This window comes from Lynx rufus, unplaced genomic scaffold (genome assembly GCF_022079265.1).
Source record: "Lynx rufus isolate CCGP_SWC_20201006 ecotype Redwood Valley unplaced genomic scaffold, mLynRuf1.p SCAF_27, whole genome shotgun sequence".
Classification (NCBI taxonomy): Eukaryota; Metazoa; Chordata; class Mammalia; order Carnivora; family Felidae; genus Lynx; species Lynx rufus.
Window position 1 is genome coordinate 5,347,822 of NW_025814842.1, and position 135,636 is coordinate 5,483,457.

General features: G+C 50.7%; 3 protein-coding genes across 7 annotated transcripts; 2 read left to right on the top strand and 1 right to left on the bottom strand.

The window, feature by feature from the left end:
- Positions 1-2,608: 2,608 nt before the first annotated feature.
- LMTK2 (lemur tyrosine kinase 2) lies at positions 2,609-85,080 on the top strand. 2 transcript variants are annotated; one of them, XM_047089101.1, is made up of 14 exons: positions 2,609-3,001; positions 23,939-24,063; positions 27,141-27,285; positions 35,457-35,530; positions 39,553-39,671; positions 39,853-39,940; positions 52,681-52,814; positions 64,207-64,291; positions 65,510-65,631; positions 70,537-70,686; positions 72,861-75,843; positions 79,608-79,746; positions 80,002-80,244; positions 81,245-85,080. In XM_047089101.1, the coding sequence occupies exons 1-14, from the start codon at positions 2,914-2,916 to the stop codon at positions 81,271-81,273; spliced, it is 4,524 nt and encodes a 1,507-aa protein (XP_046945057.1). In that variant the 5' UTR covers positions 2,609-2,913; the 3' UTR covers positions 81,274-85,080. The 2 variants fall into 2 exon arrangements, with proteins under 2 accessions (XP_046945057.1, XP_046945058.1); XM_047089102.1 differs by having other exon boundaries at positions 2,609-2,995.
- A 1,383-nt stretch (positions 85,081-86,463) lies between these two features.
- BHLHA15 (basic helix-loop-helix family member a15) lies at positions 86,464-90,254 on the top strand. Its single transcript, XM_047089136.1, has 2 exons — positions 86,464-86,506; positions 87,187-90,254. Exon 2 carries the CDS (start codon positions 87,240-87,242, stop codon positions 87,801-87,803), a length of 564 nt encoding a protein of 187 aa, XP_046945092.1. The 5' UTR covers positions 86,464-86,506; positions 87,187-87,239; the 3' UTR covers positions 87,804-90,254.
- Positions 90,255-115,977, bottom strand: TECPR1 (tectonin beta-propeller repeat containing 1). 4 transcript variants are annotated; one of them, XM_047089132.1, is made up of 25 exons: positions 115,895-115,977; positions 111,533-111,854; positions 110,852-111,034; positions 110,473-110,595; positions 109,378-109,503; positions 107,356-107,530; positions 107,149-107,249; positions 105,437-105,538; positions 103,772-103,917; positions 101,192-101,682; positions 100,682-100,827; positions 100,227-100,382; positions 99,535-99,684; positions 99,261-99,418; positions 98,263-98,384; positions 97,175-97,277; positions 96,120-96,216; positions 95,973-96,052; positions 94,996-95,052; positions 94,369-94,549; positions 93,929-94,064; positions 92,973-93,065; positions 92,175-92,281; positions 91,918-92,037; positions 90,255-91,755 (listed from the first exon to the last, which is right to left on the bottom strand). In XM_047089132.1, exons 2-25 carry the CDS (start codon positions 111,755-111,757, stop codon positions 91,594-91,596), a joined length of 3,540 nt encoding a protein of 1,179 aa, XP_046945088.1. In that variant the 5' UTR covers positions 111,758-111,854; positions 115,895-115,977; the 3' UTR covers positions 90,255-91,593. The 4 variants fall into 4 exon arrangements, with proteins under 4 accessions (XP_046945088.1, XP_046945087.1, XP_046945089.1 ...); XM_047089131.1 differs by having other exon boundaries at positions 111,533-111,857; positions 115,895-115,976; XM_047089133.1 differs by having other exon boundaries at positions 111,533-111,780; positions 115,895-115,956.
- Between the last annotated feature and the right edge of the window lie 19,659 nt (positions 115,978-135,636).

Below are 135,636 nucleotides of genomic sequence, written 5' to 3' on the forward strand. Positions count from 1 at the left end.
TTTAATAACTACTCCTTGTGTTGTTGCAAGCCTTTGGCTGATTTCTAGAGTTCTGCAGAAGTCAGTTTTGACCATTTTTGTCAGTGTTCTCATTGCTTTTCATTCTGGAATGCTTCTCCTCATCACCTTTGTTTTATTTATTTGTTTTGTGAGAGAGATAAGTGCGTGCATGCACCTGAGTGAGGGGCAGAGAGAGAGAGAGAGAGAGAGAGAGAGAGAATCCCAAGCAGGCTCTGTGCTGTCAGCACGGAGCCCAATGCAGGCCTCGATCCCCTGAACCGTGAGATCATGACCTGAGCCAAAATTGAGAGTCGGATGCTTAACCGACCGAGCCGTCCAGGCGCCACTATAATTTAATTTGTAACAATGGCTGTGTCTAACAAGTGGCATGCAAAATTCCTGAAGAGTTCACAATACCACTGGCAGAACCCTCATGGATGCACCCGTGTGATCCAGCTCGGCCCTGCAAACACTTAGGGTATCTGCTGGATGCCAGACCCTCAGGGATGCATGCTCATTTAGTACTAAACTCCGTATCTCTCAGCACCTAGCCCTCAGTCACTGCTGGCAGGACAACAATGCCAGTAGGGTTGTCCAATTGATGTCTTGGCATGGAAGAAAAACTGGAAAAGGCTGAGCACAGGTGAGAACAGCTATAGGAACACACCCCAAGATATTGCTTCTAAGCTTTAGGGATCTAATCCCAAATTGCGCCTAAGGCTGTTTTCTGACTGCCAGGTGAAACGAAACCAAGCAAACCGGTCGGTGTTCAATTGTTTTATAAGTTCTCGACCGAATCTTCAAGAGAAGCACTGGGCAAAGGTATGAGTGGTGAGGTGGGTGGTAAAGGTTTCCATTAGACACCCTCTGAGGAATGTGTACCTTAACTCCTGCTCTGTGAAGTGAGAAAAAGAGGTTTTTAAAAAATTTCGGGGCTTGGGGCGCCTGGGTGGCTCCGTCAGTTAAGCATCGGACTTCGGCTCAGGTCACGATCTCGCAGTTCGTGAATTCGAGCCCCACGTCTGAGCTGTCAGCACAGAGCCAGGCGCCTGCTTTGGATTCTGTGTCTCCCTCTCTCTCTGCCCCTCCTCTGCTCGTGCTCTCGCTCGCTCTCTTTCAAAGAATAAATAAACATTAAATTTTTTTTTTTAAGATTTGGGGGGCTTGCTCGAATAATAATGAAACCTGCTTTGGGATTGTGGTCTGACATGTTGCTGTTGGGGTGCACTTTAATTAAAGATTGACAACCACAAGGTTTATGAGGCAGGGCCTCGCTTGGGCCAGCCCTGCTGCAGATAAGCATGGTGACTCCCCTCCATACAGAGCATGAGCATTCCCTGGCTTCCTCAAACTCAAAGTCTGGAGCTTCCTGAGGGAAGTAGAAAGACCACAGAGTGATTGCATCCCTTTCCCAGACAGAGGTCAGCAGACAGGCAGGGACGCTTAACTCAGTATTTCACATTCCAGCTCTGTGTTTACTTAGGTGTTTATTGGCTTGCTTTAATCATTGAACAAATATTCCCTGGGGCATCGCCTGTAGGTCCAATGCTGGGCTAGCACCGCAAAAGCTGACATTTAGGATGGACATTTGAGGAGTTTGGAGAACTGGGCTCCCCTGCTGGCAGTCCACAGAGCTCCATCTGATAAGATTCAAATAAGTCCCTCTCGTGCACAAACCGGTGCGAGTGCCAGAAAGGCCTGGCCTTTTCCCAACCTTCAGGTCTCTCTCTACTATGTTACTTCTGCCTGGAAGGTGCTTTCTCTACCCTTTCTGCAGGACTATGGTCTCTCCTCCCCTGTTGGCTGGACCTTGTCTCTTGGTGGGAAGAGGCCGGCACCTGGGAGTGCCCAGCACCAGGACGGGGCGCCGTTCCATAGGACACAACTACTCAGGGCCAGGCCCTGTGCCAGCCCCCGGGGGGACTCCCATTGACACAGGCGCAGTGCCTGTCCTCAGGGAGCTTACAGTCACAGGAACAATAAAATATGGCAGCTGGGATAGCAGTCTGTCCAGGGCCAGGGCGAGACACTAGGAGATGCTAGTCATTTCTCCCGGGGCTGGGAGGGGTTTTCTTAGATGACGTCATCCTTTAGGTGACTCTTGACAGATGACAGAGAGTGTGCCAGGTGGCCAAGAGAGGACAGGAAGGGCACTCTTGGTAAAGGGAACATCTTGAGCTCAGGAGCTGAGTCAGTGAGTGTGAGGGGCGAGCCATCCTATTCTTGTTGGACTGAAATAAAAGCCCAAGTATTCTTGATGGCTGCTAAGATGTATAGGTCAACCTAAGGAGAGAAGAGCCTAAAACGGCTATGCCAAGTAAAAAAGGCGGAAGACAAAACAGGCCTAGTTTTGCTCGTTTTAAAATACTGAAAAAAAATCAGATGGATTCTGAATGCTTTTTATTGTCTTCTTTATACTTCCCTGAATTTTAAAATTTAAAATAATTGTCGGCATTACCTGCTGCCCACGCACTCCTCGGTCTGCAGGGGGCGCACCGGCGGCCACCCTCCCTCTTTCAGGGTGGTGGGCGGGGCCTCTGGGGCCGGTGTGGAACGGACGATTGGCTGGCTGGGCTGTTTGTCACGGCATCCCGCCCCCACCCTACGTCACATGACGCAGCCCATCATGGCGGCAGGAGCGCGGCTGCCCTGGCCCGCGGCTCCGCAGGGCTGCTGCCGTTGCTGCTGTTGAGAGGCGGCGGCGGCGGCGGCACAGACGGGCGGGCGGGAAGGATGGTGTTTCTGTGGCCGGGGCGGCGGGTGCGGACTAGGAGCCGGGCTGAGTTTTGGCCGAAGCGACGTGTGCTCAGGAGCAGCTGGCGCGGGTGCCGCTGAGGCAGGCAGGACCGACTGACGGACGGACCGACGGAAGGAGACCCGAGAGCCGGCCCCGGGGGCCGTGCAGTGGGCGAGATGCCGGGGCCGCCGGCGTTGCTGCTACTGCCGCTGCTCCTGGCCGCCGGCAGTGCCGGGGCCGCGCCACTTCCGCAAACAGGTGCAGGTGAGCGGGCCCGCTGCGGGGACGCGGCTGCGGGAACCCAGGCTGCGGGGCCGCTGCGACGGCGGTGGCAGGGGAGGAGGCGGCGGGCCCCGTCCGGCGACGCCGAGGAATCGGAGGGCCTGCCAGGGCGGGAGGCCCGGGGAAGCAAGCGATTAGGGAGGTTTCTGCCGCAGGGGCGTGGGGTGGGGGAGCGGGCAGCCTCTCCAGGGCCGAAGCGGGGGCGAGGCGATGCGGTTGGGCCCGGGGAGGGCGGCGAGCCGGGCGGCAGCGATCGACCCCTCCCGGCGTAGGCTGCGGTACCTGCTCTGAACCTGTTGCCCGGAGGTCCTCAGCCTACATCCCTTTCTGGCAGTTCTGCTTCCCTTTCCGATGTCACCTGCCTTCTGTGCGTTTCTCACATCTTATATTAAGAACCGTTTCTTAGCTCTAATTTTACTTGAATGCAAATGACTTAATGAACTGTGCGGAGTTTCATTCGCTCCCTGCAACTTGTTCTGAAGTTGTAAATTGATTTTAGACGCTGTGCTTTTTTTCGGATTGAATCTCAAGGAATGAAAAGGAAACAACTCTGTAAATATTTCTATTTTAGGAAGCCAGTGATTAGAGTAGCAGTCTTTGAATAACTATTGACAGAATGGCCCAAGGGTGATTGAAGTTTCTATTTTAGCTACGTCAGTGTGTGGTTTTCTTTTCTTTTTCTTTTTTTCCTCCCCATTTTCTTGACATCCTCTTCAGTTTTGGTTTATTTTCCCAGATAAAACTTTACCCGAGGAAAGCATCCCAAGTTGAGTCATTTTTTTTTTTTTGAAAGAAAAAAAAAAATCTGGGTTAAGATCTAGTGCTTGTCTTTGAAGTAAGGAGAGACTGAAATTTCATAGATTCATGAAATTTTGGAATTGAAAGAGTCCTTAAAGAAAATTTAGCCTGATATCTTTGTTTCGCTGTTGAAGATACTGAGGCCCTGGGGGGGTCAAATGACCTACCCAAGGTGACACAGCTAAATTGTAGGCGGAGCCACATCTAAAACCCATGTCTGAGATTTCCCTAGTTGTGTGATTTTTCCACTTCCCCACCTTAGGTCTTGTAAGTGTTTCGGAATACTCTTGAGGTTAAGAGTTATTTTAATACGATGTTAACCGGGTACACAATGTGGAAGTTCCCTTCCCCAGTAAAGACAAACACATCCACTATGCAAGTTATAAATAATGTTTCCAGAGCTACACCAAGTTCTGTCATTGAGTGCCCTTTAGTTGGGTATTAACTGTTATCAGTGTACCACGTAATGTATCGCTAAATTTTTGCCACTGCCTTAGATCAAATATTTGTTAGGTGAATTCTGTTTTCTGATCTGATAGACAAGAAAAGTGAGTGTTATGAGAAGTGTATGCAGCCCAGGTATGAGTCACAGAAAGTGACAAAGTTGTAAAAGACAATACAGAAGAACGTGGATGGTGATATTGAAACTGATGGTGAAATTGAAAATTAGCACCAGAGTAGGATAGTGTGTAAAGAGTATTTATGTGAAAGGGATTCAAGAAGTTTCCAGATGACTTTGCACTTAAGTTTTTATAAATTTTGAAAAACAGACTCTATGTGGGAACCTATGGGAATGTATCTCCTTATAAACCTCTTTTTAAGAAAAAATTTTTTTTTTAACGTTTATTTATTGAGAGAGAAAGACAGAGCATAAGCATGGGAGGGGCAAAGAGAGAGGGAGACACAGAATCCGAAGCAAGCTCCAGGCTCCGAGCTGTCAGCACAGAGCCCGATGCAGGACTCAAACCCACAAACCACCAGATCATGACCTGAGCTGAAGTCGATGCTTAACCAACTGAGCCACCCAGGTGCCCCTCCTCATAAACCTCTTAACATGATTTTTATTCCGTTCTTTCACTTTCACCTCCATTTTTACGGAGGTACAGATCAGAATATTGGAGGTTTTGGGGGGGAGCATTGTAAAACAAGACAATCAGGAAAAGTCATCCATAAATAGAAATACCAAATTTTGGCATGAATAAAGCATAAAGAAATATGTAGTGACTTACAGCAGCTTTTGCAGATTTTCCCTTCGTATTCTGTTGCTCAGAAGGAATACAATTAGACATGTGGCATATGAGTGACAGGTCCCTGGGGTTAAATTCTGTGGAAGGGGTGCTCAGTCACACATAGATTTGTGGGTTTGTGTTTCCATCCAAAAGAGATTATTAATCCTGGTAATGGAGATGGATTCTTGATGAAGATGTGTGACCAAGAAGAATAAAGAAACCTTTGAGCTGATCCTGATGAGTGAGCTCACTGGTTAAGAGAGAGGAGCCCGTCTTGAACATATATGTGAGCTAAAAGAGCAGTTAAATGTTGGAAGCGTTGTAACCCTCAGGCCTCTGATTCTGTGGGGACTGCGCTCCACACAGAAGTAGGGCTGGCCATTTCCAAATCCAGGATACATGCCTCGCATGTAGTCTTTTGCCTCCTCGGCTTTGTTCTTTCCACTTAAATTCCAAACTGCTTGATAGTGCCTTGGAGAAAGCGTGGCTTATCAAAAATAGGTTGGAAAAAATACTTGAATGTTTTCCTTTGCCAGCCCATTTGCATGGGGGGAAAGAAATGAGGCAGTTAACTAAAATTCAGCCAAAATGCATCCAAAATTCATTTCTGGGTTTCGGAAGTTGAAAAGGGTATTTACCCATTCAGTCATAATTAAGCTTTGTAAATACGTGGATTGCCTTTGCCTATCAGGCAAGAAGGCTCTTTCTTTCTTTTTTTAAATATATTTAAAAATTTTTTTTAATTATTTTTTTTTTAATTTTTGAGAGGCAGAGAGAGAGAGAGAGAGAGAGAGAGACAGAGCACAAGTGGGGGAGGGGCAGAGAGAGAGGGAGACACAGAATCTGAAGCAGGCTCCAGGGTCTGAGCTGTCCACAGAGCCCAACGCGGGGCCCGAACTCACGAACCGTGTGATCATGACCTGAGCCGAAGTTGGACACTCAACCGACTGAGCCACCCAGGCACCCCTCTTTCTTTCTTTCTTTCTTTCTTTCTTTCTTTCTTTCTTTCTTTCTTCTCTCTCTCTCTCTCTCTCTCTCTCTCTTTCTCTTTCTCTTTCTCTCTTTCTTTCTTTCTTTCTTTCAGTTGGTTGATGTACAGTGTTATATTAGTTTCAGGTGTACAAGAAAAGCATTTTTTGCTTGAACTTTATTTTGGGCCTGTCTTTATTGCTCTGGGAGTCGCTCCTGCCCTCTTTGGGAGCCTTTTCCTGAGAATGTGTATTTCTGCAAGGGCCCTTGCTGGCTGTGTAGACGGAGATCGTGTCCGTCCTCACTGGAAAGCTTACATAAAGGGAGAAAGTCCACTGTTTTCACACACCGTTAAACGACCAGACTAAGGTTACAGTTGAGAAATTCTTTTCTCCATTCCTAGTGATGAGGTCATTCTTGTCTTAGAAAACACTTATGTACCTTTTGTGAGATTCTCGGTCACATCATAGAAAGAGATAGTATATTTGTATACATTCCTCTAAGTCCCCTGTTTGTTATTAATACCAGGATAGTGGTTAGACCGGGAAGCCCACTTCTGTTCTCCTGTGGCATATTAGGTCACAGAGTACAGAGGAAGCTGTTAGCAGTTCCAGATAAAGGAGCTCACGCAAGTCTGTGAAGCCAGTGGGACTCAGCTACTTATTAAACAGCAGCTAGTGAAACCGGGGCTCTCATTTTAGATTAAACAAACAGCCTTGGATCTTGAGAAAGATTCTGCAGTAAAGGAAGTGCTTTCTAAAGTGAATTCTAAGCGTGAGTTTTTGTGTTTATTTCAATGGCATCCGAGAAATAAAAATTATTTTCAACAGGCTTTTCGTGCTGATTATCTCAGGATTTATGGCTGTGAGGCTCAAGATTTCATTTAGGTTGGGAGTGTTGGTATTTGCTCTCAGTTGGTGGTATTTTTGGGGTAACTAAGTATGTTCATTTGCACAGTAATAGGAAGTCTGGCCAACAATTTTGTAGCTGATGAGCATTGAAGTTATCAAATCTCTACAGTTTTGCTGATATCAATGTGCTGACTGTTCATGCAATTGTCTTGAAATTTAGAGAGTCGGGGTTTGCTGTGTCAGATAACAGCTGTACATGTAATAAAAAAGATTTGTAACATAAATGAAATGTAATGTAAGGGGTGGCCAGGGTTCTGAAGCAAACAAGTGAGTCCTCAAAAAAGTCCTTATAGATGGACGTATAAAAAGAATCCAACCTTTCAGTCCTGTTGAGAGTGTAAGTCGTGAACCAGTCACAGGAGGAGCGGGTGTTGCGGACAGAACTTGGACTTTGGAGGTAGTCTGGGTGGGAGGCCTTCCTTTGCCGCTTCAATAGCCTTGAGACCTTGGGCCAGTTACTTGACCTCTCCAAGCTTCTCAAAACTCAACTCAAAAAAATGATGAGGGGCACCTGGGTGCCTCAGTTGGTTGAGCGTCCGACTCTTGATTTTGGCTCAGGTCACGATTGATCCCAGAGTCATGGGATTGAGCCCTGCATCAGGCTTTGCACTGAGTGTGGAGCCTGCTTGAGATTTTTTTCTCTCTCTTTCCATTTCCCTCTGCCCCTTTCCCCAACTCACGCGTGCACACTCTCTCTAAAATAAAATTAAGGGGTGCCTGGGTGGCTCAGTTGGTTAAGCACCTGACTCCTGATTTCGGCTCAGGTCATGGTCTCATGGTTTGTGAGATTGAGCCCTGCGTTGGGCTCTGTGCTGACAGTGCGGAGGCTGCTTGGGATTCTCTCTCTCTCTCTCTCTCTCTCTCTCACTCTCTCTCTCTCTCTCTCTCTCTCTCCCCCCCCATAAGTAAATAAACATTTTTTAAAAATTAAAAAATAGGGGCGCCTGGGTGGCGCAGTCGGTTAAGCATCCGACTTCAGCCAGGTCACACGATCTTGCGGTCCGTGAGTTCGAGCCCCGCGTCAGGCTCTGGGCTGATGGCTCGGAGCCTGGAGCCTGTTTCCGATTCTGTGTCTCCCTCTCTCTCTGCCCCTCCCCCGTTCATGCTCTGTCTCTCTCTGTCCCAAAAATAAATAAAAAACGTTGAAAAAAAAAACTTTTAAAAATTAAAAAATAAAGGGATGATGATATTTACCTAAAGGGTTTGGGGAGGGTGAGGTCGCATCATGCTGGTGCGCCGTGTTGGCCACGTTAGGCGTCTTCATTGCTTCAGATTTCCTTGTAAAATTGGTGGGTTACCGTGGCATCAGCTAATGGTGAGTGGTACGGTTCCAAGAAGGAACTCACAGTGGTAGCTGCTTATGGCATGCCCAGAATTTACTGAATTTAAAAACCTTTGTTACTTAAAATAATTTGCTGTGTGATGGGTGAGGAAGAGATCCTTTACAGAGAAGTCTGACTTATTTAAGATGATCTGGATTAGCCCACTTTTATGTAATAAACCCGTTTTTAAATGTCAAGATAATTAAAGCTCTTGCACGTGAACAGTTTCTGGTTTTAATGTACTTAAAGGAACTGCAGGCAGTGGAGGTTGAGTTGATCCCAAACAAAATGTATACTCCCACAAAGCGTCCCTGAAGACAGCCCGTTAAGCTGGGCTGTGGTAGAACCACCACAGGGCTGAGACCTTCCCTTAGAAAATGTCATTTGGAGAGATGACTGTGACTGAGTTGCTTCCTCTCGGTCTTTTAAAATCATGTATTTTTGTAGCCTTTTTTTTTTAAGTTTATTTATTTCAAGAGAGAGAGAAGACGAAGAGAGAGAGAGAGAGAGAATGAATCCCAAGCAGGCTCTGCACAGTCAGCATGATTCGAGGCTTGAACTCACAAACCGGGAGATCACGACCTGAGCTGAAGTCAGGTGCTTACCTGACTGAGCCATCCAGGCACCCTGTATTTTTGTAGCCTTCTAGCTGTGTTTTACTCTTCTTAAAAAAGTTTATTTTATTTTTTTAAAGTTTATTAAAGGAATCCGCACCTAACGTGGGGCTCAAGCCCATGACCCTGAGACCCAGAGCTTCACACTCCCTCAACTGAGCCAGCCAAGGTGCCCCTTAAAAGGTTTATTTATTACTCAGGGACGAGGAAGGAAAGATTAGAGGAAAAGTTGTACAAACACTCCTGGTCTAAAACAGATTGCTACATCTAGGGTCTTTTTTAGATTAGATTCTCAACTTTTCTGTAAATCTTCATATGAAGACGCTGTAAGAGAAAGCTGAGGAAATATGGTAAAATCAGTGTGTCACAGCAAAATATTGGAGTGAAGTATTTTTAAATTGTTAACAAGTGACTAATTTGGAACCATGCCTCGGCATTACAGTTATTTGCCACAAAGAACAGGCCTATCAGAAAAATAACCTCAGTATTTTTTTAAAAAGGTGTTTTTTCCCCCAATGATTAGTATAAGGCAGAGATTCCAAATTTCATTTGACTTTATTGTGATTCAAATGGGAGAAATTAGAATTGTTAACACCAAACGCGCCAGGTGCCCAAAACCACAATATGGGGAGTGCCTCACCTCTCAAGGTCTCCCTGGGCTCAATCCTCATCCAGACCAGGGCTCTGCAGTCCCCCCCCCCCCCCCCCCCGACTGCAAAGAGTGACTTTGTACACTTCCACCCTCCTGGGGCATGGGGCATGGTGGTGACACCTTTTGCTTTTGACAATCTGGCGGATTTTGCATTTTACTGTGTAGTATATGTTTGTGGAAAAGGCTTAAATTACCATCGATTTCAGGTATGCTGAAACCCTGTGCTGTGGTGTGGCTAGGGTAGCCCCTGGCCTGCAGCATCTGACCCCAGTTTGGGAAGCATGGGTCAGGAAAGGTCATGCGCCTGGCGGGGCATCGGCGGTCCCTGCCTGCCCCCACGCTCTGGCTTTCGTGGCACTTTAAGAGCTAAGTTCGTCTGCTTTCGTTTGCAGGTTATTCTGTGCGAATTCCTCTCTCCCAGCTCACCGTATATATTCTGTCTGCGGTAGGCTGGCTCTTCCTAGCACCTCTGTGTGCTGTCGTCTTTTTCTTTCAGTTCTTTTCACCTCTTGGCAGCCCCAGTGCCCTACCAAGACCTCGCCCAGACCCCAGAGCTTTCTTCCACCAGTGACCTCCCACTAGAAGTGTTTACTTGTGGGACGTGATGTTCCATGGGGTGCGGGACGGAAACTTTGGAGCTTCAGCCTTTAGTTTTCGTTTCATCCTTTAAAAATGTTGACTTACGTGACTTTTAAAGGTACAGAGTATATTGGTACACTAACACGTTTTGTGGTTTGTGAATCAATGCACATGAAGTGGAAGGAATGTGAAGAAACTTCACCGACGGGCTCTGTGATCGGAAAAGGTTTGGGTTGCCTGTGCCAGTCTCCTGTTTGCGTTTAGCAGCTGCCACCTGTTTCTTCAAGTCCCGTCTCTTTACCAGGACTGCAAGGACTGTGTCCTGCATCCTCGGTGTTTCTAGTATCTGCATGATCACAGGCCGTGGACGCTCAAAGGTTGTGTGTGAGGTTGGTGAAGGCGGTGCTGAGGAACGAAGCTTGCAGACCAGTACTCCAGAGAGTGTGGGAGCCAGAAGGAGAGCATGTCAGCCTAGAGCCTCTCACGCTCCCGCAAACTTTGCTTTTCATCCGGCCACAGCCCACAGCCCGTTGCCTGGAACGAGGCCATTTATAGTGGCCTTATTTAAAAAAAATTTTTTTTTTAACGTTTTTATTTATTTTTGAGACAGGGAGAGACAGAGCATGAACAGGGGAGGGTCAGAGAGAGGGAGACACAGAATCTGAAACAGGCTCCAGGCTCTGAGCTGTCAGCACAGAGCCCGACGCGGGGCTCGAACTCACGGACCTCGAGATCGTGACCTGAGCCGAAGTCGGCTGCTTAACCGACTGAGCCACCCAGGCGCCCCTATAGTGGCCTTATTTTAAATAATAAACCTTATCTTTTAGAACAGTTTTATATTTTTAGTATATTTTAAGACGTTTTTTTATTTATTTTTGAGAGAGCGCAAGTGGGGGAGGCACAGAGAGAGAGGGAGAAAGGGTCCCAGGGGGCTCTGTGCTGACAGCAGCAAGCCTGATGTGGGGCTCGAACTCCCGAGCCACAGGATCATGATCTCAGCCGAAGTTGGATGCTCAACACACTGAGCCACCCAGGCGCCCCTAGAACAATTTTAGGTTTACAGAAAAGTTGCAAAGATAGTACAAAGAGTTCCTGCATAGGCAGGGTTTTCCCTCTTGGTAACGTCATACATCAGTGTGGTACACTTGTCACAGCTAAGGAGCCACTACTAATAATTCATTAGTATCAACTGAAGTCCATACTTTGCTCATGTTTCTGTAGTGTTTCCCTGATGTCCCTTTTCGGTTCGGGATACCACATTCCATTTAACGTCCTGTCTCCTCGGGCTTCTTTGGTATGTTCTCCTGTTTCAGTGATCTTGACAGTTCTTGAGGAGTTTGATGTTTTTCTCGTTGGTTAGACTGGGGTCAGCTGTTTTTGGGAGGAAGACCACAGAGATAAAGTGCCGTTCTAATCACGTCCTGTCAAGGGTACATGCTTTCAGCATGACCGGTCACTTCACCACCTGACTGTGATCACCTGTTGTCAACTTTCTCCACTTTGAAGTTCCTTTTTCTTCCAGTCTCCACATGAGCAGGGGAGAGGCGGGGGCCGGGGGAGAGAGAATCCCAAATAGGCTCTGCGCTATCAGCATAGAGCCTGATGTGGGGCTCAGTCCCATGAACCTCGAGATCACAACCCGAGCCAAAATCAAGAGTTGGACGCTCAACCCGCCGAGCCAGTCACTTATTTGATAGAAATCTGTTGGCTTGGGTGACTAGTGAGGCTCAAGGAAGGAAGAACAATTTAAATTTTAAAAATTAATGTCAACACCCGAATTCTGAAGAGACTTCTGCTCCTGACCACAGCACATGAATATTGTTCTGAAGAAGCTTCCTGTGAAAAGTAGGTATGCGATAACCACAAAGGAATTTAAACACTGCAGGGCAGAACACAGTCACAGCTCTAAATGGCTTTTTTTTTTTTTTAATTTCAGTCCCTCTCTGGAAGTCAGTATAAATAATAGCCTCTTTACATTTTATAAATATCTTGTATAAATAATGAGTAAAAAGTGCGAGCTGGAAGCCTGACAGTCAGATGCCAGTGTTGTGAGCCGAGAGCCTCGTGGTGTAAACATGCCAGCCCTGGACTGCCCAGGGTTCTTCCCGCCCGAGCTCAGATTAGCAAGGAAATGAAGCGAGAGCAGGCGTAACGCAGGGACATTCCTGATTCCCCCGGTGAGACGTGCACACGGCAGTGTGAGCGCCCCGGATTCATGACCTATTCAGTAACTCACAGGGCTGTTTCTTTCCAGGATAATGTCATGTCATTAACGTCTTGCTTTCAAAAAGTTTATTTTTCTAAGCTGGCTTATTTTAGAATAGCCTGGGATTTGTAGCCTATTTCATATCTTCCCACAAGTACTTTTTTTTAAGCCCGTTGATATATTTTTGTATATTTGCTGTGGATGTATTGGCATGTACAGAATAGTCTTATGATGAGCTAAAGAAAGTACGCTGTTTAATCTCTGAAACTGCTACATTGTAATGATTGTATAATGGGTGCAGTTTGATTAAGAACATCCTAGGCTCACATACTAGTACAGATAATTCAGGACTTGTTTTTGGCAACACGTGTATGCCTTGGATGGGAGAAAAGAATTTAGTTACAGGCATCTACCATAGTGATTTTTTTTTTTTTTAAGTTTATTTATTTTGAGAGAGAGCAGGGTAGGGGCAGAGGGAGAGAGAGAATCCCAAGCAGGCTCCACGCTCAGCCTGGAGCCCAACATGGGGCTCGATCTCATGAACTGTGAGATAGTGACCTGAGCTGAAATCAAGAGCCGGATGCTTAACCGACTGAGCTGCCCAGGCGCCCCCGCCATAGTGATTTTTGGGAGGGAAGCTGCTGTTATCCCATAGTGAAAACACTATTATTTAATTTTTTAAAGGCTCATGGTTTTTTTCCTTCTTGAGGCCCATGTTTAAAGTCCATCCCGAAAACGGCCTTTTCTCTTGCTTGCTCTAGTGCATGGGAGACTTGGGTTTGACATGATAACATTGCAACCTTTAATTATAGGAAGTAAATCTCTAAGGCATCTTGGACTTAGAAGGTAGAGGAGGATGAGTTGTGCAATCATTTTGCACATTTACAATTGCTACTTTAACCAGTGAGCAATTGTAAAATTTTGTAGTTTCAGCTTTTTATTGCAAAACCAGTCTTGTGGTCTATTGGTTGCCTCTCAGATAAGCCACTAAGTTTGAAGTATTTTTCATGTTGCAGTTTCTTCCCCAAATCTCTGGTAAATTCAGCCTGTGTTCCTTTCACAAGGAAAAAAAAAATGCCTCTTCCTGGTTCCGCCTGGCAGTGTGCCTATGTAGGATGGTTCTGTGTCAGCAGCAATGGTTACTTTCCAAGGATGCAGCCTGCCCGTCACAGCGCAGAACCCCACTTGACTCTGACTTCAGACTATTATTAAAACGCAACACCAGGACACTGATTGCTAGTGAGACACTGAAAAACAACAAACTTAACCAAAATAGTCCCCCTGGACTGCTGCATCAGAAGCCTGCTGCCTGGGTATGGTCCCAAAACCTGTAATTGAACTTCATTTTCTTTAAGAAAAGTACAGTTAACTTTAATAAAAGATCTGATTTCCAGTATTAACCGTACAGGCACTTGGTAGACTCATACAATTTTAGAATGATCAGTCCTCGTACAGAGAATTTTAAAGCTGACCGGCCACTTTACAGGTGAAGGCGCTGAGGCTCAGGGCCATTCCGTGTGGTGAGTTCGGTCCCAGCAGCCACTCAGTGGCAGACCTAATCCTGATGAGGGACCCTACCCGCCAGACCACCCTGTTCACCAAGTGCTCTGCTTTGTACCCTTGGAACACTGCTTTGTGTGGTGTGCATGCAGAGACTATTTCCGATCGTTTCTCCTCTGGATATCCGTTTCTGTTCGCTGTCTGAAAATGCGGAGATGAAACTTAACTATAGTTGTCATATAGAAGATCCTTGAACGACTAGAGATAATTCCTTATTGAAAATTAGGAAACTCAAGTTCTGACTTGTATATAATGAGGCTCAGTATCCACATTCATATTTAACTTTTTAAAAAACAATTTGTAAGAATAACAATTTAGTTTCCACCTATGAAATGAAGTTGTACTGTTTAATTAAAGGTGATAAAAATATTTTTGGTTTAAAAAGATTTTTGTTTGAAATTTTTTTTTAACGTTTATTTATTTTTGAGACAGAGAATGAATGGGGAGGGTCAGAGAGAGCGGGAGACACAGAATCCAAACCAGGCTCCAGGCTCTGAGCTGTCAGCACAGACCCCGACGTGGGGCTCGAACTCATGGACCACGAGATCATGACCTGAGCCGAAGTCGGACGCTTAACCGACTGAGCCACCCGGGTGCCCCTAAGTTTATTTAAATTCATTCTCCCTCTGTCCCTCTCCCCCACTTGTGGTCTCTAAATACATACATACATACAGAAGGAAAGAGAGAAAGTAAGAGAAAGAAAGACGCATTGCCTAAGTAAGAATACAATTCAATCATATTAGCAAGAATTTCACTGAGACCATAGGAAGCCAGAAAGTTTCTGAGACCATAGACTCTATATCAGAGTCCTATAGGAAAACTTAAAGAAAAAGGTAGACGGGTTTTTCTAGGGTGTTTAGGGTTCTCTCCCGTCCGTGGATCCTATCGTGCAGAAATTGTGTTGGCTGAGTGCCTGAATCCAGTATTGCCATTGACTACCTGTGCATTTCTACAGATTTCAGAGGGAAGGCCTATGGAAAGACACAGTGTTCTTTCCCCTGGATGTTAGTGGTACGCTGAAGTGACCCCTTGTGGGGGAAGAAGCCCTGGGAAGCTGGCCTTGAGTTTCTGCTTGTGGAACCAGACGCTGCCTGTTCCTGAGCTGCCTTCCTGGACTGCAGAAAGAACTGTGGATTGCTCCACGACCGAACTGTGCCATCAACTTAGTTCACATTGTAGTTCATAAAATACCATCCCTGCCATTTTTTCCCTGGGGATAGGAGCACTGTCGTCTGACAGAGTTCTGTAAACCTGACATTGCTTTGGCCGGGCTGTTACCATGTTAGATTAGCTCTTCTGTGGTAGTCTCCATCCTAGTTAGTGTTTTTAAAATCGGAATGGAATTGGGGCACCTGGGTGGCTCGGTCGGTTGGGCGACCGACTTCGGCTCAGGTCACGATCTCGCGGTCCGTGAGTTCGAGCCCCGCGTCGGGCTCTGTGCTGACGGCTCAGAGCCTGGAGCCTGTTTCAGATTCTGTGTCTCCCTCTCTCTCTGACCCTCCCCCATTCATGCTCTGTCTCTCTCTGTCTCTAAAATGAATAAATGTTAAAAAAAAAAAAATTAAAAAAAAATTGGAATGGAATGAATCTTTGATAACCGTCTGATGGAATAGGCAAAGAGAAACAGCAATGTCACATAAAATGATCATGTTCACAGGTATTCAGTCAGCACTCAAATTATGTAACCTTTCTGCAAGTACGAGAGAACGGTTGGGTTGGCTGACCTTGAAAATCATCTTCGAACAAAAAGAACACTTCACTGTCTGTGATTAGGACACAGCACGATATGTTTTTCTAGGCTGTTGATATTCTGGCTTCGGGGTCTTTGTGGAATTTCTGATTCATCAACTAGATCAATGCACTCTTTGCTGTTCTGTGTGGTTGAGTGTATTTAGCGCTATGCTCTGTTTTCTCCTTTTAGTATTAGATTACATTAGGGAGGTTCTAGATTATTTAATGTTATTATAAATAGATGTAGTGTTATACTAGGAGGCAAGGAAAACAGTTAGTGACTCAAGATTCTGTGCAAGGAAACCTTTATGATAGATGGGTTTGTCATTTTGAGGTGTTAAGCAGAAATACGTGATCTGCGGTGTTCGTCTGAATTTTTCCCCCCAAGTGGTATGATGATGATTCGTTTTCCTAGGTCTCCAGGATGTGAAGCTACTTGTCAGAATACTGGAAAAGGTCCAATTATTGGTCCTACCCTTACGGAAAAAAGGAAAAAAAAAAAAAAGCCAAAACTATATGTTCAGAAGTGGACTTTGTGTCAGGACCAGTTTGGAAGATGGCTGGTCCTTAGCTTCCCTGAGTTGTACTGAGCTCCCTTTGTCTAGTCAGCCCAGTGGCCAGCGGTTTTCATTGTTAAGTAGCCACTAAAATCTCTCATGTGAATTTCCAGAGGCCAGAGGGTAGAGAAAAGAGAGAACAGCACAATGACATACACATGTGGCACTTGCTTCCCGGTCTGAGGACCCAGGGAGGAAGGCAGCATGTGCTGCCCAAGATGGGTCCCCTGCCACTGGGGATGCTGTTCCTAAATTAGCAAACGTACAGCGTTACGGGCCACGTCGAGTCCTGGTTCAAACCCAGCCCACCTCCAGTCCCTCGGAAGGTGATGGTGTTTGGAGGTCAAGTCTTTAAAGAAGTGAATAGGTTAAAACGAGGCCATTAGCTCCTTAGTTGCTAATCCAGGACAACTGGTGTCCTCATAAGAGGAGGAAATTTGAACACAGGCGGAGGTACGAAGGGTGCACAAACAGAAGGACCACGTGAAGGCACAGAGAAGACAGCTGTCATCTGCAGGCCAAGGAGAAGGGCCTCAAAAGAGACCAACCCTGCCACGTCTTGATCTTGGACTTGCAGCCTCCAGAACCGTGAGACCGTGGATTTCTGTTGTTTAAATCGCCGGGGGTGCGGTGGCTTGTAATGGTGGCCTGGGCACATGAATACACAGTGTTGAGACTAAAGCAAATTTTTTTTTAAATTTTTTAAAAATGTTTTTATTTATTTTTGAAGGAGAGAGACAGAGAGAGAGAGAGAGAGAGAGACAGAGAGAGCATGAGCGGGGGAGGGGCAGAGAGAGAGGGAGACACAGAATCGAAAGCAGTCTCCAGGCTCCGAGCTGTCAGCACAGAGCCCGACTCGAGGCTCAAACTCACGGACTCTGAGATCGTGACCTGAGCCGAAGTCGGACGCTCAACCGACTGAGCCACCCAGGCGCCCCAAAAGCAAATTTAGTGTCCTATCTTAGAAGGCATCTGTCAGGATTCCTTTTTTTTTTTTTTTTTTTCCTTTTCCTCCTTCTCTCACCAGTTTGGGAGTGGAGCCCTGCTCATGCGCTGGGCTCCCCCCCCCACCCCCCCCACCCCCCCGCCGCCAGGCCAGCACCTCCTGGGGGCTCCTGTGGAGGGAGGAGAGGGCACCTTTCAATTCCTGTCTTGCCGGCAGAGTGACTCTGCTCGGACAGCTTCCAGCAAAATGAACTGTGTGGAGGGCACAGGTGTGAATAAATACTCATTATCACAGGAGAATGTAAGTAGGGGGAAATCCACTTTTTGAGAAAACTTACTCCTTAAAGAAAATAGTTATACTCCTAAACATGAGTTGCAAAACGGGTAAATAAAGCATGTGGGAGTTCTCTGTGACCTGGGCAGTAAGTGGTAAACTATTAATAGTGGGAAGGGTCAGAACCACCCCAACACGGTGTCGGTGTCAGTTGGAGTGTGACTAGTAATGGGAGGAAAATCTTTGCCAGATAAGAGCATAAAATTGTCGAAGGAATGCTGCTTTCATAATCTTCCTTGTTTGACCCTGAAAGCATGTTTCTTCTGGTAACCAGTAGATGAATTGTGGATTTCTCTCTCCGTCTTTCCTCCTTTTCTCTGGCCCCTCAGTTGCCATCTTTCTGACTCCCACCCCCTCCCCCTTCTGACTGAGTGCCAGGCTCTCTGTCCTGGGCCCTGGAGTCCTTGCTGGAGTGTCCAGTCCTGGTCACTGACCCCGTTTAGCTTGCAGTCTCGCGGGGAGGACGTTTGGGCATTTAAAATACACAGTGTGATAAACCCTGCGGTGGACCGAACAGCGTGCTGGGGGCTCCAGAGGTGGGCACTCTAACCCGTGGGGCCTTGGGGCGGTTTCCAAGTTGAGATCTGAGTGGTGACGATGAACCAGTGGAGGGAGGCTGTCCGTGCTGTCAGTGCGGGAGCTTCCTGGTCCGGGAGAATGTGAATTTGCAGACTCCAAAGGGGCAGAGGGCCTGCCTGGAAGGACTGGGAGAGGCTCATGGCAGATGAAACAAGGTGCAGGGAGGGAGTTAGAGGTGATGAGAGCCCAGTGTGGAGGGCAGGTGGTCGCCGACCATGAGTGATATTGGGGCCTGTTAAGGAGTTTGGACGGCAGGCTAAAGAAAACTGGGAAAACCCAGTACAAAATTCAAGAATGTAAAGGGATATAAGGGCGCCTCCTCGTCCCCCAGCCACCCGGTTTCCTTCCCTGTTGGTGACCACCGTTCCCCAGGGGTAGCATTGTGTACACGCTGTTCTGAGCTGTTGGTTTTTGTTTTTTTCTTGTTTTCATTCAAACGTGCATCATAGAATTGGTTTTGAATTGTATTCCCCCCTCCCCACCCTGACTCAAATTCATATGTTGACATCCTAACCCCCGTTACCTCAGTGTGACCCTATTTGGGGATCGGGCTTTTACAGAGGTAATCGAGTTAAAATTAGGTTATTAGGCCCTAATCCCACATGACCGCGTCTTTATAAAGAAGGGAAATTTGGACACGGGGACGGATCCAGAGGGAAGACCATGGGAGGAGATGCAGGGGGAAGACGGCCGTCTCCCAGAAGGCAGGAGAGTGGCCGGGGCGCATCCTTCCACACAGCCCACAGGAGGGACCAGACCTGCTGGCACCTTGATGTTGCACTTGTAGCCTCCAGGATTGGTTAAGCCCCCTAGTTTGTGATACTTTGTTACAGCAGCTCTAGCAAGCTGATACACAGGAGTACAGATTGCAAGCTGTTGTATCTAGTTCGCCCCTCTGCTTAAACTTCATATTTTAGTGGATGTGAAGAAATTGCTTAATAAATGGAAAACTTCAGACATACAGATCTGTGCAAGACTAGACGGACATTGCCATACTGACTTCCCCAGGGCTTTCACTCAGGCTCCTGGCTGTCTTTTCCATGCTACCCCCATCGCTTTCACTCCCCTCGTGCTGTTCCTGTTTGGAAGCAAGTTCCGGACATCTTTAACTAGGTCACTATCTGTAAAAGGTAAGGACTCCTTTTAAAAACATAATCACATTATTATTATCACTCCTAGGAGAAATGAGTCATACTTCCTTAATATGGTCAATTACCAGTGTTCACATTTCCAGTTGTCTCAAGTGTCATGATTTTTTTGAGTGTGAATCATGATTCAGATGTCACCCATACAGTGCAGTTGGTTGCTACGTCTTTTCAAATCTCTTTCGGTCTCTTCGCCGTCTCTCTCAACACAGTTCTTCCTCTTTAGCGTTTCTTGTACCCTTGCTTCGCTGATTAAATTCTGGTGGTGGTATTGTGTGTATGTTCCATGATTCTCTTTATTTCCTATAAATTGGTATTTAGGTCTAGAGGGTTGGTCGGATATAGGCTGGTATTTTCCCATCAGAAGGCACATAATATCTGGTTGTTGTCTCTCTTTGCATTTAGCTATTGGTCTAAAATGTCACATTCATGAAATGTTCTTTTTTTTTTTTTCTTTAACAACTATTTAAAAATGTAAACACCATTCTTACATAGCCTCAGAATGGGGAGTGGTGGCCAAAGGAACCAGTCCTGGGATTAGAGGGTTTGAATTTACCTCTGGATAAGCAAACTAGTAAATAACGAGGAAATTTCTCTGTAAAAGTGTGTCAGCTAGTGCCTGAAGAAGGAATAACAAAATTAAAATATCAGCATTTTCAGTCCCTAATGGATTTGCACGTATCATCACTTGTTTTTATCTGTGGACCTTAAACATTTTTTTATTTAATCCAAAAATGGATTCACAAGTGACTCTTCCATTAATTACATGTGTGTTCAAGTTCTGATCGAGGTTCTGGGCAGGGATTTATAATAGTTGAATTAATAATCAGGTAATCCTCCTGATTTACCTCGTAGTCATTGCCGAGAAATTGCATTCTCCAAATTACCTGTCTATAAATAAAACAGACAATGTGTACCCACTTCTTAGAGTTTCTCAGGTTTTCTGCTTTATTAAATCAAGGACCAGATATCTATTAAAATGGTCTAAAAACTGTACAAGGATAACTCACAGAACGTGCTTTAGAGATGCCAATTATTTTTTTAATCGGTGTCTTGGGGAAGCATACTACTCCAAACCTCTAATTATCCTTGTTCTCGGTTTGTGATTGGGAAAGCAGCCTAAAAGTGGGGAGACACTCCTGTGGTTATCGATTTGCTGTATAGTAGGATATCGGTTTGCTTTATGCATTTCTGAACGCTGCAGGCCCAGACTATTGAAGGAAAGCCATCTTTCTTTGTAGTTTCCTAACATAGCAGTTGCAATCAGGAACCTTCCGGGGCTCAGTTTGTAGTTTGAACCGCTGGGACTCGGGGATTTTAGTCGTAGTTCCCCACAACCAGAATTTACTTCCTCTCTGTGGTTTGTGCAAACCCACCTCACCTTCCAGCCTGTCACAGGTTGGTTTGATTTCTTCATTTTATGGAAGTGTTTCCTTCATTGGTATGTAGAGGTTTTTTTTTTGTTTTGTTTTGTTTTTTGGTTTGTTTTTTTTTTTTAGCACAATTCTTTGGACTAATGAAAAATTCAGTAAATAAAGTACTTTTTAAAAGTGGTACAGCTGCAAACATTTCCTCTTGAGCAGTAATTTGTAGAGGCCTTTCCGTGGCTCTGGTGGACACTGCGGTTGAATAGACCTCACGTAAATGGAAGAAATCTGAGTACTGGGGAGCAGACACCCCTGCAGTGTCTTAGCAGAAATAAGTACGTTATCGTTATCGAGGTAGGGCAAAACTCGTAACTAGCTATTTTTAGCAGGAGTCTGGCTTCTCATGCCTACCTGGTGACTCACAGAAGACAGTTTTGTGAATCAGATAATTGAGCTGGCCTTCAGGCAGTTCTGATCAAATTGTACAATAAATAGATGGTATGTGATCATAAAAAATTGTGGGTGAAAAAAGAGGAAAAAACTAATACCCACTTGGGGGAGTTTGGAGGAGAGTCCCAGAAGTATGAACTTTTAATCAGCAACGATGGACTTTGGTTCACAGTACTTAGGTTAGGCTGTTTTCAAGAATTAAAAGTCAGCCTCCTTGAGGCAAAACAATGTGGTAGCCAGGGAAGCAAGGGGGACTTATTCTCAGCACCCCTGAACCCAGAGTCTGGCCCTGCCGCTTTCCCACTGAGTGTTTTGGCCTTGTCATTGTCCTCGTGTACGATGTGGAGCTGATGGAATTCCCTCAGAGATGTTGTGACGATTGAGTGGAATTGTGTTATATGTCATCAAATCTCAGATAACGTTGGGTTATGACACACCCTTATTTTTATGCCATTAAGAAACAAGAAATGCCAGTGTAAACCAGCTTGCTTTCCTGTGCAAGATGCCCCATGTTAAGATGTGGTTGGACAAAAACTGCATCTTAAAAAAAAATCAATAAGATGCAGTGTATATGAAAGTGCTTTGCTGTATAAGCCTCAGGAGTCATATTTAATCGTTATTATATGAGTCAGGGGAGTGCAACAAGGTTGTAAGAATGAATACCAGTGGGAAGCCGAGGCCCGGCGGGATGAGAGAGCAGGTAGCTGCCAGGAGAGAGAGAGAGGAAGTCCCCTCCTTCCAGGTCGCCGTTGACAGAGAGCTGGCTCTCGGGGTCCGCCCCGCACTTAGCTGTCCACACGCGCACAGGTGTCCGCTTAGGGAGTTCTTGCCCTTCGTGACACTGGACTTCGAGAGGAATCTCCAATTTACTTTCCGTGTCTGAAGTGTGGATTTTCCTCTTTTAGATTTTTATTGGTTTAGAACTTGCAGATCCTTAGCAACCTTTGGTTAACTGTTATTTTTAAGTGCAGACTTGAGCAAGGCTTCAGCCAGCCTGAGCCCCACGTGGAACAATGTGGGTTTCAGCCTTGTCCCTTCACAGAGGGACCTCTTGTTATTGGCAAGGCATTGGGTTCTGTTTGCAGTTGATTTCAGACTCCTCTGCTCTTCGCCGAGGTCATTTTTATATTCAAGAACCTCTTTTGCTCACATAGGAGTTTGGGTTAGTTTTTGTTTTCTTCAGGTGCTCCAGGTTCACTTCAGGAAAATGGTGACATTGTTCCTTAACTTGTGTCCCTGCTTTCCCCTCGGTGCACTGGGACATTGAACTTACGTGTGGTATGTCAGTTATAGCTCCAAAAAGTGGGCGGAGCGGGGGTAGTTTATTTCTTATTCAAACACCACTGGGCAAAAGAAGAGCTTCAGAATAGCTCTGGTTGAATAGGATGTTTTCCAGATAATTCTTGGCCGAAAGTAAAGTTGCATTTTGTTTTGTTTTGAAAAACACTCCTTTAAAGATGTAAAAGTCATTCTACGCTGGAATTCTCCCCCCCCCCCCATGCAAAAAACAGGCCCCAGGCTGTAGTTTGCAGACCTCTGCTCTAGTAGAAAGCTCTTATTATGACCAAGGCTCCTTGGAGAAGTGGCTGATTCTAAAGCTGGAGAGTAGGGAAAATAGAAGAAAAGCCTGGAGCTTTCCATGAGGAGGTGTTGGAGAAAAGATGGGGCATGTCCAAAAGACCCAGTAGTCAACTTGAAAAAGCTGCCAGGGGCCAAAGCTGCAATGTTTCAAGCTATAAAATAATGTTAATGATGGATTATAACCCAAAGAATAGAAAATAAATATCTGTGAGTCCATAACTAAATAAAGGACCAGACAAATAATTAAGGGAGAAGAGACAGATCTTCCTTATGGAAGAATCCCACGTAGTAAATGTAGAAGGAATGAGGGCCATAGACGATCACCCATTAGAACATTGTAGTGGTGATTGCTGCAGGTTAAGACGCAATGGCAAATGTGAAAATGAGTGTGTAAAACTTCAGGGAGACACAGGGTATTTGCACAGCCTCAAAGTGTCTCCCAAATATTAATTACCTTGGTAGTGGTGACATATGTCTGTAGATTCTATAGTGTTCCTCCCTTCAAGGGGCACAGCTTAAATCCTCTTCTCTGTGAGTGTGCCGTGGACTTTGTGACCCACTTTTAAGGAATATGTAAAGGGGGAAAGTGGTAACTTCTCAGTGGTGACACCTGGCAGAAGCCACCTGGGCCAAGTGGCTTGATGAGGGTTCATGTCACGGAGTAAGCTGTGCCAGTGCTGTGTGCTCGTGACGTGATGTGACGAGAAGGGCGGTTTGCCCTGTGATATTCTAGATTCTTCCCACGTATCCGTGACCTCAGTCTAGTCAGTCAGGCAGAAGGGATCAGGCTACCCAGACTGAGGAACATTGTACAAAATGCTGACCGACGCTCTTCCCTGGTGTCCAGGCTATGACACCCGGGGGAAGACTGAGGAACCACGGAGGGGGTGAGATGAGTAAGCACAGCCCTGGGAGCCTGGGCTGGAGCCTGGAAAAAAAGAGGAAACGGCAGAAGCTGTGAAACCCGCCGTGAAACCCGGATGAAGCTGAACTTGAAGCTGAAAGTTCAGTTAGTAGTATGGCCCCAGGTTACCGGCTTCGCTTTGGTGACTGCTGTGGGGCACAAGGTGTTGATGTCCGAGGAAGCTGGGTGAAGGGTGTGTGGTGGGGCTTAGAGGGTCTCTGCAGCTCTTCCGTAAATCTAAGGTTATTTCCATATTCAGTTGTTTTTTTTTTTTTAAACCCTGACTCCTTATCCTGGATTGATCATCCGCCTTATCTTGAGCATCTAGGCATTATTTTATTAACTCTTGGTCCCATTTATATTGGGTGGAAAATATGTAAAGTAAAGTTGATTTGCAAAGTAAAGTTGCAAAGTAAAGTAAAGTTTGCAAAGTAAAGTTGATCTTGGAATGTCCGTCTTGTTAATATTAGTTATTTCTCTTTCCAGGGGAGGCACCTGCTGCAGAAGTTTCCTCCTCTTTTGTGATCCTGTCTGTGTGCAGTTTAATGATATTAATAGTGTTAATTGCAAACTGTGTATCCTGCTGTAAGGACCCGGAAATAGACTTCAAGGTGAGCACAGATGGTGGGGACATTTAAAAATCATCCTCTGATACCTTGATCATTGGAGTCCCTTGGGAGCAGGGGCTGGCCAATTTTTTCTGTAAGGGCTGTATAGTAAATATATCCTGCCATTGTAAATAGTAAATACTGTCGACCATACGGCCTCTGTCAAGGCTGCTCAGCTCTCAGCTCTGCCATGGTAGCGCTACATTGATACAGATATGAAAAAGGTGAAACCAAACGGTTGTGGCTGTGTGCCAGTAAAACTTTATTTACAAAAATAAGTGGTTTGGATTTGGTCCAGCAGCTGTAGTTTGCTGACCCTGCTTTAGAGCATCATTGACAATAACCACTTGCCTGTTTAATTTTCGCTAGGAGAGGAATAAAGTGTGATTGAATTCACTTGCTATAAAGCCTATAAGGAAGAGCAGGCTGGTTTTTTTTCCCCCTGAACTTTAGCATGCTGGTGAGTTTGTGGTGGTTAAGATTATTGAGGCCAAAGGACGCCCCAGTGTGTTTTGTGTATGAGAAACCGCATCTTTCATTTTACCTGAACCCTCGAGTTCTTTGAGGGGAAGAAAGAAGAATCCTGCCTATTAGAAATTCTGGTGGGGGTGTGTGTGTGTGTGGCGGGGGGTGGGGAGACACTATAGAAGGGCTGGTGTTGTAGCTGCAGATGGGTGGAATCTGCCAGAAACCAGCTGGGATATCCTGCTCTGGAACTTCCCACGTGCCTGCTGGTGTACATTAGGGCCCGGGGAATACTTGATAAAGAGGAAGACTTGAGAAACAAAAGGAATGCATGAGAGAAAATGATCTTTCTGTGGAGCCCTGCTGGTTGTCCTGGAGCTGTCCCCAGGGGCCCTGAGGGCCACTGGTTCAAATTGGGGGCGGGGGGGGGCGGGTGCTGTCTTCTAGCTAAAACCTTCCTGCTAGTGGACACATCAGCCTTATTTCTAGAGCCTCACCCCTGTTTCTGTGTTTTCTTTACCTTGAGTCTGGTGGCAGCCCCGAGAGAGGAGGAGACGTGTTATCCTTTTGGCTTGATGCTAACATTACACACCAGGAAGGCTGCAGGAAAAGACTAGCACGGGCCATTTTTCTTAGAAGATTCTACCCCAAACGTGTGGGCTTAAGTAATCCACAGCTTTGGCCCCCAGGTCCTGGAATCACTATAGACACCTCCATGGGAACTTACTGACTACCACATGGTTGGGGGCGGGGGTGCACAGTGGTGGGCAGAGAACCTGTCCCTTGACCATCATTCTTGCCGAGGGACTGTGTACAGACGCCTTGTCTTCTGGGGACAAAGATAAAGACTGATCAGTGTTGCTGAAACTAAAATCCAGTCACTCTCACGTGTCACAATGCCTCATTCTTGCCTTAGATTTTTCTGACCCAACTGGGTCTCAGTATTGACCCAGGGAGTTCATTATGATGTAGGTTCTGTGAAGCAGTGTTTTTATCCGCTTCCCCAGGTGGTTCTGGTACAGGTGGCCCTGGGCCACAGTGTGTACAGGATCCTCTCCAGCTGTGTAAGCCACGACTGAAGACAAGTGTCCACGCCTTTAGATTTAGAACTGCAGCGTTAGAGACCTTCGACCCTTGGAAGTCACGCTACAGACCAGGAGGCTACTGCCTGATAAAGGAAGCGACTTCCTGAGTGCATCTGGGCAGCTTGCTGGCATAACTAGAAAAGCGACCCAGTCTTCTCACCAGCCTCATTTTTATTATTACGCTGTTTTACCTCTCTGCGTCTCTAGAATCATCGGCTGCCTAATGGTCTATCATGCTGCTGCCAGACTTTTGAGTGGCATTGTTTTTAAGTAGATGCGATGGGTAAAAAGTCTTTTTTAACGAGAGAAGCTTTAGGAATGTCCAGAGGGGAAATTGAGCAAAGCTCTTCCATTGAGAGGTGCCTCAGAGATTGAAGTTTCAGCACCTCGCTGGTCCTACACCCTCCCGTTAAAAACAGCGGTAATGTCCTAATGCATTTGACAGCATAGGTGACATATGTGAGAATAGTGTCCTCCCACACGCGTGTGAGATCATACATGTCCCATCAGACAGATCGACCCTTATAACTTCCCGGGGCTTAGTGGGGGTAGCAAGGGGAGGTGGCAGAAAAGGAAAAGGAAAAGAAGGATATTCTCTAGAGGAAAGGACAGCGGTCTTGTTCGCAGATTATTCTCAGCCTCTGTTACGGTGCTTGGTGGGGTGATATTCATTAATTATCTGAGTGAGTGAATGACCTTGATTGTCATCTGTATGAACGTGGAATTAACATGGACACCAGGGTGGACTGAGCTCACTGGAATGATAACAGCAAGAGTCAGGACAGCTCTCTGCTGGCTGAGTCACTGAAAAGATTTTCACACCTGTATGGGCGCAGCCTCGGTTTTAAGGTTGCCATCTTCAGAAAACCAGACGTTCTTAGTGTGTCGAAGGTACTTATGTGCTACACAGTGTCATACTGACCGTCGTTCACGTCCTGATGGTTTTTCTACACAGCTTAGTAATTTTCCCATAGTTACTCTTTGCAGAGAAACAGGACTTCCTCAAAAATACCGTTTTTGGGTCTTTAACTGTCCCTATTTTGATTGAAATCATAGCAGAATACAATTCTAATGCAATTAGAAATGAGCATGTAGTTTTATAATAAAACGAATCTGTTTTGATTCCGTGTGCAAAGGGATCTGTGAAAATGAATAATAAAGAAAAAAGAATAGCCTAAGTTCTGGTAACTTAAAAGCAAAATTTCAGACCAGAAGAGTGTTTCCACTTGAAGTTCCGTGGTCATTTTAGACAATTTTGCATTTAACTTCAAGCTTTCAGTTGAAAAAGTTTAATACAAAGTATGTATAACTTATTAAACCTTATTTATTCTGCCGTTTGGTGTTGGAGAGCACAATTACATATGCTTTTTACTCAAGTAGGTGCAAATTGGGGGGAAAAAACCCAAGGCGGCATGTTTCAAATGAGTGAGTGAGTCAATGTTCTCATGTCCGATGTTAGCATATGTATTCTTAATATTTGTTCTCACGTTGGTTTATATAAGATATAACATTGATCGTCTCTTATTTTAGGAATTTGAAGATAATTTTGATGATGAGATAGATTTCACACCACCAGCAGAAGACACTCCGTCTGTCCAGTCCCCAGCAGAAGTTTTCACACTTTCAGTACCAAATATCTCCCTACCAGCTCCGTCGCGGCTCCAGCCTTCCGTAGGTAAGGCCTTGCATCCGGCGTCATGTTTTCCAAATACTTGGGTCGCCTGTCTCGTCTGCTTGCTTCTTTCTTTTTCTGCTCTCTGGGGAAGCCGAATTGTATGTAGTGGTCGGGCCCACTGCATGCCTGCACAAGCTGAGTCCTTTCCTTCTGGACCCTAGATCTGGTGTAGGAATAAACTGGTCGCCTCCGATCATTGAAGTGGAACTCTCCCACGGAGCTCCTGGCCTTCCCTTGGGTCGAGAGGCTTCTCTGCTAGTTCTTGACGCAGCTTGCCTTGCTGAGTAGAATGCTGCCGTCTTTCCGGGGATGTCCTGTGTTTGGGGAGGAGGGGTTTATTCGGATATGCTAATTGGATTGATTTTTCATCCTAAGATAGAGGTTTGGTTAGAGATCGATTGGCTTCTTGTTCTAGAACAGAAATACTAGCAATTCAAGAGTCAGGGATTTCTGAGGCCACTCGGGAGAGGCTCTTCTCTCTGTGAGGGGCCATTCCTGCCCCTCGTGGTGCTGCGCCCAGTGGTGTGGGCGTGGGGCCGTGCGCACCCCGCAGTGGATTGTGCTGCTGGAGGCATGCGTGACTGAAGGGAAAAGTCAGGTGAAACATGACACAGCTGGTGCATTTCATATGAAACATTTGTAAAGTTGGTAAATTTTAGTATTGGTGGTTTTTGCAACACTAAAAAGCTAACACGTAGTATCTACCTTTAATTTTTGTAAATAATAATACCCTTGCTTTGACCAAAATAGTGAAATTTAAAAGTAAAATAGTAAAATTTAAAAGGATTGGGATATCCTGGGGATAACCTAAGTAACCTAAGGGCACGTATCCGTAAATGGAAAGATTTTCTCCTGTCTTTGCTTACTCGATAATAGGCTTTCCTTTACACGTAAGGGAAGCCCTGAGAGAATTCTCTAGGGCCTTTACCATCCTGGAGTCTTAACACCCATGAATCGATTTCAAGTAATAGAATCTTAACTCAGATCAGTGTACATAGAAAGGGGATTCTTCGGACACTTGGAACCAGGCAATGGGGAAGGGTAGGGGTGAGGCTGACCGTGGAGACAACTGGCGCTGGGAACTTGGACGCCATCGCGCTTCTCGTCCATCTTTCATTTGTCTCCTCTGTGTGTGTCGGCTTAGATCCCACACACCGGCTTCTTTCGCCAGCTCGGAGTGTGGCTGCTGCCATTGCCGGGTTCGTGTCCTTGTAGCTTTACTACCAGAAGAAAGGAGCTTCCCTCTCCTCGGAAGACCCTCCGGAGAGGCATCCGGTTGGCTTCCCCCAAGTCTGATGATGTTGACCCCTCACTGTGGGCAAGAAGGTGCGGCAGAGAAGAGCCTCATGACTTCTGTCCGAGGCATAGTGGGGATGGACCAGAGCCCTGTAGCGAACACAGCGGAAATGGTAGTGACCCGTACAGCCATCCCCATTATGTTCATACGCCTTTCTAGTTTCTGAAGCCCTCTATTCTAAATTCCTTCTTTCTTTTTTTTTTTTTTAAAGTTTATTTATTTTGAGAGAGGGAGAGAGACTGTGCAAACGGGGGAAGGGCAGAGAGAGACGGAGACCTAGAATCCCAAGCAGGCTCCACACTGTCAGCAGGAGCCTGATGTGGGGCTCCAACTCATGAACCGCGAGATCATGACCTGAGCCGAAATTAAGAGTTGACTGTTTTACTTGACTGAGTCGCCCAGGCGCCCCTAAATTCCTTCCTAATAGGAAGAAATTACTTTCGATTTCTCTGCGTAGAGACTATTCTGCGTAGAATAGTCACAGAATATTTTTATGATCTTGGGATGTAAGAGGCCTAGCCAAGCTTGGCACTAAATGCAGAAACCATAAAGGAAAATATTGACAAATTTGATTCATAAAATGGAATATTCTGTATGGTAAAAGACACCATAAACAAATTTGACAAAGTAGCCAGAATATTTGTAAGCTACAAAAAATGTCTAAAAAAACCCTGTTATATATATATTTTTTTTTTTTAATTTTTTTTTCAACGTTTATTCATTTTTGGGACAGAGAGAGACAGAGCATGAACGGGGGAGGGGCAGAGAGAGAGGGAGACACAGAATCGGAAACAGGCTCCAGGCTCTGAGCCATCAGCCCAGAGCCCGACGCGGGGCTCGAACTCACGGACCGTGAGATCGTGACCTGGCTGAAGTCGGACGCTTAACCGACTGCGCCACCCAGGCGCCCCAACCCTGTTATATATTAATATATATTAAGATTACAAACAAATGTGTAAGACGACGACTAACAGTTCAATAGGCAAAAATAAGTCAAGGATGTAAAAGAAGAAGTTCATGAAAAGAAATTTAAGTGGCCAATAAAAAAGGAACTTCACTATTAATTAAAGAAATACAAACTTAAAGTAGGATGATAACAGATTGGGGCGCCTGCGTGGCTCAGTTGGTTAAGCGTCCGACTCTGGCTCAGGTCATGATCTCTCATTTCGTGGGTTCCAGCCCCGCGTCAGGCTCTGTGCTGACAGCTTGGAGCCTGGAGGCTGTTTCGGATTCTGTGTCTCCCTGTCTTTCTGCCCCTCCCCTGCTCCTGTTCGTGTGTTCTCACGCTCTCTCTCTCTCTCTCTCTCTCTCTCTCTCTCTAGCTCTCAAAATAAATAAACATTAAAAAAAAAAAAGATTACAGTTCAACAAAGAGAAGAAAGGACACTGGGTGGTGACAGGGGAGGGATATGTGTGGGAAACAGGCACTTGGACACTCACTGCTAGCCGGGCTGTAAATTGATAGAGATGTTCTTTCCGTAGGGTAGTCTGACAGTATGTATCCAAGTGTAGAATGTGTTTACACTTGATCCCGCAGTTCCACTCTTAGTAGCTTTTTGAGGTCAGTAGGCAAGTTAAGTATCTGCAAAGGAGTTTATTGCAGCATTGTTTGGCAGTGTAAGAGTGGAAACATTAAATGTTGGTATGGAACTCATTCAGTGATGGTTAAGTCCATACGATGGAGTATTATGTAGTCCTATAAAAGGATGAAAGGTACTGGTGATGTATTAAGTGAAAAAAGTACACCGCATATTCAAAAGCAAGTCTATTAGAAACTCTACCCTTTTTCCTTTCAAAATTTATTTTATTTTTTGAATAGATAATATAGTGATACATTTGGTTCAAAAACCAAAATGTAAAAAGGTATATATAGTGAAAAGCCTCTAATCTTTGAACCTGACCTCAGCTTCTACCCCCAGCTTCTGTACATAACCATTCTTCTTGGTTTCTTATATCTCTTTCCGGACTTTCTTGATGTAAATATTCCCATTTACCTGCTGCCCCACCCCCCCCACTTTTTTTTTTTTTACTCATAGGTGGCATCATAAAATATGCTTCTTGCTTTTTTTTCCACTTAGATAAACCTTAGAGATATTTCCATTTGCATAAAAAGAGATTATTTATTCCTGCTTACAAGTTTATACTATTGAGGGGTGCCTGGGAGGCTCAGTCCGTTAAGTGCCTGACTTCAGTTCAGGTCATTGATCTCATGGTTTGTGAGTTCGAGCCCCGCAACAGGTTCTTTGCTGTCAGCACAGAGCCCCCTTTGGTTTCTCTCTCCTCCTCTCTCTCTGCCCTTCCCCTGCTCGTTCTCTCTCTCTCAAAATAAATAAACTTAAAAAAAAGTCTGTACTATTGAAATTGTATGGACCAAGCACAGTTTATTTAACCAGTCTCCTAGTGATGGATATTTCGGTTGTTTCTAATCTTACGCCATTAAAAACAAAGGTTTCACCTATGTTGGTCTGCACACTGATGTTGGGCTAGTGTATTTGTAGAATAAATTTTCAAAAGTGGCCGAAGAGTGCATGTGTTTGTAATTTTGAGGGCTGTTGCCAGCTCCCCCTCCACAAGGAGTTGTGCTCATTTATGTTCCTGCTTGTGGGTTTCACTTGGTCTATGCTGTTACTGAAGCTCAGGTGGTATCAGTTCAAGTTAGATTGTTGTAAATTTAGGGTGAGAACTGTAATCTCCATGGTAACCACTAAGAAAATAACTAGTAAATATGGAAACAGAAAATGAAAAAATCAAAATGTATACCAAAAATTAAATATACACAAAAAAGAATTTTTTGATGTTTCCTGATTTTAATATAGCCAAATTTAACAGCCTTTTAAGCTGGAAATTTTGCAGTCTCTTTTTTTAACTTCTAAATTTTTTTTTTTTTTTTGAGTTAGAGCTTTTTATGTCTTAAATCTTTTTCCATGCTGTGGTCAAAACGATACTTAACTACTTTTTTTTCTACAGTGTTTTAAGGTTTTGCTTTGACAGTTAAGTTAAATCCATAGCCCATCCTGAATTGATTTTTGGGTATGGTGTTAGGGAATCCATGAGGTGGTTTGTTTGTTTGTTTGTTTGTTTGTTTGTTTGTGTGTTTTTACAGATTACTGTGTTTTTCTCAGCTTCATTCCCTGAGCGGCTCTCCCGGCTCTCCCGTTCCTCCCTGCTTTTTAGTTCCATATGTGTATGGGTCTATTGTGGGCTTTCTGTTCTATTTCACTAATGTGTCAACTCCTTGTTCTAGTACCACACTGTTGTAATAATAATAGCTTCATAATAAATGATGTGATTTGCACATTTTGCTCCCTGTAGGTTTTTCACTCTTTCAATAGTGTCCTTTGATGCACAGAAGGTTTTAATTTTGATGAAGTCCAGTTGATTTTTTTTTTTCTTTTGTTGCTTGTGCTTTTAGTGTCATCCTTAAGAAATCTTTGTCAAACTCAAGATCATGAAGATTTACACCAGTGTTATCTTCTATGACTTCTATAGTTTTAGCTTTGGAATTTGCATTAATATTTGCATATGGTGTGAGGTGAGTGAGGGTCCAGGTTCATTCTTTTACAGGCGGACAGCTAGTTGCCCCAGTAGTAATTTTTGAAGAGACTTTTCTTCCCGCATTGAATTATCTTGGGACCTTGTTGAAAGTCAGTTTATCACATTTGTGTGGGTTTATCTGGGGACTCTCGATTAATCCCATCGGTCTATGGTCTAGTCTAGCCTTATGCTGGTACCACACTGTTTTGATTATTGTAGCTTTGCGGTAAGTTTTGGAATGGAGAAGTTTGTGAGTCTTCCAACTTTATTTTTGTTTTTTGGGATTGTTTTGGCTGTTCAGAGTCCCTTGCAATTCCATATGAATTTTAGGATCAGTTTTTCCATTTCTGCAAAACAGACCATTGGGATTTGTATGTGCATGTGCGTACCATTTCGATTCCCTTCTCGTTCCCTTTTGTTTATATTTTGTAGATATTTTCTTGGGGATTACAGTTATCTTAAATGTATAACAATTGTATTTCATCTGATACCAACTTGACTTCGTTACCATATAAAAACTCTGCAACGCAGTCCCGTCATTTTATGTTATCACAAATTACATCTGCACACATTGTGTGTCCGCTAACATAGATTTATAATTTTTTATGTGTTCATCTTTTAAATCATGTAGGAAATACAAAGAGGATATATACACGAAAAATACAATAATGCTGGCTTTTATATTTACCAGTGATATTTATTTGTTCTTATGTCTTCCAGTTACACTTTAGCATCTTTTTGTTTTAGCCTGAAGGACTCCCTTTAACCTTCTTGTTAGGTATAGTGGCAGCAGTCTCCCTAAACTTGTGTTTATCTGGAGATGTCTCAATTTCTCCTTCATTTTGAAAGACCACTTTTCCAGGTGTAGAACTCTTGGTTAATGGTTTTTCTCCTTTGGCTCTTTATATGCGTCATCCCGCTGCCTTCTGGCCTCCATGGTTTCTGATGAGAAATCAGTTGTTAATCGTATTGAAGATCATTTGTATGTGATGAGTTGGTCCCTTTTGCTGCTTTCAAGGTTCTCCATCTTTGCATTTCACAGTTTGATTATCATGCATCTCAGTGTGGGTTTCCTTGAGTTTGTCTTAGTTGGACTTTGTTGAACTTGTTGGATGTGTAGATTCATGCCTTTTATCAGATTGGGACATTTTTAACCACCGCATCTTCAAATATCCTTTCTGACCCCTTTCCCCTCTTTTCCTGGGACTCTCGTTATGTGTGTGGATTGGTCCACTTGGTGGTGTCCCATAAGTCCCTTAGCCTTTGTTCATCGATATCTTTTTTCATTCTTTTTTCTTTCCACCTCTCAGCCTGGATAGTTTTATTTGAACTCTCTCTAAGTTCACTGATTCTTCTGTCTGCTAACATCTGTCGTGGAACCCCTCTAGTGAATTTTTTTGTTTCAGTTATTACACTTTTCAGCTCCAAATTTATATTTGGCTCCTTTTACTAATTTGTATCTCTGTTGATCTTCACTTACCAGAACATCGTTCTCCTGGTTTCCTTTAGTTCTTTGTCCATGATTTCCTTTAGCTCTTTGAGCATGTTTAAGACAATTGATTTAAAGTCTTGTCTAGTAAGGCCACCATCTGTTTTCTCAGGGGCACTTTCTTCTACATTTCCTTTGTACGTGTGGGTGGGCTATACTTTGTTTCTTCGCATGTTTTGTACTTGTTGAAAATTGGACATGTTGAATGATATGAATGTGCACAGAAGAAGAAAGAAAAGAAAGGAAAAAAGTATTCTGTGGGTCTTTGCCGATTAGCTCTGCGTTGGGACACTCCTTACCCAGGCCACTTACAGCTCTGCTGAAGTCCTCACCTCCTGCCTTTGCGGGGCAGAGAGCCTAGCCAGAGGTGAAAGTTATATTCTTGTCAAGTCTTTTGTGGGCGTGCCCTTCCCTGAACGTGAAGGTGGCTCTCAAGCTTTCTTCATATGTTGCAATAGCTTTTCAAAGACCTCCCCCTCCCACCCCCCGCAAATCTCACTCCCCAGCTTTTCTGCTAAAGCTTTCAGTGTGTCTGTTGTTTGCCTCCGTTGTTATTTATTTATTTATTTATTTGCCCCAGGTGGAAGTGTCTTGTCCATTTGGCTTTCACTGTTTTTGAGGAACACTCCATCCTGATAGAGTTCTGAGTTTGTGAACCCAAGGGAAGCCGCTTGAGGCAGTCCTTGAGGGAAACCTCTGGTGAAAAGAAGCACAGTGCCTGGGGAATGATAAGGTCCACTGTGCTCTCACTGGAACATGTGTTGTCATTAAGACCGCTGTTGGGTGGGGTTCTGATAAGTTAAAAGACCCAAAGAAATTCTACCCTGTTTCAGTGGCCTTTCTCCTGGTTTGATTTGGTTGCTATAAATCTTTGTCTTCCAGAATTCTGATAAAGTTGACATTTATGGGTTTTTTTCTTCTATTTAATTTTTTAATTTACATCCAAGTTAGTTAGCATATAGCGCAACAGTGATTTCAGGAGTAGATTCCTTAGTGCCCCTTACCCATTTAGCCCATCCCTCCTCCCACAACCCCTCCAGTAACTCTCAGTTTATTCTCCATATTTATGAGTCTCTTCTGTTTTGTCCCCCTCCCTGTTTTTATATTATTTTTATTTCGCTTCCCTTATGTTCATCCGTTTTGTCTCTTAAAGTCCTCATATGAGTGAAGTCATATGATTTTTGTCTTTCTCTGACTGATTTCACTTAGCATAATACCCTCTAGTTCCATGCATGGACACTGACGGTTTTTGACAAGATACTCACTTCTACCCTGGAACTAAGGACTCAGCAAAAGCCAGTGGAATGGTGATCAGTAGTTAGAGTAGAGTAGGTTAGATCAGAAAACACAGTGTCTGGGTGTGTGGGTGGCTCCATCGGTTAAGCATCCACTCTTGATTGCAGCTGAGGTCACGATCTTGTGGTTCGTCAGTTCAAGCCCCACGTTGGGCTCTGCACTGACAGTGTGGAGCCTGCTTGGGATTCTCCCTGTCTCTGCCCCTCCTCTGCTCACGTGGATGTTCTCTCTCTCTCTCTCTCTCTCTCTCTCTCTCTCTCTTTCAAACAAACAAAAAAACAGTGCAAAGCATTTAAGAATCAGTAGGAAACTCATTCAAAAAGATATTGTCACTCTTAAAACTTGAAACCATTTTGGCAGTATTGGTTTGAAAGTGATGATATATATATATATATGTATATATGTATGTATGAATTTATATCTACCTTTATTTTCTACCTTTGTGCTGACAAGCTGTAACTTTCTGTTCATGTTTATACTTTAGATTTTGTATCTAATATTTATTGTATGTCAGTTAAATGTCCATATTTAGTTTTTATGTTCTTTTTCCTACAGAAGGTTTGAAGTCCCAAGTTGCCCGCCACAGTCTGAACTATATACAGGAAATTGGAAATGGCTGGTTTGGAAAGGTAAGATGTTCACATTTACTTTTTTTCCTTCCTAGTAGTAGTGTTTAGAATTTGAAGCTAATAAAGAATTGTTCTGTGTGACATTCCACATTCTCTTTGGATGCTGTGGTACGGATTGATTCTCCTCATTATGCCTGAACCACCCCCTCCCCCCCCGCCCCAGAAAGGGGTTTCGGCGTTTCCAGGTGGATACGTTTTTCCAAGAAGGCCTTTTATTTATATAGCAGATGCTTTTCTAATTGTTGGTGCAAGAACAGTAAACAAGGAAAAGAAACTGGAATTTTGGAAGCTTTTTATCCTCCTCAAGTTAAATTATTATTTATTTATTATTTATTTTTATATTTTTATTATTTGTTTCATTCTTCTCCCCTTCTCCCTCCCTCCCTCCCTCCCTCCCTTGTGATACTGAAACCACTTTAGAATTCTTGATGCATCGTAGTATTGTAATGAAAACCACGACAAAGAACTGGTCTCTCTTTCTCCTGGCCTGTCAAGGGACGAATGGTAACAGTGCTTTGTCGATCCTTTTACCACGGGGTGTTCAGAAGGAATAATTTTATTACAACAGCTAGTTCCGTGATGTAGCTAGCAGTCATTCTGGGTAAAAGGTTCCTAACTGAGCAGCGATTGCATCGTAAGCAGGGTGGTCAAGACAAGATGTATGTGCTCAGTGGTCAGCCGTGTTACGCACCTTGCTTTCCATTCGGAGTCGTTTGTCAGTCCTGTATCTTTGATGTCATGCAGCCTTTATTAGTCACTGAATCTTCTAAGCCATATAGCAAAACCTGTTACATATCACATTGTTCTCAATGTGGAGGGTATAGCGTGGGGGATGATGGGTGAAGTCCTGACCTGCGTGGAGTCTATGAATGTAGCAGCAAACGAGAGAACCCCTTGCCCCGACAAAGGCTAAATCTCTAGCTGCGGAGAGAGTGTGTGTGTGGGAAGATCAGACAGTAAACATTCAGGGGGAGGAGACGGGCCCAGAGGGGTGTGGGGGAGCCAGGTGACGGGAGACAGCATATGCATCCAGAGACTTTTACTCAGAGTGAAGTGGGAGAGGACTCGGGCGTCTGAGACCCGAGGGATGCAGTCTGGCTTCCCTTCACAAGGACCAGGCGGGCAATTATGTTGTGGAAGGCCAAGGGGAGAGTGGGGAGATTGCTTAGAAGGCTACTGCAGTCATACGGGCGAGGTGCAGGCAGGCTTGGATGATAGCACAGAGTGGTGACAAGTGGTGTGAGTTGAGATGGAGTTTGCGATAAGAGCGTGCGGGACTGGGGACGGGTCAGATGTGGAGTCCGGAAGAGGGGGGTCAAGGATGGCTGCTGTGGCCCGGTTGGTGGGAAGCAGAGAATTACTGTCAAGCGAAACGGAAAGATTAAGGAGAAGCAGGCGTGGAGGAGGAGGAGGTCGGGAGTTCGCTTTTGGGTAGGTTAGGTGTGCGATGGCTCGTGGGCATCCAGATGGAGAGAGGAGTAGGCAGTTGGAAATACACACCTAGAGTTCAAGGGCGAGGGTCCAGGCCAAAGATAGACATTTGGGAGAACTCAGTGTATAGCTGGAAGTCAAAGGTAAGAGGCCAGATGGAATCACCGAGACCCTGAACGTGGAGGGGAAGGGGAGGCAGGGGGACTGAGCCCCGAGGGTCTGGTTGGGAGGGGTCAGCACAGTCAGGGAGAGCTGGTGACGGAGACTGAGGTAATCGGCCACTGAGGAGGGGGGGCGCAGGATAGCGGGGTGTTCTAAGGGTCGGCGAAGAAGGAGACCCAAGAAGATAAATGGTAGTGACTGGTGCTGGCAGACTAAGAGAAGGCTGGGAAAAGTGGGACTCGGCCACGTGAGGTCCGTGGTATTGTCAAAAGAGGCTGTTCGGGGGTCACGTCCTCACATGTAGGCGCAAGGGAGAAAGTGGAGACGGCTCGTGTAGACGACCCCGTTGAGGAGTTTTACCGTAAAGGGAGCAGAGACGTGGAGTGCGAGCCGTTTGGGGCCGTCCCAGGGCCAAGGGAAGGTTGTTTTGGTTTGCTTTGCTTTTTATAGGCTGTGTAGCTATTTTAGCCACTTTATGCAGTAGGGGAGGAAGTGATAGTGCAGGAGAGAGCAAGGGGGGATGCTGTCAGAGTTCTCTTGAAACGGGAATAAAAGCAGCATGTGGGTACAGGTGCTGGTATAAAATGGGGAAGTCCACTTCTGGTAACTTTATTCAATGAACAGAGGCCAGTTTGAAAGGGAGGAGTCAAAAGACACGTTGGGGGTTTGAACAGGAGGAGAGGGTGTGAAAGAGTCCTCCCGGGAAATCCACCCGGTAGGGAACGCAGCGGGAGGATGGGAACGCTGAGGACCCTCACAGATCTGAAACGAGGCCGGTCGCCGTGGTCGTGTGCGCGTGTTTTGTCTACATTCGGCGTTACTGTAGGCAGGTAGTTGAGTGTTAGCGGCACCGGGGTTTGGCTGAGCTCCTAGGCCTCAGCAAGAGTGGTGAAGGGGGTGGCGGTAGTGGAGGATCATGGGCCCTAGGCTGCCAGGGAGGGGAGGGGGCCCTGTGGTAGGGCAGGTGGTAGAGGGCTGCTGTCGTGAGTGGATCTGAGGCCGGGTTGTGCGCTTCTTGGGTTAGACGGTTGGAAGTGAGCTGGAAATCAGAGGACTGGTAGAGAAGGAGAAGTTAAAATTCAGGGTTAGGGGGCATCTGGGTGGCTTAGTCAATTGTGTCTGCCTTCAGCTCAGGTCATGATCTTACGGGTCATGAGTTCAGGCCCCAGGTTGGGCTCTGTGCTTACAGCATGGAGCCTGCTTTGGATCCTATGTCCCTCTCCCTCTCCGCCCCTCCCTCACTTGTGTTCGTTCTCTCGCTGTCCCTCTCTCTTTCTCTTTCTCTGTCTCTCTCTCTCTTTCCCAAAAATAAAAACATTTAAAATTCAGGGTCTGGGACATGATCCAATTATTAGCCAGGTCTAGGCCTGTGGGAGTTTTTTGCCAAGATTGGGTCATAGAAAAGAGTATTGGAAGTGAGGTAGAAAACCTAAGAGGTCAAGATGCTGACTGAATTGTCCCTGCTGACATTGAAGACCAAGGATGATGGCAGCGGTGGTAGAGAGAGTGAGATTATCCTGATCTTTTCTGGAATTGATATCTGATCAGTGTTAGGCTTATGGTAGATGTGCAGGCTAGTTATTTGAAACCAGGAATATGACAAGGTTATCAGAATTTCTTGTCTGTTTCTTTTTCTGCCTTTACATTCTTTAATAAACACAGTACATGCTGTTCGCTTATTCTCAATTTCCAGGGCATTAAAGTTAATCTACTCGATAAAATATTAAAAACTATTTCAAAAAGAAGGCTTTTAGTTTTGGCCGTTCTTGAATTAAATGAAAACTTTCACTTCATCGTCATTTTCATCTTAAGTATTGTATTTTTGGAACACCTCTGTATTGCCCAATGTTGTATTTGGTATTTTGCTCGTCTTGTGCTCGTTTGCTCGTTTTCATTCATTTTGTATTCTGTTGCTTTCGGTGGCATATTTTTTCCTTGTGTTTTAACTGAGGTTTCGGTATAAGATAAAGGTCTGGAATAATTGCGATGCCGTAGATTTTTAAAGTCACAATGCTGTGATACTATGTTTGTACGCTGCTGTTTGTCCCTTTACTTTCTCTTATGTGAAGGAGACAAAATAACAAAACCCGGCTGAAGTGTTTTGAGAAACATTTGAGTTCTGTTTGAACTGAACTTGTAAATAACTCTTCTGTGATGTCACCGGTAATATTTGTGAAAGTATAGTACATTTTTAAAATAAATAGAAAAGAAACACGGATACATCGATGAATGCTGTCCATATCCAGTAAACAGTTTAAAACAAGGAAAACATTTTCATTTCACAAGCTTTTTCTGAGGTAGTATTTTCATAATAGAGGACCTTCTGATTGTTCCTTAATTTATTTTCCTGGATTCCATTTCCTGATGAATGAGACCTGCTTCTTTACCATTTCGATGGAAGTGAGATGAAAACCTGTTCTTTGTTTTAGGTCCTCCTTGGAGAGATTTACACAGGCACTAGTGTAGCGAGAGTAATAGTGAAGGAGTTAAAAGCGAGCGCGAGCCCAAAGGAACAAGATACTTTTTTGAAAAATGGCGAGCCTTACTAGTAAGTACCTGAAGATGTGTTTTGTAAACATAGTCCGGGGTCTGTTGAGGACCAGGTGTTTAAAATGACTTTGCAGTGTATCGTATTTAAATTGTGATGAATGTTAAAATTTAGATTACTGTCTGAACAGGTGTACTCGTGTGCTCCCTGATGAATGACACGTGACTTTTCTTTTCCCCAGTGTTCTTCAGCATCCAAATATTCTTCAGTGTGTTGGACAATGTGTAGAAGCAATTCCCTATCTCCTGGTGTTTGAGTTCTGTGACCTGGTAAGTTTTTAGTGGAAATTCAAGGTGAAGCGTTCAAAACGTGACACCCAAGTGTTTTTGACAGATAGAAATGCCGGATGAGGGACTGCTTTCACTTCTGTCCCCCGTTTTAAAAACTTTACAATGTGCTAAGTCATTACCTTTTGAAAACAGTCCTGACGGACACTTACGTCAGTGTTGTTTTTACACTCCATCCCTATGCTGAGCTGTTCACATGCATTTCATCTAATCATATTTGTCCACACTTTCTATATGATTAAAGTAAGGCTCACGGAGATTGAGAAAATGTTATTCATCAAGGATATGCCAGAGCCAGAGTTTGGATCTCCAGCATCCCCTTCCCGAGAGCTTGAGGTCTTGACCTCAGCTAGGCAGTTTGAAACACTTTTCCCCAATGAGGTAATCAGCGTACCTGTAGAGTACCCGTGACCTGTCAGGCTTTTAAAATAGTGAATGTACGTGCCGTTTAGATTTTTAAATAGATGATTTTTTTAACCCAAAATTAATAGCCTCACTTCTTTGCGTGACAGTATTACTGAGATTTATAAGTTGGAAAAACTGTGTTTGTGCAGTTTGTGCATAAAAGCTGCACAAACACGGTTTTTATGAATACTAATTTTTATGTGAAAAGTTCCTGTAAACATGTTTTTTTAAAAAACTGGGTTTTGATTGATTTCTTTGCATCGCCTCAGCTTTCAGAACGTGAAAACATTAAGATCGTGCACGGAAAGGTGGGAGTACATCGAGATAAACCCCCAGTTCGTTCAGACAGTATTTTCAGCCGGCAAAATCAAAACGGGCAGTAACCATTGTGGACTTTTGTTCTAATTCCAAAGTGTGATGTGAATATTCCTCTTGTTGGCAGTGGTAGTTAATTACAAAGAAAAATTAATAAACTTGATATATTAGCTTTCATTGGATTATATCAGAGTAGCCCCCAATCTCAGCGACTGCTGAGAGCAGAGTGGTTCTCACTGATCTTGTACGTCAGCTCTGTTCCAGGCTGTGTTCAGCCTCACTCTAGGATCAGTGTATTTTATATTCTCTGTAGGTGCTGGGAGGGGGAGGATGTATATTCTGGTACATTCTGTGCAAGGGTATCTGTATAGGTCTTCTGGGTCAAGCATATGAGGTGGTTCAAATCTCCTGCATCCTTCTGATTTGGGAGGGCATTGATAGAGGAGTCTGAGTCTGTTTTCTATCAGTTATTAAGAGGCATAGTAGAATCTGCTCTGATCACAGATATTCCTTATAATTCTAGTTGTATTTGCTTTGAATGTTGTGTCAAGGATACAAATTTAGAATTGATGCAATGTCTTGTAATTTTAAGCTTTCGTTATTATGAAGGGACTCTTCATAAGATTGAAAGCATTACTGAGGATTAAGTCTGTGCTTTACCGATATTAATATAGTTATCCCAGCCTTTTTTGGTTAGAATTTGCCTGGTGTGTTTAAGTCCTTTGGTTTACATTACCTGACAATAGCTTGTCGTTAAAATTTTGTTAATCTGTCAGTCTTGATCACTTACCATGGAACATGTGGTCTGTTTATGTTTATTGCATTTATGAGATAGTTGGAATTTTTATGTACCTATTTTGTATTATTTTTCCTACCTACTTGTTTCAATTTTTCTGTTTTGCTTTTCTGCTAGCCTTCTTCTGGATTCTTGGTGGGTTTTTTTGGGGGGGTGGGGGTGGTGGTTGGTTCAGTTTTTCGCACCTACTAGTTTGGATTTTAGATACTGTTCTTAGTTTTTGGTACGATGACACTGGAAGTTACAATATGCGTATGTAATTTGACTAAGTCTAAAATTAATATTTTAACCCTCCCCCAAAGAAGCTGGGACCTCCTAGAGCTTTCCCTCCATGTGAGGAAAACTGAAATCCCATTTGCTTTTTTTTGTCCCAAGCCCACATTTTCTCCGAACATCAAGGGTGCTTCTTTGTTGAACACCTGCTATTGGAAGACGAATTCCCACGTGGATCCATGGATCTGGAGGGAGAGTTCGGTCACTGTCCTCTAGGCCTCCTTGGTAGTGAGAGCAGACATGTGACCGTGGTTGTTTAGCCCGATAAACCTTTGAATGGAGGCATGAGAACTAAGAAGACGACGTACTCGATGACATTCCTGATTATTTTATTGCATTCACGTTTTGTTTTATCTCCACGTTATCAGTCATAATGTTTATGACCCTCGGTGATTCCAACATGAGAACTGCTCCTTTTAGTCTGGCTCAGGCTAACTGATGTGACGGGTGATTCTTTTTTTTTTTTTTTTTTAATTTTTTTTTAACGTTTATTTATTTTTGAGACAGAGAGAGACAGAGCATGAATGGGGGAGGGGCAGAGAGAGAGGGAGACACAGAATCCGAAACAGGCTCCAGGCTCCGAGCTGTCAGCACAGAGCCCGACGCGGGGCTCGAACTCACCGCGAGATCATGACCTGAGCCGAAGTCGGGCGCTTAACCGACTGAGCCACCCAGGCGCCCCAATGACGGGTGATTCTTGTGCGGACAGCGTTTGAGAAGCGCTATGGTCCAGTGTCTCTGTGTGAGGAGACAAGTCTGCAGTCAGAGTTGTAGTTTTCTGAGACACTCTGTGGTGGCTCTTTTGGGTCCCTAAGCTCTTGATATTTTTTCTAAATAACAATCAAAACACTCTCCCTGATCAAACAACAAATATGTGGCAGGGAGCATATCTACTTGAAATACCACAATTCTCGTAATTATAAAACTATCTCAGGGCGCCTGGGTGGCTCAGTCGATTAAGTGTCTGTCCCTTGGTTTTTGGCTCAGGTCATGATCTTGCGGATTGTGGGTTCGAGCCCCCCGTCGGGCTCTGTGCTGACAGTGTGGAGCCTGCTTGGGGTTTTCTCTCTCTCCCTCTCTGCCCCGTCTATTCCTGGAAGTTTTATTAGACGTTATTGTTTTTCCTGGAATGGTAAAAGCTTCTGGATTGCTCACCTTTTGCTGTCTTCTAAAGGGTTCAGGCGATGGGTTTAGTTTTAGTGCTATTCTGATTCATTTTTTCACAAAGCTGCTTGTTCTTTTTGGGAGTAGTAGTTTAACCTACTTTATAAAGAAACTGAAGCATTGCAAAGCACACAAACAGCTCCTTTACAATTACTATAAAAAAGTCAGAATTGACAAGATTCAAGAGTATTCTTTGTTATTTTTGTCATTATACATTTTTTAAAATGTTTATTTTTTTTATTTAAAAAAATTTTTTTTTTCAACGTTTATTTATTTTTGGGACAGAGAGAGACAGAGCATGAACGGGGGAGGGGCAGAGAGAGAGGGAGACACAGAATCGGAAACAGGCTCCAGGCTCTGAGCCGTCAGCCCAGAGCCCGACGCGGGGCTCGAACTCACAGACCGCGAGATCGTGACCTGGCTGAAGTCGGACGCTTAACCGACTGCGCCACCCAGGCGCCCCTAAAATGTTTATTTTTGAGAGAGAGAGAGAGAGAGCGTGAGCGAGCATGAGCAGGGGAGGGAAAGAGAGAGAGAGGAGACACAGAATCTGAAGCAGGCTCCAGGCTCCAAGCTGTCAGCACAGAGCCTGACGCGGGGCTCAAACCCATGAACTGTGAGATCATGGCCTGAGCCAAAGTCGGACGCTGAATCGACTGAGCCACCCAGGTGCCCCTTACGTAAATATAATAAATACATGCTTTTTGTTAACATTCTTTTTATATGGTTTTTACCCAGGACATTTAGGTCTCACATTTAAATGCATATTCTCCAAGTACTTATTAGACTGAGTATGCAGAGAATATTAACTTACCTAAAGTTGTACTGGTTTCCATATTTTGGGATGAGGATTATGTATATAGCCCTCCACAATTAACAAATAAAACTTTTTTTTTTTAATTTTGTACACCCATTCAACAAATACGACTCCTTGAAACATTTTATGTGAACCTCCTAAATCGTCATGGGAGAATGTTCACTCCTGTAGCTAGATGTTTGGAAAGAGCTCCTCACCCCCACCAACAGCTTTCATTGGTGGTGCAGAGCTAATAGCTATTTTTAATTTAAGTGCACTGCCCAGCGGTACATTGATCAACAACAAAACCTTAAAAGCAATCATTGTTTCTCAAAAAATTACAAGAGTTACCATACGACCCAGCAATCTCACTTGGAGGGACATATATCCAAAATCATGGAAAGCAGCATCTCAAAGAGATGTTCACACGCCCCTGTTTATAGAGGCATGATTCGCAGTAGCCAAAAGGTAGAAGCAGTTCAAGAGTCCATTGGTGGATGAGTAAGTAAACAAAATCGAGTCTATACCGTGGAGTATTACCGAGTCTTAAAAAGCAAGAAAGTGCTAACACCTCCAACATGGATGAACCTTGAGGGCATGATCAGTGAGATAAGCCAAACCACTGGAAGACGATCCTGCGTGGCTCCACCTATGAAGCATCTACAGCAGTCAGACTCACAGGCACCGAGAGTGGGATGGTGGTTGCCGGGGACTGAGTTGGGAGAGACGGGGAGTGTGCTTAATGGGGACACAGTCTCAGGTTGGGAAGATGAAGAGTTCTGGAGAAGGACGGTGGTGACGGTGGCGCCGCAGCGTGAATGCTTTTTTTTTTTTTTTTTTTTTTTTAATTTTTTTTTTCTACGTTTATTTATTTTTGGGACAGAGAGAGACAGAGCATGAACGGGGGAGGGGCAGAGAGAGAGGGAGACACAGAATCGGAAACAGGCTCCAGGCTCTGAGCCATCCGCCCAGAGCCCGACGCGGGGCTCGAACTCACGGACCGCGAGATCGTGACCTGGCTGAAGTCGGACGCTTAACCGACTGCGCCACCCAGGTGCCCCAGCAGCGTGAATGCTTTTAATGCCCCTGAACTGTGCACTTACCGGAGGGTAAGATGGTAGTGTTACGTTACCAGTTTTTACCACCCACGTGCAAATCGATGATTACTTACTGTTATTTAAGGTGCCATCCCAGCTGGTCCTTGTGCTAGCAGGATGCTAGGAAGTGCTCTGAGTGTCCAGTCTCCTGTCCAAGTAGAGGCTGTTGACCCAGGGAACCCTCCACCTTGCCTAGCAGCGAGGGTCACGTTTGTGTCATTGGGCAGTTTCGGGCTCATCACCTCTGGGCCCTGCTAAGCTTCAGAGGGAGCGGGGTCACCAGCTCTGAAGTCCGCTTGCCCAGGCTCAGTGTGTGCAGTGGCTGCGTGGCAGGAATGGTCAGGTAGCATCATCCCGGTGAACCAGAGAGGGCACCCACCTGCGGGGATGTCCCCCCGACACACCAAAGCCTCGCTTCAGTACTGAGCCCTGCTCCCGGCCTGGATGCCCCACAGCCCTCCCAGAAATAGGCCATCCAGAGGACAGAGGGTAATAGCTTGGGCTTGGTCATAAGCAGCTGCGGCCACAGTGAAAGGAGCCACTATCTTCACATGTTCTTAGTAGGTCAAGAGCTATTGAATGAACATTGGCCTTTCAGTCGTCATCGGGCGGTGATCATACGCAACGATAACATCTTTTAAATAGAAAGGAGAGGATATTTTTGCACTTAAGTCATTCTGGTGATGTGGAATTGCCGGTCTGTTGTTGAAAAAGCACTTTATCTTAGACTTTTTATGAAAGAAAACGAAGAGAGAGCGAGTCTGGTAGCTGGACTGTAGCCACCAGTTTGGAACGCTCATGGTGCCTTGCTCAGGGAAGGAGCGATGATTGCGGGGTGCCGTCTCCGGCTTTCTGCCATGGAAGGTGCACACCGCTCGCTCGTGAGTGTCCAGGCAAGGAGATTGCTTTTGGGTAGGGACCACTCATTCAACAGAAGCGTACCAGGCGCCAGCTGGGTATGAGGAGCTGTGCCCGGCGCCCTGGGGAACGCAGGCGGGTCACCCGGGTCCCTGTGTTTCCTACCTGGAGAGCCAGGCTGGCCCGCCTTCAGATGCTCATCCTGCCACTTGTATGTCACTCTGGAAAGTTACCTGACCTCTTTAAGTCCCAGTTTAGGCCTCTGTAAAATGGGGATAATGCCACCTACCCTGTCGACTACCCTGACCATTAATAAGCTGGTAAAGTAAGTTTTGGAGCACATGGTAAGTACTCAAGACATAGGAGCTATTTCTATTCATATTTAGTTACTTAAATTGATCACAGTTAGTGATTGAGTAAAGGTCTGAGTAGTGTGTATTGAAGATGGCAGTTCTGGGCACCTGGCTGGCTCAGTCGGGAGAGCATGCAACTCCTGATCTCAGGGCCATGAGTTCAAACCCCACATTGGGTGTAGAGGTTACTTTTACAAAAAAAAAAAAAGGGGAGAAGTATAGCAGTTCTAACTGGGATCATTGGAGAAGGCTAACTTTGGAGAAGGAGTTTGCTCAGCACGCAAGAGCAGTTGGATAGACCTCCTAGCGGGAACAGCCCCTCAGTCATTGTCCCCCTGGGGAGCCGGGGGGGGGGGGGTGGGCGGGAATGCACGTCCTGGTGAGAGAGGCAGGCTGACGTCTGCTGGAAAAGATGAGCTGAAAGGGTGAAAAGCAGAGACAGGCCACTCTGGAGCCCAGACCGAGGGCCAAGGTGGCAGAGAGAGGAGTGCAGGTTACACGTTGCTCTGTCTTAATCTTTCTGAAGATTCATCCGTTTCTTTGACTCTTGTCACCTGACTCCGAAGCAAGAGACAGTGTTTTCTTTGCGAGGGAGCGTTCTTCTTGGCTTTCTGATCGCCGATAAAGCAGAGGACGAGTTTCTGAAAGGAATTAGCAGTAGCCACATGAGAATGGGAAAGAAGTCCGTTTGGGGTTCTCGATGTGCTGCCTGTTCCTCTGTGGGGCTTGCTTTAGTCCGCCTCTTGTCAGGAGTCAGGGCCGCTTAGAATCATGGGCTCTTAGAGCCGAAGGAACCTTGGCCATGCCCACCAAGAGGCCTAAGGAAGGGATAGCTCTAGCCGGTCTGTGCCGGACCTTGTGCTGGGCACGGGGTATCCGTTACTCACTTCGTGGGTGTTGAGAGCCCTTGTGAGGTGGGGTGGCAGGAGCTCCATTTTACAGATAGGGAAACCGAGGCTGAGGGAGATGAAGGTGCTCATTGAAGCGCCAAACCCAGGCTTCAGCACCAGGCTTTCTGTTCTTCTTTATTTGTCTGGTTAATTGGCTTGCCTCAGGTCACATGATTACCAGTGGCAAAGTAGGGATTTTAATTTATGGCTTAACGTTATTCTGTGTGCTTCTGTACCACGTGGTTTAACGGTTGTACATGTTTTTTCCACCAGAGGGGAACCTGCACTTTAGAACTGTCCTTTCGTACAGAAGATGCCTAGTTAATGGGCTTAGTCTAATGTCTTAGTTACAAATGTGTTCATCAAGTAAGCCCATGCACCGGGAGCCTTCTAGGTGCTGGGCAGACAAAGATGAATGACATGTCCCTGCCCCCACAGAGCTCATGAAGAAGAGAGGGTGTGGGGTAACAGTGGAACAGAGGCGCGTGTGACAGGGTCCCTGGCCAGAGGCAGCAGAGAGGACGACGATGCAGCATGATCAGGCTTGACAGCGAGGGTGTCCCCGGGCCCTGCTGGTGGCCTCTCCCTTCCTCACGCCTGGCTGCCGCCCTGGGCTTTGGTGAAAGTAGGCCTTGCCCGGGACTTGGCGATGGGTTGGACGTCTAGAGACAGAGCGGACTCGAGGACGAGGCCTTCGGTTTTGGTCTCACCCACCGGGAGGATGGCGATGCCATTTCCCGAGACGGAGCAGGTTGTCCGAGGTCTGCATCAGACCAGCTCGACTCGAGGTGCCTCGGAAGGCATCCAGGAGAGGGCGTCAAGTCAGCAGTTGGGAAGATGAGTCTGGGGCTCGGGAGGAAAGCCTCAGGAGGGCTTTGAGCCTGAGAAGTGCATTAGAGATGATTTTTAAAGCCTTGGGGTGGGTAGAGTCGCCCGAGAATGAGTGTCCGCAGTGGCAGGATGGATGGAGCCCTGGGCTGTGCCAACACTTGCTGATGAGCGAGGGGAGGAGGGGCCGGCACAGGGGCCTGGAAAAGGCATGCCAGTGAGCTAGGAGGAGACCGGGAGGCGGGGGCAGGGGGGAGGGATGGCTCTACCCTGGCAGTGCTGGTGAGGGGCTGGCGGGGGGGGGGGGGGCGGGCAGCAGCGGTGGAGCATGGGGGAGGCGTGGGGACGTGGGGACGGGGTCATGAGGGAGTGGGATCCCGGGAGGTGGGCCAGCCGGTGCAGACCAGGCTTCAGAGTGCACGTGCGAAGGGGGAAGGGGAGAAGGGGGAATGGGACGGCCGGGGCAGGAGGAGTGTGGAGGCAGAGGGAGGCTTGTTTGGTTCCTGGTTGGACTGACCTGAGGGGTGTCTGAGCACGTGAGCACAGGGGTGAGTAATCCGTAACAACGGCACTTGGTGCGTCAGGGGATGGACGCTGGCAGGTGAGGGCTCGGGGCCGAGGAAGCAGCCTCCGGCGGGTGGGGACACGGCCAGACGGGTACTGGGGCGTTGGCTTCGTGTGGACATTTCCTTCCGTCAGCGGGGGCCGAGTATGTGGCTGTTTATGCCGGTCTTGCACCCTTTCATTTCAGTTTCGTTTAAAAATCATAAATTCTCCCCCAAAGACCTCCTGTTAAAAGTATAAGAGACTGTAATTTTCCACTCCTAGAACTCCTCGCTGGTTGCGTTTTCTTTTTTAACGTTTATTTTTTAATTTTTGAGACCGAGAGAGACAGAGCGTGAACAGGGGAGGGGCAGAGAGAGAGGGAGACACAGAATCTGAAACAGGCTCCAGGCTCTGAGCTGTCAGCACAGAGCCGGATGCGGGGCTCGAACGCACAGACCGTGAGATCATGACCTGAGCCGAAGTCGGACGCTTTAACCGACCGAGCCACCAAGGCACCCCGCGTTTTCACATTGTGATGAAATGAATTCATCATTCCCGGTGCCCCGAAGAAAGCTGCGTGGCCCTCCTGGTGGCCCGGGCTGGAATTTAAGAGGACACTAGTGCGCCTCTGTCTGAAGGTCTGCGGGCCGCTTGGTGCGGTGCGTGAAGTCCTTGCCGGCCCCGGCTCTGCGCAGTCCTCTGAGTGCGGCGCTTTGCTGCCACCTAGTGTCATACGTCCTTCTTTTCCAGGCTTTCTGGGAGGATTTGGGGGAGGATCTGAGAAATTTTTAAGACTTGGATAAAGGGAACGATTTTAATTCAGAATATGTTGCTGTTCTTGGTGGGTTTTTCTTTAAATAAGGGACCAAAGTAATAATCCCTGTCTGCTCACCAAGTACCACGCAAACATAAATAAAGTAAACATGGCGTCTCAATACGGTTTTGTCTGTTTTGGGTAGAATGAATCCAGTTTTGGTATTTATTTAATAGAAACATTTTTACCGTAATTAAAGATTTTACGCTGATTTTTCTTTTAAATGGTGGCACCAGGAGAGCCGACGGTCTTTCTAGAACATAGAACCAACCCTCGGTCCTGCACAAACCACCGCGAGTCCCATCGGGCTCCTCCGTAATCATTGGTGTCAGCTCCTCACCCAGCTTAGAGGTGTGTTTGCCAGCGTTTTGCTAACTGCTGACTTTGTCCCCCGGGCTGGGGGTTGGGGGCTGGGGGTTGGGGTCGGGAGAGGCCAAGCTGGAAACATTAGGGGCGGTAACATTCTTTTTTTTTTTTTTTTTAAATTTTTTTTTTCAACGTTTATTTATTTTTGGGACAGAGAGAGACAGAGCATGAACGGGCGAGGGGCAGAGAGAGAGGGAGACACAGAATCGGAAACAGGCTCCAGGCTCTGAGCCATCAGCCCAGAGCCCGACGCGGGGCTCGAACTCACGGACCGCGAGATCGTGACCTGGCTGAAGTCGGACGCTTAACCGACTGCGCCACCCAGGCGCCCCAGGGGCGGTAACATTCTTAAGCAAAATCCCCTTGTGCTTGTTATGCATCTTCTGGTGAGATTTGGGGAGTGAATTACTGCGGAGAGAAGACACCTTGAGCACAGTGGATGGTGATGAATATCATGGGTTTGAGCCGGGCAGGCCCCACACGTAGAGTTTTCCCGACAAATACAGGCCAGTGCTGTAAATATATTTTCTCTTCCTTATCACTTTCTCCACACTTTCTTTTTTCTGGCCTACTTTATTATAAGAATATAGTCTATAATATATGCCACATAAAAATGTGTGTTAAGCAACTCTTTGTTATCAGTAAGGCTTCTGGTCAACCACAGGTTGCTAGCGGTTGAGTTTTTGGAGAGTCTGAAGTTCTGTGTGGATTTTCCACCGTTTGGGGGTCGGTGCCCCAACCCCGTCATTGTTCAGGGCTGAACTGCACTTTAGATAACCTTGAAAAATAACTCCACCCACTCTGCCATTCTCCCTTCGTGGCCAGAGTCACTTGTGAAGTGTTCACTGTTTGCCAGCAGCTTCTGTTTGTTTTGAGAATTGGCCAGATACAGCACAGCATAATGCTACTTTTGTGTGAGGGTGATTTTTTCTTAGATGGATCTTGCAGGAAAGGGGTTGGACAAATGGATTTAAGTTGCCATTTCACTGGTAATGTAAATAAAAAGCTGTTCATTTTCATATTTAGTTTCCATGTGGGCCACCTTATGAAAATCTCATTAGCCTGTAGGCCTGGAGCTTTTTGCTGGTCTTAGTCTGGATTAATGTATTTGTCATGAGACTCCGTCTTTATTCCCACCCACTCCAACACTGGGTAGAGCCTAGCCTGGGGGAAGGTGGGGTGGGGGTGGGAAGGGGCATGTATTTTTATTTTTGAGAGAGAGCATGCACAAATGGAGGAGGGACAGAGAGAGAGGGAGACAGAATCCGAAGCAGGCTCCATGCTGTCAGCGCAAAGCCCGACGCGGGCCTCGAACCCACAGATCACGAGATCATGACCTCAGCCGAAGTCGAATCCTTAACCGATCTAGTCTCCCAGGCTCTCTGGGACATGTGTTATTCAAAGGCAAGAAGGGTCTCTTTCTCTCCTGGAGCGGCTTGTGATTCCAGCATCACGTCTGGAAGGAAATAAGAGGTAGGACATACGGGTCCCGAGGGCACGAAACTGCTTCCCTGGCAGAGCAGTCCCATTAAGTTTGGGGGGATCCGACAAATGCATGTGGCTGACATGAAGTTATTTTACATTCATTCTTATAAAGTAAATTGATTTGATCTGCAACCCTAAGTGGATTTTCTTGACAGGTTGGTAAAACTAAACAGTAGTTTATTGGCTGTGGCCTCGTGGAGATTTCTTAACCTCCTTGAGCCTCAGTTCCACAGCCAGGAAATGTTTCAAATTGCAGGAATTATTCGAGGCAGCAGGTGTAGACACTCCTAGCACAGTGCTTGGCAGTAATTATTAATTTCAACGTTATCATTCACATAAAAACCACTGAGACTGGGAACGAAAGCCTTTAGATGTTGCAGCGGGCCTAGAATTTACATTGCGGTGTGCAGTTAAAGGTAGGCAAACGTTTGTCATGGAATATTGTGTTCTAAGGTTTTATTCTGGGTAGAATTGGATAAATTTGCTCTTTCCTGACAGTTGCAAGAAATGCATTCTGTTCTTTAGTTGATTACCTTCCTCAGGAGTCATTACTTGACCCAGGTATAATAACAATCGAAAGCTATTGGCTTGCTTTCTAAATTTTGTTAACTGTTTATATAAAGCTTTAGTTGGGAATTAAGTCCAATCAATAAATATTTACTCGTGATGATAAGGAGAATGTGGAAGATTTTATTTCCTTGAACGTGTATTCCCCAAAACGTACAGTCCTAAATTTAAGTCCTGAAAGAGGGATGCCTGCCTGGGGGGCTCAGTCTGTTAAGTGTCTGCCTTTGGCTCAGGTCATGATCTGGCAGTTTGTGAGTTCGAGCCCCACGTCGGGCTCTGTGCTGACACCTCAGAGCCTGGAGCCTGTTTCAGATTCTCTGTGCGTCTCTCTTTCTGCCCCTCCCTTGGTCATACTCTTGTCTCTCTCTCTCAAAAATAAACATTAAAAAAATTTGTTTTAATAATAAAGTCCTGAAAAAGAGGCAGAGTAACACGGGGCAGTCCGGCAGGGATACCTGGAGGGCCTGGCATTGCGGTGGATGTGCCTCAGGAGGCGTCCGGTGTGAGTTTGTTCATTTTCCTGTCCGCGCTGCCAGACTCAGAATAGGCTTAGTAACTTTATGCATTTTTCTGGAGGGCCCGGAATGTTCTTTCTCCGAGCGGTCTCGGGGCCACACCGGGCCCTGGGGGAGCTGGCAGAGACTCGGCCAGCACTCAGCATGCTTTCCCCCCCTCCCCCGGCCGGTCTTCTTTCGTTCTCTCCCTCTCCGTCGCTCTCGAGTGCTCTGGCAGTAGCCTTCGTGACCTATTGTCTGGCCGTGTGTGTCCTAGAATCCTTACAGGCAGTGCACACGGCACCATTTATTCTACTCTCCATATCATCTCAGTTACCTGGAAATTTCTGTACCTCTGCACTTAGTTTAGATTGTGCATCACTGAGAAATTATCTAAGTTTTACTGTTTGGTTTTACGTGTGTTCATCTAAACTGATAGTTTATTTAAAGATAAACTAACGTTTGGTTAGAACGATCCTAAAAGATGATAGTGTTTTCTATACTTATAAAGTATTTGGGTGGAATTACTCTTTGTAACTTGGAACTTGCTCTTTATTAAGGTCCAATCTTAGTGAGTTCTAATAAATAATAGTGGACACGGGCAGAGGCACGTGTGTGGTCGCCAGCATGTTCGCCTCGTCCCCTCTGGAAACTGACCTACGCTGCCTTTTGCAGGGTGACCTAAAAGCTTACCTGCGCAACGAGCAAGAGCACGTGAGGGGGGACTCGCAGACCATGCTGCTGCAGCGGATGGCCTGCGAGATCGCGGCGGGCCTGGCCGCCATGCACAAGCTGCACTTCCTGCACAGGTGGGTCTGTCCATCGGCGCCTCGCTCACCGCCCGGGCTGCGCCGTCCGCGTGACGGTTCCGGAGAGTACTTGGAGGGTGTGTAAGCAGAAGCTGTCCGGGACGCCCCGGGTCAGAGCGAGGGTAGAGCTGGGCTTCGGTCAGACCGGAACCGGGGAACAGGATGTCTGCATACAGCCTGAGGTCCGGAGACCATTTCCAGAATTTCAGAGAATGTAAAAAATTGCACATCGCTCAGCGGGGGGCAGACGGCGTCCGTCTCCCCGCTGACGTCTCTCTGTGCTCCCCTGTCACGTCAGCTTCGGGCTGTGGTCCTGATTGTGCGATTTCAGGGTGGGTCCCGCTGCCCATCCCTGGGAGGGGAGGGGAGGGTCTGCTAGGCCAGCATCATCTGTTTGTGGAGGGTCACATCAGGGGTGCCAGTGCTCTGAGAGGCCTGCCCTCCCACCTCAGCCCCCCGCCCCCGGGCTGGGTTATAGGTGGTCAGGGGGTGTGCGTGAGCAGCAGTCAGTATAATGTATCTGTGCCGAAACCTTCCTGGTCCCACTTGAATAGCTGCAGCTCTTTGGAGCACATTGTGTTTGGCTCAGACCATTGATGTAATTTTTGTAATTAATGTTTTGTAAAAAAGGGCTTTGAGTCCTATCAGAGGTGATGGTTCTGTGAACCCAAAAGGAGATTGCTGCTTATTCTTCTCTAGCCTTCTGAGCTCTGATTTACATTTAAAATATGTTTGAGGGGCACCTGAGTGGCCCAGTTGGTTGAGTGTCCAGCTCTTTTTTTTTTTAAACTTTTTTTAAAAAATGTTTACTTATTTTTGAAAGAGAGACAGAGCACAACAGGGGAGGGGCAAAAAGAAAGACACAGAATCCGAAGCAGGCTCCAGGCTCTGAACTGTCAGCACAGAGCCCCATGTGGGGCTCGAGCTCATGAACGGTGAGATCATGACCTGAGCCGAAGTTGGTCGCGTAACCGACTGAGCCACCCAGGCACCCCTGGTGTCCGACTCTTGATTGCGGCTCAGGTCACGAGGTTCGTGAGTTCAAGCCCCACATTGGGCTCTACGCTGATAGTGTGGAGCCTGCTTGGGATTCTCTGTCCCTCTCTCTTTCTCTCTCTGCCTTTCCCTGGCTCTCTCTCAAAATAAATAAACTTTGAATATATAAATAAAAAATAAAAATATGTTTGAAATTATTTCTCAGGTCTCCAGGGAAACCAGCTTCTCTTTAGTTTTTTGTTTTTTTTTTACATTTTATTTATTTTTGAGAGAGAGAGAGAGAGAGACAGAGCACGAATGGGGGGAGAGGCAGAGAGAGAGAGGGAGACATAGAATCCGAAGCAGGCTCTGGTCTCTGAGCTGTCAGCACAGAGCCTGATGTGGGGCTCGAATTCACAAACCGTGAGATCATGACCTGAGCTGACGTCGGACGCTTAACCAACTGAGCCACCCAGGCGCTGCTCTTCAGTTGACTTTAATTAGATAATTTAACACTTAACAATCCAAAGCCCTGAAAAGGCACACCTGTGTGTTTTGACTTTAAGGGCTATGAAGTATTCTATTTTTTAAGAGGTAGGTTTCATAGGAATGTATTTATAGTATGATGCCATTTTTTTTTAAATAAGAAAACACCTGCTTGTATGTTTAGAGCTGTGTATGCGTGCGTGCGTGAGAACAGACATGGAAAAGTACCCTGTCACATTCTCAACATTATTCAGGGTAGGAAAGAAAGAAAATTATTAACATTTTTCTCATACATCTATATCTTATTTGGCATGCATAGTGAGTGAATCATTCTGATAAAGGGCTTTATAAAAGACCCCAGAGATTATGGGTTTCTTCAAGCCCGAGGCAGAATCCCTTATACAAAACTTCGAAATGTAAATGGTCTATTTGCTTCATGACAGAGAAATCTTATATTTCGTATCTTTAATATCTTATAGCAGGTTAATACCCAGCATATTTGTATTGTTAATCTTTTGTAAGTCACAGCAGATTAATCCCTAAAAGCTGGTTTAGGAATTTTTAGATCTTGGAAGATGGAGCGTTTGGAGAGAGTATCATGTCAGAGTCAGCAGCACAAAGGTCTCAGAGGCAGCTAGAAATGGCATTAAAGTCCAAGTACGTTCCTACTGCTGTATATTAAAAATTGGCAAAGACCTCAAAAAATTGGCAACCCATGAGTTGAGGTTTTTTTTTTTTTTAATGTTTATTTATTTTGAGAGACAGAACATGCACACGTATGAGAAGGGGAAGGCAAAGAGAAGGAGAGAGAATCCCAAGCAGGCTCCACACTCTGCATGGAGTTCAACTTGGGCCTCATCTCACAACTGTGAGCTCGTGACCTGAGCCGAAATCCAGAGTTAGATGCTAAACCCACTGGGCCACCCAGGTGCCCCTTCCTGTGAGTCCCTATAGGTTGAAGTCCTACTTGATTTAGGCTTTTGTGAACTTCAGAACAAATACAGGTGACGGATTAAATCACGCTTATGTTTGGATGTCATCCAGGCACAAAAACTCAAGGTGAAGAATATTTAAATTGTTAGCACCCCCCCTCTCTTTTTAAGTAGCCATATTTTAATTAATTAATTTATTATTATTATGTTTTTGGTGGTAGCAAACTGTATAGCATATTTTTAAATTGGAATTCAGAATATTCATTGGCTGACTTAAAGTCAGGTTTCTGTGTTGGTTGAAAATAGAATAGCCCACATGTCCAACTAAAAGCCGTCAGCTATGTTTGGAAACTGATCTAGTAAAGCACCCGCAATTAAATTTTATTTTTGCTTATTGTTTAAGAGGAGACTTATGCCTGGCTCTTAGGTAGCCTCCATCTCCGAAGCTTACATGTGACATCCGTGAAGGCCATGTCAACAGCAGAAGCTGCCAGCGGGTTACGTTCCACACCATTCCGCCACTCTGGCCGAGAGCCTGGGACTTCCCGTCCCCTGCCCGTCAGGCTTCCTGAGCCGCTCCAGTGAGATGCCACAGGTCACCACCATGAGCTCAGTGCACAGAGGTTCTAGTGAGTAGCCTGGGCCTCATGGTGCCTCAGGTAGCTGAGGGATGGAGTACCTGGATCGTTTGTGAGCCTCCTTAGGATTTTCCTGGTTTATTTATATTTTTTGAAGTTTATTTATTTATTTATTTTGAGAGAGAGAGAGAGAGAGAGCGCAAGAATCTCAAACAGGGATAGTGCTGATAGTGCAATGGGGTTCAAACTCCCGAACTGTGAGATCACGACCTGAGCCGAAACCAAGAGTTGGACGCTTAACTGACTGAGCCCCCCAGACACCCCAGGATTTTCCCTGTTTTAAAGTTAAGGTTACCTTCTGCTGAGAAACACTGAGGTTCTCCGGCTCTCAGAGTGTGGGTATCCAGGGTTGCAGGAGCATGATAGATAAACACTAGGGTTAGGTTCTGTTTTACATTAGTTTTTCTTAAATTGTACTGTGGGTGTTCACACTGGTAAAGATTAGAAAGTCTGGTTACTAATCGGCTTGTGCTGGCATGAGCAGATCTTTCAGCTAGTGTGTTATTAGGAGATTTCATTAATTTGTGTGCATGTAAATCTTCAAATTTTATCTTTTCAAATTCCTTCTAATGTTTCGTATTCTAAAGATTAGTCTTTAAGGAAAAAAAATTTTGTACGGCAATAAATATGATTGCTGTAATTCTTTTGATTATTTTATTTTACTTTTGAAGATCTAATTGGCTTTATTAAATTATTCATGAATTGGGCAGCCCCCATCCAGCAAGTCAAGGGGGGGCTCTCCCTAATTGATAATCTTCTATCAAAGCCACCTGTAGCGTCTGGCCCTTAGTGGTGTTAAATGAAAAGAAGACACGATTGTACTGTCACTTTGCTTTTATGATGCAAATCTAAGGATTTTCCTTATACAGGCTGTGGAATCTGGCTTGAGCTACAAGTCTGCAGGCACTTGACCAGTAATGAGGGCCCCAGGCACAGGGCCTCACCTCTTCTAGCCTCGTGTTCTTCACTCATAAGATCCTGGTCATAGAGCAGAGCTGGGGTTCAAAACCAGAGCTGGGGGCTCCGAGGCCCACACTGAGCCAGTAAACTACCCTAAGCACTCACTAGGCACCCTTTTTTTTTTCTCAACGTTTATTTTATTTTTTTTTTTTATTTTTGGGACAGAGAGAGACAGAGCATGAACGGGGGAGGGGCAGAGAGAGAGGGAGACACAGAATCGGAAACAGGCTCCAGGCTCCGAGCCATCAGCCCAGAGCCTGACGCGGGGCTCGAACTCACAGACCGCGAGATCGTGACCTGGCTGAAGTCGGACGCTTAACCGACTGCGCCACCCAGGCGCCCCTAGGCACCCTTTTTTACTGGTGGCATGATACTGTATATCGAGAGACAGCAAGATACTAGTTTCTTTAAAAAACAAAATCAATAAGAATTTACTGTAGCTTGCTTATAGATATACTAAAGTATACCTGGAAGTGAGGCCAGAAAACCCATCCCATTTTTACCAGTGCCACAAAATTATTTGTTACAATTCATTATAAATTACTTGGGAATAATTTATGTGAGAAAGACCCAGGACTGCGTGGAGACAGCTATGCAGTCTTACTGAAGGACGTAAAATACGCGAGCAGATGGAGAGATGTGCCCCGTTTTATGGTGGGAAGGCAGGCAGCACAAAGGCGTCCGTCAACTCAAAATTGAGAAGTAAGCTTCACAAACAATGCCAGTAAGAATCCTCACACGATTTTGGAGGGGGAGTGAAATTATCTTCAGCTTTATATGGAAAAATAAATGTCTAGAAGAGCCAGTGAAGTATGAAAAAGAGGTGAATTGGGGCAGCAAGGGAGGCTTGCTTTGCGAGGTATCAGAACTCAAAGTCAGCCACTGAGATAGAGATCAGGACGGTTTCGATGGAGAAACAGGTAAGTGGACCGTGGCCAGTATGAGGAGCAAGTTCATGTATGGCAAAGTGATGTTCCTGTCACTGGGGAAAAGGTGGCTTCCCTATCCAATGTGGGCATAGTTCGTTACCCATCGGTGAAAGTACGGGACCTCTGCACCACCCCGTATATAAAAATAAAGACGTAAGAAATAAAGGTGATTCCGGCAAAATTCCCGAAGGCTGTGTGTATGTGTTACCGAGGGATGAGCAAGACCTCCTGTCTGGGAAGGTCTTCCTTTCCTGAGGCAGGAAGCCTGGGAGTTGTAAAATAAAGGGTAGATACTACATCAGAGGCTGACTGTTCTCTGCAAATGAAATATTTTGTGTGGCAACAGACACCGCGACAAAGTCCGTGGACGACACGCCTGCGAAGATGTAGCTGCCAACGCAAGGAGCGGCCCGGGGGGCGAACGTTCACGATACACAGCGGGCCTCAGAATTGGCGAGAGAACATCGACCCCTAGAAAGACGGGCAGAGACAGGGCCGGGCCAGCGGACGGGAGGATGATCACATTCAGTAGCTAGGGACACGCAGGTCAAAGTCACAGAACCTCAGAACTAAAGGAGCCCCTGCGCCTGTTGCTGGTAGGGATGTGGGGGAGTTTCCTGAATTTCGTGTAAATCATTACAAATTTTGAAGAGCTTTCAGGGCGGGAGCTGTATAATTAGAAATCCACGTTCCCTTTACCCCCTGCTAGACTCACTTCCCTAGGACATGGAAGCCCTGGAACTTAAGGACATGGATGAGAACGATCTGTTACTGCACCGTGTCGTCTGAAGGGGCGGCAAAACAAAACAATACAAAAACCACAACAAAGCAAGCTTCATTGTGGGGAGCGAGAACCCATCTCAGTCCGTCCGGCACTGTGGAAGTACCACGCGGCTACCGGAGGGACAGCTGCCGTGCTGGTGACTCCGAGGGCTTTCCGCATTGTGTGATGTTGTGGAGTAAAAAATGAAAAAAAGCGAGGATGTAGAGAGGTGGGCGTAATGTCGCATAGAGCAAATGCCTTCTTGTGTGTATATTATGTGTATGGGAAAAGTACAAAAAGATTATAGCTACCAGTCTGTTGAAACATGTTACCTGGAGGGTGGAGCTGGGGGAGGAACATTTTTTAACATTTATTTATTTTTAAGAGTGCGAGAGAGGGGCAGAGAGAGAGAGAGAGGGAGACACAGAATCTGAAGCAGGCTCCAGGCTCTGAGCTGTCAGCACAGAGCCTGATGCGGGGCTCGAACTCACAAACGGTGAGATCAGACCTGAGCCGAAGTTGGACGTTTAACCGACCAAGCCACCCAAGCGCCCCCCCCCAAAAATTTTTTTTAATTAAAAAAAGAAAATTAAAAAACTGTGCTTCAGGAAGCCTTAGAAAAAGCCTAGTATTCCAATAACCCAGTTAATGCAAAATGCAGGTATGCTGTGCAGAGAGGATTAGGGAGGACAGAGCTGGAGGTGGGGGCCGGCCACGCCAGGGAAGCGATGCGCACCGCAGGAGGACTGTGTGCGAGAAGCAGAGGGAAGGTGAAAGTGGGTGTCTTCGAGGGGAGCGCCGCTTTGCCTTGGGACCCTAGGTGTCAGTTTGAAATCATCGGTGCTAAGTAAAGTATTGGATGTTCCATTTTCCTTTTTTTTTTTTAATTTTTTTTAAAATGTTTATTTATTTTTGAGACAGAGGGAGACAGAGCATGAATGGGGGAGGGTCAGAGAGAGGGAGACACAGAATCCAAAACGGGCTCCAGGCTCTGAGCTGTCAGCACAGAGCCCGACGCGGGGCTCGAACTCACGGACCGCGAGATCGTGACCTGAGCCGAAGTCGGCCGCTTAACCGACTGAGCCACCCAGGCGCCCCGGATGTTCCATTTTTTTCTAGATGGTCCTGGGCCTTTTGGGAAAGTCAGTGTTCTGGGATCCATGGTGTAGTGCTGTGTTCTTAAGCCCGCTGGTTTGTCACTTGCTAAAACGTGCACACCTGAAACACGCCGGCCTTCTCTGACCCTGATCTGATGTGGCCTTTTAGCCCCGGCTTGGATTCTGGGAGTTGTGATGGGGAGTTCCGGCCCCACCGCAGGCCTACTGCGTTTTCACTCACCTTCTTCGTGCTCCCGACGCACGCCGAGTGTGATGCGGTTGTGTCCGGAAGGCAGTTCGTTGGCAGCTTGGCCCCGCCCTGGTTTGGACATCTTCAGGACGGGCCCAGAGGATCCCCTGCCTTATGTCAGAGTCCCCTCTTTCTTAAGGACTTTGAGGGGCGTCACCAGGGTGTTGAGGGCAGTCGCTCCACGCTGACCGTCTAGCTGGCTCTGGGGAGTGTCCTCTGTCAGCCCCTCGTTCTCTTCCAGGGCACCGCAGCTCAGGAGGTGGCCGCAGACAAGACTCAGAGGGGCCCTCGCGTGCTCTCTCCGCTTACCCCTCCTCTCCTTACACCTTGCCCTACAGTTCAGCCTCCCCGGCAGCCTCTGCTTCCGCCGTCCAAGGAGGCTGTTGCTCTCTGGGCTCTGCATCTGTGCCGTGGTTTGGGAAGGACCCTCAACGGAAAGCTGGAGCGCATGTGGAGCTCACCCCTGGTATTTGGTTTCTCTTCAGGGTCGGAGCCCTGGGCTGTCCGCTGTGCGGGACCTGAAAACCGCTTCCTTATGTATTTTGTGCGGTCTGGTCATTGTTTCCGGTGAGGAGATGAGCCATAACCAGGGGTGGAGACCCCTAGCAGCCTGACCATCCACCTCAGTGTCAGCTGTGGCCCAGCCCTGGGGAGAGCGGAGAACTGAAGGCTTGGTATGATCCCCGGGCCTCAAAGCCCAGGCCGTCGGTGGTGGACAGCATCCTGGCCAAACCTTTTCCTCAGGGCCCACCCAGCGTTTCACGGTGCAGGTGTTCTGTGTACACGCAGAGCCTGGCGGGTGCCTGGCATGCAGCGGGCGCTCACTAAATGCAGCGTGGTTCAGCTAGCAAGGACTTACCTAGTAAACAGGAGCAAAAGCGGTCAAGACCGTGTCCTGGGTGCCGTTTCAGAACCCGTTTGCTTTCGTCTTGTGCTCGCACCTTTCTGAGCCACATCCTGCAGTTTCTTCAGAACCATGGAATGATTATTTTAACACTGTCACGGCTGCCAGAGGCAGAGCGCTGCGAGCAAAGCAGGGGTTTGGGGCTCAAGTTGTTAATTCAGCGCTCGTCAGAAGATACGCCCCGACCTTTAATCCTTCCGACCCTGTCTCTTCTGTGAAGGGATAATCTTTTTCCTGAAGTGCTGTGTCAAGATGACTTAAGATAATGTACGTCACGCCCTAGAAGAATATTCAGTGCGAAGTTTCAGTAACTTTGCTTCCCGTCTGTTACTCTTTTTGTCAGGAGTTGGGCCGTCTCAGGAGAGTGTAGGTAACATAAATAGAGCCATTTTGAAAATGGCTCTGGCCCCGCCAAGCTGTTTCCAGTCGAGCAGTCCTTCTGGAGATGGGTTAACACTAGCTCTGGTGTGAGCTGAGAGCAAGCAGCGATGCTTCCTGGTGAATGAACCCGGGTGGGGAGCTCCTCAGATCTGTGGGTTCCCGCCTCCCGTGTCGGCCTGCTCCACTCACACAGCGGAGGCGACGGCCGTGGGGACCGAGCCAGACAGAGCCTGTCGGGCCGGATCGTCTGGCACCCTCACCACCAGACCTGTTTTTCAACTTGAAGGAGAATACGCTGCTTATGTTTGTATTCCCCGACCCAAAGCAGCCATTGACGTCAAGAATTACCTGTGCCGTTAAGTTACAGCTTTGTGTTTTTCTGGTCTTTTGCTTTGCGTACTGTTGGGCTTCAGAGAAGGTTCGTAGCGATTTTGCGTCAAATTAGGGACCTTTCGTATGTAGCTTTATTTTACCCCTGCGAAAGCTTGTGAGTGTGCGTCCCTGTTTGTTCCTGCGGAAACCGAGGCTCTGATGTGTTAAGTGACCTGCCCCGGGTCGCCTTTGTCTGCCGCTTTTCCCCCTGGGCCGTGTGTGGCTCTGGGTCTGTGTGGGGTGGAGGCAGGGGGCAGGTGTGCAAGCCCCTCCAGCCGCACCCCCGTTTTTGGCCTCATCGCTTCGGTTTCCAGGCGACGAGGAGCGTTTCCCTGAGAACACCGGCCGGGTCGTATTCGAGTGTTAGGATGCCTTTTACAGTGAGAGCCGTGGCCTTTCGCTTCTGTAACTTTTCGTCTTTTCCGTAGCCCTCGCGTCCGATGTGTGTCAGGACCTGCACTGAGCGGGCGGGAGGAGCGGGGAAGCGGAGCGGCCCAGGAGCCGCTCGGACGGAGGGCCCGCGGGGAAGGCGCCGAGGCCTCTGCAGGTGCCCCCGCCAGCGTGAGGCGGCACGCACGGGGCCTTGGTGGAATGAGGCACCCAGCTTTTAACTCCGGCCCGAGGAGGGGGGACGTGGGGAAGGTTAAGAAGGATCTGTCAACGGAGACGGCGGAAATGCCCGTCAGGGGTGCTCGACACCGAACCTCTGCTGGCGGAACCCGCGGCCCTGTCCTGTTGCGGCTGCCGGTCCCGCGCACGGTGCTGCCTGCCTGGAAGTGTGTCCGCTTCCCTGCTCTCAAACGGTGTATTGATTCTTCCTCCCTCCTGCCTCCTTCGTTCCAAACAAGGAGACTAATTTTCTTCTTAAGATTGGAAGTTTTGGGGCACCTGGGTGGCTCGGTTGGATGCCCAGCTTCAGCTCAGGTCGTGATCTCTCGATCTTTGTGAGTTCAAGCCCCGTGTCAGGTTCTCTGCTGTCAGCTCATAGCCCACTTCAGACCCTCAGTCTCCCTCTCTCTCTGCCCCTCCCTCCCTCCCTCTCTCTCTCTCAAAAACAAATGAACGTTGAAAAACAAGATGGGAAGTTTCTTGGAGCACCTGGGTAGCCCAGTCGGTTAAATGTCCACCTTTTGATTTTGGCTCAGGTCATGATCTCACAGTTCATGGGATCGAGCCCTGCGTCAGACTCTGTGCTGACAACACGGAGCCCACTTGGGATTCTCTATCTCCTCTCTCTCTCTGCCCCTCACCCACGCATGTGCATGCGCTCTCTCACCTTCAAAATAAATAAATACTAAAAAAAAAAAAAAAAAAAAAAGATTGGGAGTTTCTCCTTTGCTCCCAGACACCACAGGCCCGAAAGCTTCTGAATGGACACTGAAAATTACCACTAGCAAACATAGCGTAGAGAAGAGTTGAACATAACCCGTTGGAGGTCTCAGTGCGCACCTGTTCATCGAGGACCAGCCGTACGCATGAAACAGCCCTCTGCTTGCTGGCCTGACGTGTTGTCGCTGGCAGTTACTGGTGGGGACGGCCTCTCGCTGGCTCTGCCACCCTAGGGGAGTTCCTTTGCTCCTAGGCCTGCTTCCTCATCTGTAAATAAGGAGCATGATAGCATGTGCCTCAAAGGTTCGTCGTGAAGAGTGTATGTGTTAATACGTGGCTGGAGCTCAGAGAAGTGCCCGTGTAGAGTGAGTGCTTTGCAAATAACAGCCACTGATGTGTGCCTGAATCAGTGCTGCCGTCACCAGCCTCGTTAGCGTCCTGTTCCCCATGTGGAAGCTTTGAAGATAAGAATGGAATCACTATAGGATTGTCTTCTACGATCAGAGGAAGACAGACATGTGGAGTTTTGGACCACAGAAAGCCAGTTTCTGATAACTTTATGATTTGAAACTAAATTCAGTATGCTTTTCTGTCTTGACTTAGTGGACTTTTTAATTCCTATGCCAAAGGATGATTAAAAAGATAAAAAAGATTACAAGATGATAAAGGGCTTATACCAAAATCCGAAGTGTTGACTCTGTTGTCTGTATGGAAAGTTCCTTCCGAAAAAGCAGTTTTTACTTTTCAGTGGGTATGCTTTTGAGAATTAACATGTTCTTAAATCAACGATACAAACGAACTGTTTTAAGCAAGTCCTGAAAATGTGTTCTTTACCTACCTGTGGAGAGGTGAGGTTTGCAAGAAGTAATTTGGAAAGGGCCTCCTTAGAATGCTCACATGTCTTTGAGAAAAAAAAGTTAAAAAGCAAACATTTTTAATAATGTAGATTAACCTTAGGTGCTTGAGGCTGTAACTTTATTCATCTATACTCCTAATAAACAGACTACCACTAGACTGTTACTCAAGTAATACGAGTTACTGTAAAAAACTATTCAGACAATTTAGTATTTTAGAATTCTTGGTCATCCTTAAAACATTGGGAAATGAGCCATTGATCTGGTATTGACACAGCACAAGGTAAAGACGTGGTCAGCGTTTAACCTTAGCAGTTGTTTGTAAAACAATCTGATCGTCACCGGGGACTTAAGTAACAAAGAACGTGACATATAACCCCTTTCCCGTTAAAAAAGAATGTAAAACGTTATGGAGCCAGGGAGCCCAGCACACCACTCTGCTTTGTAGCAAATCTGAGGTCACATTGTGCTGTTTGCGGGTTCCCGTTGTCCTCATGCTCACATCCCTCTTTCTGTTTTCAGTGATTTAGCCCTGCGGAATTGTTTCCTTACCTCGGATCTAAATGTGAAAGTGGGAGATTATGGGATAGGACTCAGCAGGTACAAGGTAAGCCAAGGTTTAAAGATTCTCTCCTGAAGCTGATTTGATTTCATAGTCCCGAGGTGGTCATATCACAAATGCCACCCTGTTCGTCAAAGGAGGGTAAGATCTTGGCTACGGTGCCTTTCTGGAGAGCGGTTTGTTCATTTTAACGGTAGTGTTGGCTTCTGACGAGCAGTTTGTCGAGATGAGTGGCTCTGTGCTGAGGTTTTGTGACCGCTTTCCAAAGGCTTTGCGTAAAAAGACTTTTACACTGTGTAATTGATGTAATTTGATGGTGCAGAATAAATTTTAGCATGAACCAATGGGCAATAATTCATGACCACCTGTATCAAAAAATAATACCGTGCATGTCATATCAATATTTCTCCAGTAGAGTTTTGGCCCAAATTGAGTAAGCTTAGAAGTTTAGATTTTTAAACTCTGCCATAACTATATCCCCAAAGAAGATAAGAGGTAGTTGAGGTTTTCACTTGTTTTTGTGTAGCCCAACTGCATGAGGTAGTGTGACGTGGGGCAAAGAATGTGACTGTCCTGGCTCCACGCCAGCAGCAGTGACACGAGGGTCGTGTCTGTTCTGTCTTACGGGGTTCTTGTGAGGACCCCGGGGTCATATTTTCATAGTATTTTGTAACTGAAGTACATTATGAAAATATAAGTTGGTTATTTGTCTACACAGTACCTCTAGTGTCTTGAGCCCTTGCTGTCTACCAGGCACCATGAGGTAATTGCGGGCATTATCTCATTTAATCCTCACCATAAAGGGAGGTGGGAATTGTATGATCCCCATTTAACAGATAAAGAAAAAGGCTTGTTAGCATATTTGTTGGCTGCCCAGGGTCAGATAGCCAGCAGGTGAACGGTTGAGCCTGGACTCACAACCCAGTCTGTGTCATTCTCAAGTCTGTGCTTTTATTCAGTAACGTAGGCACTGCTGTCCTACTTGGGGCATAAGGCCCGGCATGTTTTAAAAGATGTTTTGCTCAGAGTCTGTGTTCTGTGCATCCGACGTGGCGTACCTTCCTTTTCCAGGAAGGAAGGTTCATGGCTGGGCGAGCGTTCATGGCTCAGAAAGCAGCTCATGGAGCCCAGGAGGCTTCAGAGAAAAACCTCACCCACCTCCTGCCCAGAAAATCTCTCTTAATAGAATTAAATAGAATTAAATAGAATTAAAAATTAAAAATTAATAGAATTAAAAATTCTGTATGTTTTCTAATAAAACAGGAGGATTATATTGAAACAGATGATAAAAAAATTTTCCCTCTGCGATGGACTGCTCCAGAACTAGTAACCAGCTTTCAAGACAGACTACTAACTGCAGATCAAACGAAATATAGTAATATCTGGTACGTACTGATTTGCCATTCTGTTCGACTTTTGTGTAGCCAAGACTTAACTTCTTTCTCCTTGAGTGCTTAAGGAGAAATAGTTGAATAAGATGTAGGAACATAGGAGTGCCCGATGGTGTGAAAAAGACAGTTTATTGACATCCTAGCAATTATCACAACTGTGATATCATTAACTTTTGTCTTACCCGTTCAACAGTAATAAGGTCCGTAAATGTAGGAACCGGGTCTGTTTTCTGTGTCGACTGTAGGGCCTACAGTATAATAGACGTTTTAAATATTGACTGCAGTGAACAAAAAAACAGAAGTTTGGACCATTATGTAATACTGTGATTTGTAGGAGATCAGTTTAATGGAAGTTGAAAAAGAAATGCGTTTACGTCCTTGACTAACAGTTTCTGTTACAGCTTTCTTAATTTGTGTACACATTTTTTTGTACTATTATCCTGCCTTTTCTATTTTCTTTTCCTCTTCCTGCCTTCATCTGGATTGATTTTTTTTTAACTTCTTTTTCCTGTTAGTTTGGGAGCTGTATACTCTAGTCCTGTACTTTTATTAAAAGTTACCCTAGAAGTTATAACGTGTATTCCACTTATTGTAGTCTAATATATCAGTTCATGTCTTGGCCCTCTCTCTCTCTGAACATTGCGAGTCCCTCAGGATACTTTAACAGACTTTAACTTGGTTTGATTATACACCTCCCCCCCACACGCGTGTATGCACATGCACGCACACAATACGTAATTGCTGGGTTTTTTTTTTTTCTTTTACCCTCACAAGACATTGTTCTTATTATTATTTCTTTGTTTTTTTGGTTTTTGGATTTTGGGTTTTTTTGTTTTGTTTTGTTTTTTAGCGGTTTTTTGTTTAGGTTGATCCACGTAATCAAATCCCTTTGCTCTAAGTTCTCTTTTCTTTTCTTTTTTGCTTTTAAATCTCAGACATTCCATCTGGGATCATTCGCCCTTTGTCTGAAGTACGTCCTTCAGAATTTCCCGTAGTGAGGGCCTGCTTGCTGGTAACAGACCCTCGGGTTTTTGTGCGTCTGAACATACCTTTATTTTGTCCTCGTTTTTGAAATATATTTTTACTTGATGACAGTTACTTTCTCTCAGCATATTGAAGAGATCATTCTACTGTCTTCTGGCTTCCATTGTTGCTATTGAGAAGTCAGCTGTAAGTCTCCCTAAGCCCTTTGAAGGTAATGTGACTTCTGCTGTCTGGCTGCTGTTAAACTCTTCTCTCTGTCTTCTGTTTTTGTAGTTTCACTCTGATGTGTATGGGTGTGGATTTCTTATGTTTTTCTGCTTGGGATTTATTTGGCTTTTTCAAATCTGTAGTTTGATGGTGTTCTCAGCCCTTACCCTTCAAGTACTGCCTCTGCTCCATTTCTGTCCTTTGGGAAGTCTAATTAGACGTGTGTTTTTTGCCTTCCTGCTCGGCCTTCTGTCTCTTAATCTCTTCCTTTTTACACTCTGTCTCTCTGACTCTCTGTGCCACACTCTAGATAATTTTCGAGACCTGTGTTCCAGCCACTAATTCTGTCTCTCTTTAAAACTCTCTCTTCAAGTGTGTCTGTTCTTCCGTTAAATCTGTCTACTAAGTTCTGTGGTTCAGCTATTGACTTTTCAGTTGGAGGAAGTCGACTGGATTTTTTAAAACCTGTCCCAGTGTTCTTAACAATTGGGTTGTGATCTGTGTCAGGTGATTCCAGTATCTGAAGTCTTTGTGGATTTGATCTTGCTGGTTCTTGATGCTGCCTCGTTTCCTTGGGGTGAGGATCTCGGAAACCGAGAATTGAGGAGCATTCCTCCCGAGAGGATCTACACTTACTTATGTGTGTCGGATACCGGGATTGTCCTGCCGTGTAAGGGGACTGTGCTTTACATATTCAGCTTGAGGGTTTTTTTGACCACTCAGGTGATGTGAATTTGGGCTGCAGATCCAATCAAGGGGCAGCTCTGTGGTTACAGCTTGCTAGGGGCCAACCCCCCCTTACACACACACACACACACACACACACACAGTCTCTCTCTCTCTCTCTCTCTCTCTCTCACACACACACACACACACACACACACACACACGCAAACACTTACTCAGAGCCCCTCAATGCCAAGTCAGCTTGCCTTTCAGGCTCCTGGAGGGGGTGGGGGCAGGCTTATTTTTATGGTGGGGAGGTCTCTCTGTGATTCCCCTTACTTTGGACAGGCCCAGGGCTTTGGCCTGTTCACCACCCCCACCATCCCCATTGAGCTTTGTAAACCAAGACCACAAAAGCCCAAGTTCTGTGATTCAGCAAATGCACCAGCTCAAAGGTGGTTCCATTGTTTTTGAAATGTTTGTTTATTTTTGAGAGAGAGAGAGACAGAGACAGAGCACGAGCAAGGGAGGAACAGAGAGAGAGGGAGACACAGAATCCGAAGCAGGCTCCAGGCACCGAGCTGTCAGCACCGAGTCCGATGCGGGGCTCAAACTCACAAACCGTGAGATCGTGACCTGAGCCGAAGTCAGACACTTAACAGACTGAGCCACCCAAGTGCCCCTCTATTTTTTTTTCAAGTTTATTTATTTATTTTGGTGGGGGGAGGGACAGCGAGAGGGGGAGAGAATACCAAGTGCTGACAGCTTGGAGCCTGGCGTGTGGGGCTCAATCCCACAAACCATGAGATCATGACCTGAGCCAGAATCAAGGGTCAGGCGCTCAACTGACTGATCTACCCAGCGGCCCCTCAGAGGTGGTTTTAGTATTCTCCTTAGCTCTTCAAGTTCTAGGGTTTTTCCTGGTAATTCCATGCTATCTTATCTCATCTGTGATGCCTTTAAAAAGATAATTTTAATGTTTTGTCAAAATTTTTGCTATTCCTAGCAGGGTGTTTAACCTGAGAGCTTAGCCTGTGCTCCTGGACACAGAGCCCATCCCGGTTTCTGACACCGTGACAAGTCTAGCGGTAGGGCGGGCAGCATTGCCGACGTCAGCCTGCGGCAGGGGCCGCGCTGCCCTGTGCCAGGGGGGACGGGAGGGACCTCTCTCAGAGAGTTTTGCTGGAAGAGTGGGTAAGACCCCCAGGACATTTTTCTGCCCAGAAGGAGGAGGCCAGTGGTACTCGAGGAGGCAAGGGCCAGTTCAAGGTAAAGAATTCCGCAGCTAGGGGTGAGGGGCCGTGACTGACGGCGGCTGTCCTGCAGGAGACTGCACAGCGTAGCACAGAGAGCCCCCGGGGCAGGGACGGACCTTGATGAGGGGACACGGCTCTTCTCTGTGGCCTGTGTGAGGAGATGAGAAAGGGAGACCGGAGACGTTAGAGGTGGGGGGTGGGGAGTCGAGAAAGCCCACTCGTCATGCTTCCTGAACAGGGTGAGCCGGGGGCCGGCGAGGGCTTTGGTTTGGGAACGGGCCTTCTCGGGATAGGGAGTTTTAGAGCAGGCATTTGGAGAGTTGCGACGGGTAGGGTCATGTGCCCAAGCTCACACCAGCTGTGGCAGCGAATTTCTTATTTTCCTCACTTAAATTGTAGACTCCCTAAAGTCATCGATAGCGTCTTAAACTTGTTTTGTATCCAGAACGACCCTCTGCCTCTGGCAGGTCTGTGCCGGCGAGAAGGTGCGTTCTCCTTCTTGAGTTGAGTTGGGAGATTTGGGTCTATTTTGTTTCCTCTGACAGAAGTGATCTCTCAACTTAGATTCTGAATGTGCTTTCTTTCACTGATTTGTGAAGTTAACGTAAATTAACTCATAAGTTACGTTGTACTGTACAGTATCAGATAATAAACATATTTATTTAATGCGGTTTATTATTCAAACAAACACCTGGAGGCCTCGATCTCAGGTCATGTAAACCATCCACACCCAAACCTGGCTGGATGTCAGAATCACTAGGGAACTTTTTTTTTTTTTTAAGTTTATTTTTTTATTTTGAGAGAAAGAGAAATCGTGAGTGGGGGAAAGGACAGAGAGAGGGAGAGAGAGAGAAAGAGAGGATCCCAAGCAGGCTCTGCACTGTCAGCGCCGAGCCCGATGTGGGGCTCGAACTGACGAACCACGAGATCGTGACCTGAGCCGAAGTCAGACGCTTAACTGCTTAACCGACCGAGCCACCCAGGCGCCCCTTTAAATGCAGTTTCCTAGGCCACACCTACATTATCACGTGAGAGTCCTTGGGGTGGGGGGTTCCCAGATGACACAGATAGCCAGCCAGGCTTGGGAGCCATTGCAGTGGCCAGGAGATGCCGTACGACCCAGGTGGAGACGCAGAGACTGCTTAGAGGAGGTGGAGAGTAAGTGTCCCTCTGGCTGAGCCGCAGAGGCCGTGTCCGTGGCGACAGAGGACTTGGTGTGAGGGAGGGGGATGGGTCCCAGGAGGGGGCATTCCCTTCTGCCTGTGGTGACAGCCGTGGGCCTGGAGGCACGGAGAGGCTCCGGCAGGTGGCCTCTTCTGGCCCACGGGTAGCTGGCGGGATGACGGGAAGAAGCCCCTCCGAAACAGCAGCCAAACCCAACTGTTTACGACTGTCGCGAGCGGGATTTCTTTGTCTGCCTCAGGATGTTCCTCTCGCATCTCACCGTTTTACTGAACTCTTACATCGTTCGAAAGATGTGCCAAAAAATTTCTTGAGTTTCAAAGTGGACAGTTACACTAGCTGTTATCTATACTTATGCCCGTTCCTTGTTTAAGTTTTCCTTTCTGCGTTGGCCAAAGCTTCTAGAGTACTCTGTAGCAAATGTGAGGAGGCATACTTGACCTCATTGTATTGAAGGTGCCTTTTTTTAAAAATCACGTTGAAGAGCTATCTTTAATAACCTTTTCAGTACACACTTTATTCTTAAAGTCACTAATAAAAATGTGGGTGTTAAAAATTCGACATCTAAAGGGAGGAGGAAATGACTGTTTCCTTTTTTCCACAGGTCCCTAGGTGTGACACTTTGGGAGCTCTTTGATAATGCTGCTCAGCCTTATTCCAACCTCTCCAACTTAGATGTTCTCAATCAGGTCATTCGAGAGAGAGACACAAAACTCCCTAAGCCCCAGCTGGAGCAGCCTTATTCTGACAGATGGTGGGTAACTCTACTTTACTTTTTTGTTGTCTTCAGAAGATAAGGAAACCCTCTGTCTGTGGGTGTTAGTTGTATACTCCCCATTTTGATTGATTGATTATCTTAGAGGGGATGGGGAGCACCAGTGGAGGAAGGGGCACGGGGGAGGGGAGGGACAGAGAATATGAATCTTAAGCAGGCTCTCATCGAGGAGCCTGACACAGGGCCGGATCCCACGACCTTGGGATCGTGACCTGAGCCAAAAGAAAGAGTCGGACTCTCAACCTGCCGACCCACCCAGGCGCCCCAGTACGTTTATTTTCACGATAAATGTTGTGAAAAGCCAAGATTTGTGTATCATTCACAACTGATTTTAATTTTTTTTTTTTAATGATTTATTTATTTTTGAGAGAGACAGAGACAGAATGTGAGTGGGTTAGGGGCAGAGAGAGAGGGAGGCACGGAATCCGAAGCAGGCTCCAGGCTCCGAGCTGTCAGCACAGAGCCCGACGTGGGGCTTGAACTCACAAGCTGTGAGATCATGACCTGAGCCAAAGTCGGACGCTCAACCGACTGAGCCACCCAGGCGCCCCACAACTGATTTTAGAATTAACATATATTTTAAAAATGTAATGTTAGTTTTGGAAAAAGTGTACAACAGGCAGGAGTTTATGTATTCTGTGCAATAAGAAAAAATGTGAAGTCTGAACCAATTAGAAAAGTCAACATTAGGGAGTTTGCTATTGTGGAATTGTTTCAAAATGAAGCTATTTTGCGGGCGCCTGGGTGGCCAGTCAGTTGGTTGAGCGTCCAACTTCAGCTCAGGTCATGATCTCACACGTGAGTTTGAGCCCCACGTCAGGCTCTGTGCTGCCAGCTCAGAGCCTGGAGCCTGGTTTGGATTCTGTGTCTCCCTCTCTCTCTGCCTCTCCCCCGTTCATGCTCTGTCTCTCTCAAAAATAAATAAACTTAAAAAAAAAAATGAGGCTATTTTTGTAAGTGATACCTAATATGTGAGAAAAGAGCATAGGAAGGGTAATATTTAAATTGGCGGCAGAAGCTAATTTGCATAGCGCATATTGACATTTGCAAAACAAATTTACTTCTTACGAGTCTTCAGACCAGTTCTTACTCCGTTTCCATTCAGGATCACGTTCACCTCTTTCTAAGCCTCTGTCTACACCACTGCCTGCCCAGTAGGCACTGCCCGTGAAGCGAGGCAACCCCATGCACTGAGGCAGTGCTCAGCTCCCACACCGCTCGAACTGTCTCACCTGGAATAACTTGACACATACTGCCTACAGTTCACACTTGAAGTTGCCTTTGTCTTCCCTTTTGTTCGTGGCTATGTCGTGGGAGGTTGGCTCTATTCAGCCAACCCTTCGAAGACCCAGCTCCCCCTTGCTCTCTTCTTTGGACTTCATTTTCTACTGTTTCCCTCTGCTTTCAGCCCCTTTTACGATCTCAGGAGACCATGTGCCACATAAGATTGTAGTGTTACTTTTCATTGGGGGGAGGAGTTAGAGATGAGTCACTACTGCATTTGTCTCTGAGAATTCTTGCAAAATAAAACGAGTCAATCTAAAAAACGTAAGACAAGTGCATTCTTTTTTTTTTCAATTTTTTTTTAACGTTTATTTATTTTTGAGACAGAGAGAGACAGTATGAATGGGGGAGGGGCAGAGAGAGGGAGACACAGAATCTGAAACAGGCTCCAGGCTCTGAGCTGTCAGCACAGAGCCCGACGCGGGGCTCGAACTCACGGACCGCGAGATCATGACCTGAGCCGAAGCCGGCCGCTCAACCGACTGAGCTACCCAGGCGCCCCTAGACAAGTGCATTCTTTACTACGTAGACCACCTGTGGCGATTTTTTAAAGAGGAGATCATGTTAAAACTGTTTCTAAATTCAGGGGATAAGTCACTGGGTAGACACCAGAAGGAAAATGACAAACACTGATACTGGGACATGTCCCGGGAACACACAAAATTAGTAGGCCCAACGTTTATGTTTCTTCATTTCCTCTTGTGCCACAATGTATTTCACCGTGAACCGAGATCCTTCATGTGGCTGACAGTGATCATAGCATAGAAACTTTTGAGGTGCGAGTTGGCTTGGGAGTCCTCGTGAAGTCCTTTCTTGTTTTAAAGCAGTTTTACCATCATTCCATTAATCACCTCTGAATCGTTGCCCAGGTATGAAGTTTTGCAGTTCTGCTGGCTGTCCCCGGACAAGAGACCAGCGGCCGAGGACGTGCACAGGTTGCTCACCTACCTGCGGATGCAAAGCCAAAGGGACTCAGAAGTCGACTTTGAGCAGCAGTGGAATGCTCTTAAACCGAATACAAACAGCAGAGACACTTCAAGTAATGCCGCATTCCCAATCCTCGACCACTTCGCCAGGGACCGGCTGGGTCGTGAGGTGGAGGAAGTCCTCACCGTGACCGAGACCAGCCAGGGCCTGAGCTTTGAGTATGTCTGGGAGGCAGCCAAGCACGACCACTTTGACGAGCGCGGTCGGGGCCCCCCGGACGAAGCCTTGTCCTACACGAGCATCTTCTTTCCAGTTGAAGTTTTTGAGAGTTCACTTTCAGACCCCGGGCCGGGGAAACAAGATGACAGTGGCCAGGATGTGCCCCGTGGGGCCCCCGGAGTGGTCCCTGTGTTTGATGCCCACAACCTTTCTGTTGGAAGCGACTATTACATCCAGTTGGAAGAAAAAGGCGGCAGCAACTTGGAGCTTGATTACCCACCCGCACTGCTCACAACTGAAATGGATAACCCGGAAAGGATACACGAGGAGGCGCCCCAACTCCTGACACTCCGGAACCTTGAATTAGAGGAGTCCAGTACAGATGAGGATTTCTTCCAAAGCGGTGCAGACCCCAAAGATTCCAGCGTACCCGAGGACGTACAGGTCCCCAGGGGCCCTGAGAGCCCTTTCAACAGTATATTTAGTGATCTTGACAAATCAGAGGATCTGCCCAGTCACCAAAAGATATTTGACTTGATGGAACTAAATGGAGTTCAAACCGACTTGAAGCCGACCGCTTTCGGTTCGAGTCCGGATGACTCCAGAGAGTCCGTTGTAACGTGCCACTTTGAGAAAGATAAGCCCCGTAAGCTTTTTGACGGCGAGCCTCTTTGCTTATCAGAAACCCTCATGCACCAAGATAATTTTGATCCACTGAACGTTCAAGAGCTGTCAGCAAACTTTTTGTTTCTTCAAGAGAAAAACCTACTAAAAGACTCACTGGCTGACAAAGAACATCTAAATGATCTTCAAACAGAACTTAAAAACGCTGGCTTCACCGAAACGATATTAGAAACTCCACATAGGAACTCTTTAGGTACTGAAGTGAAGTTTGCCGAGAACAAACCAGGCTTTCCTTTGCTGCAGGAAAGCCTCAGCGCCAAGGGTCAGGATGCAGGTGTCGTGTTCAAGGACAGCACTTTGAACACCTCGTTACAGTCTTCCCCAGAAGCGCGGGTACCTCCTACCTCGCTGGAGACAGAAGGAACATCTCCCCGCTTACCTCCAGATACGTCCCCGAAGCAGGGAGAACCCACATGCTCGGATGTCCGTAGCCACGAAGACGGTCTCTGCCAAGAAACGAATCCGGACCCTGTGACCGTCACGGTAGAAACCCCCGCAGCGGCTGCCAGAGCACACGGTGTTGGTGACCGGTCCCGGGACCTGACCCGCCAAAGCGAAGAGGCCTTGACACTGACCAAAAGTGACCCGGTTCTTACTGATGACATTTTTGCCAATGAGGTGAGTATAGGAAGCAGTGTTCCAGAATTGAGACAGAACTTCCCAAATCAGCCGCTCTCAGAAGACCGACACGCTGACCGTGCGCTGGAGAAAAGCTCGGAAGGTGCGGACGCTCTGAGTGAGCTGCATTGTAAAGCGGCTGCCAAGGAGGGGGGCCTGGTGTCCGCCCTGTCTTCAGACTCGACCAGTCAAGACAGCCTCCTAGAAGACAGCTTGTCAACACCCATTCCGACTTCGGAACAGTCCGTGGAGACCCCGGACTCTCTGGATTCGGTGGATGTCCGTGATGTTTTATTGGGATCCTTAGGCTCTCACACTCCTCAGAAACTCGTGCCCCCCGATAAGCCTGCAGACAGTGGCTACGAGACGGAGAACCTGGAGTCCCCTGAATGGACCCTGCACCCCGCCCCCGACGGCGCCTCGGCCGCGGAGGCGGCCACGGCGGGTGACGGCAGCTGTGGCACCCTGCCCCCCAACCCGGTCATCGTCATCTCAGACGCAGCCGACGGCCACAGGGGTACGGAAGTGGCCTCGCAGACTTTCGCGCCTGGCTCTCAGAGCTCGTACCGAGACTCCGCCTACTTCTCAGATAATGACTCTGAGCCTGACAAGAAGTCCGAGGGCGTCCCGGGACCCTCGGCCTCGGCCTTGGTGGTGGTAACGGACCAGCCGCTGCCTGAGCCGGTCGTGCCGGAGCAGAGTCCTGGCGCCAAGGACAGTTGCCTGGAAACCAGCCACGGCCAGCCAGACCGAAGCTGTCTCCCCGCTTCGCACAGTTCCGGTCACCTGGCGTCCAGAGACACTTCGGAACCGGCACCACCTGACGTTTCCAAACAGACGCCGCCTCCCGAAGACGAGGCCGGCAGTCCCTTGAGTTTGGGGAACTCCGAGCTGAGCAGCAGCGATGACTTCGAGGCACCAGAGGAACGCCCCTGCACGCTTGCTTCCACCGGAACCAACACCAACGAGCTCCTTGCCTTTGCGAGTTCCACCCTGTGCCCCGGCAGCGCGGCGGACGTGACGGCGGAGAAGTCGTCGTGCGGCCACTCCGAGGGCCCCAAGCTGAAGGAGCCGGACGTCGAAGGGAAGTACCTGGGGAAACTTGGAGTGTCGGGCATGTTGGACCTCTCCGAGGACGGCATGGATGCCGACGAGGAGGACGAAAACAGCGACGACTCGGACGAAGACCTGCGGGCGTTTCACCTGCACAGCCTGAGCTCCGAGTCGGAGGACGAGACCGAGCACCCGGTGCCCGTGATCCTCAGCAACGAGGACGGGAGGCATCTGCGCAGCCTGTTGAAACCTGCGGCCTCTGTCGCCATCGACCAGCTGCCGGACGACTGGAAGAAAGAAAAGAAGGCGGTGACGTTTTTTGATGATGTCACGGTCTATCTGTTTGACCAGGTATCTGTTAACCTCCACACGTTGTCGTCTCGGGGAATTCCAGAACGTGTTAGGAAATCGAGTGCGCTGTGTTTTCCTGATGGCCGCTTTGAGGCCGCAGAGTGTGTTAGGATTCCCCAAAGATGGGAATTGGGGGTTGGTTACGGTTCCCAAGAATATGCAGAGGTGTAGGTGGGACAGGGAAGTCCTGTCGAGTTAAGGGAAGGAGACCCGGATGCCCTTTCTGGGTCTGCCGGCAGAGGCCTGCTGAAGTCGGCTGTGCTTTACACACCGCATTTCCGTAACCCAGCAGTTGGCAGTGGTGGTCAGCACGCAGGTGCAAGCCGGAACAGTCTGTGGCTCACAGGTAGCCCCGGAGTTGCCGGCGACCGGCGGTCCCTGTGGATCGGGACCAGGGAGCGGCAGCGGCAGCGGCAGAATCTGTGGCCCTCCAGGCCTCCCGTGCCTGCTGGGCCCTGCTCCACGAGCTCAGACTTCAGCCTCTTTAAAAATGAAGGGTTGAAGGTTTTCTTGTATCTGTCACTGATTTCTAGTCTGATTCTGTTATGGTCAGAGAGTGTGTCTGATATGGTTTCAGTTCCTTTAAACTTAAAAAGGTTTGTTTCGGAGCCAGGCTACGGTCTGTCTTGGTGGACGTTCCACGTGTACTTGAAAGAACGTGCCTGAATGTCCGTTGGATCTGGATGGTGGGCGGTGTTCAGTTCTTCTGCACTGGTGCTGAGGTGCTGATTTTTCTGCGTGCTGGTAGTTCCGTCCGTGGCCGGATAGAAGAGAGAGAGGTGTTGAAGTCTCCGACTGCAGTTCTGGATTTGTCTCTCTCGGTTTGTTAGTCTGTACTTCCTCTGTTTTGCAGCTCTGTTGTTAGCCGCATGCACGTTTAAGACCATTAGATCTTGTTGTTGAGATGACCTTTTACCGTGACAGAATGGCCTTCTTTATTCCCTTGTCTGATGTTCATGTAACCGCTCCAGCTTTCTTTTGATCGGCATTTGCGTGAGATCTCTTTCTTCAACCTTCTACTTTCAGTCTACGTGTATCATTATGTTTGACGTTAGTTTCTTGTGAGTAGCAAATCAGTTTTTAAATCTCTTCTGAAAAATCCTGTCTTCTAATTGATGGTTTTAGGCCACTTACATTTAATACAATTAGTCTTGTTTGGATTTTGGCATACCATTTTCTTCATTTCTGTTTGTTTTTACTTGGTCGTTCTTCCCGTCTTTGTGGTAATTTAGGCCTTTTTTAATAATACCTTTTAATTTATCATTGCATTTTTTTTACTACGTATCTTAGGTTTTGTCATGGTTTGGGGGATTAAAATATACATACTTGTCACGATCTACTTAGAATCAGTACTGTACCATTTCCAGCGGAAAGCAGAAAACTTACTACTGCTGTCTGGTATATTATTCCACGCGCTAACTCTGAAAGCCCCGTCAGACGGTGCTCTGCGTGATCAGTGTTTCCAGCAATGAAACATGTTTTAAGAAACTCAGGAGGGGCGCCTGGGTGGCTTGGTCGGTTAAGCGTCCGACTTCGGCTCAGGTCATGATCTCACGGTCCGTGAGTTCGAGCCCCGTGTCGGGCTCTGTGCTGACAGCTCAGAGCCTGCAGCCTGCTTTGGATTCTGTGTCTCCCTCTCTCTCTGCCCCTCCCCTGTTCATGCTCTGTCTCTCTCTGTCTCAAAAATAAATAAATGTTAAAAAAAAAAAAATTAAACAAAAAAACAAAAAAAAAAACTCAGGAGGTGACAAATTGGGTTCTGTTTATCCACGCGGGCTCTACTGTTTCTCTCTTTTCATTTTTGATGTTCCAGGATCCTTCTGGTATCATTTCCCTCCTGTTTGAAGAAGTTTGGCTTTTTTTTTTTTTTTTTTTTTTTTTTAATCAAATCTGCTGACAACAAATTACCTTAGTTTCCCTCACTCCTTAAAGATATTTTCTCTGAGGGGCGCCTGGGTGGCGCAGTCGGTTAAGCGTCCGACTTCAGCCAGGTCACGATCTCGCGGTCCGTGAGTTCGAGCCCCGCGTCGGGCTCTGGGCTGATGGCTCAGAGCCTGGAGCCTGTTTCCGATTCTGTGTCTCCCTCTCTCTCTGGCCCTCCCCCATTCATGCTCTGTCTCTCTCTGTCCCAAAAATAAATAAAAAACATTGAAAAAAATTAAAAAAAAAAAGATATTTTCTCTGAATCCGCAGTTCAGAGTCGACAGCTCTCTTCTCTCAGTATTATTATGTCTGTTTGCTGTCAGGACTTTTTTCTTTGCAAAATTTATTTTTCCTCTTAGCAGTTTGATCGTGAGTGTGGATTTCTTTGTGTTTACCCCGTTTCAAATTTGCTGAGCATCTTGAATCTGTAGTTTTATGTCTTTCACCAAATTCAAGAAGTTTTCAGCCATTGTGTCCCCAAATGCTTTCTTTCGCCGCACTCCGGGTCCCCTCCTCTGGTGCTCCGGGATCAGACTTTTGTGTGTCTGTGGCCCGTTGGCTTTTTCTCCCGTGTCTGTTTTCATCATTGTTCAGACTGAATCATTTCTGTTGATCTCCTTCAAATTCAGTCATTCTTTGTCATCTTGTTACTGAGTCTGTCCAGTGGATTTTTTTAAGTTCTAGCTACTGTATTTTTCTGTTTTGAAATTTGCACTTCGTTATTATTTTTATCATCTGTTCTTTTGCCAAGACTATTCTGGGTTGGCATTCATTTCAAGAACGTTTGCTCTTGCTCGTAGGAGCATTTTCACAATAGTCTTTAAGGTAATCCCAGCATCTGTGTCATCGTGGCATTGGCAGCCGTGAACTGAGGTTTTCCTGATTCTTTGTATGCAGAGTGATTTTTTGACTGATTCTTTAGTGTGTTTATGATTCTGTCCTTGTTTAGATTCTAAGGAGAATGCTGATATTTTTGTCCTAGAAGGCATTGACCCACTGGGGTTCAGGTCTCAAGTTCCAGCCACCCTTCTGTGGGCTGGGGGTCCCCGTTTAAAGCTTTTGCTATACTGTTCAAACCTGTCCTGTGCACGTTCCCCCCACTGGCCAGGGTGGGTCTTGGCCAGTGGTCTGGCCTGCGGTTCAGTTCTCAAAGCTTCAGTGCTGTTGACATTCAGGTCTACCATGCGCGGCTCGGAGGTAAGGCAGGTTCTCACAGACTTGATAGGGTTGCTTTTCTGAGCTCCTCCCTGTCCGTGGTGTCCCTGGTACTTTCCGATGTCTTGAACCCCACTTTTCGGTTGCTGCAGCTGAACATCTGGGGCTTTCGTTAGTGCACGACACTGCGCACTGGATGCGGCCGTGTGGACAGAGGGGAAGACGAGCAGCAGGGCTTCTGTCTCAGGATCCCAGCTCCCCCAGGGGGAGAGTGAGTCCCCCCCCCCCAGAATTCTAGGTGCCTGCCACCCCAGGATTGCTTGGGGCTGGGGAGCAAGAGATGGAGGGGGGCCATCTGGAAGCCCCCTGCCCAGCGTCAGAAGACCTCCCTCCTGCTTCAGAACCAGAACCAAGGGGCTTCTGGAGCTGTGTCCACTCCGGTACGCGCCGTTGAGGAGTTCTTCCCCGGCCTGCCTGCCACTGCTTGCTTTCCGGAGGCCTCCGGCAGCCGCTTCACGCTTGCCGCCCGGGTCCCGGAGCTGCTTCGGTGGGTGAACCGGGGCTGTGTTCCGTCGCACCTTCCCTGGGCCCGAGCCCACCCTGTTTGAAGAGGAGCGTTTCGCGGCCGATCAGTGAGGCTCCCATGAGCCGGCCTCTGCTGACAGGAATTTCTCTTTGGCTTTCAGGAGACCCCGACCAAAGAGCTGGGGCACTGCGGAGGAGATGCCCACGGCCCCGAGTTGGGCGGCCGCGGCCCGGCACCGCCTTCGGGTTCTCCCTACCTGAGCAGGTGCATAAATTCCGAAAGCTCGACCGATGAAGAAGGTATTTCCCTTCGTTCGTGGGTTTAAAAAGAAACTAAAAGGTAGTGGGCTGTGAGTGAGGGAGGCTTTTGTGGAGGGTGACGTCACGTGCTGCTGTAAAGGACATTGTCAGGACCCCGGGGAGCAGCTCTGCCCCCTGTCGGGCCGAGTCGGTGTTGCTTGGTCTACAGGCACACTTGTGTGCCTGCCCTCGGCCCTCTGCTCTTTCTAACAGAATCAGAGAAGGAAAACTGGGGTGTATTTTTTTCCCTTTTAGGTGGAGGCTTTGAATGGGATGATGACTTCTCCCCAGACCCTTTTATGGCGAAGACAACAAGTAACCTTCTCAGTTCCAAGCCTTCCCTTCAGACGTCCAAGTACTTCTCGCCGCCTCCGCCGCCCCGGAGCGCAGAGCAGAGCTGGCCTCACACGCCGCCGTATTCCCGGTTCTCCATCTCGCCTGCCAACATCGCCAGCTTTTCTCTCACTCACCTTACTGACTCGGACATGGAGCAAGGAGGTGAGAGGAGGGCTGTGTGTCCAGCAGGGCTGGGCGGGCGTCGGCCTGCGAGACCTTCCCCGCGGGACTTGAATGCTTGCTAATTTGGGGCTTTCCTGGTGTTTGCAGAGTAGATTAAAAAAAAAAAAAATCCCTCAGAAAGCTCTCACAGTTCGAGAGCGCGCTCTCGGGGCCACAGCCCCCCACCCGCAGGCCTCTGTCACTCCGCAAGCTGAGTGCCACTGGAGGTGTCCCCTCGCTGCCCCGGTTGGGCCGGGTGGCCCAGGGTGACGGCCTGGCTGCAGGTCCCCAAACTTGCCCAGGGTGTCTGCCACCTTCTTTTCTTCTCTTTTCTCCTTTTGGCCACAACCCCGTCTTCCCCCCTCCTCCCCCAGAGGGAAGCCATTCTTCAGAAAGCTTACTCTGTTCAGAACACTTGGCCCAAGATTTTGGGATTGAGCCCAGATGTGCTCTGGTTCTCCCCCGGGAGTATTGACTTTACCATTAAGCCTCGGTCTTGTGCGATAGCAGGGGCCTGGGTGGGAGGTCACGGGCAGGGCCCATTTGCAGTGGTGTTATCTGGACATACGGATCCTTTTTTCCCCATAACTAGATTGGGAGATGAATGTCAACAGGTGCATTTTTTTCTGTTTGAAGTTCGAAGTTCGGATAACAGCCACGAACCACGAAGAGCTTGTGTTCGTGTTTGGGCTCTGTTTAATTGTGCCGGTCAGATCACGCCCATTCCCTAGCGATCTGTCAGAGATCAGAGCGATTTTCTCCCGCCCTGAGCGTTCACACCGAGCTGCGTGTGAGCAGAGCAGGTGTGTGTGCGAGAGTGTGCGAGGGTCTGGCAGGTGCCGCTGTCACAGGAAGAAAACACGCGGCTGGACAGGTGGTGGGTGGCCGCGCTCCCGGCTTCAGTTCCTGTTTCTGTAGCACAGGTCAGATGCCGTCCGGACTGTTTGCATCCAGGACGATCACGGCATAAACCCACCTTTGCTCGTTCTCTCCTAAACAGGAAGCAGCGAAGATGGAGAAAAGGATTAGGTGGATCCCGAGGCGCTCTCGGGTCCCAGGCTGCTCCCCCCGCCGGGCAGCATTCCTGCGCCGCAGCCCAGCAGTGACCTCCCCTCGACGGCGTCCGGCCCAGGAGAGAGACTGGGGAGGCCCAGAGGGAGCCGCGCTGGCCCCGTGCCCACGGCGGGAAGCCTGGCCGGTGGCGGGGGGCCCTGCGGCCGCTCTCACCCACCAGAAGCGCTCGCGCCCCGGTCATCCTTGGGGAGCGCCGACCCTGCTCCGGTGTGTGGGAACTGTAGGTTCCGGGCCGTTTCCGGTTTCCCTGTGGCGGGGGGACGGGGGGGGGGTGTTCTCCACGTCCACACCTGCGCACCCCTTCTGTGCACGGGGGCCCGGAGGAGCACGATGGGAACGGGCACCAGTGAGCCATATTTATTATTTTTAAAGAAATCACTAATTGCTTTCTGTAATTGCACTGTGGATAAATGTTCTAAGAGTACCTGATATTGTACAGAATCTTAAATTATTCAAGGAAAATAAGGCAGGTCAAGCTGGTGCTATCCACTAGTTTGATTTTTTTCTCTGTTTTATAGTTTGTTTGCTCTGCATGGTACTTGTAAAGCTTAAATATTTTGAGTGTTCTGCTGTCTAGAATTGTTGGAATTGTACATATGGTACTTTTTTGTAAATGATAAATGATTCCGAATGTTAGTGTTTTTTTGTTCTTACAGGAAATATTTTTGATGAGTCCAAAAAGACTGCTTTGTTTTGTTGACCGAATGAAACACACGTTTGTCTCTTTCTATAACGCAGGTTCCTTGTAGCAAGTGAGGCTTCCCTGAGGAGGTGAGGGGTTTGCAGCCCTCCTCGTGGTTCTCCCACCGCCCCCCACCCCTGGCTCCCCAGTTTTGTAAACCCTTTCGGTAACACTCGACAGGCGGTTCACCCCAGGGCTCAGCTGCGGGTTAAGGGCTGGGCCTCCTGCCCCCCTCCCTGGGGAGCCGAGTGCCCGCCCCCCGTGTGCGCTCTGCTGTGGCCCCTGCGCCTCCCCTCAAAGCCGGTTCTTCTCCTTATTGTGTGGAACCGCGGGCTGCTGCCGTGGCTTCCGTGTCCTCGTAGACGGTCCAGAGCTCTGAGCAAGAGCTGTCCCCGCAGGGCTCTCGTTGCCGAGGACAGTTTGGGTTCATTGCATTTGTACACGTCAGGTGGTGAGCTTCTAAGTAACCCATAGAGTTGGGTTTCCCCTCAAGAACCACCCCGCTTAGGGCCAGGCTCGGCCGGTCTCCGTCACCAAGGAGGTCATGCTACATCCTGCAGCCGGGAGGAGGGACGAGGGACAGTGGCGGAGCCCGCGCAGCCAGCCCGTCCTCCCGGTGGGACCCTGGGCGGCCCCGGATGGCCATCACACCCAGGCGTGGCCCTGGGACTTCTCTGCACTGACCCTTCCCTTCCACGTTAAGCACCTCGTTCTCGCCCTCGCCTGGGAAGGGACCGAGTGTATCCAGCGCAGCCCCCCAGCGTTGGCAGGAATCGGGTGTTCGGGATAAAAAGCTGGCCTCACTCTGCGGTCCGTGACTCCCGCTTTGACACCAGGAAGTTTCCAGGGGCTAGAGGGCCACATGCTGAGGGAGGCTTGGCGTGCTCGCCACGAAACCGTGTGTATCGGGGGTCTGACTTCGGGGCTGTGGTCCCCGCACGCTGGCCCGTCACCCCGAATGTTTTCCGGTGCTGATTCGCTTGCCTGACTCCAGCGTGACACAGGTCCACTGGGCTGTGTGACAGAAGTCCCAGCAGCTCTGGTCCTGGCGTGAGATGCAGTTGTGGGTACTGGCTGGAGTTTACGAAGTAAATTATGACCTTGATTATCAATTCTGGCTCACTCCACTAACTTTGCATACCTAGCAATAACTTTCCCGAGCAAGAACTCAGAATGGAGAGAGAGCCCCCTTTACCCTCCGGGCGGCGTGAGCAGGGAGTGCGGCCAGGAGAGCTGGGCCTGTGATACGCAGACGGGAAACCATCACAGGGCATTAGAAGGTGATTTTGCCAAATTGTCATAACTCTGAATTTCTTGCTATGGAGACTTCCTGAGATTCCCGAGTTTTTACATCTAACTACTAGTCTTTGTGGAGAGAGAAATGAGAGGTGATGATTATACAAGTTTTTTCAAACTCTAAGGAGTTCAGATTTAATGACCGAAATCAAGCAGATCCATAGAATATATAGTCTTCTTATACAATCAGCCCGGGATAAATTTATAGATATTTGGGGGCTGTATCTTTTTCACTATGATTAAGGAGATTTTAACAACCTAATTCCCGTTTTAATTTAATTTAGGTCTATATTGCTGTCATGATTAATTGCCAAAAGAAAGCATTTTATACACTGAGTTGGGGGGGTGGGTCTGAGTAGTAAATCTTACTGTGGTGGTTGGTGCATGGTGGGGAAGATTTTATATTTATACTACACATGTGAGTTAACATGTTCTTTTGAAATCTCAAGCAATACACAGGAAACTAATGATGTAGATTAAAATTTTCAGCCCATCTTTGAAGCATCAGCATGTGCTTTGTTGTTCAATTCCCGTTTTTGTTTCTGTTTTTGTTTTTTTGTGTTTTTAACTATGTTGGTTACCAGTAGTGGGTTTTCAGACCAAACTGGTCCTGAGAAGTTATGCAATGAAATAAATAATAGATAATATGTTTGAGGTTTATAATGCCTGGTCCACAATGGCATTTCCTGGCCTCTTTTGGAGTCTATCAGGTTTTGGTTAGTGTTACTCTGGTGGAGTTTACATATTTCAAATCCCAGAATAAAAAGAATCTCACCTTCATTTCCTTCCTAGCTAAATGTTCATTTGTGTTAATCCAATGATCCCATCATAAGCCAGAAAAAGAAATGTAAAAAAAAAAAAAAGTGCTCCCCAAATCCTTCTGGAACTTGGACTGTGTGTGTGGGTAAGAAGCCATTCCTCTTCACCGTGAAGGAGCTCCACGAAGCTGAATTGAAAACAGCATCCGTTCTATTTTTAAACGTACAGGTGATTGTTTCTATAGAAATGGGTTTTATCTTAGAAAAGTCTTTGTATGTCTTGCTGCCGTAAAAACACCTTTCAGAACCTCTCCCTTGTATTAGTTTTTCTGTAGGGTACTTGGAGGGCTAGTGACTTAACTGCATGTCCGTCCAGAGGGCCCGAGGCCCGAGGGAGGCAGCCCCCGGCTTTGCCCTACCCAGCCCTCCATCATCTGAAAACTCCGGGAGTGAACCCAAGTGTCGGGCTCCGAATGTTGGGCTCCAGTGACGGGGGCTTCAGAATAGTAGCCTTATGAGAAGGAGCCTTAAAATAAGATTGGGCAACGCAGTTACTTCACATTTCAGTCTCCTGCACAACATTCCTAATAGTAACGGGGTTGGCTCAAGTGTTGGCTGTTAACAAAGAAACTTCTCTCCGGTACCTAAGTTCTGAAACGTGTGGACAGTATTGAATTACCAACAACCTGTTACCGGAACGGCTTGAAAACATGTTTGAGTTGCTCAGGCTCACGCAGGCGCACGCAGACCTTCCTGAGGGGCCGGTGTGTGTATCCACTGTTGAATTCCGGCCGCGGATGAGGACCCCCCTGGGGCAGTCCACCCACGCGGCTTCCCTGTCGGGCTTTAACACAGTTGTAAGAGGTTCACGGCAATATAACCGCTAATGAACTTTCAGTTTAAATTGTGTACATTTTTAAATTGTAAGATTTTTACTGTATATTGATGCATAGTGTGATTCAATAAATTGCTTGTAATTTAAAAACTATTTAATATTCAAAATAAATATAGTTATATATTTATAAACTCTGTTGCTGCGTTTGTTTCGTGTTTTTATCCGCTCTGCAAGGCCCAGGGTGTGTGACCAGGCACCGCCCGCCCTGCCGCAGGCCCTGGGACACACAGTGCCCGGGTCTCTAGAGATAGCGTGCCCTTTTGCGTGAGAACATGAAGATTCGTGTGCTCACTGGAAAACTGAACTTGGATGCAGTGACTGTGCTGCCTCAAGGTGTATCTGTAATTCCAAGCCTTTGCCCTTCTTGATGAATTTCAGAAGCCTTTTAATTTCTGAGATACGGCCTCTAATGAGCTGTGAAAGCCAAGAGGCTAATCAGTTCAACGCCAGCCTTTCTATGTCCCGCGGTGGACCTCGGCCTCCTCCATCACCCCGTCCTCGCTCCGCCCCCCTCGCCAGCTGCCCAGAGCGGAGGGACAGCCTCCTACCAAGCAGGCCTGGCCCCAACCCCAGTCACACCAACTCCCTTGAGACCCCCAGGGAGTAGATGGAGACCCGCGAGCATCCCTCTGGGCACCTCCGACAAGTGCGAGATGGGCGCCCACCGACCCCTAACCCCCGAACCTGCTGGTCACAAGGGGTGGGAACCCAGGCCTAGACGCCGTCTCCCTGCACTCCAGGTGCGCCTCATCAGCCCAGAAGAACCCCTGAAGCCAGAGGCTGATTTTAACACCTTTTAGTGCTTCTGTAAAAGGGGAGGAAACTGAGGCAGGCAGGCAGGCGTTTTAGTAGAGCAGGTGGGTGGAAGCCGGGTTTAAGCCCAAGCTGACCACCTCTCGCCCCCTGGAGACCTCGTAAAACCGATGACCGACCAGGGTATTTTCCCGTGACCTGCAAGCAACTGTGGGGCCGGAGCGGGTCCTCCGCGGGGCAGGGCTCCGCCCCCCGCCCCCGGCCCCGGAACCTGCGCCGTGCGGGCCTGAGCCCTGCGGAGTGGTGGGGGAGCTCACGAAGCCCCCGGGTGCTGCAGGGGCCGCTGAAACACGGGCCACTACCTGTCTGAGAAATCAGTATTATTGCATAACGGCTTTTCCGCCAGTTCTTCTGGCTTTGGCTTCTGTTCTGAGCCTTCGCCCCAAGGCCAGGTGCGGCGGCGGCCAGGCGCCGTCCCGAAAATTCCCCTCAGCGCCGGCGTGCTCGCAGAGGCCTCAGTCTCCCCCTCCGCCGAATGGGCTCTGGGCCCGGGCTCCCAGCTGCTGCCGGGAGGCTGCAGCGGCGGGGGGAGTGGGGGCGGCGTCCGGCCCCCGCCCCCCGCCCCCCAGCCCGCAGGTGCGCCGACGCCCCCTGCCGCCGGCAGAGACCCGCGCACCCCGGCCCCGCCCCAGCCCCGCCCCGCGGGCTCATTTACATGCGGCCGCGGCCCCGCCCGGGGCGGCTAAAGCGACGTGTCCTTGTCCCCCGTGGGCAGCCCTAGCGCGTGCAGCCGCGGATCTCCAGGTAACTAGGGGTGGGGGATCCCGGCGGGACTGAGGGGAGAGGACCCAGGGGCGGGACCGGGTGGGGGTGGGGACGGGAATCCTGGGTTGGGGGGGGGCATTCACGCGGTGGGACTGGGGGCTGTGGCAGGCTCTGACCACTGTCGACCTCTGACCGCAGACAGCTGCCTCATGTCCACAGCGGTTCTGGCCCCAGTGTCTTCCCTGCATGTGTGACATCCGGCGGTCAGTGTGGTGGCTGGAGTGGGTGCCTGTCCATGAGGGCAGACGCAGCAGCCACAGGCAGACGACCAGCTAGAGTCCTGCCACATCTCCTGATCCACCTGCTCTGAGAAAAGTGTTAAGGGCCACCCAAACTCTGGAGGCATTCAGGGGGCAGTGAGGCTCCGGGGGCCAGAGAAAGGTCCAGGGATCAGCGCATGTGGAGTTGGGGGGGCGGGGGCGGGACACCAGCTAAAGTCTGAGGGGTCGCCATGAGGTCAAACGGGAGTGGGGGAGGGGTTGGCTCAGGGCTCCATGGGTGAATGGGAAGAACCCTGGGGTCACGGTGCCCCAAGTGGTCAGCTGCCATTGGGCAGTGAGGGGGCCGCCCAGGACGGCTGCCCTGAGTGTCCACTGGGCGTCCCAAGCGCCCACCAGCCTGCCGTGTGACCACAGGGTGGCCTGTGTTCTGGATTTCAGCTCCAAGGGCCTGCCTTAGAACCGCCACCCCCTGGAACAAGCAGCCTGGAGCCATGAAGACCAAGAACCGGCCCCCCAGGCGCCGGGTGCCAGCGCAGGACCCAGAGGCCGCCGCAGGGGCACGGACCCCTGACGGGCCCCAGCAGGGTTCGGGGCTGGAGCTGGCCAAGGGTCTGCGGAGCAGGACGGTGCGGGCACAGGGGGCGCGGGCCGAGGGTGGGCGCAGGCGGCCGGGGGCCTCGGGGCCTGGTGGCCGGCGGGAGAACAGCGTCCAGCGGCGGCTGGAGAGCAATGAGCGAGAGCGGCAGCGTATGCACAAGCTGAACAACGCCTTCCAGGCGCTGCGAGAGGTCATCCCGCACGTTCGAGCCGACAAGAAGCTCTCCAAGATTGAGACGCTCACTCTGGCCAAGAACTACATCAAGTCGCTGACCTCCACCATCCTGACCATGTCCAGCGGCCGCCTCCCGGGCCTGGACGGCCCGGGCCCCAAGCTCTACCAGCATTATCAGCAGCAGGCGGCGGCTGGGGGTGCACTGGGCGCCACCGAGCCCCAGCCCGAAGGCCACCTGCAGAGGTACTCCACGCAGATCCACAGCTTCCGGGAGGGCTCCTAGCGCCTGGCCTGGGGTCCGCGGCCTGGCCCGGCCCTGCTGCCTCTGTGCCGAGAGCCCCAGATTGGTGGGGGGACACCCCACGTGGACGTGGCCCCAGCGGCTCCATTTTCCCCGAACGCTCAGCTGCCTCCCTGGGGCATGGCCTGGTCCCCAGGGGACAAGACCAGTTGAGTGGCCTGCTCGAGGCCCTGGCTCTGGGCAGCAGGAGGCCCGAACCTTGACCTAAGTCCCAGGACCTGCTTTTTAATTGACCAGGCTGCAGTTGACAGGCCTTTGTAACTAAATTCTCTCCAGTCCCAACTCCTTCCTGAGACAAAGAGGGGGGGAGGGAGGGAGATTCCAGGAAAAGGTCCATGTGGGTAAGTTTCCACAGTTCCTGCTGAGGCCCCAGGCCCAGGAACAGTCCTCCTCCAACCTGCAACGTGGCCTCTTCGTTCAGGGTAAACTGAGGCACAGAGCAAGCAAAGGCCACGGACACGGAGTGTGGCTAAGCCGAGATGATTGAAGCGTGTAGTTCAGCGTGTGTCAGATAGAAACTCTCAAAACCCCACAAATCCTAATCCGATTACCTCAAATTAATTCTAAAGGGACCTTGGCAGGAAGAAGGGCTGGGATCTTTTCCTTCCTCCTCCTGGGTGGGGCTCCTGACTGTGGAGGGTCAGGCCCCAGGGGCTGCAGCCCAGCTCTCAAGGGCTTACAGACAGATCTGGGAGAACGACCGGGCTCTCCCTCCCTCGGCGTTTGCTGCTCGTGGTCGCGTTTGTCACTGCTGTGGTCGTGTCACTGGCAGAGGGCGGTTGACAAAACTGCAGGGTGTTCTCGGGTCCTGGCTGGAGTTGGGGGCCTGCAGGGCTCTCTGGGGGAGGGATCCTGGGGTGGCAGGAGCTCCCCTCCCCCCGCCTAGTGCTGCTCCTTAAAGGCGGGCCTGGGCAGTTTGGCAGGTCCCCCCCCCCCCCACTCCCCACAGTCCCGGGCCAAGCTTCCTTCTGTGACACTTCTGGCCCCGACAGGCTTTGGCGTCTCTCCTCCCTCATCCCTGTGCCCATGGCCAATATGGGGAGGGGACGAGCAACCTTGGCTGCCACGGGCAGGAACCCCAGTGACAAAGGCTGTGGTGAGCGTAGAGCTGGCCTGGCATAGGAGGCCAGACCTCGCAGCCAGAGCTGTCCCAGAGGCCCTCAGGGGGCCGAGCCGCATGGGGGCAGGGCCACCTCACCCCTCCCCACCCCACCCCAGCCCTGGGGGTCCTGGCCCCAGCCGCTTAATCCCCTCCCTGGCTTGGTGTCAGCATCAAGGACAGCAGGCAACGGCCCTCAGGACAGCCATTTGGGGCTTTGGTCCTGACTTTCCAGATCAGGCCCCATGCCAGGCCCCCTGGGACGCCTGGTCCAATGCCAGCCCCACCGCCCCAGCCATCCCGCAGCACCGTCAGGTGAGGACCCCCGGTACTCCTGGCCTGCCCCTCAGAGGTGGCTGCTCTGGAAGGCCAGTGGGTCAGGACACCCCACCGACTGGAGCCGAGGTTGAGGACCACTTCGAGATCGGGACGGACGGGCCCCACACTCCCTGTGGGTGGTCTGCAAACCTTGTGGTTCTTATTCCGGCAGAGCCGAGGCCAGAGCAGGGGCTCCATGCACCCCTGAACTTGCTGAATGAACCAACAGACTGAGCCGAAAGCACAGGGAGGGGTGCCCCGTGGACACTCCGTCTGGGGGACTATGCCCGATGACCAAGGGTGCTGGAGGGGCTCTGTGTGGGTCACCCCCTAGCAGATGACAGCCTTCAGGGCTCCATCTGTCCCAAACTGGCACCTGCATCCCCTCTGCTTCCCAGGGGGTGACCTGGGCCCAGATGTCTAGTCCTTCTTCCCCTGTGGCCACGTCACAAAGGACCCTCAAAGGTTCCAGTTGCATTTTGGGGTGTTAAATATGGCGGGCAGGTGGAGGAAGGTTCTGGTGATAGGCTAGTGAGGCCTGCTGCTGAGTCTGCTCCCTTGACCTTGTCTGGGACCCCAAGCCCAGTGAGACCCTTCTGCCCGGGGAGGGCGCCCAAAGCCAGCAACCCACTGGCCCCGAGTCCTGCCAGCTGGCCTGCACCCAGGCCTCGCATCCGCCTGCAGAACAGACCTGCATGAGCTCTGGAGGCTGAGATCCCCGCAGACTGGAGCTGAGAAACCAGAACTGTGACTTCGCTGTGTGGGAAACCCTGCCTGGAACTGAGTGGCCGGTGCCCCCGCTGTGATTGTGGTGAAAATGTTCCTTAAATGACCCAAATTTGCTTTGATTTCTCCTAATGGTCCCCTTCAAAGTACTAATGAAACCAATGCTGTGTCCTAAAACAAAAAACAAAAGAGAGATTTCACCCCCGTGACTGCTAACTTTTGCCCCAGGCCGGATGGGGGAGAGGGGACTGCATTTTGATCACAACGTAGCAATAAAAAAATAGCATGTGTTTACACTCTGGTGTGAGTTTTTATTGAATAAAGAGCATCCAAGGAATCAGGATGGTTCGGTGGGGGCGAGCAGGTAGACAGTGGGCACTCAGCAGGACGCGGTCGCCCTGGGGCAAGGGCAAGGTGAAGGCGGCTGCAGACAGCGGAGGGCAGGTCGGCAGATCGCTGCTTGCTGCCGTAGAAGAAATCCACCAGGCCCATCCGCAGACAACCAGATGGTGACGTGTAAACAGACAGGACCACGTCCCCCAGCCCACGCTCACACCTCCTGGTCCCACATGCAGAATTCACCGCAGCGCAGAGACCATCAGCTCCCTCCAGGGCCCCCGCGGGGGAGGGGACCTCAGCCGAGACCTCCTCCAAGTCAGCCTTTGGGTGACAACGCCCTGCGTGGCCAAATGGGATCGGATGCACAGCTGGCCCCTCCTGATGGAATCCCAGGGAAGGCTGGCGTCGGTTCTGTTCCCAAACCAGCAGAGGTGGGCTTGGGCTTCTAACGGCCTCCAGGCAAAGTGTCCGGTTGCAGGAGGCAAACTTGAGGCTTCGCCAGTGGGGTCATAATTGAATAAAAAGCAGCAGAAAAGGTGGTTTTCATTCAAAGAGCTTTCCTACTGGCCTGGCCGGGAAGACTCTTGCCCTGGGGTGTCGGGTTCGGGGCTGCACACCCCATGTCCCTGCGGCCCCTACACAGTGTGATCAGACACAAAGGGGGCCGCCCCCAAAGCCAGCGGGGGAAAGGCTGGCTGAGGGCAGATGCCCACAGTTCTCTGCACGTGGACAGCTTCCCCCGTGCACGCCAAGGCGCCTGTGCCCACCCGGGAAAAAGATGCCCCTCCCCAGCCTTCACTCGCAAGCTGTCAACTCTTGCTGAACCTTTGAACTTAAACCGTGAGTCCGGCTTTGAGAAAAGATGACAGAATGGGGCAAAGTAGCCACAAGACCCATAAGCCATTTTCTTGGGGCGAGGGGCAGTGCCCCTGTGCTGTCTGGGGACACCCAGGGCCTCATGGGTTCAGCTTCCCTGGAAGGCTGCAGGCTCTAGGTTCCCTTTCTGGAAAGACAGGAGGCAGAGGGGGAGAGGGACAGGCTGGAGAGGCAGGGATGAAGGGGCCCCCACCCCACTCCATGGCCCTCCTCGCAGACAGGGACACCGAGGGAGCGTCCATAAAGCTTCACATTTCTGGGCTGGTTCAGCCAGCGCCTCTGAGGTGGCTGTGACCTCGGGCCAGCTTCCCTCAAGGATCCACGTTCAAGAACGGCTCAGACGGGAAGGCTCACTTATCATCCTTGATCCTTCACACCTGCATGAAGCCTCCTTCCAGGTGAGAGGAGACAACCTCAGCAGCGGACCAGGCCGGGGGCCTCCTGCGGGACGCCGGCCACCCCTGAGGGTGCGCCGGGGAGGCCCCGCTCCCCACTGCATTCAGCAGCTCTCTCCTGGGACCTGCCCCTGAGGGCTCTGGTGGCATTTGCCCGGACGGAGATGTGATCCCAGCCCCCCTGGAAGGAGAGAGCCTCGTCACCCGTGCTGCCGGGGGCCCAGGGGAGAGCCCAGGAGATCAAGGACCCCGGAGGGGCTGTGTCCAGGGCCTCCCACCAGCCCCGGCGCCAGGTCCCAGCGCACACGGTGTGACCACGCAGCCCCAGGCCAGCCTTGCTCACCCCAATGCCGTAGTCCCAGCCTTGCCCCTTGGGCTCTCGAGGCTGCACCCCTGTGCGATGACATACGGTCCCCCGGCTCAGGCTATGGCTCCCTTGGACCTTGTTGGCGATAACCCAGACCTGGAACGCAGACCCGTTGAAGCCCGGCCCCCAGCTCCAGTGGGACTGTGGGGATGGCAACAGGGAGAGCAGAGCAAGGACCCGGAGCACCCCAAACCCGCCCTGGGCCTCGCCACCCCCACCCCAGGCACCCAGACCTGGTCCAGGGGCCCCACGGACACTTGGCGCACGTTGTTGGACACATGCTCCCAGCTGGAGCCCTGCGGGTAGCTGGGCGTCACCCCTTGGCGATACCACAGGTTTCCTGGGGAGAGAAGGGCCCAGAACGTCGGAATGGGGCCGGAGACGGAGGGGGCCGGACCACACTTCCGGGGGCTCCTGCGTCCCCAGAGAGAAAGCAGCTCAGGCCGGAGCCGGCTCTGCCCTCTCCACGCTGCCCCCCACCTGAGCCGCATGATCGTCCCGCTGTGCCGGGCTGGCACCATCGCGCTCTCTCTACGCATGAGAAACTGAGGACAAGGAATTCTTTAAACAAATACAGAGAACGGGGCCTGGGCACAAAGCCCCGGTTCCAGTCCTGACTCTGCCCTCTCTTCACCTTGCTTTGCGACAACAGCCGCAGAGCAGAAAAGGGAACTGGCGAGATCCCTGTCCGAGGTGGCACAGGTAGGTGACCTCCGCCGGCCCCGAGCTGCCCGCGGGACTCCCGCGTGGCAGGCCCGAGTGGTACCCTCTAGGAGACGCTCCCAGCAGCCACGCGGCACTGCCTGGCCTCGGCCCCGCGCCCTCTGCTAAGGCCCAGGCAGCCCTGACCAGCCTGCGCGGCTCGCGAGACGGACTCATTCGGAGGCTGATCTCAGGCTGATGGCCCCTCGTGGTGGCTTAGCGAGGTCTTATGTCAGGGACCCGGGGCTGGTGAGGGTCTCATCCCACTGCGGTAGCTCAGGGAACCCCTAATCTCCCCTGGTGGTCACTGAGGATCAGAAACAACTTGCCGTTTTCATCCAAGGCATACACTGACGTCTGCCCCACGGACACCTGCTTCAGTCTCTGCTTGGGGGGGGACGGGATGTGGTACCAGCAGTCACCTGCAGCGAGCGCGAGGTTGGACTCAGGATGTAGCTGGGAGACTCCGATCCTGCCCACGAGCTCATAGACCGTGTGACCCCACCCCCTGCGGCTCACAGGGTCAAGGCAGGTGTGGCTGGCCTCCGTCCCCAGGCCAGCCAGGTCACACACGTGCGACAGGCCTGGCGTGAGCTGAGGGCCAATAGAGCGAGCCCCCCAGCATCCCACTCCGCCCAGGGCCCTCGGAGCCTGTGGCGGCTTCCAGACCGTGGGGTCCAAGGGGCCCATCTCAGAGTAGGGACACCAAGGAGCCCAGCCTGGCATGTGGTGGCCAGCCCATCCCGGGGCCACCACGCACAACCACCACACAGGCCCCCTGTCCTCGTGTGGACGGCAGCAACGTGCAGGCCGCCACCCCTCTGTAGGACCGCCTCGGGGCCAGCCTCCTCCATGCCAGACACTGTCTAGACAGCCAGCCAAGAGCAAGCCAGCCTGGCCTGCGCTCCCAGAGGGTCCCCTGAGTAGTTCCCTGTGCAGGGGGATGCAGGGCTGTCCTGAAGGGCAGGATGCGTGAAGAGCCCACAACCAGCAATGGCCGGGGAAGGGGGCTGAGGCTGGTGAAGGGCAGCTGTGAGGGACTGTCCCACCCCCTGGGCGAGAGTCCCCATCTGTCCTGGGAGGAGGGGGCATGGCCTCTGGTGACAGTCCTGGCTTGGCCCCCGCGCCTGGTCCCCAGGCAGCACTCAGTTGAACTGAACGTTAGGGGACCCATCTTCCTTCCCCCAGAATCGCAAGCACGTGCGGCCTCACCCCGACCAAACCCTGGCCGCCTCTCGTCCCCACGCACAACCGGTGGGGATCATTCTAGGGGGACAGCACTCACCGGCCGGCTGGGCAGGGGACACGGAGCCCCGGTAGAAGGCGGAGCCATCCCTGGCCACGGCCCACACCTGGTGGCAGGCCCCGATGGAGACAGAAGTGAAAGGCTGGTCAGTGCCCACGTGCAGCCAGGAGGAGCCCTGGAGATGGGAGCCAGAGGGGACACTGAGGGCTGCCCGGGCCTAACCTCTGCCCCTCCCCCTGCCCAAGGTCCCAGGTGAACTGGCAGCTCCTCAGGCCAACCTCAGCCTCAGCTCCCACTGCCCAGGGAACCTAGTGACCCCTAAGGGCCACATCCTGGGGCCGCCGGTCCCCGGGACTGTCCTGGGCAGGCCCCTGGAGGCCTGAGCCCAGCCGGACTTTGGTCCAGAGTTCTATTTTGCAAAGAATCCGCCAGAACCCCCAGAAGGGCCCAAGGGCTGGCAGGTGAGGCAGGGTGCTCACCGCGGGGTTGAGCTCAGACACACCCAGACGACACAGCACATCCCCCTTGTCACTGATGGCCCAGAGGGCGATGCTGTGCCCGCTTCTGTTGGCACCTGGGCTCTCCGGGATGATGGACACATCCGCAAGGGCAAGAGGGCCCACCTCCAGCCAAGGCCCACTGGTCACCAGCTTGCACTTTCTGCGGTGGGAGACGTCAGAGCCCCGGGTCTGATGCTGCAGGAAGCTCCCCTTCTGCCCACCCGGCCTCTGGGGCCCCTGAGGGGAGGGCCGCGACCACCCCCAGGGCCCACATGGGCACCCCTTTCCGCTGGGCAGGAATGAGGGGTCTGGAGAGGCCCCGCCCCACCCTGCCCTGCCCCCAGCCAGGCCTCCCATCCCCGACCTGCCTGTCCTGCTGGGAGCAGAATCTGCCAGTGACATTTCTCTTGTTTGTTCTTGAAAACAAACTCTTCAGAAACCAGAGAGCAGTTGGGAGCCCAAGGGCATTTCCTGGGCTGACATTTACTTTGATTCTGTTTCCCTCCCACCCTCTCTCTCCCTGGCGGTGGCTTTTCTTCCAAGGGGACTGGTGAGGGGGGGACCTGTAGGCGGGGACGAGGCCACGCCTCCCAGTTACCACTTTACCTAGCCCAGCACCTTCTCCTCACAAAATCCTTCATGGTTTTGTACCCGTGGTACGAACTGCAAGAGGAAGAAGCCCAAATCAAGAGCACGTTGTGCAAGTTTCCAGAAAGTGACAATACTGCACACACACACACACACACACACACACACACACACGTTCTTTTTCCGCCCGTTAAAGGGCGGAGCCTGTGAGCCGCGGCGTGAGCGCAACAGGCAGCAGCTATCACAGGACACGAGGCTGATCCGTCAGACGCCTCCAGCTCGGCTGGGGTCTCCGGGGTTCAGGTCTCCCTGGGGTCAAGGTCCACGGGCCAGGATGTGGCAGCTGCCGAACCAGGGGGCTCTGAGTCCTCCTCACCACTGGGCCCACCAGAGCCCTTCTGGGGAACAGACGAGCTGAGGCCAAGAGGAGGGTCAGTCCAGGAGGCTCAGATGTGGCTGGAGGGGATGCCTGCGGGTTCGCCTGCCCCTGATGCCTGCCTGGTCGGCCCCGAGCCTGTCCCGCTCAGAAGCCCTGGCTTGGGCTCCCACTGCTCCGCCTTCCACTTGGATGTGACTTGTGCACCGCAAAGGGCCTGCCGCCCACCAGTGCCATGTACCCACCGGCCACCAGGCCCCCCCCCACACCCCCGCTTTGCAGACTTGTCATCCACATCTCCCTTTGCCTCTCAGGACCGCACTGGCCTCACTCCACCCTTTGTTCAAGCTGCCCCTTCACCCGATACCTTCCTCCTGCCACCCCCACCCATCACCGGGTCCCTGGGTGGCCCTCCCGGAACGGACAAGCTGGGGGCTTAGGGAGCCAGGACGGCCCTCCCTGAGTCTATCTGCAGAACCAAGTGATCGGCCCCAAACCCTGCTGGCAGCTGAGGGGGGCATCCAGGGGTCTGCTCCTCGGCCACGCCCTGGGGCTTGTGGGGGGCCGGAGTGACCCAGGACAGCAGGGCAGGGATGCTGCGTGGCAGAGAGACGCTTACGCAGGGAAGTCACTGGCATACTGCCAGCCCTCCTGGTCGGTGCCCCCAGGAATGCTGAAGTCCACAGCCCAGTCAGAAACCTGCGGGGAGAGGCAGGTTAGCACAGGCGGCCCCCGGCCCTGGCCCCGGCCCCGGCCCGGAGCTCACCCAGGTCCACTGCAGGGACGGGGGCTTCGTGCTGGCCTTGGTGCGTTCCTGCAGCCCCGAGGCGTCGCTCCACATGTACCGGTCGGTGGGCAGACCCCTGTGTGGACAACAGGCGTGGTGGGGTCACATGAAGAGGAGAGAACGGCCAGCACCAGCTGGTGGCAGACAAGACGGGAGCTCCTGGGACATCTGCGTCGGAAGGGGTGAGGGGCAAAAACAGGGCTGCCCCAGGGCAGGATCTGCCCGAGGGCTGCGGTGCACTGTGGTCTGGGAGCCCACGTCTTCCCCCAAGAGATGTCACAGCCCCAGTACCTGTGAGCGAGAGGTGATCAAGTTGGCATGAGGTCACTAGGGTGGGCCCTAGACCAACATGACAGTGTCCTTACTGAGTTCAAACTTCCCGAATTGGGAAGGCGATGTGAACACAGCAGGGACATTACCACAAACCAAGGGATGCCTGTGGCTCCAGGCTGGGAGGCTGGGAGCAGATCTTCCCTTGAGGCCCCCGGGATTAAGTGGCCCTGCCCGCACCTTGATTCCAGACCGCCCCCGCCAGCCTCCAGAACTGGGGGAGAGTCAACGTCCACTGTTTAAACTGCCCAGCGTGTCGTGCTTGGTGACGGCAGCTGAGCCGACCCAGACAGAGTGACAAGGGCACACGGTGGTGTCAGGCAGCTGGCCGTGAGGCTCAGGGGGCGGGAGCCGTGGCCCTCAGTGCGCATGGTGCCGCCCCGTCCCGCTTCCTAAGGACCGAGGAGGAAGGGGGGACGCTACCCACAGCCCATGCGGAGGTTTCCAGGACGTATTTGGGCCACGGGTATCAACTGCCTTAGAAAAAGCTCACGCCCCGGTTTGCTGGGGTGGACAGAGAAACTCCCAAGTATTTACACACAAGGAAATCCCTCGAGCCGCTTGTACAACACCGTGAGGTCACGCACGATCTACCTGTCCGAGGCTGAGCGGAGGGTAGATGTTGAGCTGGGTCGCCCTTGGGTATCGATCGGTGGGGCCATCACCGTCTTTATGTTCCCGCCGAGACTGTGGCTGAGGCTTACCTGCTGGAGTAGCCGGTGACGGGGTTCCAGCGCTGGTTCTCGTAGATGTAGACGCATTTCACGTCTGACTGTGTGTAGATGTTGCTGGTGCTGCTGGCCAGGCCTGGGGGGAGAGGAGGCTGACGGATGGGGACTCAGGCTTCCGTCAGAAGCACTGAAAGGGGCAGAGGAAGGACGGGGAGGGCCAGCAGAGAGGGGCTCACCGGGCTGCGGAGCGGATGTCCCAGGGGCTGGCCTGGGTTTCTCTCCCCATGATTATTCTGGGCTGTACACCCTCCAGGAGAACAACGTGAGGCACACTCAACCTCCCGCCCATGCCACCTTCTAGCTCTGGTCTTGGTCCCCCCCTTCTCTCCCTGTCTTCCCACTTAACCAGGCACCAGGCAGGTGGGGGGCCCCACCAGCTCCTTCTTTACTAAGACTCACATAATGTCTGTGAACCCCAATTTCCTCATTTGTAAAAATGGGGACAAACGTTAATTTCTGCCTCACAAATCAGGGTGCTGTTAAGCCTGGGAATGTGAAACTCCTGTGGTCTCAGTGGACCACAGCTGCTTCTACGGGACTGGCCACCCCTCACTGCAGGGCATGCGGGCTGTGGCATGGAATTTTCCACCTGAGGGTTTGCTTCCCGCCTCATCTCCCAGAACCAGACACAAGGCCCTTGCTTCCCAGAACTGGGGTGGGGGTGGGCAATAGGGGTTCAGCAAGCTCTCATGCCCTAAGGCATGACCCACCCATTCAGGGGCTAGAATTCTGAGACCCAGGCCCCAGGGCTGCCCCCAGTGTACCCTGAGGCCTCGTCTGTGAAATGAGGGGTGAAGGTAGCTGCCTTTCTAGAACCTTAAAGGACCCCGGCTCAACTGTGGGTGCAGGACCGAGGCAAGGTCTGGTCTTCAGCTCTCACACCTCATGGGTTGGCCACGGGACCATCCTTTGTGGAAGCTGGTGGCCGTGGTGAAGGTCACCCGTCAGCCAGCTGCCAGCGGAGAGTCAACACCGGGAAAGTGGCTCCGGTGTGGGGTGGGGAAGCCAGATGGGCGGGGAGGGGACGGGCCGGGAAGGCCCGGGGAGCTGGCCGCCCTCACCTTGGAAGCAGCTGCCGCCGCCCGTGTAGACCCAGGCCGTGTGGTCGTAGCCGATGCCCCACACCACACCCTGGCCGTTGGCTTCCACCACCCGTAGGTGACCTCCCATCTGACGCCAGAACCTGGGAGCGAGGGGAGAGGGCAGGGAGAAGCGTGTCCCGGTGGCCTTGGCAGCCTCCTCCCCCTGCAGCCGTTTGCTCGGTTGCCTGCCTCGAATATCCCGTTTTTATTCATCTTCAATCCCCAAGTGGAGGACTTCCTGAGGGACGATGGCACCTGCCTGGTTTCCATTCGGTAGTGATCAGAGCTAACTCAGCCCCAGAGTCAGCAGGGCGGGGACCAAGCCAGCAGCCCTCACGTGACATGCCCCCTGGGGGCCTGGGACGGACATCTCATGGCAGAAAGCAGGGTCATCTCATCAGGATGAGCCACGACACGGGCCAGCACACTGAGGTGACAGTGCAGCCTCCCGGGTGGGCAAAGTACAGGCTGCTACCTGGGTCACCCTCCTGTGGGTCCATGTCCTGCTACTGTCACTGGAGGCAGTGTGACTTGTTCCTCCGGGTGCAACACACAGGGCCTCCAAGAACGGAGGACCAAAGGTGGACAGACTCGCCCACTCTCCCCTCTCGAGCGGGGCCTCCTGGCCTCACCTACATTGGGCTCGGGGCCACCTAGAGGGGGCCCTAGGTCAGTGCGGGGAGCTAGGTACCCCCTGCTTCCCCACCTCAAATTCCGGGTGCCCCAGAACGGTGCCACCACCGCCCCCCCGTGGACGACCTGGTTCCGTCTCCTGGTTTTGAATGCCACCTACAGAGCCACCTCGCTCCTGGCCCCCAACACCTGCCTGAGCCCTGCCAAGTTTCCAGTCCCCCTCGGGGTCGTCGAACAGGCCCAGGAAGACTTGAGACCTGGGAGCCAGACTGCGGTTCCCGCCCCGGTGGGCGGTGGGCGGTGGGCGGTGGGAGGCGAGGCCAGGGCGAGGCTGACTGACTCACATCTGGTCGCAGGGCAGCACGTGCTCGGGGGCCTCCAGGTTCGGGCTGGGCTCGCTCACGAAGATGTCCCCCTTGCAGGTGATGGACCAGATGGCCTGTGGGGAGGGGCGGCCGTGGACCCTCCGGCTCTCACAGCAGGACAGGTTAAGCAGGGCAAGCTGGTGTGGGGAGACGGTGGGTCACTGTTGGGAGGGGGGCGGCCGGCAGGCCGAGGCCAGGCTTCCCTGAGACCGCTGCCCACTGAGCCCGGACCATCGTCCGTGTAACCACTCACCCAGTCGTTCATGTCCTGCTCGGTGGCGGCGGCCAGACGCACAGGCCACCTCTGCCGGGTCCTCTCAGGGGTGTAAAGGGCGAAGGAGTGCTTGGTCTCGTTGAGCACGGGGACCAGCACGGTCACCTCATTGAGGAACACATGGATGTACTGTTCACAGAGGGTGGAGGGCGGGGCTGTCACCAGGGCACGGTGGCCCCGTGGGGCTGGGGGCACAGCGGACCTTCGGGCGGAGCCCCTGCCGCGGCGGACTGACCGGGGTGGTCTGGGTCACGGGTCACCCCTGATTCCACAGAGCCGGTCCCAGAGGCCCCCAGGGCCTGTGGGGTTTTAGCGGTGGGCTCTGGGACCAAGCAAGTTCTGCACGGAGGCCTAGTTCACGAGCAACCACATTAGTTACATTCTCCGTGTCCACAGGACCACCCTCGGCCCTGGCTGACTGGGTTCAAACCCCGGTCCTCGGAGGGCTGAGCGGCTCCACCTCTGAGGCTGATTTCTCCTCTGAAATGCCAGGGGCTGCCGGCGGCTCAGTGAGGCTGCAGCAGGGGGGGCCTCCACACCTGCCCCCCACCGCCGGGGCTGCTGTCACCACGGGCTGGACACGTCCCCCCCCCCCCCCCCCCCCCGCCGAGCACCTGGGGGGCCTGGGTCCCGGTCCCCGGTGTGCCCTTCTCACGGGACCCCCCACGCACCTTCTTCTCCTCGTGGACCACATAGTAGATGAAAAGGATGCTGTCCCGAGCCCCGTCGAGCCCCGTGAACTGCTCCAGGGCCACGCGGACGTCCACCCACTTGTGAGGCTTCCAGTCACACCACCACTGCAGGGCCCCCGTCTTCACCCACACCGACTGCGGCACGGGCCCCCAGCGCACGGGACAGAGTCACAAGCGGGCCCCGCGTGCACCCAGCTCCCCGACCTCCCGCAGTGACGGAGATGGTGCTCTCGTACACCCGGCAGGTGCCGAGCCCACAAGCCGGGGTCGTCTATGCACAACCTCCTCGTTCTCAAACAGCCCGTGGCGGGGGTGGGGGGGTGGCGGTGGCAGCGGGCACCGTTACCCCACGCTCTAGACGGGGAAGCTGAGGCTCGGGAAGGTGCTGTGCCTGACCCAGTGTCACAAAGCTTGGCGACTGCCCGCCTGCTCACCTGCTCCACCGCCTGCTCGTAGTGCCGGAAGTTCTCCAGCTCCCGCTTGGTCCTCTCCGAGAGCTGCTGGAAGATCTGCTTCCGCCAGGCGGCGGTCTGGGCCGGCGTGATGGACAGGGACAGCGTCTGCATCGAGGGGGACAGGCCTGCAGGCCAGCGGAGCCTCAGAGCCAGGGCTTCTGTTTTTGTTTTTCACCAGCCTTTTCTGGCTGGAGAGCTATGAGCTCTGTAAAATGCCCCACAAGGGCGTGTGGGGGGCTCGGTCGCTTGGGCGTCCCACCCTTGATTTCGGCTCAGGTCACGATCCCAGGGTTGTGGGACCGAGCCCCGCCTGTAAAAGGCCACCACCGCCAGGGCAGGGAGAGGGGAAGGGGCGCCCTGCCCCGCTGGTCTCCGAAAGCTGCTGACAGGCCGGCTGGACCAGAGGGGGCGTCCAGGCAGGACATCGGGTCGGCTCCCCCAGCACGGAGCACCCTCTGGGGCGCTCGGCCCCCGGACACCTGTGCTCACCCGACTGGACGGTGAACCACTTGAGCACGGTGTGGGCCTCCACGGCGCAGTCTCCTCCTGACACCCAGGCCCAGAGGGGGTGGTCATCGGCCCCGTAGGGCTCCTCCAAGCCCAGCGGGAGGAGCCCCAGCGAGGAGAGGCCAGTGGTCTCTGGAAAGCCAGCAGCCGAGCGGCCGGGTGCTCTCCTGGGCTCCTTCAGGTCAATATTGGTCCAGGGCAGTTCGGCCAGGGTGGAGGCCGGGCCAGGGCAAGGCTCAAGCCCCGGGGTCTGAATGGCAGGGCCAGCGACCTCCTCCTCGCCGGGCTCTGTGGTCCTGCCGGTGCCTGAGCCCGGGGCCAAGCTGTCCCTGGGCTTCCCGGGACTGTCTCCAGACTCTGCAGGACCAGGCCGGTCTGGACCCGGTCTCTCGGCTTCTGAGGAGGCGTCCGTGTCGCTCGGTGCACAGGACTCACCACTGCCCCTCACCTCGTCGCCGAAGAAGCAGCCGGCACTGGGAACAAAAAGGGCAGACCCGTGACCCCTTCGAGGGAGGAACACGCGCTGCCGTGGGCAGGCCTGGCTCGTCCGCCGTGACCCCGGGCGAGCCACAGCCACGCCGCCACGCGCCACACACGAACAGCTACCTCCCACGGAACTGGAGAAGCCAGGTCACATCCCAGGTCGATCAAATCATTGGCAGTCCTATTATTTTCTCACTGTGGCAAAGGACCTGTGACGGAAAACTGACCGTCTCAAACGATGCGGCATGCAATACACGTGCAATGTCGTGCGACCGCGACTACCTAGTGCCAGAACTCTGTCGTCACCCCCACACGGAAGGCCCGTACCCATTAAGGAGCCGCACTCCATACTCCTCTTTCCCTGCCCAAACCTCCAGGTTTAGGTAGAAACGGTATCATACAACACGCGATCTTTTGCGACTGGCCTCTCTCGCTTAGCACGACGATGTCACCGCTCACCCGTGTCGCGGCACAAATCAGTACCGCATCCCTTTTACTGCTGAAAAATATCCCGCTGTAGGGATAGGCCACATTTATTCCTTTATTCGTGGATGGACTTTGGAGTTGTTTTCACCTTTCTGCTGTCGCGAGTAACGCTTCTATAAACATTCACATCCGAATTTTTGTTTGAACCGTTTCCAGTTCTTCTGGGTGTATGTCGAGGAGGGCGAGCGCTGGGCCACACGGGAATTCTAGCTTTAACTTCTTGAGCAACTGCCACACTATTTTCCACAGCAGCCACACCATTCTCTCCACATCTTGTCAACACCTGTTACCCCTTTCTTTTTTGACTGTAGCCCTCCTGGTGGGTGGGAAGGGGCATCTCACTTTGGGTTCTGATTTGCATTTCCCTGGTGACAAACGACGCCGGGCATCTTTTTCTGTGTGCTTTGGAGAAACACCTATTCGAGTCCCTTGCCCTTTTTAAACTGAGTTGTCTTGTTGTTAGTTCTAAGAGTTCTTTATATATTCTAGATGCTAGGTTCTTGTCAAATGTATGATTTGCAAATATTTCCTCCCACTCTGTGGATGGTCTCTTCCCTTTCCTGGTAGTATCCTTTGATGCACAAAGGGTTTTCATTTTGATGAAATTCTGGTTGATCTATTTTTTTTTTTTTTTCCTTTGGGTTCTGTGGTTTCTGGTCACATTAAAGAAGCCATTGCCAGACCCTAGGTTGGGCGTCTGTAGTTTTGAAAGCTTCTCAGCTGATTCCAATATTTAAGAGCTACCAGCTGAGAGCCTAAACCCTCAGGTAAATGAGGAAGGCGCAGCCCGGCCGGTCTCCCGGCCCTCTCAGCAGAGTGAGGACGGCCGTGCTGGGGGAGCAAAGGGGTGTGGACCAGGGTCTGGGCAGGGCCCACGCTGCAGACAGGAATGTGGCCAGCTGTGGAGCACTGTACCAAGGGTTCCCGTGCCATAGGACCAGGCAGGTAAGCACTTCGGGCAATCGTGTTACGGAGCCAAGGCGTCCCCAGCTGAGCTGCTAAGTCATCTGCCGGCACTGAACGCCAGAGGCCAGAGCTGGGACTCATCCCCTCTCTACCCCCGTGGCCCTCAAAACTGTAGCAGCGGCGAGCCTGGGACCTTGTGTCTAACGCAAAATCTACTGAAACAGAAGCCCGGGGGCTGGGGCCTGGCCATCTGGGTGGGAACAAGGCCTCCAGGCATTTCTGGTGCCCGCCCAAGTTTGAGAGCCCTGCTGTAGACTGGAGAGAGCCCCAGTCTTCTTCCCTGTGGTCCTCTGACGGAGCGGTCTTTGCCTGCACCCCACGAAGAAGTCGTTTCTGTCCGAGACCTTGACACTTTGGAACCAGTGGATCAGCCCTGCTCAGGGCCGACCCCTGGCTCCAACATGGACAACGCACCCACCTGCCACCTCCAGCAAGCCTGCTCCCATGCGCCACCCTCGGGCTGAGCAGGGGCACTGGGAGCAGGAAGGAGGAGACCTCACAGGCCATGGCTCTTGTGGGCCGAACCTGGTTCTTCCCTGCCTGGGACAAGGCCCAGCACCCCACTGAGAGGCCACCGACGGCCCTTCCCGACCCGACCTCTCCATGCCCTGCTGCCCTTGGGATCACCTGAGGAGACTTGATGAGCTACCAGAGTGTGACCGGTCACACTCTCGGCTGGCGACGATGGCCTTCCATGTTTTCCCACTGAGCTCGCTCTGGGTGACACCCTGACGGAAGTATATGGCCCGGTCCTCACAGCCAATGCCCCACACCTGGCAGAGAGAGGGACTGCTGGGTGGGAGGCCAGCACAGACCCTTTCTGGGGTGTGAGGGGAGGGCAAGGAGTAGGGGACAGCACCCTAAGGCTGGAGGACATGTCTGCAAATGCAGGCAGGAGCCCCCGGCCTTATGCGCGGTCGGGTGCGCATGTGCACGAGTGTTAGGGCCCGGAGGACGATGGGGTGGATGTGGGGTGTGTGCACAAGTCAGACACAGGGAGCAGAGGCCAGAGAGGACCGGGGAGGGCACGGCACCAAGCTCAGGAGAAGCAGGGACCCTGTCCTGGCTCCCCAACCTCAGGCAGACCCTGGGCTTTGGGGCAACAGAGTCCAGGTGAGGTGCTGATGCCACTGGGTGCTGTGCCGGCACACAGCGTCCACCCAGGCCCCCGGCTTCTGAGTAGCCCCTGGTGGGAGGACAGCTGTTCCCCAAGTGCGCCCAGAGAAGGGTCTGGGTCTTTTTAAAGATGCAAAATAGGAGCGCCCGGGTGACTCAGTGGGTCAAGTGTCTGACTCCGGACTTCCGCTCACGTCACGATCTCATGGTTTCGTGAATTCGAGCCCCGCGTCAGGCTCCGTGTGGACAGTGTGGAACCTGCTTGGAATTCTCTCTCTCTGCCCCTCCCCCGCTCGGGCTGTCTCTCTCAAAATAAATAAACTGAAAAAAAATTAAAGATGCAAAACAACCTCCTTGACTCTGACCTCCTTTTCAATGAGAAAGGGAGCTGGGCAGGCATCCTCCTGCTCTCCACCTGCAGGCACGAAGGAGGGCGTGCCGAGCAGCTGGGGGGGCCCGGGGAGCAGCCCGTTTTGGGCCCTGGCCTGCAGGGCTGCCTACGGGAGTGTCTACGGGGCTGCATCCGCCCAGGGTGGTCCCAGTGGCCTTGCTGGGAGGGCTGCGGTGTCTCCAGGCTGGCCTCCGTCCTCAGCCCCCACGTGCACTAGCTGGAGCCCGTCTGGCCCCTGGCCGCTGTGTGCCCAGCTGACTGGGGTGGGGGGGGAGGACAGCGAGGGGGCCCAGGGGAGGCCAGCACCCCTGCCCTGGGAAGAGCTTCTAGGGCGGTGCGTTGGGACACAGGGAGTCTGAAAAGCAGCCAAGCCTCCTTCTCTACCAGGAAACACACTCTGTGGGGACGTTTAGGAGATGCCGCACCCATCAACTTGGGAAGATCACTTTCACTCTTCACTTACTGAGTGGATTTTGCCCAAATACTTCTCCGCAAAACCCCTCAAGTCTCCAGGGTGTGCTCCCCACGACTGCTCTGCGGAGGGGCCTGGGATGAGCAGGGGCTCTGGGACCCTGGGCAGAGCTAGCCCCCCCGGGTGCCCCTGCAGGCGGGAAGCCTCAGGAGGTGCTGGTACCCCTCCCCCCACCCGTGCAGGCATCACGAGCAGGCCCGGCTGGAAGGGGCGGCAGGAAGCATCAGGAGCCCCTGCTCTGAGACAGACCCCTGCTGTGTACGAACTGCTGACCCTGGCCGTTGGGACCCACAGCTCAGCGTCACACGCACACCTGGTCATTCAGCCCCACGTTCACCATCGTCATTTCTCCGACCATCTCGATCCAGCTGGTGCCACAGGGGTTGTGCGAGTTGATGCCTCTTCGGAACCACACCTAGGAAGGTCAGAACCAAACACACCCCCTTGGAGGGCCGCTGAACGAGATTAATTTTTAAAGGTTCTGGAAGGACCAATGAATAATTTGGTCCTCTGGTCTCTGGCTCATGGCCACAAATGAGCACAGCACATCACTGAGAGAGATGTCATCTGTGTCCCTCTTCCCCATACCTCCCGCTGCACCTCCTTCTGAGCGTGGCACTGTCCCACAGGGCTGAGGGTCACCTGCCCCCAGCCACACCTGTCCTAGCGGCTTCCTGTCTATTCTCTGGCAGAGGGCATTGCCCCTCCGGGAGACAAGGCTGCCTGAATCTCTCAAGAACCTTCTCTCTACCAGCTCAGCACCTCTTGGCACCAGGCAGGAGCCGCAGGTGCCCACTGTTTCACTGTGCACAGAGCTGGGGGGTGGGACTTCTCCTGGGCGGTGTCTGGTGGGGGGTGGCACGCACCACATCTCGAATGCAGACATTGACCCGTGAGCCTGACTAGAGACATCTCACCCCCATGGACCGCGGTGTAATCCTCATGCCCCACCCTTGGAAAATACCATTTTGTCTGGTCAAGTTTGCCCCTATGTAATGAACCACACAATTCCTGAGGTGGGATGGGGGGAGGTGACCGGTTAAATGAGAAACCCTAAAATCGCTTTTATGAAACATTCTAGGATGGCTAAAATGTCTCCTTGACCCAAAGAAAGTCTGCACAGGGGCGCCTGGGTGGCGCAGTCGGTTAAGCGTCCGACTTCAGCCAGGTCACGATCTCGCGGTCCGTGAGTTCGAGCCCCGCGTCGGGCTCTGGGCTGATGGCTCAGAGCCTGGAGCCTGTTTCCGATTCTGTGTCTCCCTCTCTCTCTGCCCCTCCCCCGTTCATGCTCTGTCTCTCTCTGTCCCAAAAATAAATAAACGTTGAAAAAAAAAAAAAAAAAACAAAGAAAGTCTGCACAAATATTTGAAGACTGAGCAAATTGCGGATACAAATAAGACTTCCTGCTCATTGAATTCATCGTTCTCAGAGGGGCTTAGTAAGTTGCGGTCTCTGGGAAGTGGGTGCTTTGGGTGATCTGTACTTTCTCAGGCTGGGGGATGGCCCGAGGCTCAGGGACCTTTTGCATGGACACAGACTCAGACATGTGGGGGTTCTGCCCCCTTGGACAATGCTACCGATGCCTGGGAGGTGGGGTCGGAAACACCACGGAAGCAACCTGAAATCTCATTTCACTGGACTTGTCTCTGATGACGTAAAAACGAGCACTGGATGGGATCAAAAGGATTCAAATGGCAGAAGGTTCCAGAAAATTGGCACTGGACTATGTGAAACGTTACAGCGTACTGAATGATAAAGACAGTTGTTCTGCAGCCGGTACGGGGGCATGGGTACATCGTGGAGCTCACCACGGCCTTCAACCCCAGAAAACGCACGCTGCTTGGCTGGATTTGTTCTAAAGGGTTTAGACCACACTAGCAAGAGTAACCACACAGCCCTCAACATTAGGTGAGCCCTCGATTCGATTGCCATGTGGGCCAGTGATGCCTTTAAAAGTAAAGGAAGAAAGAAAATAAAGAAATTAAACAGAGCCCTCGGCCCCAGCCCCCAGCAACCCTGTCTTACTTTCCGGTCCTTGGTGATGGCCCAGACCACGCTGACTCCCACGGAGACGTGCATGATCCCATTTTCAGATGTGGGAGGCTCCACTATGGACCAGGAACTTCCTACCCGGCCCCAGAAGAAAGAGCAGGCGGCCCTCGTCAGCAAGAGCGCTGGGGAGAAGAGTGGGCGTCCCCCTGCTCTCCCTGTATGGGGCGTAGGGCTGCCCACCTTTGGGATTGTTCCTGTTGATTCCTTCCCGGACCAAGGCCTGCCCCTCCCAGAGCGTGACCCACAGGAGGTCGTGGGGCCCACAGCTGATCTGTACCGCCTCCCCTGGGGTGTCCATGAGGGACCACGATGAGCCTTCAGGGTTGGGGTGGCTGACATCCTCCCTGTACCACACCTGGGTGGCGGAGAAACCCACGGCAGGGTCAGGCGGGGCCCGGCCAGGGCTCCGGGTCAGGCTTACAGCCCAAGCCTGACTATGCTTGCACGAGTATGTGCACAGGCCAGGCGTGGAGTCTCTGGGAGCCAGGGGGCCCTGACTGTGCAGACTCGCTCTCTCTGGCCCCACTGCCATCGGAATCCTCATGCCAGATTAGATGGCCCCCAACCGCTGCTAAAAAAAATGCCACCCGGGGTTTCAGCCATCCTGGCTTTGGAACATCTGCTTTCAAGAACCCCTTTCCCATTCACCTCCGGTCCCAGGGAGACCTCTGGCCCCATCCAGCCCCAGGGGTCCTATGCCCCCTAGTGGCGATGCACTCTCAGTACACTGAATCTAGGGGAGGGGGGGGTCCCTGGTGGTGAACCGGGAAAACCCCTAAATCCCTTTCATAGGAATGTGTAAAATATCCACTTCTTTTTTCCCTTAACTTGGAGACAACAAGCGTAACAAAATATTTAAGACTGAGCCACCTGTTCATATCGTCCAAACCGTTTGGCTCACCTCATCTGGAAGGGGCTTCTTGTTGCCAAGTGGTCCAGGAGGGTGGGACCCCTCCCAGGCTGTCTCCATACTGGGGACCACGGCCTCCCAACCCTTACACCTCTCCCTCACAGCCCACCCCTGGGCAGCCTCCATTCTGCTACCTGCTGGTTTGGGGGCCCCTCAGTCTCTCTAGCTTCTCCTGGAGCCCAGGGTCCTAGTCAGACCTTTATGGCCCTCAGGAGTGCAGCAGGGTTGTGGCTGACAGTCAGCACGGAGCGACCACAAGCGCTGCTCTCACGCCCCTGTTCTCCCCTCTCTCTGCGTCCAGGTGCTCATGGACCCTCAACGGGGGCTCTGTCCCAGCCAGCTCCCTACCACCTTTCAGCACGGCTCAGAAAACAAACAACTGTGGGTTGAGCTATGCCCAGGCCAAACAAGAGTCCAGAGGTAAGTAAGCCTGATAAAAACCTACTGTGATTATTCCAAGGCCAACCAGAAAATCGTGGTGAACTTGTGGTAAAGGGTACGGACTGGACAAAGTCTGCTCTAAAACCACAGCTAAAGTGCTGAGTCACCTGCATGAAGGACCACCTATGTCACTACTGCCAGCGGGAGCTGGCCTTACTCCTTGGTTCATAAGCTTCCCGAGAGATGAATCTCCTCTTCTCTCTAAATATCCAGCCACCCAGCCTCTGACCTCCCCACATACCCGTCTACCTACTCACCCATCTATCCACCCACCCACGCACCCACCTACCCATCATCCATCCACCTACCCACTCAGCCATCCGTACAGCCATCTACTCCCCACACGCCCATTTATCCACCTGTCCATTCACCTCTCCACATAACCACCTGACCCCCATTCACGATACTATTGGAGACTGCTGTGCGGGAACCACCCGAAGGGAGTTGGCAGGGAACTCAGAATCTGAGGAGACAACACTGAGGACATCTGAGCTCAGGGTGGGCACTGATCAATGCTCTGGGGGCACAGAGAAGGGACAGGCCAGGGCCAGGCACGGGGTGGGAGGTCAGAAGCTTTGAGGAGGAGGAGGAGGACCAAGTGGGTCCACAGAACCGCAGGATTCACAGGAGGGGTTTCTGTGGGGACCCTACTAACATGGCTCCTCGCCTGCTCAGGGCGGTCCCAGCTGCAGGGACAGGCGGCGAGGAGCGGAGAAGGGCTCAGGGGCAACCCCCGCCCCTAGCTTCCACCTTCGGCCCGGAAGGCCAGTTTGTCTCCTGCCTGCTCCTTCCGGTGGCTGGCCTCCCCCAGCCACCTCCCATCCTAGGACACAGGGGGACACGGGCCTTACCTTTCCCTGCAGAGACACGGCCCATACGGACAGGCGGCCCACAGGCTCGTCTGTGATTTCCCACCCCCCCACAGAGAGGTCATTGAAGGGGTCGGGCAGTTGCTCGGGGTCATCCTTCGAAGGGATCTGAAACGAGCAGGCATGTGGCAGAGGCGGTCACGACCCGTGGGCACCCGGGCCAGGAGATGGCAGTGTTCCCCTCCTGGTGGACACCCTAGTGCTCGGCCCCCCTCCAACACTCCCCGCTACCTTCCCCCAGCACGCTGCCCTCTGTTCTCCAGCTCAGCCCGCCCACAACTGCCTGACTCCACAGAGAAGCCAGCAAGCCAGCATCAGGACAGCGAGCTCCCGGCCCTGGGTCCCATCTGCCCAGGCCTCCCTCTGTGGGCCACTAGGCCTGGGGCTGCTACCCCCGAGGGCCCACTGCTGCTCCAGTGTGGAAGGCAGACGTACAGGCAAGGTCTCGGCTCTGTGCTTTGCAGTGACCTGACTGCCGTGACCCTGTACCCCCACCTAGAAGGGGGCCGATCGCAGAACCTGGCCCTGGGTGTGAGCCGTTACCCTGTTCTCTGGGCGGCTGCTCCCAAGGCAAGGGGATGGCAGGCTGGACTAGCGGCCCCACCTCAAAGCAGGATCCCTCCAGAAAGGTCTGGCGAGGGCCCAAGGCCCTCCTCTCATTCAAGGCCACATAGGACCCCAATCCAGGCCTCACATCCCCGAACTGGGAGGTTTCTGGGGTCACGGGAACAACCCAAGAGCCAGAGTGGCTCCTGTGGGGGTTGGGGGAGGAAGAAGGGCACAGACTGTGCCTCAGTCTGGGGCAGGAGAGCCTGGAGACCAGGGTCAGGTCAAGTTCTGTGCTGTCCCGGGCCACAGTCTAGTCCGGCTTCCTCTGTGGCCAACTCCCAGCCAAGAGCGCACTCAGCACCACAGTGTTCTTGGGACAGGAGGTGAGTCAAAGGCCAGGTCCCAGGGTGGCATGGTACGCCCTGCCCAGAGGAGGGGTGGGCGGGGATGAGGGTCCCACGGGACCCTCCCAACCGTGGGACTGCTGTCCAACCCTGCTCCCCGCCCCGGCCACACTCAGGCATCGACCTTGGCCCAGGCGTCCCGGGACTCGTATCTCCTGTACCGGATCCACCTGCGCCGCCGCACACAAGAATTCCACTTCTTGTCTCTCGTGTAGGTGGCGGGGAAGTCGATGGCGTACGTCCAGCCCTGAAATACCAAGCAGGAGGTGGCTCTGTCAGGCTCCTGGGGAAGGAAGGAAACAGGTGGGGATGGGGTTGGGGGGAGCGGGGTAGAAGAGAGGGAGGGGGACAGTGGTAGGGCCCCGAGTGCCCAGCCCCTCGTATCCCGAGCAGGAACATGCAGGGCACCAGCTGAGGGTGGACGCTGGGGCCCCGGGGACAGCACCGGGGGGCATGGGGTCCTTCCCCACAGGGGAGCCGCGGCAGGAATGGAATTCACCTACCCCTTTCTCAGTGGGTTCCCCTCCAAAATTCTCGTCCACGTACCAGTCCGACTCCCACACCCAGTGCGGCGAGGGCAGCGCCACCCCGTCCAGCGGCCGGTGCTGGAGCCCACTCACGTCACTCCACTGCCAGCGGTCGCTGGGCAGGAGCTTCTCACAGAAGCCGCCCACGGGGTTCCAGCGCTGAGGGCCGGGAAGCAGACACAAGGCCTTAGGCCTGCTGCCGGCCTGGGGTGGCGGGGACCTCTCCGTGACGAGCAGGACCCTGCCAGTAGGACCCCCCTGCAGAGATCTCCAGGATGGGAAGTGAGCAGAGGGTCTGCCTGAACTCAGGGATCAGAGCCTCCCACGGCTCATCACCAAGCGCCAGCACGTCAGCAGCTCCCCAAAGGGCAAACAACCTGCCGTGGGACACAGGGCCCCGAGGGGCAGCCGGTAGGGGTCATGGCCCTGTCCCAGGCTCCAGGAAACTACCCGGAGCCCACCTTGTGCAGACCTGGCCAGCCTGCCTTGATAAGGACACAACAGGGGGTCTGGCCCCAAAGGCCCTGGATGCTGGACAACTCAGATGTTAAGCAGAATGAAGGAAACGAATGTGGGGCTTGGCCACGAGCGTGGGGCAGGGCGATCTCCTTCCCGGCAGACCAACCAACTGAGCCGCCCAAACCCACGCGACTCCACCTGGTTCTCATAGGCCTCCTCCCGGCGGCGGATGGGGACGTCGCTGGCGCACACGTACACGTAGACCTGGTTGTCACAGGCGATGCCCCAGCAGCACTGCGTGGCCGCGCTGACGCGCTTGAACTCCAGCTGGCTGTCCTTGCAGGGCTCCCAGTACTGCCCAGCCGTGGAGAGTGTGTGCACCTTCCCGAAGAGATCCACCGCCCACAGCGCCGAGTTGGGCATGGCAGCGGGTAACCGAGGGAGAACTGGTGGCAGGAGGCCAAGGTCAGTGTGGGCAGCCAGTCCTGGCTTCCAGTCTAGGGCCCTTCTTCTTCTTCTTCTTCTTTTTTTTTTTTTTTTTAATGTTTATTTATTTAGAGGGAGAAAGAGGGAGAGAGAGAATCTTGAGCAGGCTCCGTGCTGTCAGCACAGAGCCCAACACAGGGCTCGAACTCACGAACTGTGAGAGCATGACCTGAGCTGAAATCAAGAGACTGAAGCTTTAACCAACTGAGCCACCCAGGTGCCCCCAGGACCCGTATTTGTTCTTTGTTCTTTCTTTCCCTCTAATTATGGGGATTATTTTCAAACATACAAAAAATACACAGAGGAAAAAAAATGTAACATTGAAGTTATCTATTTCCCCAAATTTAACGGGTATTATCATTTGATCATATTTCCTCCACACCTTTCTTGTCTCTAAAAGAATAAGTGAAGGGGCGCCTGGGTCGCCCAGTCGGTTAAGCGTCGGACTTCGGCTCAGGTCATAATCTCACGGCTCGTGGGTTCGAGCCCCGCATCGGGCTCTGTGCTGACAGCTCAGAGCCTGGAGCCTGCTTCGGATTCTGTGTCTCCCTCTCTCTCTGCCCCTCCCCGCTTGTGCTCTCTTTCTCTCAAAAATAAATAGACATTTAATAATAATAATAAAAAAGAATAAGTGAAAAGTTACAGATTTAGTTCAGTCTTACACCCATGGATGCCTCCCCGGGAAGCCTCTGCCCCACGGTGGGCAGGTCCCCTCGTTTATGTGGGTCCCACAGTGACAATCCTATGTGGGGGTGGTGAAAGCATCCCCACAGCCACAGTCCCGCGGGAGGCCTACGGCTGTGTGGTGGGGATGTGAGGGTCCTGTCTACGACCCCCTGTGTGACCACCCTCTCCTGGCCGAGCCCTCTCCATCTGCCATCCCCCACTCCTGCCGCCTTTTTCTGTCCTCTTTCTGCTCCGTAGGCGGTGGGCAACGTGACCGGTAAGCTCTGTGGCCACCCCCACGCCTCCAGGGCGGACCGTGCTGGTGCTCCCTGGGGCCTGACTCCCGGAGCCTGGCTTCCGGTAGGGAAAGCCTCCGACCAGGGCAGGGCCACGAGGTCTGGGATGACAGCAGGCCTGGGGAGTGGCAGCGGGAAGCTTGGCCTGACACCACCCCAAGGCCGGGAAGGAGGCAAGAGCTGCTAGGAGACAGCATCCCACCCTCACGGGAGGCTGCTAGGCCGGGCTGTTCCGCTCCTGCCAGCACACCAGAGGCTGTGGGCGCTTCAGACAGCACAACTCGATGACACAGATGCAAAGCGTCTGAGAACAAGAGCATCTGCTACAGGCAAATAGGCTCTTTTGGAACAAAGCGTGTCTTACGAACACCAAGAAGAAAGTGCGGGCTGAGAAGGAAGAAACCAAGGGATGAGGAAGAAGGGAAGCAGAAGGAACAAGAGGGGCGCCCGGGTGGCTCAGTCGGTTAAGCATCCTACTTCGGCTCAGATCATGATCCTGCGGTTTGAGAGTTCAAGCCCCGCGTCGGGTTGTGTGCTGACAGCTTGGAGCCTGGAGCCTGCTTCGGATTCTGGGTCTCCCTCTTTCTCTCTCTGCCCCTCCCCAGCTCTCTCTCAAAAATAAATAAATATTAAAAAAATAAATAAAAAAGAGAGAACGGGAGCCAAGCTTTATGAAACATCCCAGAATCCCGACCTTTCCGCCTTGGCACCAAGGCTCAGCCAAACGTACGGGCAGTCATGACACCAGCCTTCTGGAGCCATCTGAAAACTGGTATCTGTGTCCAGGTGGAAGAGCTGCAAGGCACCCCCTCTTGACCCCTGCCTGGCCCAGCCTGAGGGTCCACTACCTGCCTCTGGCATCTACGCTGTGACTAAAAGTGCCCAGAGCCACACCCTGGACCCCGACTGTTGGAATCTGGGTCCTGGCTCCATCGCTTTCTGGCACCACCCAGAGTCGACTAACCTCTCCATGCCTCAGTTTCTCAATCTTGTAAAAGGCGGAAGGGAACACCGACCTACTTACAAAGTTGTTGTGAGATTTACGTGAAATCATACAGGTGTAGAGCCTGTGATAGATCATGCTCAGTACTCAGCCAGAGCTCAATGGGCATTATTGGCATTGTTTTACTACTTGGCATTTGCGACCACAAACTCCGACTTATCTCCTATCTCGTAGAAAACAGACAAAATCAAAGCCCTTTCTCTTCAACCTGAGCCTTTAGTCTCTTCATTTCCTTAGCACTTAACAGCGATCTGCACATAGTGGCTGTTCAACCAAAGTTTACGGATTATCACGGCCACCTACATCCGCTAGATTGCCATCTTCCTAGGCTAGGACGGAAATACTGCTTCAGGTAAGCCGAATGCCATCGATTACTTAAGGTTTAAAGTAAGGTCATAATAGGTGGCAAGGCTGGTGATAAAACTAAAGACCAGGAGTAGAAAAGATGGTGGGTGGAGGGGTGCTTACTGTGTAACGCGTTAAACTTGGCTGTGTGTCTGAATATCCTCATCATAAATTGTTGGGGGGAAAAGTAAGAATTTTGGAGGTGAAGGGAATTTGGTTCTTATGATGTCAGTTTAATATATAGCCACTCTTGAAAGCTATCTCTCACCTGACGGTCCACATTATAAGAAACCAGTGAAGTCAGGCTACCTGTGGGTTGAGCTCAATGAATAGTGACTTTGACTTGTATTTGATACACTTCCCTTCAGAGAAATGACTAAGCAGTAATTTCCACACAGACATAATTGAACCTTCCGGGCAGCTAACAAAAGACTCTGCTGCAGAGAAAGGACAGGAATGGGGGTTATGTTTGCAGACTCCCTTCAGAGTGGACACCCAGGCACCATCATTTCCCAGCCAAAGATGACAGCGGTGAATATCCTTGGCCATCCTCACCCCCTTTCTGCTCTTGCCAGGATGCTACCCCAACTCCTCATATACCACTTCCTGCCTGTGAGGTAACCACGTAACCAATCCAGGGACACTGGGTCACTGGGTCAGAGGACTCTTGAAAGGAAAAGCAGGTTTGAGCATTAAGTCTCTTGATTCTGGGATCCTGGGACTCCTTTGTCTTGTAGGGGTAGAGAGAACACTATCCAAGAAAGCAACTTCAGATTTACCAAGAACTTTTGCACAATGAATTCCAACTGGACCTTCAGTCATTCCACTAAGAAGACCTGCTCACCACCCTCAGAGCCACCTGCCTTTCTGAACCGGTTTATTAATAGATCCCTTCGGAGGCCAAAAGGTCCCCAAGGGAAGGTGGGGGTGGGGGGAGTAGGGCGAGGGTATGGTAGAAGGAGGGACACAAGGGACCAAGAGAGCTCTTGAAGCATCTATGTCCCTGACTCTGCCTTAGGACTCCTTCCTGAAAGGTTTCCTGTTGGGTATTCTATTACATCCTGTCACTCCCACCCTCTGTACAAACACAGGGAGTCTGGCTACTGAGGTTGCTTACTGCCAGCCACTTGCAGGGGCTGTTGGAAAGCGACAACAGGGTCCAAAGACGCGGGAGAAAATAGCAGGACGTGCACGGTAGTTGAGTCCTTCCTGAAGCAGGGTCCACCGGTCGCACTGGCCAGGAGATGCCCTGAGCCTGCAGTTTCGGGATGAACCCCACCCCATTCCACTACCACCACCACCCCCCCCCCCCCCGCGATGATCGCGGGCAGGTCAGCCTTGGTTTCATTCGGCTGTATGCACTTAGGCGACAGGTGGGCCCCCTGTCCAGCCACCAGTAGCACAGTCGGAGCGCCCGGCCCTCACCATCTGCCCTTGCTAATCCCACGACAAGCTGATTTGCTCCTACCGCTGCCTACAGGAGGGACAGACGGTCTCTTTGCAGCTCGACCCCCTAAACCCGCAGGCTCCAGGAATCACTCCAGCGCAGAGACTGGGGTGGAAGCGTCAGCGGGTGTTCCGGGGGACGGCGACGGCGCCCGGCACGGTGTGCAGGAAGGCGCACCTGCACAACCTCTCCCACCCTTCGGGTGTCAGGGGCAAACGCAGCCGCGGGGGAGGAGGCGCCGCTGCCCTCCGCCGCCTCAACCTGTCCGGAGAGGCCGGGGTGCCCATCGCACCGGCCCGACCCGCCGCCGCACTCACCTGGGCTGGCGCCCGGCGGGCGGGGTGGCGGCGATCGCTCCTCCGCTGCCGGGCTAGCGGGCCGGCCCTCCCCCGGCTGCCGGGAGAGCGGGCGGGCAGGAAGCGGCAGTCAGGCCCGCGCCCATTGGCCGGCCTCGCCGTGACGCAAGGCCGGGCGCACGCGATTGGCTGCGGCGCACCGCATCACAGGCCCGCCTGGGGGTCGCGCGCCCACCCACTTCCGGGGTCGCGGTGGAGTAGGTGAGGCGGCTGTCGGGTGCGACGAGGTTTCTGCGCGCTCCTGGGAGCGAGCCGTGCAGACCCGCAGACCTCAGTCGCCCCCAGGACCCCCCCCCCACGGCCGCTCCCCGAGACCCCCGGCGCTCCCCAGGACCCGGTCCCTCGCTCTTTAGGACCCAGCCCGTCGTACCTCAGGCTCCGGCCCGCCGCCCCTGAGGACCTGCCTGCAGCCCCCAGGGTCCGGCCCGTCGCTCTTTAGGACCCGGCCGGTGGTACCTCAGACTCCGGCCCGCCTTCCCCAGGACCTGCCCGCCAGCCGCGCGTTCTCAGGACGTCAGGCGAGGAGGGGGCGGTCAGGAGGGGCCCTGGGGCGGGGGGCGGCACCGTGGTGACCCGAGGCGGCCGGAGAGCCGCGTGCCCGCCTGGGCCTGGGGCGTGGAGACCGGTGTCTAGGTGAAACGTCCCCTTGAGCACGCAGATCTGCTCAGGAGAAGTCCGCCAAACATGCGATTTTGTGAGTCCGTGGTGTGGTAGCGGTAACAGGCCACTGCTTTGTTCAGACTCTGCTGTGGCCAGTGACAGAAAAGCCGGCTGCAGGTGTAGCCAACCTAGTAGCGGCTCCGATGTGAGCGGGGCCGGGCGCCGGGCGCCGGTGGAGGCGGTGCGCGGGGCCCTCCTCTGGGCCGCTCAGCAGCCGGGAGGTATCCCTGCCGTTAGGACAGAGGTGAAAAATAAAACAAAACAAAAACAAAAAAGGAGCCGTGACTGATGAAAGGCCAAGCACAGCGGGACATACAGGCTAGAAACCACATCCCTTGGACCTAGTTTCCCTCCCCTCTGATTCCTGCTCCTTTCGGAGGATGCAGACCAGCTTTCTTCCTGCCGGTGATGGCTGGGGAAGCCCCACGGCCGCCAGCTCTAAAGGCCGAAAAGCCTTTGATTCATGCCGGATGGTTGTGTGGTCTGGCGTGTAACCTTCACCCTTGCTTAGTCTGGAGATGGGGGTTATTATGAACCGTATGCTTTGGTCCCCGTAAAATTCAGACCTTAAAGCCCTCATCCCCGGTGGGATGGTATTTGGGGATGAGGCCTTCGGGGGTGTCATTGGGTCAGGAGCAGGGAGCCCCCCTGAAGAAGATAGCGCCCTCAGAAGAAGAGACACAGAAGAGTTCAGGCCGCTTCCCCTTGTGAGGACACCGTGAGAGGGTGGCACTGCAGGCCGGGAAGCAGGTTGTCACCAGACGCGAGATCTGCTGCTGCCTTGGTCGTGGACTTGCAGCTCCCAGAACTATGAGAAAGAAACGTTTGTTGTTTAAGCCCCCCCCTCCCCCCTGCCCAGTCTGTGGGATCTGTGCGATGGCAGCCGCAGCAGGAGCCTCGGTGAGACACGAGGTACGGCTGGGGGTTCCAGAGAGGAAAATTAGGGTCCTGTTAGCAGGAGGATGCGTGGCTGCTAGGCAGCTGAAACAGTAGTCTGGGTGTAGGGAGACTTGTGCTCTCTTCTGTCTGACGTTTTGGAGCCATTTCTCCTATCTGGCCTCAGTTTCCACATTGAGAGGCATTGCGCACTCTATGGGCCTTACAGAGCTCCTGTGCCATGACAGGGTCCAGTACCCGTTTTCCTGAGTTCGGGATCTGACACAGTGGACCTTCTGGGGACCCATATTGGCCCCTTCCCCCTCCAGCCCTTTCAGTCCTTTGCGGAGCTGTCTTCCCTTATGGCAGGAGACCGACTGCTAATCCTCGTTCCCGCGTCTTCTCGATTTAACCTTCGTTTCCTGTAACTTCTCTATCCTGACCTTGCCCCTTCTCTCCCGTATCCTGGCTCCATCACTTTACCGTAGGAGTTACTGGACCTCTGAGCCTGTGTCCTTATCTGTAAAATGGGAATGACAGCACCTGTCTGTTTGGGTTGGAGGGAGGATGAAGTGAGAAGGTGCACGTAAAGTGCTTACGGTGGGGTCCGGCACCCAGCGAGCACTCACATGTTATTGGTATTATTGTCGAAGTCTCTGCGTGTTTGGGTCTGAGGCACTTGGCCATTTGCATCACGTCTCGTGTCTTAGAGTTCCAGAAACACTTTACAAACAACACTGGGCTCGGCAGCATCCCAGATGATTGATGGAGGGCTCCTTTCAGGATGAGGACATGACTGTGTCTATCTCTGATATTTGGGACACCGTGATATGTTTGAGGGAGGGACTTTCTTACTCATATTGGAATTTCCAGGGCTTAGTGATTGCCTAACACATAGTAGGTATTCAATTTTTATTAAAGGAATGAATATCCCTCCCCCAGTTCCCCAGATAACATGTAAGTCATGCACTGAAAAATGTTGGAAGAGCCTGAGCAAAAAGGGCACAGGTTAGCTAGAACGGGCCCGCACATGCCGTTCCTCAATCCATTTCGCCCCCCACCTGCACCAACAACGAATGTGGCTGCCTTGGCCCTTTCTTAACACGGCTTCCAGGAAGCTCCCTATGTGTTGAATGGGGGTGGTTAGGTTGTTGTTCCTAGGATCCTTCTGATGCCATATCCTTTTGCGAACTACTGTTTGATTTTTCCTTTCTCTGTGGAAACTCATTTGCTTGGAGTAAGCTCTTAATCACAAGGGGTTCATGGTACTTTAACTTTAATTCTGCTTATTGCCATCCCTCCCTTTATAAAGCCAAGGAGTCAAATGTCCGGCACTGAGCCCGGTATTCATAAGGCGGGACCCTGGGCAGCCTTCTCCCTGCTCAGCCAGCAGGACCCACACTGTACACAGCTCTTTCTTTGTATCTGCTAATTAAGTTAATTTCAACACTTTCGCTTTTCCTTGTGATCCTTACCATGCTAGAGGAAGCAGTTAAACATGTGGTGTTTCCTCCAGCTCTGACAGAGGAAAACTTGCAGAAACCATCTGTAGAAAAGGGCATGTCCTGATTCCCATGTTTAAATATAGGCAACCGTGCCTTAAAGTGAGGAAGTCATGTTTTTGTTTCTAAGAGGAAACCCACAGCACCTCTAAAATCTAAAACACAAGCAAACAAACAGTGAGCTCACCCTGGAAGCCAGTGTTAGTCACTGTCTCAGCTGTCTGATCTCCGCCTGGTTATATAGACTCAGGCAGACATGGCCGAGTCAAACGTTCATTTGACAGCCGTCTTCGGAGTGCTTACTATGTGTTAGGTTAGTGCCAGCACTCTTGGGTATCCAAATTCGCCAAGAAACCTTTTCCCCCAGAGCTGAAAAGGTCCAGTGGGGGAGAGGGAACTACATTAGAAGGCAGGAAGGACTATAAGCCATAGGGGTGTATTTGAATTGTGTATATAAAGGCAGTTAATTAAAGATAAGGTCAGTGGTAAAGTACAAGGGTCAGGAGTAGACAAAGAAAACCCGGGTTCATTTGCTTAAGATTAACTATGCTCCAGGAAGCAAAATAAGGCTTGGGCTCATACCTTTAAGACCAATAGGCATTCAGGTCTCTGTTTTACCTCGTGGGCCAGAAGCTTCTCACGTAGGACTTACTTTGTACTTCCTTTGTGCATCATTCTGCGCTGGACCGTGTGATGGCTACTGGTTGACAGTTGTTTGAAGAACTTTTTTTTTTTTTTAATTTTTATTTTTAAGTAATCTCTACACCCAACTTGGGGCTCAAACTCACAACCCCAAGATCTCGAGCTGCGTGCTGCACCATCTGAGCCAGCTGGGTGCCCCAGGAACTTCTGATGGCAGTAAACTCACACAGAATGTTCAAAACCAAACCATAATCTGCGTTACACTTGTACATAAAAGAAACCTACTGTATTTTTGAGTCCAGAAATATGTGTCAAATAAGCCACTTGTGCCTAAAATGCCTTTCATTGTGTTTTACAATCATTTACACAACTGGGGTTTATTATTAACCTTCCCTGGAGTGATGTTTCCTGTCTCAAACCCATCAGCTCTCTTTCCAGCACAGAAGTGGAGCTCTGCTGACTGCTGCCACAGGTGGGATCTGCTCTGGGTGGGGACTGACGACGCACCTCCCGGCCTCAGCTCCGCCCAGCTTTCCCAGGCGGGCAGTGCCCAAGGTTGGGGGCCACCCAGCCACCAGGTGTGAAAGCCAGACCCAGACCTGCTCTTCTGAGGCATTCTCGTGTGCTTCTCTGTACCTCTCCAAGGGCCAGTAGTCCCTACTGGCTAGAAGTAGAATTATCTGCTGCTAACTGACTCCGAGAAGAAAAGCTTAAGAAAATTTTCAGACACTTAAAAAAAATTTTTTTTTTAATGTTTATTTATTTTCTGAGAGAGAAGGAGACACAGAATCCAAAGCAGGTTCCATGCTCCGAGCTGTCAGCACAGAGCCCAACATGGGGCTCAAACCCATGAATGGTGAGATCATGACCTGAGCCGAACTCAGATGCTTAATTGACTATGCTACCCAGGTGCCCCCAGACATTTTTTGAGAGTAAGGGGGATGCTCACTGGAGGAGATGCTAGGACAGGAGTCATAAACCTAGACATACGGCCACTCTAATTACAGATCTAATGTGAAAAACAGAACTTATTGAAGATAATGCAAGAAAATATTAATGATCTTGATCTAAGGAAGGATTTCTACAAAAAAGATATAAAAAGCACCAACTGTAAAGGAAAATATTGATACATTCAACTACTCTCAAGTCAAGAACTTCCCTTTATCAAGACACCATTAAAGGGGTCAAAAAGCATGTCCCAGAGCAGAAGGTATTTGCCAATGTGTAACCAACAGAGGGCTAGGATCCAGAATATAGAAAGAGCTCCTGCCAACCAGCAAGAAAAAGACAAACGTCTAAATTGGGAAAAGGTAAGGGACCTGAAAAGGCACTTAAAAGAGGAAATACAAACGGCTAATAAGCTTATGAAAAAGTACTGAGCAGGGGAATACAAATTGAACCCACAAGGAGACGCCTACCACATAGGCCAGGTGGAAGTATAGGTTGGTGCCGTCACTGGGGAGGTCGGTCTGACATTGTCTAGCAAACCTGAAGATAGGCATGCCCTGTGGTCAGTAGTGCCTTTGCTAATACCCACAGCAGCAGCACATACGAGAACGTTCTCAGCAGCACCGTTTCTCACGGCCCGTGGTATCCATCAGCAGTAGGACAGATAAATGAATGTGACATAGTCCTACAGTGGAATATCACTGGTAACAAAGAATGAATGAAGTACAGCCAGATGCAACAGTGTGGATGAGTCTTGAGCATATGGTGAATAAAAAAAAGCCAGACTCAGACCCAGAGGAGTACATACGATCTCTTTTATATGTGAAGTTCAGAAATAGGCAAGAATTTAATTATAATGTTTGAGGATATATGTTTATGGTAAAAATACAAAGATAAGCGGTTACCGTAACGTTACCATAAAAACCAGGCCTTTGGAGCACCACAGGGACCTGCTGAGGCTTTCGGAATCCTGCCAGTGTTTCAGTTCTTGACCTGGGCCGTGGTTACACAAGTTTTGCTTTATGATAATGCACAACACATATGCCTCAGTCTTCTCTGTTATATTTTACAATATAAAGAGGTTTTTTTAAAAGGACGCATGGTAAAAGCAACTGTGCTAGCTTTATATGAATGAGATAACTTACCAGTGACAGCATCACGCGGGATGTTTTTAAATGTCATAGTTTGAACGGTCCAGAAAAAAAGACAAGATGATGTGCCCTGGAAATCTGTCTGAGAGCTCAGAGTGAGCCCTGGCATGATGGTGACACCGTGGTGATAGCAGCATGAAAAGAAGTTTGAGTCACCTCCAGAAAAGTAAGAGTAAAAAACATTTTAAAAAATATTTCTTACGTGCATCTGGGATTTGAAACGTGTACATAAAATCAAGTTAACGGGTGCCTGGGTGGCTCAGTCTGTTAAGCGTCCAACTCTTGATTTCAGCTCAGGTCATGATCTCACTGTGGGATCAAGCCCCAAGTCAGGCTCCATGCTGGGATTCTCTCTTGTCCTCTCTCTCTGCCCCTCCCTGGCTTGTGCTCTTGGTCTCAAAGTAAATATAGACTTAAAAAAAAAAAAAAAGAAAAACAGCTTAATAAATGTTGTAAATTGACATCCATTTCATTTTTATTCTCAAAAAGTTGAGCCCAAGTCAGCCACATCTTTTTTTTTAATAGTTTATTTATTTATTTATTTATTTATTTATTTATTTATTTAGAAGGGGGGAGGAGCAGAGAGAGACAGGGAGAGAGAGAATCCCAAGCAGGCTCTGCACTGTCAGTGCACAGCCCAACCCAGGGCTTGATTCCACGAACCGTGAGACCATGCCCTGAGTCAAGATCATGAGTCAGACACTTAACCGACTGAGCCATCCAGGCGCCCCCAGCCGCACCTTTTGTGGGAGCTTCCTTGGGGGAAAGGAGAGCACAGTCTGTGTTGGGACAGTCCCGGTAGCTGTTACCGGCCCCGTTGGACAGAGCGTGAAGGCATGGAGATGAAGTAATTTGCCAACGTTCACGCAGCTAACTCTCAGCATTCTTGGGCTGCAGAGAAAAAGCGGAAGGGAGTCTGCTGCAGTGGGTATCCTGTGCAACAGCAGGCTGGGAAGACAGGTTCAGCGAACAGCAGGAACGAGGCCCCTGAGAGCCCAGATCACCGTGCACGTCTTGCCGCAGCGACAGCCTGACAAGGGTGGGGGCGTCGATACTGTTGGCCGTTGCCCCAGCGCCACCCGCCTCCACTGAGCTCTGGATCCTGGATGCTGGTGCCGCTGCCGCCACAGGTGGAATGCATTCCAGTCCGTCTGTCCTTTTTGTCACTCACACAGACCCAAAGTCCCAGGCTCAAGCATTCAGTTAGCCAGCACCAAAAAGTCCTTTGTGTCTTAGGGAGTTGGCTTTTGAGGGAGCAAGGATCACACCTTTTAGTGTCCCTATTGATTTCCAGATCTTCCAGGCAACAGAAGGGAGTTCACACACTCAGCAGTGAAAAATTGTCACTTTTAGAGGCAATCAGTAGCAGGGCTCAGCCTGGTGCCCAGGACTACATGAATTTCCACTGTCCCTTCTGTGTTGCTTTGGATCCAGGGGTTGAGACAGGTGGAAAACACCACTCACCAGCAGCAGTGTCCTCACCCCCTTGTGCAGCTGCTGGCATCGGATCCCAGGTGAACAGAAGGCTCTCCCGGCTGTGCTGGAGTGGGGGCTGCAGGTGGGAACCTGCCGAGGTCACCCACACGAGTCAGTTCCAACAGCATCTTCAGTGACTTTCAAGCCTGTTTACCGGCTTGGACAGTGTGGGTACAGGTACAAAAAGAAACACTCCAGGGGCCCCTGGGTGTCTCAGTTAAGCATCTGACTTTGGCTCAGGTCATGATCTCACACTTCGTGGGTTCGAGCCCCACATCGGGCTCTGTGCTGACAGCTCGGAGCCTGGAGCCTGCTTCAGATTCTGTGTCGCCGTCTCTCTCTGCCCCTCCCCTGCTCATGCTCTCTCTCTAAGAAATAAATAAACATTTAAAACTTTTTTTTTTTTATTTTTTTTTTTTTTATTTTTTATTTTTTTCAACGTTTATTTATTTTTGGGACAGAGAGAGACAGAGCATGAACAGGGGAGGGGCAGAGAGAGAGGGAGACACAGAATCGGAAACAGGCTCCAGGCTCCGAGCCATCAGCCCAGAGCCTGACGCGGGGCTCGAACTCACAGACTGTGAGATCGTGACCTGGCTGAAGTCGGACGCTTAACCGACTGCGCCACCCAGGCGCCCCTAAAACTTTTTTTAAAAAAGAAATACTCTAGGCTTCTGCTCTAAAGAACCTGTAGTCTAATCTTGTAAAACATCAGCTGTATGTTACTGCTGCCTTTAATGTAAGAACCTTAATACAGAATTCCTGAATTCCTCTCTCTGGTCCCCTATTGCATTTTCAACTATATGTTTTAAGGGTGAAGTGATCTATGATCTCTTCCCAGTTTATATTTTGCAGTTATTGTCACTCTTTATTCCTAAAAGATGAAGATCGTCAGTTAAACGAAGCTTTAGAGTGTGAACTTTGGGTTGTTTGACAAGCTCCTTCGCTGCCTGGCATAGTTCTTCAGGCATTGTAAGTGCTTAGTACATGCTGGAGAGTGGTTGGGGGTGGGGCGGGTAGTGGAAGTGATTTGAAGAAATGAGAGAGAACGAGAATGAATTTGATTTAGGTATGGAGGGGCCTCCATAAGGCACCTAGTATGTCTCCTGAAATGAAATCAAGAACAATTTTATAAAGGGAGATTTCTCCAGAAACCACAAAGGACCAGGGAAGAGACCAGAGCAGGGCAGGATCCCGGACCAGGGCCTCTGGACAGCCAAAAAGGAAGGCAAGCTGGCCCTGAAACCATGTGTGACGTCTCAGCCCGGGTGGAAAGGAGTGAGGTGGACAGTTGTGTGCCTGAGACAGGCCGCTGTAAGGGCCCAGAGCTCTGTCTTTCCGTGACCAAGGATGACCCTGGGGCCTGGGGAGGTCACACTGCCCAGAGCCAGCGGGGATTCACCCCTCAGGCACTTGGCCCCAGGGCCTGTGTTCTTCATCCCTGCTCTCTACTGCCTCAGCAGTTTTCGGACTTCTCTCCTGGGGAGGCATCTTAGAGGCCTGAGGAAAGGAGTGAGGACGTGAGTCCATCGCACGGTGGGAACGTCAAGTGCAACAACTCAGGACCAGCAGGGAGGCAGGGTGGCCGGAGCCCAGGGAGACGTGAGGCTGAGTAACAGTGAGCTGGGGGAGCCTAGGAGGAGAGGGCCTTTGGGGTTACGGCGCGGCCAGGCGCTTGCGATGAAACACCTCTGGAAGGTTACCATGAGGTGAGGGTTGTAAGTGCGGCAGAGCGGTGATAGATTCTGTCTCACGTCCACTGCTTTCATTAAGTAGGTGTGGCAGACAGACCCCAGAGTGGCCGTCTGACCTCTGCCCCCTCTAGAGTCCCCCGCCCCCCCCCGCCCCCTCCCCCCACCACCTTGAATGTGGGCTGGCCTGTGACTCTTCTGACTAGTAGAATACCTCGTAGATGTGGGGATTGGCAGATGGGATTAAAGTCCCGAGTCAGTTGATTTTGAGTGAATTGGAAAGGAGATTATCCTGAGTGAGCTTGGGTTAATTAGATAAAAGCCTTTTTAAGAGGGACTTGGTCTTTTCTGAGGCTAGAAACTCTCTCCTGCTGCCCTTGCAGATGCAAACAGCCATGTTGTGAATGACCTCTGGGGAGGGCCACGTGCCAGCGGACCTCAGGCAGCCTTTAGGGTCTGAGGGTGGCCAACAGCCAGCAAGGAGCAGGGTCTCTCAGGGGCGCCTGGGTGGCTCAGTAGGTTAAGCATCCGACTTCAGCTCAGGTATGATCTCAGGGTTCGTGAGTTCAAGTCCCGGGTTGGGCTCTGTGCTGACAGTTCAGAGCCTGGAGCCTGCTTTGGATTCTGTGTGTCTCTGCCCCTCCCCTTCTCGTGTCTTGTCTCTCTCTCGCTCAAAAGTAAATGAACATTAAAAAATAAAGAAGTTGGGGTCCTCAGTCACCAGCTGCAAGGAAATGAATCTAGCCAACAGTTTGAGTGGGCCAGGCAATGAATTCTTCCCCTCAGCTTTGAGGGGAGGATACAGCCTGGTGACACCTTGGTTGTGGGCTTGTGAGACCCCGAGCAGAAGACCCGGCTGAGCCCGTCCCGAGCTCCTGACCAGGACACCGTGAGATGATAAATGTGTGTTGTTTTAAGCCGCTAAATCTGTGGTGCTTTGTCGTGTAGCATAGCACACGAATACAGTAGGAGATTCTTAACATTACATATATATGTGTGTTGTTTTCCCCCTGATTATAAAGCAACCCTTGGCACTCGTTTCTGTCAGTGTAAGTAGAAACTGGTAAATGCTGGGGACCAAGGAACAAAGCCCCAGAAAAAGCAGGAACCATTGGTGCTGGTGACTATTCACGAGAAAGGGCAGGTGCGCGCCCCAGAGCTCACACACAAAAGCCGGCAGTGAGCAGGCTTCGCAGAGTGTTCCCGGGGAGGTAATCCATCACCCGAGTGCCCTGAAGACATCACCACATCACCGTGAGGATTTGATCCTTCATTTCTGGACAATAAAATTTCTAGGGGCCTTGCTAATTTTAATACAGATGCAAATAAGGCAAACGTAAATTGTTAATAATGCTAACAGATGAAGTCACTATTTTGTAGTGACAGGATTAGCTTAATGAATCATAAAAAGCCAAAGGTGGGTTTTGGAATACCACCCAGCAAGACTTTAAGAATGCGTTGTTTTGGGGCGCGTGGGCGGCTCAGTCAGTTGAGTGTCTGACTCTTGATTTTGGCTCAGGTCATGATCTCGCAGTTCATTGGTTCGAGCCCCACATCGGGCTCTGTGCTGGCTGTCGATAACCTGCTTGGGATTCTCTCCCTCTCCCTCTCCCTCTCCCTCTCCCTCTCCCTCTCCCTCTCCCTCTCCCTCTCCCTCTCCTACTCACACTCTCTCTAAAAATAAATTTAAAAAAAAGTGTGTGGGGGGGCACCTGGGTGGCTTAGTCAGTTGAGCATCTGACTCTTAATTTTTGATTTTGGCTCAGGTCATGATCCCAAGGGTCATGGGATCAAGCCTCGCACTGGGCTTTGCTCTGAGCATAAGATTCTCTCTAAAAAAATAATAATTAAAAATAAAATAAAAATGCATTGTTTTAGGGGAGACATAAGGTTACAAAGGACTAAAACCCATGTGAAGGGTGTGGGTTATCTGAATCTGGCCAACACAACAAATGACATTTCTATAAAGCAACTTTAGTCTGATGGCCTAGTTCCAGCCCTCGACAAGAATCCATCTGTAACCAAAATGCCTTAACTCAGCTGGTTTGAGATGGAATTGTTTTTCTCTGGGGCCTTTAACCCTGGTAAGATATCAAAATAAATATAGCTGTAACCCTAGAATGATATTTTTTTTAAAAAATAAAGGAAATCATGAAGATGATATTGATGATTTTTTATTTGTTTTGAAATTGAAATTCAAATATAATTTGAAATTTATTATTTATTGATTTTTTAAAGGTTTATTTTTTATTTATTTTGAAAGAGAGCACGTGTGTGCAAGTAGGGGAGGGGCAGAGAGAGAGAGAGAGAGAGAGAATCCCAAGCAGGCTCTACGCTGCCAGCCTAGACCCCAATGTGGGGCTCGAACTCCTGAACCATGAGATCATGACCTGAGTGGAGATAAGAGACGCTTAACCAACTGAGCCATCCAGGCACCCTTGTAATTGCTTTTTAGATATAGAAAAAAAGAGAAAGATTTGTAAAATTTCATTCATAAGAGCTTAAAATTGAGCATTAAAAGTACAGGGGGTGTGGGTGTCGTCTCGTGCCAGGCGCTCTGGGACAGGAACCTCGTCAACAAGGGAAGGGATCTAGGTTCTGGAATCTGAGTGTGGACCCTGGCCTTCCAACACACAGGGACGTTTATTCTCTTGTAGTAAGAGGATGGAGATCAATCACGGGCATCTCCGTGGAGATGCAAAGATCTCCAAGTGAAAAAAGCAAATTGCACAACAAAACATTGAGTGTCCACGAGAGGGAAAAGTCAACCCTAGTGAATCACATATGCGTGTAACTAGTGGGAAGGGAAGGGATGATGGGATTCGCCCTAAGCCCTCCATGTGATGCCTGTGGGGGCAGAGGGACTGTCCTTTTCTTCACCTGATGTCAGTGCTTGATGTGCAGATGCCCATGCAGGGTCCTGGGCAGCACCTGGTGCTCAGGGCCAGTGGCCACATTCTGCTGCTGGACGCTCCCCCGGTGCCGCACGCTGCCTCAGCCACCTCTCACAAAAACCTGATGAAGTCGTTATTACCCCATTTTACAGGTGAGGAAGCTGAGTCATAGGTGGGCTCCTAGTTAGTAGGTCAAGGAAATGGAGGCCTAGAATCTGGACCGCTTGACCTCCCGAAGCCTGTGTGCTCAATCAGAAAACCGCAGGAGAGCGCCCTGCCTCCCTGATTCTCTAGCCGGGGAGGACAACCCGTAGGAAACAATACCAGTCAGCTCAGGTTCCCAGGAAAACATGCCATATTGGTGAAGTGGGGGCTCGGAGGAGGGAGGAAAGACCCCATGTGGGGAGTGCTTCCCACAGGGCCATGAGGTCTCGGATGATACACCGAAGAGCTGGGGTTTTATGCTGCAGGTGGTGGGGAGCCATTGAAGGTTTTAAGCAAGGGGAGCTATTACATGCTGCTGAGCACAGTGGCTCCCAAGGGTGATTCTTCTGTGCTTGGTATGAGGGGTGCAGAGGGAGTAGAGGCCGGGACACCCTAGGGAGGCTTCCAGGTGACAGAGGCCAGGACCAGTAACCATGAGCTGGACAAGAAGGTTGTGTAGCCTTTGTGTGTGTGTGTAGAGAGTGAGTGAGCAGGGGAGGGGCAGAGAGAGAAGGAAAGAGAGAGGGAGAGAGAGAATCCATGCAGGCTCCACACTGCACTCTGTCCGTGCAGAGCCTGATGTGGGGCTCGAGCTCACCAACCGTGATATCATGACCTGAGCCAAAATCAAGAATCGGATGCTTAACCGACCAGGCCACCCAGATGCCCCAGGTTATGTAGCCTTTAAAAGAAAGACCTTGGGGCGCCTGGGTGGCGCAGTCGGTTAAGCGTCCGACTTCAGCCAGGTCACGATCTCGCGGTCCGTGAGTTCGAGCCCCGCGTCAGGCTCTGGGCTGATGGCTCAGAGCCTGGAGCCTGTTTCCGATTCTGTGTCTCCCTCTCTCTCTGCCCCTCCCCCGTTCATGCTCTGTCTCTCTCTGTCCCAAAAATAAATAAACGTTGAAAAAAAAAAATAAATAAAAGAAAGACCTCAGGCTGGGGGTTTTTGTTTTTATAAAAAGGACAGGCTGTAGGTCCTTGTTCCTATACATAGGCGTACAGGAAGGGGACGTGTCTGTTCCGCAGGCGCCTTCTCTGACACCAGAGAAGACCAAAGGTTGCATTATAGAAAGTGCCAAAGGCCAAAAATTATTCTACAATATCCAGTTTTGCTCGCTCTAGTGATGTGAACTTCAGATTAGAGCTCAGATTGGAAAAAGGATTCTTTAGGCGATGTGGTATGTGGCCAGCAGCGAGGAGCTGGTCCGCATGTCACACGCCCATTATGACCTCTGACCCGCAGTGGCCAGCTGAAGTGCTGATAGCACGGGACGTGCCCTGGGCAGAGTGGACCCTGTCTGCTCCTCCCACCAGCCCTTGCTTTTCTGGATCCCGACACCGGCTTTTGCACAGCCCCCGGGCACCCCCTTTCTCTTAGGTCTACACTGGATCCCCAGAAGGAATTTGACCAAGGAAAGTCAGGAAAATAACCCACAGGAAGGAAGCAATGACGGTCTCATGTGAAGGGCGCTCAGTTCCTGGAATTTAAAGGGGGCCACTCTTGCCAGATGGATATGGCTACAATCCTTGCTCCACCTGTCCCTACTGACACTTTGCAGGACACAGGACAAAACCGGACCCTGGCCGTTTGTCTTTGGCGTCTGTCACATTTGGTCCTTACCTGGCCAGCCCTACAGTTCCTACCTCTCCTAAGTCACGGATTTGATCAAAGATGCCCTTGGCAGTGGTATTAGATGGGCTTCGTCCTACCTCCCAGAGGCAAAATCTGGTGGGTGGCACCTCCAGCCTCTCCCTAATGGCTGGACTCCATTCTCAGAACCTGAGAATCTTGGAACAGGGCAGGATTGTGAGACTGCATTCTGTCCCCCACGCGGTTCCTCCCGGGCTTCCCTGCCCCACGATGGCTCCTCCCCCGTGGCCTTCTCCATGACTGCTTCATGTCAGCCACTGCCTGTCTTCTGCTGGAGCACAAGGGGGCTGTCTCCGGCCCCGTCCTCAGGCTCCCTCCCCACGCCCAGGGGCAGCTCGCCGAAGCTAGCCATGACCACGGTGCAAGCGGCAGGTAGGGGCCACTGGACAGGGCGGGCTGGCCAGAGGAGAGGGTGGAGGGGCTGGAGAAGGAGGAGAGGGGATGAGGATGGGCGGGTCTTTGCAGCAGAGGTGGCCCCTCTCCTTGGGGACCCCCGCCCGCTCAGCCCTCCCAGGCCTCCTGGTTTCACAGAGCTCCTTACCGACACCATGTCAAAGCCTTGGTCCCTTCTGCTTTACTCTGTGACCTGCAGGAGAAGCAAGCTCTGGGTGTCACTGGCAAAACAGAATAAGGACAGAGAAGGGAGGCCAGAACCCTCGGAGGCCCTGCAAGGGGCTGTAAAACTCACCGGCTGGGGCAGCTTATGGAGGTCCCCCCGACCTAACAAGGTGGCCTCTCATTTCCACTTGGAAATGGCCATTTGCTTCCCCCCAGCCAAAGAAGATACCCAGTTGTCATAAATTCAGTGCTCTGGTAAATGGTAACAAGCTTACCTTGGTTTCTCTTTACTGTCGCAAATTAAACAGTGACAGATGTCAAAGGGAAATCCCTTCTGTAAATCTGAATAATTGTCATTTTTTTTTCAACGATTATTTATTTTTGGGACAGAGAGAGCATGAACAGGGGAGGGGCAGATAGAGAGGGAGACACAGAATCAGAAACAGGCTCCAGGCTCCGAGCCATCAGCCCAGAGCCTGACACGGGGCTCGAACTCACGGACCGCGAGATGGTGACCTGGCTGAAGTCGGACGCTTAACCGACTGCGCCACCCAGGCGCCCCTAAATCTGAATAATTGTGATTGACCTCTGGGAGAGGGTAGAAGAGTCTGGGAGGTACACTGTTTTCCCTGAATGATGCTCTGTAATCACACTGCGTGAGATCCCAAAAGGCATGAATCTTCTTCATGGACGTCTTCCCTGTGTTCTGGGCACTCTTGACTTTCTAAAACCAGGAATGTCTTTCTGGAATGATCCAGACCTATTCCTAGCCTGAAGGGGGACGCACTTCATGGCCTATGGGCCAGAGTGCAGATCCGGAGGCGGGGGGATCTGGTTTGAATCCTTACTGGGCACATGATCTTGACAAGTGACCTTGAGGTCAACAGTTAATGGAGCACCTACTGTTCCAGGCACTGGAGATACAGGGATAAGACACTATCCCGGCCCACGGGGGGGTTCTGTGGGCCCGACTTAGTGGAGAGATTGGCTCTTTCCTTATATGTAAACTGGGAGTAATAAAATCTGAGGATCGTGGCCCTGACGTGGGTAACATGAATCACAACCTAGCACCCGGCACAGAACAACGTGACAAAGGTTGGGTTTCTCCCTGTGAGTCCCGTTGAGAAATGGGGATTCTATCATTGTGGAAGGTGATGAGGTAAACGTGGCCCCCACAGAGGAGCCATTGTAATAGTTCTGGAAGAATGCTTGAAGTCTTAGTCTAAGAAAGCCTGGCTTACGAAGGCTAAGTGACCAGTTTAGGCTTGAGAGCTGCCCTCTGTGTGGAAATCTGGGTGGGCACCAGCTGTTCCAGCCTCAGCCCACTTCCTCGTGTGCCGCCCTCAACATCCAAACTTGGCTGCCATTTTCTTGGACTTTCCCCTACCCCCAACCAAGAAGACCTGGGCGGGGCTTAGTCAGTTAACCATCCAACTTCACCTGAGGTCATGATCTCGTGGTTTGTGGGTTCGAGCCCCGCATCAGGCTCTGTGCTGACAGCTCGGAGCCTGGAGCCTGGTTCCGATTCTGTGTCTTCCTCTCTCTCTGCCTCTCCCCCACTTATGCTCTGTCTCTGTCTCTCTCTCAAAAATAAATAAACATTAAAAAAAAAAAGTTTGTAAAAGCACTCTGAACATGGTGGAGATAAAAGGCGTTAAATCAGTTTTGCATGTGGTCACCACAGATGGGTCTGACTTCCGAGTTTTCTCCTGTTACTGGTCTAGCCCATCAGTTATAGCCATTAATACTGAACTGCTTTTCAGGGGTATTGAGAACAGCTACTTGGAAATTTATTTAGCTAGAGACCTGCTCTCCAGAATTTGCTCTTTGTTCTTATGAGAATTGCTAGAAAATGTTGACCCAAAGACATTTCCTGTTTCAGTGTATGAATGTGTTCTCTCAGGTCCGCCTATGGAGCGAGGGCCACCTCTTAGAGAAGGAAGGGTGTAGTATGGATTTAAATCTATGGATACATGTCACTTGTGATGAGATTTACTGTGTGACCCAGCAAGAAATTGTCATCTGTGTTGCATAGAAACACATGTGCTTAATTTATAAAATATTTAGAAATATTTGCCTACCAGAATTGTAAGGCTTATCACAGGCTTACCAGAAAACTTAAAACTCAGTGTTTATCTAAGATAAACATTTAGCAAATATTTGGTGAGAGCCTTCTCTGAGCCAGGCACTTGTAATTGGTTACAGCCTTGGGTTTTGAAATGATATTTGCTGCTGCTGCTTTTTTTTTTTTTTTTTTATACCACAATCCCAGCCATGTGAGATGCTAGTTTCCTGAATGTGCAAGACACTCACGTGATGGGTTATCAGCACTTTTCAAAGTCTGCGAAAAAGGGCATGATCCTTGTTTTGGTTTCCTCTGGGTACAGCTGGGGAGAGTCCTCGGTGACTGTCAAGGTCTGGAGGACGGCGGCACCTCCCCGGCCCGACCGGGTCCCCTGCAGAGCGCTCCTGGTGAAGACGTGTACACATAGCAGTTAAGTGAGCAGTTACTTTTATGGAAACGGCAATACTAAAGAATTTTTTTCGACGTACACACATGGACGTGCCGGATTTCAGCCATCTGTAAGATTTGCACAGAGGAAGTGACGTTCCAAGTCTTCTTGCACAGGAACGTATTCGTGTTAACATCAGCGGCCACTGGCTTTTCTTGTGCACTTTGCACGAGAGCTGTGCACAGTGATCGTCAGTGGCCTGAGTGCTGATGTGGGCTTGGCGACCTTGGAAAAGTTACGGGACCTCTCTGTGCCTTGGTTTTCTCATCAAGCAGTTGGGGGCTGTCCAAGTCTACTTCATGGGATGGCCCCGAGGATGAACTGAGATATCAACTGTGTTGTAGGTGTTTAAAAATTCAACCAAGTGGGGCTCCTGGGTGGCTCAGTCGGTTAAGCGTCCGACTCTTGATTTCGGCTCAGGTCATGATCTCACGGTGGTGGGATCAAGCCCCACATTGGGCTGTGCCGTGGACGTGGACCCTGCTAGGGATTCTCCCTCCCTCCCTCCTTCTCTTTCTCTGCCCCTCCCCCATGTGCTTACTCTCTCTCGCGCTCTCTCTCTCTCTCTCTCAGAAAAAAAAAACAAAAACCTGAGTATATGTAAGGATCAATTTGACTTTATTTTGTGACTTGTGAGTCGGGCAGCATCTCATCCGGCACACAGAAGGGAGCTCGGGAGGGGCACCCAGGTGGCTCAGTTGGTTAAGCGACCAACCTTGGCTCAGGTCATGATCTCACAGTTCGTGAGTTTGAGCCCCGCACCCAGCTCACTGCTGTTGGCACAGAGCCCACTTCAGATCCTCTGTCTCCCTTTCTCTCTGCCCTTCTTTGCCCCTCTCAAAAATAAAATAAAGCATTAAAGAAATAGGGCCCCCGGGTGGCTCAGTCGATTAAGTGTCCGACTTCAGCTCAGGTCATGATCTCATGGCTCGTGGGTTCGAGCCCCACGTCAGGCTCTGTGCTGACAGCTCGGAGCCCAGAGCCTGCTTCGGGTTCTGTGTCTCCCTCTCTCTCTGCCCGTCCCTTGCTCGTGCTAAACATTACAATTTTTAAAAAACATTAAAAAATAAAAAAGGAGCTCGGGAGAACCTGCACAAAATGGGAGACTTTTACAGGCAGAGGGGGAAAGGCAGGGAGGGAGTGGGTTACCTCCCCTTTGGGGGATAGAAGGATTCTGCCACGTGGATCACCTCACTACTGCCGACCAGGATGTTCCAGATTGACTGGTTTAAAACTGCACTCCTGCCAAGGGTTGAAACTGCAGTTTGGCTAGGTATTAAGTCTTGGTTTGCTGACATGGGGTTGAGCACAAGTGACTCCGTTTGGGGCCTTTTTATCTGGTTTTTGTCACATAGTTTATTCCTGGTCTCCCTTTGAAGTCAGCATCTCTGACCTCGGTCAGCTCTTCTGCTGCCTTGCCGTCAGACCCTGATTCCGTAGCCTGGCCGCACACCCATTCTCCTCAGTGACTTCCCTACTTTCTCTTCTCTCCTGGAACCCCAACACCCCTCCCCTATCCTCGGTCTCACTGCTGCCCTCGCTTCCTGTGTCATACGGAAAACAGAAGCAGGCAGAAGACAGCACCCGCCTTCGTCCACCTGCACGGGCACCCGCGCGCTCTACCTTCTCCCGTTCCTGTGGGTGACTCTGGGATCCCAGCAGGGGCTGTGCCGCCATCTACCGGGCACTGGACCCCAGCTCCTTCCGCCGCCCCCCCTCTTTCTCCCACATCCTCCCTCTTCCTACTTTATACACATGCTGTTACTTTCCTTCCGCCCAGAACACAAGCAAACACACCAAGCTGGTCCTTCTGGTCCCACAGCTAACTCTGACCCCCGTCCGGGCTCTGCTCACCTCCCGGACGTGCCCACTCCAAACACCGCTGGGCCACCTTGCCCATCTCACCCCCGTGGCCTTGACCCTGCTCATTTCCCCCCTGTGGCACTCCCCATTTTCTAACACTGCCCCCACCCCATTGGAGTGTAGCCCACAAGGCAGGATGCTGCCAGTTTTGTGGCATCCTGGGCAGGGTGTGTGCTCCATGAATACTTGAGGAGTGGGTGATCGGCCGTCAGCCACTACGATCGTCTCAGATCTTTATCACAAGGCTAATGCTTTATAGTTACTTTCCTGCCTCGCCTTTCTTTGGTTTGGTGTTTCTTCGGGATTTGCGTGCACAAGTCAGCCTGTGCGAGCCTGCAGACGGCTTTGTCTGATTCACATCCGTGTTCGGGCGATACTGTCGCCTGAGCCAGAAACCTGAGCATCACGAGTGTTCCGCAACCATCCAGGAGGTGACCAAAGCTCAATGGGCCCTTGACCTCTCTCACACCTTTCCTGGTCCCTAGGGCCAAGTCAGCGCTGGCATTCTAGACGGGACCTCTGCCCTCGTACTCTTGGGGCACCCAGGGCTCTTGGGCCCCTCTAATGGGCCCCTCTAACCCTCTCACTGCACTGCCATTGTGAGTTTACTGGCTGGCTCCCTACCAGACTGCTCCTTCTGTGTGTCCCTGGCCTGTCATCTTTGCCCCTCCCCCCACCCCCAGGCCTTTTGTGGCCTGTGGGATAACAGGTCACACTCAACTTGCTCAAGAATTAAGGAGCAGGACCTGTTTTGTGTCTGTGAGCAATGTTTACCAGAGTGATGTTGGGAAATCCCAAGCCACATCCTCTCATTCACGAATATGGATTTCCAAGCTGGGGGGGGGGGGGGGGAGGAGGAATCAATTGTTGGAGGAAAAGGGAGCCAGAGGCTAAGGATTTTGTGGAGTTTGATTAGCAAACAAAGGCACGTGAGGAAGGGAGAATTAACTGGGGAAATTGAAGGGACATCTGCCGATTTACCTGCAGTCCAATGAGAAATGACCTCACCAGCTAACTGCTACTACACTGGCACGGTTGGGTGTTGGGGAAGGACGGGGGACCCCATATGGGTGT

Bases quoted from the DNA above. Each gene is read 5' to 3' on its own strand.
- TECPR1 (XM_047089132.1), bottom strand. From the start codon at position 111,757: ATGCCCAACTCGGCGCTGTGGGCGGTGGATCTCTTCGGGAAGGTGCAC. The intron at 101,683-103,771 runs GTGATCCCAAGG...TTTTGTTCCCAG, and splicing joins AGCTCATCAAGTCTCCTCAG to TGCCGGCTGCTTCTTCGGCG. The intron at 95,053-95,972 runs GTAAGCGTCTCT...TTCCTCTTGCAG, and splicing joins TATGCCAGTGACTTCCCTGC to TTCGTACCACGGGTACAAAA.
- BHLHA15 (XM_047089136.1), top strand. From the start codon at position 87,240: ATGAAGACCAAGAACCGGCCCCCCAGGCGCCGGGTGCCAGCGCAGGAC.
- LMTK2 (XM_047089101.1), top strand. From the start codon at position 2,914: ATGCCGGGGCCGCCGGCGTTGCTGCTACTGCCGCTGCTCCTGGCCGCC. The intron at 3,002-23,938 runs GTGAGCGGGCCC...TTCTCTTTCCAG, and splicing joins ACTTCCGCAAACAGGTGCAG to GGGAGGCACCTGCTGCAGAA. The intron at 52,815-64,206 runs GTGGGTCTGTCC...TTCTGTTTTCAG, and splicing joins AAGCTGCACTTCCTGCACAG to TGATTTAGCCCTGCGGAATT.